The 116,659-nt window shown below is 36.6% G+C and overlaps 1 protein-coding gene across 3 annotated transcripts; it reads left to right on the top strand.

The window, feature by feature from the left end:
• Positions 1–25,352: 25,352 nt before the first annotated feature.
• PTPN4 (protein tyrosine phosphatase non-receptor type 4) lies at positions 25,353–114,296 on the top strand. Of its 3 annotated transcripts, none has more exons than XM_035900231.1 (27): positions 25,353–25,448; positions 42,240–42,394; positions 48,896–49,003; positions 54,565–54,607; positions 54,705–54,783; positions 58,760–58,804; positions 59,043–59,095; positions 61,330–61,450; positions 62,556–62,643; positions 64,403–64,491; positions 70,519–70,582; positions 76,815–76,987; positions 80,925–80,993; positions 87,868–88,002; positions 89,255–89,413; positions 94,429–94,588; positions 97,611–97,694; positions 97,780–97,836; positions 99,200–99,356; positions 100,884–101,050; positions 102,519–102,609; positions 102,695–102,756; positions 103,514–103,660; positions 105,970–106,098; positions 107,596–107,744; positions 110,857–110,992; positions 113,548–114,296. In XM_035900231.1, the coding sequence occupies exons 2-27, from the start codon at positions 42,257–42,259 to the stop codon at positions 113,632–113,634; spliced, it is 2,790 nt and encodes a 929-aa protein (XP_035756124.1). In that variant the 5' UTR covers positions 25,353–25,448; positions 42,240–42,256; the 3' UTR covers positions 113,635–114,296. The 3 variants fall into 3 exon arrangements, 2 of the variants coding, with proteins under 2 accessions (XP_035756124.1, XP_009642976.1); XM_009644681.2 differs by lacking the exon at positions 25,353–25,448 and adding an exon at positions 37,837–37,964; XR_004842747.1 differs by lacking the exons at positions 25,353–25,448; positions 107,596–107,744; positions 110,857–110,992; positions 113,548–114,296 and adding exons at positions 37,830–37,964; positions 105,236–105,354 and having other exon boundaries at positions 105,970–106,056.
• The last annotated feature ends 2,363 nt before the right edge of the window (positions 114,297–116,659 follow it).

Raw genomic sequence — 116,659 nt, 5'->3', positions numbered from 1 at the left:
TTTTTTGTTTGTTTTTTTTTTTTTTTTTTTAGCATGAAAGTTTGCGTTCCCGTGCTTTCTAGGCACATGTGCACGTTGCCCTGGTTATGGGCAGGGAAAATGGGTTTGAGTGCTGTCGTTGCATTCCTCTGGTACATTTTTAGTATCTCCCTCAAGCAGGCGGCTTGTATAATCGCGTGTGTCTATATGCGACAGAGGCTTTCAGCGTACCTGGTGATGGGTTAACTCGTGTATACTGTTGCAGCACCAGCTGGAAGAGGAATAATGTCTTTTTCCTTTCAAAAGTCTCCAAGAGCTAGTTGCTAAAACTAGGTAGCTGCCAGTGTCGGTGAAATGTTCCCACCACTTGCCCACTCGAAGAATATATGTCGTTCAGATGTAAAATATACGTGAGTGAACTTTGTGCTGCTACTTAGACCCTTCCAGGACATCAGTGTGGCCAAGCTGTTACAATTTTTTTTAAACTGTGAGATAGAACATATTTATGTGATTTGTGTATTACAGAAGTGCTAATGGATCTCAGCTGAAGAATAATTGTTAGACTACAGTATGCACATACATTTTTCTCACCCATGGGGCATTTCTCTTGCCCTGAGATAAACTCTGTGGTGAATGGTAAGGGGGTTTTGTGAGTGCACGTTTGCCTACTTGTTACTGGCAAATAACTGGCCCTGTAATGTTGGGAGCCACTGATGTGTTCACACACATGCAGACATTTATGAGCTCGTCCCATCATAAATGTGCCTTGCGGGTTAAGAAGAATGAGTTAGATTAGAATTGGTAAAACCATTTTCTTATTAGGTATGTATATTGTAGGAAAGTTTTCCAGTTCATTGCCTAAACATAAAATATTCAGTATCATCATCTTATGGATGCCATTTTCTTGACAATGGATTTCTTGCTTCACTGACCTAAAAAGTTGTTTTTACACATTGGCATGACTCTGGCTTGTATCATGTTGATAAAATATGATTTCGGGTGATGAGCTTAGAAGCACATACGTGTGTGTCTGTATGTTTTCCAGGCATGTTTATGCTTTATAAACTCAGAAATGTAACTGTTGGTCTGATATATTTTTTTTTTGATAATTTTGTTGTCATTACAGTTTCTGTGTATTTTTAGATTATGTTCATGTTTTTATTTGTAGTTTAAGTTAAACTTTTAACACATTTCTGCTTTTGAGAAAAATGAGTTTGTATTTAATATTTTAGCTTTTGGTACATTCTCCTTATGTTTGCAGTTAAGTTTGGAATGAGGTTCACCTACTTAGGGTTTAGTTTGATGTTTATTTCCTGTGCCGTAAAATTTTCCATGAAAAGTATTGTTTGTTGCCATGCTTTACAATTCTGTTGTCCTGCTAATGTCTAATTTAGGTTGTACATAGCAGTATTGATTGAACACCCTGGCTAAAAATACTTTCAGGGTTGGGTATACTTACACTGTAGCAGCAGGAAAGTTAAGCCTATACTGTTTTTCTGTGACTAGAATTGATTTACTATTAGCTACGTTTGTAAAACATGAATAAAAGCAAAATCCTGTAATCTGAGAAGTAATGCTAATTGCTCTATGGAGTGTATGAGTGCTCTATTAATGAACAGGGTTCATGTAGTACTATTTACATGTCATTGCCATTAGCATATTAGGAATATATGGTAAGTTAATACCCACAGTACATCATTTTGGCTCTGATCATGCAGTGACCCCTCTTTGGGCAGCAGGATCCACCTACACAAAACTCACTGCAGGAACTGGAGCTCAAACATTCATTCTGTAGACACTAGGCTGATGTTTGTCATGAGCATTTGCTGCGTGTGGATGTTTTGTATGTTTTGCTGCTAACCTTTGTGTTTGTGTGGCATGCCATATAGGCTTCTGCGTGTCCAAAGAGCAGCAGGGTTGGTGCCCAGAGTAACAGCCTAATACAATAGAGTGTGACATGATTATTTTGTGAAAAAGAGGGGGTTTTTTGAAATTGCTTTCATATTGTAACTTAGCGCTGCAGAAAGGTCCTGATCAGCATTTGCAGGTTCCATCTCACTGGGGTTGTCTTCTCCTTGGTGGGTTATATTATGAATGTTTTGTTGAATGTACATGGAAGGTTTGTGCATTGATTTGTGCTCACATGTAAAAAGTGGAATGCATACTCTGGAAGCATGTTCTGGAGAACGGACTGAAAGTCACAAGTTTCAGTATTCTGGAGGGGAAGATACTCAAGGTGGTTCACTTAGTCCCATAAGCTAACTTGTATGTGGGAAACAGACAGAATGGCTTGCTCGTGGCAGTTTAGACCTTTGGATGAGGTAAATGGGTTGGGTTTGGTGTCTTCTGAAAATTGTGGTTTAACTTTTCAGCTAATCCAAACTTTATTAAATAGTAGGCATGTGCATGCTTTGTTGTTGTTGAAGTCAATGTTAGATTATTTTTGTTAAATTGATAAATAGCACGTTTCTGTGGTCTGTCTTCATACTACCATTAGTTAGATCCGTCCTGTTTTTGTGTCACCTCGCTTCCATTCTCACCAATTATAAAAATGGTCAAACAAGAGAATCTTTCAGCAGATGGTTGACTGTGGGTTTGGTTTCTTTTTTTTTTTTTTTTTTTTGAATACCACACTTTCACTCTGGTGCTGTCACTTTTCGTAAAACGGCCAGACAAAATTCTCATGGGTTTTATTGTGCTCCAGCCTAAACAACTGTAAAAATGGTTTGTGTGTGCATATAATATGGGATTGTTTGTAGTGGAAAGAAGGAACTGTGAAGGTGGAAGAAAAAGGAGAGGGGAGAATGGCCTGAGCAGGAGACAAAACCAAAAGAGCTGAGCAGTGGCCTGGTAATACAACAGCAGGTCTTTGCCGCCTGGGCCAGCTGTTCTTATACGCTTGTTTGGGAACAGAGGCTGTTTTTCCTTGAGGACTTGTAATCCACTGAATTAGCACAAAAATAGTTTTATGTAGGCTTTTGAAAGCCTTTATTTTCTAAAATCTTGCAATCTTCTGAAACTTTTCTCTGATATGTCATAGAATTACTTATCTGCAGGTACATATTCAAAATGTCCATTCTTATTGTGGAGAATTTCAGAATTATTAGAAAACTATTGCTATTTGTCACGTACAAAATAAATTACTTCAAGTTTACAGCAGTTAATGTGTTCACGGAAGTTTTATTCATGTGTCGACATACCAGATGATCTCCAGATGTATGTTACAAGAATATGGTCTTTTTATGGTGATCTGTGTTACAGCATACTAAAGCCTGTGCTGGTCGTACGCACGGTGTCCCAGTACGTGCTATAGAATATTACAGTGGGTAGTCATGTAGTTACTCACATAGATCAGATGAGCATAACTAGATGAATTTTTGTTTGAAAAGTGAGAATTGAAGCAGCTTCTTCTTTCTCAGCTTGTGCACCTTCAAAAAAGACTTGGTAGGGTGACACAATTAGACCTCTCTTGGCACACTTCTTTGTCTCACGCTGCAATTGCTTCTTGGACAAGTTATAAGGCAACTGTTGGGTGATAAATGCAATTCCATTTGTGTGGTTTATGAGATACGGCCAGTTACATGAGGAAGGGGGAAATGGCTAATATCCATTTAAAAATAAACAGCTTTTTAATTATGAGTGCTTATGATCTGTAATAAAGAATGCTCTGGGAAATATTTTCACTGATTGGGGAATGAAGCACAGTTGCAACTTAAGAGTTTTTAGGCCATCCCTAAGATTTGAGAGGAAAAAATTGGTAATCCACTTCCTGTGGCATGTGTGTTCATGCATTGCCTTTCTGGCCATTCCTTATCTTCTGCAGGATAACTAGCTGAGAGAATAATGACTGAATTATTCTGCATGACCAAAAGCCCAAAGCTTCAAATGAAAATCAAATGTAGTGCTGCTAGAGATTAACATTTTCATACTTGATTTTATTTTTTAATTAGAATGCTGTATATTAGATTGAAGGAGGATGTATTCATTTCTCTTATCAACCTGGGATTTATACTTTAAATTAAAAATCACTAAATATCTGGTATTAAATGCTGAAAACCTAGTACTAACTGGTGCTTTTTGGAGGATGATGTTCCAATCTGGAGGCCTTAGTTACAGGCAATTTTGCTATTTTGTTTGATAGTTTTCATAAACTAATTAAAATTCATTTAAATGTAAGCTATCTTGGTGTTTGTTAGTGTAACAATATAAATTGATTTTGGTTTTATGCTGTTAACTGTGTTTGGGTTAAACAAATGATCCTCACTTATTTTGTCTCTAAAAGGATATTAACTTTTAAGACAGGTGAGCATACTTTAGCTTTTCCTGAGTCCTTTGGCCAATTTATTGCATTTCTGTACCAATATCCCTCTGCCCTACAAAAATAAACCCCCTTATCAAACCCCAGAACAACGTTCTATGTATGTTGCAAAAGACCGAAATGAGAAACAAATTGTATCAGTACTGCCCTGAAACTAAGTGTCTATTGAGTGTGATGAAAGTTACATAAAAGATGTTTCCTCAGATGAGAAAATTATTCTTAGTCTTACCATTTTTCAGAGGTGGTTGGTTTTTTTTTTTTTAATGCCATCAGTCAGGTTTAAAACCAGAAATTGAAACTGTATCTGCAGCAGATAGTTCTCCATGTAAACCAAAGCAGCAGCTGGTAAGATAAGAGCCTGCTGTGGCTCCTTTGTCTCGCAGAGGTGTGCTAACATACTTTGTCTTGGAAGAAGGTTAACAAGCAGGATTCCTGCTTGTTTCTTTTCACAGTGGAAGGTGGTATTTGCAAAAGAGCCAAGCCAGTGGCTTTGATACACTGAAAAGCTGTGTTTTTAAAGGAAGAGATTCAATACCAGATACCAGAAATTTGTGTTCCCTCCTGTCTGTGCCAGTAGAGATGCAACACTGAACTAACTTCATAGTTAGTTCAGCCTTGAATAAAAATAGAAATGTTGTTAACTCCTCTGTTCTTTAGGTAGGGAAATGACCACCTTTTCAATGAGAGCACACAGAAATGTACCAGACAGTGGAAGAACAGTTACTGCTATTAATGTTCTCTGAACTCCTAGTTAGCGCAGTTTTTTCTAGATCAGCAGATAATTTCTTGATGATGCTTTGCCTTATATTTCTGTAAGCCATATCAAATAGTTTTAAGTTTAGAAACACGTTCATAGTAACTTAAAGCTCTTATCCTAACTGATTTGAACAAACAAACAAAAATCCAAAATTGGATGTATTTCTCTTGGGACAGAAAAAGATGCTTCCCAGATCTTACAACCGTGATTCAATGCTTTTGCTTAAAAAAAAAAAAAAAAAAAAAAAAAGAGAGAGAGAGAGAAAATAATTTAGAAGGAAAATCACATGGTAAAAATGAGTTTGTTTGTTTTTTCCACTAACTTTGTCAGTGAATTCGGAAATGTTATGGGGGAAAAAAACTGCAGTCTTCCCACAAAAAATTGACTTTGGAGAGAGTTAAAATTAACATATGTCACTTTGCATTTGTCTGTCTTGATACTTGCAACAAGCTTTTAGTGTCATCTGAAAAAGTAGTGAGACATATTTTTGTCTTTTGATGTGTGAATAGGGTTAAAGATGACCAGCCAGTGCTGATGAGTAGCGATGCATTGCATTGTAAGCTGTTTTTTCCCATACAGATTGTGTATGTGCGCTGCATGTGCCAGCTTTGTATTGTGTCTCTGAACTGCATATAGCCTCAGTACTGTTCTTAAAATGTTTTGCTGAGTTTATATAGTGCCCCTATTTAGAAAAGATATACTTCAGGAAAAGGGACTTCTATCAATTAGTTTGACTTCTTAACTTGGCATTTGATTTTTAAATCACTGTGGCCTGTAACCTCCAAACTGTGAGCTGCTGTTAAGACTTCCCTTGGAAGAGGTTCTTGGTGTTTTTTGGGAGGCAGACTGCTGTTACGATTGATGCCACAGTCTGTTTTTAGTACTTGAGTGCAAATGAGGCTATGGGTGAGTCTTGGGAATCCTAATCTGCAAGTAATTCCCCACTCACTATGTTTTAGGCTTGTGTGTTGACTCTGTAAGAAGATACTGCATCCTGTTAGCTCGTCTGAATGCACCTGCTTTCCGTGGAGCTGATCTCTTGAAATCTAATGTTTCAAAGGACCTTTCCAGATGTAATGAGTACGAAAAAGGGGGTTGAAAGATTAAAATGTGGCTGCCCCTTTAAAACTGAAGGGCTGTATCACCTTTGTCTGAGAATGGATGGAGAACAGGGGAAAGAGGAAAAGGACAGCTGCCCTGCAGTGATTATAAAACCTATAAGGTTTTGGAAAACATAAATAAAAAGGAAAGGTGAATACGTTTGGGTTTTGTTTGTTTAATATCAGCAAAGGCCATGACCTCATGGGAAGCTTCTGCTGAAATAACTGTGGTACACACAACCACAGGAGGGGGAAACTGAAATACAGAAGTGGCATTATAATGGAACAAATAGATAAGTTAGCTATCTTGTGGGGTCATACCTCCAAATTACTTGAGCATATTTTGGCTCGCTTGTTTTCTGTGAGCTGGAATTAGACTATTGATGTAGGTGTTTCAGTATAGGGCTAATACAGTTGCTTCTAGTTGTGCTTCTAGCATCTCTTCTCAAGTTCACTATACATGCAACTAGGTAAGGAGGGACAGAACATTAATGGTGGTAAGAGGGCTTTTTTACTTTTTTATTTTTTTAACCCTTCACTAATAAATATTTTGCTTCTATTTTCATTTTGCGATATATTAAAATATACCATGTGAATCAAATTTGTAAACCACTCAGTTTGGAGGTGGCTTGAATTTTTTAAGCCTTCCAGATACTCATATTTGGGACTAAGGAAATAATTTGGAAGTCTTTGTCAGGAAAATTTATTATTTTTTGCTTTGCTTTCCTGTGTGGTATGATCTGCTTACAGTTTTTTTTGGCATCATCACTTAATAGATTTGCTATTACTTTAGGGACTTAAGGCATTGGTGATACTGTATTTACCCTTAGTTCCTAGTAAAGATTTGAGTCCTTTGTTCTACAGCTCTTAGATCTGCTGGGAGAAGTGACTTGGTGTGAATGCGTGTCTGGGGAGGGGCAGAACGCGGTGGATGCTCTCTAGGTTCTCTCTGTAAAGCCACTTTTGACTTTGTTCACAGTCCCCATGCTTGCAGAAAATGGATTATTTTCAAATTTTGCAACAGTTAAAAACATTTTATTAATTTTAATAATAGACATAATAAATGTATTAATTAAAAACATCTCCGCTTTCAAAACCATGCCACTTAAAAGATTGAGTGAGATACAACAAGGAAATGAAGCATGGGTAACCACTAAGGTTATATAGAGTTACACCTAGAATTTCTCTGTAGAAGGCTAGAAAATAGCCTGAAAGTTAACATCTGACAAAAAGTCCTCGTAAGAGGAAATTCCTACAGGAGAAACTCATTCTTGAGATTAATTAAATGAAAGATTAGAAATTCTCTAGATAGCTGTAAGCTATTTAATAAGACTGAAGTAAGCAATTAAAAGACTCAGTTGTACTTACCAGCAGAGGCATTGCCTCCTTTTTATGATCCTGGTGCTGCCCACCCGTTACATATGTGCTCCCTCCTTTTACAGGAAAGCTATATGTGCAGCCCATTAATGTCAGATGTTTTCTGCAGAAGGATTTTCATAAAAAGCATCCCTCTCTGAATAAGGGTGATGTAGATAATAACTTCCTTGGCATACACAGTCCTGAGAAAACAGAAATAAAAGTGCTTTGTAGGAATTACACTAATGAAATGTATGTGAGAGAGTAGCTTGAAAGAGAAACCTGATTGACATCTGAAACGTCAGCTAACGTTTAGCCACCTTTGAATAGAACTTACGTTCCAATAAAGCTACTTTGTCCAATCTCTGGTTTCTCTTTCTAAAGTTACATTGATGTAAGCATTTTTCAATCCATCCCTTTACAGTATTTTTTTTCCTGTATCTTCCAGACAAACAGATTAATTCTAACTGTTCCGGGAAATGATTGTAGTTACTCTGGTGTCTGCAAAAGGCATTTTCCACTTAAGTCTTTCATATTCATTCTGAATATATTTTGCATTCTGCTGCACCTGGTGTGCTGTGACAATTGTGTGTGCTCTAGCAGTTATGTACAATAAGCTGGGATGTGTTTTATCACCAGAGATCCATCCCTCGTCTGAGGGCAGCGTGTGATAGCAAATCATGTCATCATGTTAGGGAGAAAAATGTATAACAGCAGATTGGCACTGTGTGCTACGAGTAAATGAGAAAAACAGAAAAAACGAATCCTTATGTGTACCAAATACTGCTATTATAATAATTTTAAGTTGCTTCAAAATAAGTTACTGACTACTTAAGTCATTGAAGAGAAGAGCACTCTATGATGAAATTTTTTTCAGAAGTGTGCATTACTTTCCACCCTAAGTTTTTGAGAAAACAGATGTGGTCTTCAATGAAAGTAAAGATAGGCTGATACAGAAGTTCTGAAGGTCAGCTTTTTAATGCTATTATTTTTCTATGGTAAACATAAAGCTTAAAAATATGCTTTCCAGACTTAAACGACTCTGGTTAGTACTCAGAAAAAGCCACACCGAAACTTTCTTTTGGCAATGTATAAATATCTTTATTTTCATAACATTTAACATTAAAACATAATCCATTGTCAGACTTTAAAGGAACACTCTAAAAGGAAGAGATGCCTTTCCTAGTGGTCATTTATTACATTTATAGTAATTCTTTGTGTCTAAGTAAAAATAAAAAAAAATTGACTAAATATTACTAAAATAAATTGGCATTATTTTTGTTGCAGCTTCCAAAGTATGGAAATGGGCTTGAAGTCCACTCTGCTATGTACAATTAATAGAAAACAAATTGTGCTTTGAAGGCCTAATGTTTCTGAAGATGAGGTAGAATTTCTTGTCTCATAACAGGCTCATCTCCTTACAGTGTTAGTGGGATATCCAGTTGCCTTGCAAATGCTAAAGTATGTTAAGAATGGCATAAAAATGAATGAATGCTTATGAATGATGGCATTAGGGACCCAGATCTCGAGCCTTCAGTGCACTTCCAGCACTTGCAGAGAATGTTTTATAATATGCATTCCTAATAACGATATTAACTTATGTGGCCTAAACCAGTAGGGAATTAGCTTTTCAGAAGTGGATATGTTTAGTGTCCATAATATAATTAACATACATTGTACGCTTCAGCTATACCTGTACACATACTAAATAAAATATTTTCATATTGGTGTATAGTGGACAAAAAGATGGAGTGATAACAACTTAAAATTCTGTAACAATAAATCCGTGTTTTACTATAGAAAATATTTGAAGAGCATCCCAAGATTTTTTTGAAATAGTATTTGAGAAACAATGTTCATGCTTCCTCTTCAGGAGTGACAGGGAAATGTATTTTGTATATTGTTTTTGTATTGGACTTAATCATATCTGCCAAACACTGTCGTACATGCTTGCACTTCAAAAAAATGTTGAAAAGTTCTGTTGAGTTTTTGAAACTTTTTTTGGCAACGTTAGACTTTCCATTTATTTTGTCCCTTGTTTAACAGTTTTTGTTTGTGTTTCCAAAAGCACTTCCATTCACCATTCAAGAAATTCAATAGAATTCTAATAGGAACTGCACATAAATAACTACAGAAATCAATGCTTCAATTCAGCCAAGAGTTTTTTGTGACTTCAAAAGCCACAAGAGCATTTATTATTAGAAACATACAATTGACTTTTCTTGTATTATCATTTTGCATAGTGATTTGGTTTCTACCACCACAACAAGATGTTTGACAGTTTCATTTGAAAATGATGTATTTACATTTGGCGTTCCAAAACAGAGTAATTTTTATCTTTTCTGTGAAGCTCTATTCATGTTAATTTGCATGTTCAGCTCTGTGCAAAGATTGTCAGTGAAATATTCACTGGTGGATTTCTCCTCAAAGGTCAACCAAATGTTAAGCATAGTCTCCTATTCCTCTATTGTAATGAAAATATGAAAGAAATCTTGGATGGAGTTGTTGGGTTAATTTTTGTATGTTCAACTCACACAATGTAAAGCATATCCTCTCTGAAGTGCTCAATTTCCTGAGTATAATGACCATAGAAGTAACCAATGTGCGATAGCACAGGGTTGTCTTGGAAGTACTTCCAGCCTTTAGTATTCACCTCAGGCCATGTCAGCTGTAACAGTCCTTTTGATCCTGAAGTTTTTAGGTGGGTTATAGAAAGTGAGATGATCTCGAAGGAGTTTGTTTGAGCACATCAAAAGCTTTAGAAAATTGATGCTGCTTTTCTTTTGGAACAGCCTGAAAATGATGTGACATGAAATACAGCACTTCATGTTCAGCAGTGATTACTGCCTTGTAAATGGACCTCGAGTGCTGTGGCTTTTGGGCAGCTCGTGCGCGGAGTTTCCCTCAGGTAATAGAACAGTGTTAGCACCTTCGGTAGAAAGCAGATCCAGAAGGAAACAGTTTTGTTCTGGTTGTCAGGAGGGTACTCATAGATTAATGGGTTTTTCTGCATTAATATTTTGTTTTTTCACTGTTGCTGATAATTTGGAAAAGAAACTCAGGTTACCAGCGGAGGCTTTTAGATCGCAGTAGCCTTCCCGCACCCTCACAATCTCCTATTTCTTGCTCACCAGCCAGTCTGGTTGTGTGTGAGGAGGATGAGGTGGTGTTAGGATCTGCTTTGTGGAATTTAATCTTGTGATGAACCAACTGGTGCTGTGACTTGCCACCCACCCCTCCAGTTACCTTGAGATGTAGACCAGCAGTCCCATCCTCATCTACCTTGTTGCATGAGCAGGTGCTGGTGGTGGATGCATGTTTTGGCACTTGGGAAACATTTCAGCTAGGTGAAGAGGTAGGGGACCGTGGCCTGTCTCTAGTCTTTCCCTCTCCTAACACTTGGAGTGGAAAGGCTACACAGATGAAAGCTATGTTGCACCTTAAGAAAGGTTTTAATGGTGGTGGTGGGGAAGAGAAGCAAGGTAGAGCATGGTGAGGAGCAAGGCTGTTAACACAGACATTGTCATAACTGCAGTTCCATTCGTGTTCAATGGTGTTATCACTCGGAATTATATGCATCTAGGATTTAAGTGCTGTCATGGTGTTACCTTAAAAAAAAAAAAAGGTAAAGGAAGTGAAGTCAGACCTTCTGTTGGTTCCTCAAAGTTCTTCCCCATTTCCTTTTACCACTTCTGTCTGATTCAGATTGCATTTGAGTCAGCTGCTTTCGTCTTGACACTTATGTCATTCAGGCATCCAGAGTTAGTATGATAATGTCTGCATTTCAACTGATGGATAGGTACACCAAAACCTATCTTACTTTTGTCACTGCAACATGAAGCTTCTTTTAATTTCCTTGGCTGTTCAGCATTTACAGAAACAAGATAATGGAACACTGCTGGCACAATTTGTAAGCTTAATGTCTGAAGTTTATTAAACATTGTTTTCTTCCTGAAACATACTCTAGCCCTTCCTCTGTTCTTGTAGGTGCTTGGTATTTAACTGGTATATAAGCCAGAGTGGAAGAAACAGTAATGGGCATCTAAAAATTTTGGTTTTGTTAGGGAAACTTGGTTCTGTTAAGGGGCAAAAAATGTTTTTTAGATTTGTCTGAAAGCAAGCATTCATATGTATTCTCAGGTTGTGGATCTTCTGCTTTATGAAACCCAGTTTATGACAGGAAGCAAGACTAACCAGACAGACACATCATGTTTTTCTTGAAACCATTGCGGGTATTATCCATCCCCTCTTGCACTGCTGCTCTTATGTAGCCACTCCCAAATGTATTTATCAGTGGAAGGGAGAAAAACATCTGTAATTTGTTTTGAATACAGGAAGGAGAAACAGAAGAGAAAAGAGACAGATAGGAGAGACGGGAAGGCTGGGAAAGAAACAGCCTTCCCAGTTCTTGCAAGTAGTTGCCAGAAAACCTGAAGCATGGAGGTATTAAAATACATTATTGGTATGGAGCAACAAAGACTTCATTGCTTGATACAGCACGCTTTGTTTCGTAGCTCCACCCTATCATGTAATCCTTTTATTGAACATTGTTTCAAACTGGTTGAGGTTCCTTATACCCTGTTTGTAGAACAGGTGGTTAGAAATTTGTCTGAGAAAAAAATATAGTCCTAAATGTGGACTAAATCCTTCCCTGACCACCTTATTTACTGTGTTTTGTACTCGTCATTCCTTTTCTAGAAGTGCTTGCTTCTCCTGCCTGGGCAGTGTGTCTGTTGAGTGTTGTTCCCCTCCGTATCATTAAAAAAAGAAAAATCTAATATCTAATTGGTGTTACATTTTAAGCTGCTTAATAAACATTCTATCAGCTATATCTGGAGAAAAAAACCTGTGTTTCAAAGTGCTTGAAAACTACAATACATACAATTTTTGCAATCTGGGGTGAAGCAATCTGAATTCTTTCTGTTTTATCATTATTGTGCTTTTTCAGGTATTTCATTTTGGTGCTGCTTGGTACTGGAACAGTCTCTTGGCTGTTCTTAATTGTTCTACATCTTTTTTTGGAAGCTTAGAAATTAATCTATTTGAGCTTTTGCAATACTGAGTAGCACGAGAGAGGACCTTCATCTATCCTGTGGGCTGTGCGCCTGACTAAGCATCCTCATATGAGGAATTCCCTCTCTACAACAGCATGACATAGTTGGTTTATGTTTGTATTTTATGACCTACTAAAAATATTCTTTCCTTCCCACTTACCTTCTAAGATCCTCTTCTGCAGAATTGGTGTATAACCACTTTGTATGCAATTTCTGTATTTCTGCAGTGGATTATACCTCCTTGATAGAGTACAGAAATTGTCCAAACTTACAAAATAAACGTATGTTTTCAGAAAATAAGTTTTCTAACTAGATTTTTAAGAATAAATGTTGTTCTTATATTCTGAAGACACGAATGACACTATTTGTGGGTTTTCTTTTTTTTTTTTTCCCCTAAATTTACACTTGTATTACTGGGAATGAAGTAGATATTATCTAAATTTCAGTAAATGCCTCGATACAGTGTCTATGACGAGTTGTAAAAACTACTGAGATTAGTAGAGAAAGCATAAATCGGATCAGGAGCTGACCCAAGAGAAGCCTGCAAATGGCCATAGTATAAGAGCAACTAACAGGATGGAGTGAGATTATTAGTCATGCTCTTCAAAAATCAGTCTTGAAATTAATCCTGTCTCATTACATTCATTAATAACCTGGGTGCAAGAATTATGTCTGCTCTTACTAAAAGCTGTAGATAGCACAGAGTTCAGAAAATTTTTTAGTGTTTTAGAGGACTGGATTATCCTGTAAGGAAAACAAGGTGAACTGATAGAATTGAGTACTAAAAATATTGATACAATTAAATAATACAAAATCAAGTACTTAAGGCATAAGAACACTTCTTTGTTTTAGGAGTCATGAATCGGTAAGCAGGAGAGGAATTCGGGAATGCCAATAGTAATGTAAGTAACAGCTCCCAATATGAAGCATGAGCAAGGCTAACCCACCAGGGAGTTATCAGTGGTTCACTGTCAGAGCAGAATGTACATAATAGTTTCTACACCCGGTCTGCGTTGGTTAATGATTTTTATTACTGGCTTGGATAATAGAAGAGAATGGGGGATAGCATGTCTGAAGTTTCACCTGCCAGCTAGGTGACTGCAAATATGTTGGAGAAAAAGTTTCAATGCAGAACCTTTACATATTTTTTTGTAAAGTTAAGGTTTAGTAGGTAGTCATAGGTAGGTGGACAAAGTAGGGTCAAATTCATTAGTGTCTGTAGAACACAGAGTGTGTTTTTTAAAATGTATTTGGGAAACTATTTTCTAAGAAATATATCAATCTTTTAAAAGTTTAGACAGTTTCTCTTGCACAGTTATTTTCCAGACTTTCTTTACTTTTTGTGTAAGAATATGCCTGGAAACAAATAGCATTCTTTGAGGGTTTTGAAATGTCTTAGTTTTTAAAAGTAATTACATAAACGTGATCCCAATTCATAAGACACATTTACAATTTTAATATAAAGACTAGAAACGTAGTTTTAACAGTAATCTATATTATAGGTAGATATCCTAATTTACTGAATTTACAGCAACAAACTGAAATAATGGCCTCTAACTTCAGGAGATTTGTGCTGAAACCAGCTGAGGTCATACGAGAAATTCTAGTTCTGTCCCCATTTCTCTGAAAAAGAATGCTGCTACTCAGTGCCCTATTAGGGCAGACAAAAGGCTGATCAACAGGAACATCTGGATCCGACTGTCAAATGGCCTAGTGTGGCAATACAACTAATTGCAGCTCACTCTTAACATTTGTGTCCTAGTTCAGATTTACAGCATTTGCAGTGAGATTATTGGTCTGCTACACTTTTTTTTTTTAATGTTTGGAAAAAAAAATAGGAAGGGGGATAAACATTATTTGTTTCAGAGCAATTGATGTAATTTTAATAATTGTGAGGAGTAGATAATGTCCTTTAAAGGCTTTAATACATCTACCCTATGGACTGGTCTGGCTGTCTTAAACACTTTTTTCAGTGCTGGCAATGTGCCAAGGTGAGCTGATCATGTGTTTTAAACCTTAAGGATGTTTGGAATGCTTTTGGTGGTTTGTATGTCTAGATGTTGTGTATACCAACAGGATTTCTCATAAAGTGCTGTGCATTTTAGTTAAATGCTGAATTGCCTTTCCTTTAGGATTTCTGTTCCTGCTTGTGTTCAGTCTCATCTGAACTTACTTGGATCAGATCTATTATGATGTAAAAAAATGTACAGGATTTGTCCACCTAGGAATTTCTTGTAAAATGAAGTTCTGCTAATAAGCAAAATCATTATTTCAAACCTGTTCTTGTGGACATTCTTATTCCCTATTGAGTGCCTGATTGACTTTTGGTTGAATTCTCTTCTGGAGTGAAATGAAGTCGGCCTTAGTGCTGAACAAATAGGTGCTGTTTTGGATTATGTTAAAGAAGGAAAGAAGAAAAGAGAAAGAAAAAGATGTGTTAGATTTCAGGTAAACTGGATCGAAACCTGAACATCTGAAGTGATTTGTCTTGAGCTTTTGGGGGGGGGCATCTTTTATTTTTTCTTTGTTGAGGAAAAAGATTTTGTGGAGTCTTTTATACATCTTAAATGTTTTAACTATCAAAATACATGGAAGCACAAAATATCATTATATATGGGACATAAAATTAGAGCAGGTAACAATATATTTCATGTGATGGTTGAAAAATTTTACATGACTTGGGCTCCTAAGCACTTACAGCAGTTCTGAAAAGTAAATTTAAAGTACTTTTTCAATGTCAATCTCTGCATTTGTTTTAGAAAGAAAACTTAGGTTTCTAAATCAGTTAAGTGGTTTTGAAGGGTTCATTTGATATCTGAAAATTGCTTTACAACTTGTAACCTAAAGCTAAGCTGTCTAATTGATAGGTGCAGCTAAAAATACATAGGGATCTTAATACTTCTTTCCTTATGCCCAATTAAACATTGGCTGCTGTGTATAAATATTTTTCTTCTGTAGCAATTGCTGTTCCAAGACCTACACTAATGCCTGCTGTAGTCATTTTCCAGAAGATGTTAACTCAGGCATACATAGCTAAGCCTATGTCCCCTCAACTCGTTGACTACAGCAGTAATACATCCCGTAAGTACCGTAAACCCTCTGAAGCAAGGTTGTCTATGGCTATGCAGATTCCTAAGCATATTTTTTAATGTAATTATTCTAAATGTTATTAATACTTTGACTTTTCAGAGGAACGTATTCATTCACTGACATCTTTAAAGTTGTGTTCATACATCAGAACCTTTTGGAACAGTAATATTAATATGCTAAATCTTTCACTTACAAATGTTTTGGCCCTTGCTGTTTAGAAGAGAAACTTCAGAGCATGAGTATAGGTGATGCAGTTCCCCAAACCTGTAAGGAGCTTCCAGCAGTTCCTAGAGGCAGATTGTTTCATCCATTTTAATTGCCTTTGCCTTTCTAATTTCAGTGTCACCATCTCAGTACTTCTCCTGATCTCCTGCTGTAGCCAGGGTGTGATAGAGGTGGGTGGTTATTGCTGATGTCAGCTGGTAGGTTTTTGACTAGCATGGTGCAGCAGAAGCAATTGCAGGGAGAGGTCAAGATCTGGGATGTTGCATTCAAATAACTGTTAGAAACAGCTAATAACGACAGAAGTTTGGAAGGGAAGGAGCAGATCCTGCTTTATCTCTTCCTTCTGCTGCTGCTTCTTTTCTGTTTTACCCACGACTGGGCATCAGTACAGGTCTTTGGAGTCTGTCTCTGTACAGCTACCTGCTATTTTCAGGTAGGAGATGATGTATCATCAAGCAGCTACATAATCAACTTGGCCTTGCCTGCACCATCCCCCACTGCCTGAGCTTTAGATCAATTTTATTAGATGCACTGGTGTAAAACTCTTCATAGCAGAACATCTTGAATCTCTCTTGTATTTTCATACATCAGAATATTATGCTTTGTCTTTTATTGGCAGAAGTATCAATGATTATTTTCAATGTGCTTTTACCTATTTGGACTTGGGCATCTGCAGGATAAGAAAAAATGATTGTGAATTAAAAGTCTAGACTCCAGCAATATTCTGACAAATAGTAAAACTGAACACACAATAAGAAACTTAAGTGAAAGTTTCTGATAGAGACTAATTGTAGAAAAGTGTATCAGCACCAATTACAACAGGCAAGTCTGTCTTTCTGGAAAGGTCTGCCAAAGTCATTGATAAAGAGAAAATCCAGTCTTTCCTGAGCTGCTTTGTGTGATTGTGTGCCAAAGATGATATGCTAAAGGGATCATAGACTTTATGCCAAGTTCTGTGGGATTTAAGGATTGCTTGTTAACTAGAGGAAATTTTTTCTTTGAGTTGCATAAATTAATCTTTCTTCAAACAATTTATCTTTTGTTTATGTATTACTGTTCCTTGTTCATTTGTACTGTCATCATCATTCTCCACCCCCCACCCCCCTGTGCCCTAGTCACTTTTCATACTACGAGGAATAAAATTCTGCATTAAAAGAACTGGCACAGCATGTGCTGCAGGTGAGAACCTAAGTGCCAAGTTCGGTGTTTTAAGTGATCACCCTGGCAGCAATGCATAATGTGGAGAAGTATAAGATGCAGGTCCTGTATACAGTGAACCTTCCTTGGTGTAGCCACATATGAACTGGTTACAAATCTAGTCTTGTTTGGTTTTAACATGTAGGTACTGAAGGCTGTAACTCTTATTCTGTAGAAGGTGTAACTTAAATGTTGATGGTAAACCCAAAAGCATTTCTGTTGTCTTTCAGGCAATGAAGTACTGGACTGAAAAACGAAGACACTAGTGTGTTATCTTTTAAATAGAGTGCATTGTATAAGCTTTAGTGTTCATTTTCATATCAAAAGAAGGAACAAGCATAAATTTGAAATTGTGAGGATCATGTTGTTAATACATATGGCATGTAACTATTATAAAAGACCTTATTCTAATGCTAGTACCTGATAAGAACAGCAAGAGATGTATGACCAGTGTGGGCTGCTGCCACTGACTCACTGTGTAATGACAGGCAAATTACTCAGTTTTCTGCATCTCGTTCTACTTCTTTATAAATGAGAAATATTGTTTCCCAGTAAAACTCTTTGAGATCCTTGGATAAAAGATTATTTTTTTTTTTTGGTACGCCTACTGAGTATATAAATTTGAAGTGAGAAAGTGCAGCAAATACCAGGTTCTATGCAAGTCTTTTACCAGTACAGACACAGTATGATGAGTCTTGCTGCTCATTATGGATTGTATTAAAGCACCTTGTACTCCTGAAGACCTCTGTAAACCACAGGCAAAAAGAGGGGTTTAAGGCCAGACTTGGCACTTGAGTCTGTGTTCTGTTCAGGCCTTTTTATAGTTAAGTACAGCTTCAATAAAACTTCTCTGACGTGTGCATTGGTAACTGCCATTCTGTTTTCTTTGATATGCCAGACACTGTACCACCTTCAACTGAAATAGTACAGGGAGATTTTTAGAGCAGTTTTCTGTCAGTCTCCATCACCTCTTTCACATTATGTCTTTGGCCGTCTTTTATCACTGAATTTTCATAATGTTTTGGGAAACTTGACCTTTCCAGAATTGTCTGCATTAACACTATAGTCTTAATCTTTCTCCTGGCACCTCCTGAAACAAAATACAAATTAATGATTCAGACACCATGAAACAAATCACATGCCACTTGTTTCTTCCCAACTATTCTTCATTGTCATTGTTTGCTGTATTGTATGCAAGTCCTTGTGTATTCTGTGGTGAAAGGGATCTAAATAATGTAGGAGATTTTAAGGGGGGTCAGTAGCAGATAAGTAGAAAAATGATGCAACAGTTTCAGGTATATACAGAAGATTATTTGGATAAACATAAAAAGAATGCCATTATTTCAGCATACTTAGGTTTGATGTATGGTTTGGTTTATAATAAATTCAGACTTATTTTGTGATAGTCCATAAATAGCTGTGGACATGGTGGAGGGTACATGAAATTTCTGGTCTCTGGTGCTTCAAGGAAGAATATGCTGTTGTGTCTTTTTGTAAATGATTTCCCCCTGGTTTTGCATCTTTATCTCCTTCCATTCCATTTATCATCATGTTTCATCCCTTTTTAACTTGCTGACTTCCTTAGACGTTCTCTTCACAAGAAGTGCCTGCTTTACCTTCATCATTTAAAAAAAAAAAAAAAAAATTTCATCCCATCAATTACTCTGGCTACCACCCCATTTTATCCATTCGTGTTCTGCCCCAAATTCAGTAAATACTCAATCCAAACCATCAGTTTTTAATTTTTCTTTACTTTTTTCCCTACCTTTCCACCATTTTATTCTTCGCTTTTACCAAAATGAATGATCTTTACTTGGCTGGATGCTAATACTGTTACTCAGTTTTCCTTGTTTTGACCATGAAAGAGGCAGAGGCAGCTTCTCCCCTTTCTGGCCACCTGCTGTCCTCCTTGTGCCGCTGCACAGTGAACCGTATTGGGGAATTGGTCTGACTGAAAAATAATTTTGCCAAAATTGTGTTGCTTCTTAATTCCCCACTCTGGTTTACCATATGGCTGTACAAATGGCTATGTCAGCAGTAGGGAGAGGATGATGCAAGGCTGGAAACGAATGGCCCGACTCAGGAGTGGGTCAGGAATGCTGTGTTAGCCAGCAGTGCCAGGTTATGTCAAAATAAAGAGTCCATCAGAGTAAAGTCTAATTATCTCTGATGTGATCACATTCTACTTCTGGAAATTCTGACCTCTGCTGCTTTTTTCCTTAACCTCTCTCCCTCTCCCCCTTAATTGTTTCACATATTTTCCAAAGCTGCTCGTTCATCTCATTCTTACTATATGTGGTCAATAACAACATCAGTAGAAGCATCCGTTTCTCAGTGTGCACAGGAGGTGGAGCCTGTCATACTCGGGACATGTTGAAAACCTCCTATTTAAATAGTTTGGGTGGGCATCATTAGTCAAACCTGTACCATCGTTTGGAAATACCTGTTAAATGATTAAGATAAGATTTAGATTGATAAGCTATTGGAGTTGGACTCCAGCAAAAAGTTATTTAAATCACTAGCTTTCCAAGGCAGCACACTATGATACCTGTTTAGTATGACATTTTAAAGACTTAAGCCATTTTGGTAGAATAATTAGCAACAAAAAAGATGTAATATAACCTTATCTGCTTTCATGGTGTCTGTCCAGCAGGGACCGGATACCTTCACAACAAATAATTTTGCTTTTCATGTCCCTGAAATCACAAGGCACTCTTTATCTGTAAACAAATGCACTAAATAATCCCACCCTTTTCCTTAGTCTACAGAGATTCACTTTCATTAGTCTGCAATCAAGTTATTAATAGCAGCATAAAAGTGTGTGGGGGGTTTTTTTTGGGGGGGGAGGGTAGTTTGTTTTACTCTACAGATATTAAACTGATTTTGAAATGGTGAAATGTACAATTGAATTTGTTACCTGCAAAGCTGGGCATTTTCAAATCTGAGCATAGATTAAGGCCCACAAAGAATATAAATTCACATCTAAATCCAATTCTGCATATTCCCACAGTGCCAGGTAAATAGGTGTTCTGGCTTGATCCAAACCTGTATGTCATGGCACATCTGCATGCGTTTAAGCCTCAAAATGCTTCAGCTAACCTAAGAATATCTTTTTGTTGTTCTTAACTTCATGTAAATTATGTTCCTTCTGTTCCTTCTATTCCTTTTATTTATTTGGAAAAAAGTAACAGAGAAAGTCCATTATTTGACAGTGTGATACACACCATTGAGACAGTTTCTGCAGCTTGGCTTTGATATTCAGCTGTGTACGTTCTTTCAGAAAGCAATGATATTAATTACCCTCTGGTCAGTCATATGAGCTGTAGTTCATTGTGTTGTCCCTGCCTTCTTTCTGGCTATCATAATCCTGATTATTGACTTTCAAAATTTCCATTTGTTTCTAGGACAAAAGAATCAATCTTTGGTTCTTTCAAAGTTCAAACTATGAAGTAAAACAAAAATCTGAGCTTGATGCATCGAAACATGAGCTCACTCAGGCTACAGATGATCATTCAGTATTAGGGTTTTTCAGTAAACAGGTAATTTTCCAAACTTTAATAGCAGGATTTGGTGTGAAGGTGAACTGTTGAATTCCAATCTCTTGAAGTATAACTCCAAATCAGAAATGGGAAACACTGTTCTATGGCACAAAATGTAAATAAATATGACTTTTTGTGGGTTTATGTCCCGTAATCTCTATACCTTCTCCCAAAATATCCTGTGGCCTTATTATGTGTGCACTTGGGGATCTGATGTGCATGTCCTACAGCTGGCAGCACTCTTCTGTCTGAGAGCTCTTACCATCGCCTTCCTCCTGTCCTCAGTAGTTGTATAATGTCTTTTTAGCCTATACCCCTTCTGTACTGCTGGTACATGCCGATAACATGGATCCTACTGCCCACTCTTTTCCACAAGCCCTTGAACACTGTTCTTTTTTTCCCTATTGAAAGGAAGGCATGATCTTCATTCAGGAGTTGCTCTCGGATTCTTGAGGTGATATTTTTCTTGAATTGCTGCCAGTGGAGATAGTGCTTGTGTTCTCTTTACCTAAATTTTGCTGTCAAATAGTCAGTTTTCTGTTTCTCCCCTGTTGCCTCGCCTAGATTTTCTGTACGTTCCATAGATGTCATATTTTTATCTGTAAGTGTTCTGAAAACAGGCATTTAAGTAAAGGCTCTCTGATCTCCCTTAACTCTGATACAGTTATTCTGGAAAGCGATTTTGTATTCTCTTAAATTCTCTATCAATCATATTCAATAGAAAACTGAATGGAGCTTGTGAGTGAAGCCAACAAAACAGGAAAACAAGTTAACTACAAATGTGTATTTCAGATAAATACTCAAACAACTATAACAAAACCTTTCTCATTCATTGCGGTTCATGTCCATGGAATGGCAAGATGGCATATAAGAATGAGATCTGCTGTATTGTTAAAACTTGCAATGTAATGGTGGCATGGCTACTCCTGCTGCCAATATCTTCCCATGTCATGTTTCAGAGGAGTGTAACAGAAAGTTTACAAAATGGCTTAATAGAATATATGGTGGCAAAAATACTAGTGGTCATTCATAGAACCAAGTTATTTTGCCTTAGTGACCACCATGTAGCTTATATATCTGTTAAATAGCAGAACCTACCACAAAGTATTCATAAGCTGTAGGTTTTGGGTATCTGTGCTCTTCAGTTGCTTATTTTGGATTTCTTGAGAGCTAGATGAGATTTTTCTGCACTTTCATGAGCTCTGTCAGCACTTGTTCAGTCTAGTTGGCACCTCTTCATTTCTCTGTTTTTTTTCCAGCAGATTTTCTTAGAGAAAGGCGGATGATCTAACACTGTGAAGAAATTCTAATTTGTGTTTCTCTTTATATACTTCCAGAGCACAGATGGACACGTCTGTTATTTAATAATGCTCATGTTACATCCTTCGTAAAGAATCAGAATAGCTCCTAGCAGTCTGCCTGCCTGTCAGTAGCAGACAGAAGCTTCTTGCTGGTTTTGTGTTAAATAGCAGGGATTTCTGCTCTCCGGGCTCCAGCTTTCAGAGTTTGAGAACAGCACATTCTTGGATGGGCATTGTAGATTCCTCATACTCTTGGCTGCTGAGAAGTTATCTTTCTTTGAGAGATTTTTGGGTGACCTTCTGATAAATAAATATGCTGTGCTTGTTCTTGGAGAGTGGGAGCTACTTTTCAAAAGGATAAGGCAGTGGTGGTAAAAAACTTTACCACTGCCTCTCTCTCTGATGCACGTAACATCACGCTCATTCTTAAGAAATTGCCAGAGCATCCTAACACCAGCTCCTGAATCGGGAAAGGACAAGCATTGTTTCATTTCTTTCCTGTGAATACTGTGAACTGAAGAACACTCAGATATTCTTTGGCTTGCCTTCTGAGCCACCCCACTGTCGACTGATGCTGAAGGAGTGGCATGGTGCGCGGCACTGGCTACCTGCTGTTTCACGAGTGATGGGTAATGTTCCTGGCAGCCTCAGTTCGGTAATCGAGTGATCCAGCTGGAACCGCATCTCTCTTGTTTTCTGGCTTCACAGACTCCAGTTTTGGACCTGCTAGCACTGACTTCAGAGGAGGGGATCTTTTCCAGCACTGGCCAAAGCTGAGACTTCTCAAACCTTTACTGGACTATAAAAGGACCCATCGATCTATGTGTTTCTACTCTCTTGACAACTTCCTGGAGCCACAGAAACCTTTCCAGTCATGGGTCACTGGGGTCTCCTCCCTGTGATCTAGGGAATAAATTGTATGCTGTTGTCACACTTTTCCATAAAAGGTTTCCACAAATGTCACGGTAGGCCAGGATGTTGTTGGTGTTACTTGGTTTGCTGACAGTTCTGAGGCTGCTGAACTCTGATATTGTCAGCCCGTTCCACCAGCTGCACGGTTGTATCTAGATGACTAGTCAGTATTTGCCAACCCAAAGTGACAGATACTTGCTGAAGTGTACTTTTCTGAAGTCAGTATTGCTAATGCTGGTGTGGTGGCTGGAATTCAGAAGGGATAATCTGGACTTTGTCGGCTAGAGTGTTCCCCATAATCATGATGTTAATGTAATTTATTCAGATGTCTTTTGTATGCTATTGAAGAATGCAGTGTCTGTATCTGCTCCCAGGTTTATTATTCTGTATTGGGAAAAGGATCCTCTCCATTTATGGGTTGAAGTTTTTTGCCTCTTCATAATATGGCAAGCTTGTTCATCTCTGTCACACATCCACTCATTATATCAGGAAGGACTTAACAGGGAAAACTGAACTAAGTGGCTTGTGGTTTGGTTTTGGCTTGGCACTCAATCTTTGTGAGCCTTACTATTCTGGGCTGCCTCCTACATCTTTAAGACGAAGCTTCTTGCTAACTCAGTTTACCACTGTATTTTTGGAAATACTGGATTTCCTAAAGTCCTTCTGTAAAGTACTTCTTGTAGTAGAAGACTTGGTCCTCCAGAAGAACTGAACCTGATCTGTGATACTCTGATGAGAACATCGTGATATTTAGAAAGAAAAGTAATCGCATCCCATCAGTGAATAGGGCTGCTTTTTGGGTGATACTGGTGTCTTCGTTTTGGGAAAATACCTCTTCTGAATATCTGTGGGAGCATGAGGAAGAGCTTTGTGCTCTCAGCTAGGCAAGGTACCCCCATGCAGAGGGAATCTGCTCTGCAGAACACCACTCCTCTTGCTTTCACCTGTGGCTCCTGCAGCTGCTTCCAGAGGAACTGGGCTAAGCTGCAGAGCTGTTGGCAGGGGAAGGTACATCCAAATAGATACTGGAAAACAGAAGAATCCCATCACATGGTTTCTGTGTTAATGTCCACCTTTCATATACTGCCATATGTCCCTCTTCTTTAGCCTTTTAATTCCAGGATGTTATACATCTTCAGATTTATATTATTACTATATTTATATAATATACTACCTTCAGAAGTGCTTCAGTAATGTTGGACTGCATGCCTGTTGTAAAACTCCATTAGAACAAATAAAGAATTTTTTTGAGTTATGGTGATGTTAGTGTTAATACAGCATGGAAATATTAACTAAAATCACCACCACCACCAAAAGACCATTTGGTTTTATACTTTATAGTGATATTAAATGAAAGTCCTGAAATTTTCTTATCTAAACTCTGAGAACCTATCCTTACAGCAGTTGGGAGGAATAATATTTTTCAAAGGCAATATAAATAAACTGCGCTTCTAGGATAATATAGTTTAGCGATTAGCTAGCTTTTTAGCTTAGCCTATTCTTTTTTTAAGGATATGAATTCTAGATAATGAAAAAGCGTTGGAATAAACGGTCCAAGGCAGTATTTCTGATGCCACCTTATAATAAGAGAAGTCACATAATAGTGTCATTTTTATGATACTGTGTCTTTGCCTCTGAGGGGAAAAAAATAGTGATTCTCTGTATGAGGTAGAAGTTTCACTTTGTCATGTAATGCAGAAGGCAGCGAACAGTTTGGGGAAGCTGAGTTTATTTATAAAAGAGTGCCTAAAGAAGAGGATGTAAAAAAGCAATTGGGTCTGACTGCAGAGGCACATGAATGAAAAGGGGTTTTTAAACATGATGCCCAAGAGGAGCAGTGCTGATGTGCTGACTCAGAGAGCTCATCACCTTTTAATGCTCTCTTCATAGATTCATTTGTATGTTGTTAGACTGTTCCTTCTCAATGCACTTAATACAATATTTTTGCTTTAAAGAAAAAAATTAATGTAATCTTTTTTTCTTCTGAGTGTCTCTTCACACTTGATAGAAGCTGTAAGTTTTCTTCTCTTCTTATATATTGGAAAACTTATCTACTGGAAAGCTGTATCATGTCACTGGCAACGTGTTTGCACATGTTGAGAATAGACTTGTACTTAAACAGTTTTCCTGCAGGGATTTCTCTTCTCCTGGAAGTCTTGTTTTGAAGGAGGTCGTCTCTAAGCATTGCAGGCTTTGGATTAATTCTGTTGGCAAAGATGATACAAAAATGAGGCAGAGCTAAGTTCTGAAACCCAGAATTAACTCAGAATTTGCACATCTGGGAGAATGTTAGGGCAAACTCAGTTGACTATGCAGGTCCTTTACGGATTTTTCTGGTGGTGTGGGAATCTTTCTGTACTTCGTGTTAAAATCTGAGAAATTTAGAAGCATTTTTTTTTTTTTTTTTTTTTTTTTTTGGTAATACTGTGTAGGTGATGATGTTGCCATCCATCCCTTCCATTCATAACCATGTGGAAAGCATCTCAGCAGAGTGCATCAGGCACCTTACACCTGTGGTGTTACTCTGACTATAGATGGACCTGGCATCTCTTTTAAGCTTGGGAGCAGACTTGGGCATGGTTCTTGTCTCTTGACTACATTTTTTTCTTCTTGCCTCCAGGTGATACATGTTTGGTTTTCTGTGGTTTTGGGGGATGTTTTGGTAATTTCTATTGCTGTTCCATCTTCTGTGCCTGCCTCAAAGGAGTAGGGCGTGGAGTAGCAAAGACAAGATGGAGTAGGCCAGAGAGGTTGAAAGGTGATTAAAGAAATGGGCATGATGTAGGGAAGGATTTGAGTGGTGAAGGGCATTGAACAGTTGGGAGGGGGACTGTTAAGGAGTGCAGAAGGGACATGGAGGTGGTCTGGAATACTTGAAGGAGGGGAATGGTACAGAACTGATGGTTTCAGTGATAAATAATTATCTTTGTAGTTTCAGCATGGCTACTACATCAGCCTGTGAATCTGTAACCATCAGCTTGTGAATCTGACCCATGTTTGTACCTGCCTTTCCAGGGAAAACAACAGGAATAAGAACCAGGCTATTTTAAGATTACTGAATTAGTATATTATTTAAATTGCCTAATGATGACTAATGACTTTTAAAGTGCTGTTAATAGCCATATTTAAATGTCTGAAAACATAAACTTAACAATGTGCTATCTCCACTGTCCATTGTTATCTATTATTTCTTCCAGGGATGATAACATGTACTTGCTAAGATGAAAAAACCTTGCATTTGATGTCAAATATTCATAGAAGAATGTTTCTCCCAAGAGAAACCATATTTGTCTTTATAAAATGAGAAAAAATTCTTGTTTATATTATCAAATTGATAGGAATTTTTGTTGTCTATAATGGTATTCATAAAAGTAACTTAAATATTGATTGTTGTAACTTGTTTTTATTTCTCTGCAAGTCTGTGCTGATACTTTTCACTGGAAGAGCCATAGCCTTCTAATGTGACTTCATGAACATAAGCAAGACTTGTAGTGGGAAATTTTAGAACTGCATTTTCTTTTAAATAAAACATAAATTCCTAGAGTAAGCTCTCTTAGACCTTTTGGAAAACTAAGCTAGATTCTTCATAAAACTTGCCTCGTATTTGCTATTTTTGAGATTTGGTTACTAAGTTGATTTTACAGGTACGATTTTTCATTTGTGCAAGTTAGGACTAGCGGAGACTAATCATGCCTGATCCAATGGCGAACTTTTTTCTAAGGACTGCCCATAATTTTGGGATGGCTGACACCAGGTTGAATTCTAGTTCCTTCCTTCCTACCATTGACAGTCTCTGCACATGGCATTATTCAGAGGGAGACACTGCACAGATACTTACTTGTGCTCTGTATTTTGAGAGGTTGTTTTTTTCCCCCCACAGTAGCTTCTGTTCCTTTTCAGAAAAGGGAAATGAATCTGTCCCAAAATGTGACTGCTTAGCAGTTGAGCAGAAAACAAGTGTTCAATGATGGCCTCAAAGGAAAGGTATTTAAGGAAGTGATGAGTTTACTTGCTGGCAGCTTCCCTTCCACTACTTTTATAGAAAACAGCAAAAATTTTGATTCTCACCTTTACCAAAAGGACAATGTAAGCAAGTTGGGTACCTTCTTCAAATCTTTTACTTTTTAGGGATGCTTAAATTTATCACTTCTGTCAAAAGACTTGTATCCTTTTGGCTCCACAGGCTTGGAGGAATTTCAGTTTCTTTGTCAGGCATTCATGTCTCCATGTACCAGTGCGCACTGGAAGTATGGGTCACTGAATATGTACAGATCCTTGCAAACTGAAACGCTGGGCAGAAATATGCCTACTTATTAAGTCCTTTACTGTGTTTGGCATGGACCACAATTACACCTGAGGAAGTAGTTACTTCTTAGACTTAAGAACTGCAGCATCATTTCCATGCTTAGTTTTGACTGTGAGGAGTTACTGCCCCGTCTTTGGCAGGGGTTTTAGGTAAATGTCAGCTGTCTGCGTAATAGCTTGTACTGAATTTCCCAATATGAATGTTCTACTATCATAAAAATACATTGATGTGTTGTCTTACGGAGACACTTGCCAGATAGCTTCGGAGACAGAATTTCACCCCTCATAGAGAAGTTATGAATGTGGTAGCAGGGTGAGTTCTGTACTGCAATTATTGCTTAGGCTGCCATTGCAGATAAGCTACTTAAATTGTGTGTTCCTTACATACTTTTGGAAATCATGGCATTGTGGATGTTTGTTTTTTCTTGCAGATTTACATTACCTTTTTATTTTGACTGTGAAATCCCTTTCTGGCATTTGTAGCATGCCAACTTTGCTGAAAACACGCTCGCTACTAAGCTTTGCATTAGGTCTCCACTGTCAGGTTTTCACAGGCTGCCACATGCTTCAAATGTTTGTAACGAATTTGAAACAGATAGACATCCAGCATAATCATTCATTGTTACTTGAAGTACTTTTTGAGTAGAACCTGAGGAGATCTGAGAGCACAGAGGGAATTGGTTAAGATCTGTCAGTCAGACCTGCTGCCTTGCACAGCCCCTGGCTCAGCAGAGGTGGGGCTCCGGAGCTTAGCACTTGCATGGAGGAGCAAAGAGAATTGATTGCAGTAATGGTGGAACAGCCTTGCAAACTTCTGGTTTCCAGCAGCCTGGGGATTATAACTGGTTTTGTTCAGTTACAATAGTATCTGTTAACTGCAGTATCGTGGAAGAAACTGTCCCAATGGTTTTTTTGCTAAGCATTTTGTAAAGCTGCTGTACGGAAGGTGAATTAGTTTGCACAGAAGGCTCTTAAATCAATCTGCTGCTTCAGTCACTTGACTTCAAAGAGAAAAATAATGCCAATTATTTTTAAAATGGTGGGGAAAGATAGTTAAAGGCTAGGATGTTGCAGTCTCTCCCATATACAGTTGAACAGTAAAATAACATATGTTCATTTTTAATAGTAATTTTTTTTTTGCACAAGTAGTGTGAACTTCACTGTGGCATAGAAAGCTAAATTAATCACTTGACTAAGTCTTCTTTTGAGAGCAACTTTTATGGTTATTATTATTATGAATAAGTAAATGGCAGTTACAGAAAATATAGCGGAAAAGTTGATTTGTGTTTCACTTACTCAAAGTTTAGTGACTAGATATATAACCACATCTGTCAGCATGGTTTTCGTAGAATTAAGAGCTTTGCTTAAAAAATAAAAATAAAATTGGTCTGGTCTTTCATACCACAAGTTTGAGAAGGTTTGCTGTGATGATGTGCATGTGTGGACTTCTGTATTGGGCTGTGGCTACAGTTAGGTTGGCTTCTATGGTTCTGGTAGGGGGGAAAACCAAAAACTGATCTTGCCCCCAGCCTCTCAGCTGGGGCATGGCAACTGTGTGCTTGCAGCCTGCAACACAATGAAGAGGCTTGGGGTGGGCATTTGAACGATCTTACAGTTTTAGTGGCACAGAAGATATTTTAGTAGGCTACTTCCAGACCTCCAGTTGTTTTACAAAGAAGAATTAAGTGGTAATTTGATGGCTGGCAAGGCATCGTCAGGGCCAGTAGGCTTTTCTCGTGTTGGTTTGTGGCAGGAGGTATGTGCTAGCTTCCTATCGGGAAATCAATTTGGCCGGATGAAAGTTCTCAGGAGCAGCAAAGTAAATGAAAATTGAAGACCCTGTGATATGCAGGTGATTAAACTGCATTCAGGGTTTCATTCTTGCTTAAAAGTGGTAAATACGTGAGAGAAACCATAAATAGCAGTGTGATAAATAGTAGTGTGACTTTAAGCTTATAAATAGCCTCTTATAATTTTGCAGTACTTTCTCCTTTTAATAGCCTGTTGCTCTTTAACTTCAGCACACGCTAACTCTGCATGTGTGTGTTCATTTGCCCTTCTTGGCAATGTTTTATTCCAGCTGGAGCTGTGATGTTTCTTTTATTGTGTCATTTTTAGTCGACTAACTGGCTTGTAACATGGTTATGTGCCTGCTTTTTCAGTGGACATGAAGCTTCATACTGAACTGAGCCAATATGATAAAGAAACATAAAAGCGTTCTATTGTCTTCCTGAATGTGAATGCTCTAGAGGAGATTGTAGAAGTTGTTTTCCTACTAAAAATAAAATCGGTAAATTATAGAATAATTGAATTAATTAATCTCAGACCAACAGTATTGAAAGTTTCTTGCTGATTCTGAATGGCAGCTGATTTTGGAAGTTTCGGCTCCAAGCAAAATGGTCAGACATTTTTTCTCAGTCCGATATTTGTTAAATGCAGTGACACTAAATGGTTTTGTACAGAAGATGCATACCCTGTACCTGAAAAAATAATTCACTATTACATTAGTAAAAGGAATCTAACTTCTAATGAAAGGTTTGAGATTTAATTGGGTGGGCTGAGATGAATAGTCTATAAATACAGAGTTTGTCTCTGAATTTTAGTTTTGCTCAGATAACATGGTGTGACTTTGTTTCGGTGCTGTAGTGCATTAAAAAATTCCTTCTTTCAGTGTTTTGTGCCTGTTCCAGTTGTATACCTGCAACTTTGTGCCTTTACTTTTTGGATTTGGAAATGTTGGGGGTTTTTTTGGGGGTTTTTTTTTTTTTTTTTTTTTTTGTCAGTATACTCATTGTTAGCCCGGACAGTGTGATGTTGCTTTTCACACCATTTTTAACATCTGGTATTTTTAAGTTAATTTTGTGGAAACTTCCAAGTATTCCTGAGTAATTCTATAAAGAACAAAGCTGTAAGGAAGAAAACAGTCATATTCAGAAACAAAAAATAAAACTTTGAAGTTTTTTCAAAAGTCTACTTTGATGAACCCTGGTAAGAATTATAAACTTTTTATGTAAGTTTGGATTTTGTCTTTCCTCTTGCATTGCATTTTCTTCCAATACTTTTTTTATAAAGAATCTGTATATGCTTCTGTAAGTTTGTGAATGTAATTTCAAAAGAAGGAAATGCATCCCAAAAGAAAAAGCATTTTTACATAACTGTTGGAAATATGCATGAAGGTAGTTTTTGCTCTTACATATGTACAGAATTGATTGCAGTTTAACAATTTGCAAAACTCGATGTGTGACGATAAGTGCCTGGAGCCTGGCCTTAAGGTTTAATCATGTCATAACCCCTGACAGGTTGCAACTGTTGAGGCCAGTGGGCCATGGTTTTGAAAACTTTTGGTTTGGCTTTGAGTTTTATTTCCTAAGGAGTACAAATAGAATTGTCCTTTGATTTTCTGGTCAAGATCTTTGAAAATGATCCTTTTACAAAGTAGATTTGTACAATGTACAAATCTGGGGAGCCTAGACCTCTTTAGGATACTTTGGTAAAGAAACTAAACCCCCTAAACTTTGATTTATTTATTTATTTTAATTTCACTGCATGTGAATGATTATCAGATTTAACTGCTTAATCGCTTGAATGTGAGTGATATTTTCATTGCCAGATTCACTCAAATAATTTTGAACTTTAGCCCTCTTGAGCTGGCTTGAAAATAGAAATTGTTTCCTATAAAGAAAATCTTTGAGAGGATGAAGAGGTGAGTCAGAAAAATACTTAACTGAGCTGTGCTGAAGCTGTAAAAATGTAAGAGCTCTTAATAATAAATAAATAAGTAAAAGGAGAATTTAAAATTTGTACTCATCTGAATAGGATGATTCTTTTGCTACTGGGCAGGTCTGTCAGCAAAGCTGCCCTTGTCCTGTGCAGATAGCTTTTTGTGCTAGTGCCCAGAAGTGCTTTGGGGGGGGTCTCTGTGTAATGCGCACCCCAACTGAAGAGGTGACCTGCTCTGCGCTCGTACCCTAGGGCCAAAAAGCTGGGGAAAGGCTGAGTATCCGGGTGCTTGGGAAAGGAGTGTGAGGCAGCATGGCCGAGAGCCAGGGGCACGGATGGAGTGAGGTCACTTCTCTGGGCAGCGCTGCTAGAAGACTTCCCTTGGCTTGTTTTCTGTTGGAGAAGGAAGCGGAGTTGACAAGCATTTTCCAGGCAAGTAGCCAGACAGGCATTATTTTAATGTTTCCAGCGGAAAATCGGTGTTTTTTGGCAAAACTGAAATTTTCCATGTGAAAATTTCTATTTTGTGGAAATGGCATTTCTGATTAAAAACTAATTTTGGTGGAAAGTGTCCAATTAGTTATATTCAGCCTTAGAATTAGCATCTGCTGTGTTTAAGTCTATTGAAGATAATTTGGCTTAGGTTTAGCAACTCTGAACAGAATATACACAGACAACTTTCCTCCCTTCAATACTTCAGTTCTAGTGCCAGCCAAAATTCAACTTGAAGTTGGCTATGAGTAGAATAAAAGCTTTTTCCAAATTTTGCCAGTTTGTTTTCAATTCCGACTGCCTTCAGCTTCAAAGGCTTCACAACACAGATGCCATGGCTGGAACTAAAGCTGCCAATTCAACTAGCTGCTCCGGACTGGAAGATCCTGCTGCGTGCAGCAGTGTGGATCTATGGGTGCTGGAGTGGTTAATAGCTCGCCCACAGGTTTTCTCCATTGGAATGTTTTCTGTTGATACTGTCTTCAGATGATTGTGGTTGATTGTAGGGTGTATAGGATGTGGGACTTCTGATCATTTACAGTCACACCGTTAGAGCGTGTAACTTCCCAGCATTTAATGTTTTACACCTGTTTTATCTGCTTTGTTGTATACAACTGTTGAAGACCAGCAATTGTTATTTACATGTAATTTCTTTCTCTTTTTGGCTTTTTAAATTGTGTTAGAACCCCCTCCTATTTGTAGATGGAAGAGCTTGAAATCAAAACCTAATTCTCACTTGCTGCATTTCCTTGATTCAGCGCGTGTAGTCAGGCTGTCAATAATTATTGTCTTGAAAGGACTGTATAGGTTATTAAAGCTATAGGCAGTTGTACATTGTTATTAAAGGCTCGAAGATTACCAAGCTCCTTTTCATTAGTAAAGAGCTTTTGGTTTCCTGTAGAGGACTGTAAACTCCTTTTTTAATAGGTAAAGAAATCTTTTTTTGAGTCATATAGCAAAGAGGAGTCAAATTTACTTTACCCCTTGATACTTTGGAGGAAAGCTGTAGGAAAAAGTTTGGGGATTTGGGGATTTATTGCTTGTTTTTTGGTTTTTTTCCTTTCTTAAGCAAGATATAAAATACTGACGTTATTATCAACTGGTGATTCTGATTTTAGTTTGTCTGAACTTGCACTGATTTCAACCCTTTTTTCTTCTGGTGAGTAAATATTTAGGCTTCCTAATCTTAGGGTTGTATGGGAGCCAGTATTTCCTTTTAATGAAATCTATTTAAATCTGTCTAACCTAGTTTAGGAACACATTTTAAAAATTACTGCAAATTTATTTTGAGAAGTTTCTATCAAGAAGATATTTTAGTAATACTCCATTATAGTCTCAATTTATTACATCTTATTATAGCATTGAGTCATGAAACCAAGAATATGAGGTCCAGCTCCAGGAAAGGGAAGAGTTAGACATAGTTATCATCTGCGTGAGGGTCAGGCATTGCCATTTTTAAGGCTATTTTCAAACAAGGGCAGGTTATGGTTATAGTCAAGTTTAAAATATTGGAGGTGGAACTCATTTAGACAACTTGCCTATTTTTTCCTACTAATCTTTAGACATGATAAATGCCTGCAAATATCATGAGCTGACAGCTGTGTACTAGGAAACAAGGTGGTTTTATGTCTTATCAATGCATTTATGTATTTGCTTGATTTCTTATACTGTTTTAAATGTAGAAGTATATTTCAATCCACCATTTTGTGAAGTTTAAACAGCATCCCTCTTCCTAGTTCTTTTTCCTGGGAGCTTTATCCTTTTCTGAATGCTTCAGCTATCTGCCCTTCCACAGGGTTTGGTCTGCATTTTTTAATTATTATTCTTTGTGTTTAAAAAAGTTAGATTCAGTTTTTGTCCTTGCTAGCTTTACCATTTTCCATCCTAAAGTGCTTATTCCCAGAGCGTGGGCTGCTGCCAACTTGGTGCACGTGTTTCTTTGCTGTCAGTCACACTGGCTGCCACAGCCATGCACCCAGGGGCTCTCCTCTCCGTGGGTCTTCACTGGCTCGCAAGTTGGCCACTGCTATAGCTGGTGGTTGCCATCAACCTACCTACAGTGGGAACATGGTATGGGGAAGTGGGGTGGGCACTGGTCTGAAATTGGCTTTTCTCAGTCGTAAGATTTGGTTGTTTTGGTGTTCTGGCCTCTCTGGTCGCTCTAATGTCCACTCGGGGCCCATCCGGTAACATGTTAGTAATCTAGTACTTACTCGGACCTTGCTTGTCTCTTCCTGCCTGCTGCTGGCCCCCTGTAAATTCACAACTTCTGTTTTCAAATTACTACTCGGACCTTGCTTGTCTCTTCCTGCCTGCTGTAAACTCACAACTTCTGTTTTCAAATTATAGGCCTTAAAACTATACCAATATCTCTACCTAAAGACACTTCTAGCTTCAGCTGCCTGTTCTCTGTGTCTTTACACCATGGTATGCTGTTCTTAAGCCATTCTTTAAAGTGGTTGCACTATGATCCAGGAGACTCCTGAAAATCAATTATGGTTTGTTTAATAGAGGGATAGCAGGTTTTTTCTGGTTCGTTAAGGTACGTATGGGTATATTGCTATCATACAGGAACTTTCTAGACTTATGCTTAAAATAATCTCTGAAACCTCACGTAAACTTCACTCATCTTGTCCAAGTGTGTGTGACTGTTGTTTCATAAAACTTCCTTTACTCTTGAGTATCACCTGCAAATAAAAGGTCTGTGGGTCAGAAACAGTATGGCTGCACAGATTCCTATGATGTTTCAAGTCTGATTGTGGCTTCAGTGTGTCACCTGTAGGACAGATGGGTTTGTATTTGATCATAGGTACTCAATATGAAGCCTTTTCCTAACGGCACGTGGACTTGGGCTGTTTTTCTTACATTATTTGGAAGTGATGCAAAAGTCCCATCTCTTCTGAAGTACCGTTATTGTCAGGTCAGTGAGTACTCAGCCTTGAGCTGGCAGGAGCTAGCTGGCAGGAGGTTTTCTGTTGCCTTTGCATCCATTCACACTCTGACCTGTAAGAAGACTGTTGCAGTGGAAAGGGAAATGGGTTAAACCTGCTGAAGTAGGATAGCGTTAAAAAAAAAAAAAAAAAGTCATCTGACTATTTTAATTCTAGATCTTCCTTAGCTGCAGACTTCCAGTGTATTGGGTGTATTTATTCAGCCTCTCTGAATCTCAGTTCCTCATCTAGAAGGCTGGTCAAAAACTGAAAAAAGAGATCAGATTTACTATGAAAGGTTGTGCTATGGAAATCCAGTTCATTTATCAGGTTGCCAGTTGTAATGTGGTGTGGATGGGTATTCACTAAGAATAAGTTTGTACTTAAAAATGGGTTTAAAATTAACCATATTGAGTTGTTTGGAACCTATATTTATTAATCTGTTTGTTTCCTTTTTTTTGTCTTTTTTTCCTCTCAAAAAAAAAAAGTTTAATATCTTCTCGGGCTGTATCTACCCTAGAGTCCTGGATAGTGAAGATGGAAGAGTTACTTTCTTCATGTGACAAATGACTGGGCATAGAAAGGGAGGACAGAAAGGTTTTAGGTTCAAAATAATTGGCAGAGTTGATGGCATGGTTTCCAAGCACTACTATTTTTAATTAGTATTACTTCTAAACTGTGCCAGCAAGTATTATAATCTCAAACAAATGAATTTTATCTTGCTGTCTTTGTGTTTCCTGAAATGTTACGTATAGGAGCAAAGAAAAGCAGATACTAAACTTACTTCACTGTCCTACTTCAGACCCAAAGTAGAGAAAGGGAGTAGCTGAATTTGAGAGGCTTTTTTTTTGAGCATTGTGCATACAGTTCAAGCATAATGAGTATTGACATTTAATTAGAAGTGTAATTTATAATAGGCTTTTCTGCTTGCTGTGCTCTTGTTCTTGGGGGAAGGGAGGAGCAAGAGAGGGAATTGTCAAAATAGTTTATTCTTCAGATGAAATAGTAGATTGCTACAGTACTACCAAACTTATTTGCTGTGTTCTGGTATAAATCTTCCAGCTTTCTCAGATTGGCCACTATCTTGTGTAGAGTGACCAAACACTCAATAATTAATGTTTTTATGTTGGAAAGAATGAAGTTGTGGGGAGTGACAGAGCAAGGTGTTTAGCTTTTAACCTTTTGTCTCTATTAGTAATTATGTGATTATAACATCTTGGTTGGTATCACACAGCAGTTGTTCAAATTTGAAAACCCTATCCAAAGTAGTAGATAAGTAGTAGATAAAAAGTATTACTGAAGGAGGTCTTTGATAAAGAAAAAGGACTTTTTAAAAGAAGTCCTCAAGTAATTTTTAAACTGAGAGTTATTATTAATTTAGGTGTACTGAAATCCACAGCCAACCCCATGAAATCCTTGTGTTCATAAAACGAAATGAATTAGCAATTTTAGAAACTTATCTGAGTAAGTGGATAGAATACTAATTCTCTTACTGGCTTGTGTATAGGAGAAGCTGCTGGTGGAGGAGAGAGGCAGAATTTAACTTCTTTTCTCTCAGCCGTTGAACTTCAGGCCCAAAATTTTCAGAAGCTGTCAGATGTACTATAAGAATTAATGCTTCTTGTGTTAGATTTGGGTTTTTATGTGGTTAAGGATCGAGGATTTAAGAGTAGCACATTCATTGAAATGCAGGTGGGACATTTTGGGGGCATGTCCATGCGTTGCTCTTGACTGCTCTCAAGAGTGAAATACTTGCAGAAGGAATTTCTTTTGCTGTTCTATACTTCTTGCATCTGTGAGGGATTTAATCAAGCAGCTCAGAGTGCCTGCAGATAACAAAAGTCTTGAGGGAATATATAAAAGCAGCTAGAGATTAGATAAGTTTGATGCACCAGTTTTGCATATGAAGTGTGGAGGCTGCTCAGGGCCAGGCTGTAAAGAAGGGTGTGGGAAGCCTGGACCGAGGACGGGGGTGAGCTTGGAGCCCCAGAGCTACCAGCCCCATGCAAATACCTGGGCTAACAAGAGGACAATTTGGTTACCCACCAGTGAAAAGAAGTTGCTGAGGTTTTGGAAACTACATTCCAAACTTCCAATGCCAATGTGTCCTTGTATCCAGTGCTGTCTTGACAACCCTTTGGGACTGTAGTAGCACTGAAGGAATCGTGCTTGTAGTTACATTGTGTGGTCACTGTCACTCCCAGTTCCTCAGCAGGAAAAATACTTCCTGAGCAGGAAAAATACAATATCCCTGTTTTCCAGTGGAAGTTTTAGGAAGAGTTTAATAAATGGCCATATGATAGCTTAACAGGAGTATATGATTTTCCTTAAGCAAAATGAATTTGAATAATTTATATATTACAAGTAGCTAATAAACTTAAAAAGAAACAGAAGATTTTGATAGAGCCTAGAACCATTAATGATGGTGTTGCCTGGCTAGAAGTCTAGCGTGAACCTTCGCACCTGGTGACGACAAAGTGAAATGACCCAAAGTTTGCTTATCAACTTTCAATAATGATGGTTACTTACCATTGTTTGGTCAGCAGAAGGCAGGAAGAAATGAATGAAGTATGAGTTGTTGGCACTAGTTCAGGACTGTAGTGCATGGGTCGATTCACTTAAATGAAAATGCATTTCTACTCTTGATTTTATTCATAAGAAATGTCCTGAAGCTGTGTGCTACATCAGAATTGCTGAAAGCTTTCAAAGCAAAATTTTTGAAAGCTAAAAAATCTGAACTTTTATTTGTTGGACTAGTGTGGACTTTCCTCAAAATAGTGCACAATCAACTAATGTTTAGCATTTTCAAACTGGTTTTAGTTAAAACATTTAATATAGTTTCACTAACATGTTTTCTGTAAATATATATGAAGATGGGTTCTAGATATAACTCAGTGTTTGTTTGAAATACGGTAGGTTGTATTACTCTGTTTAAGCCTTCAAAATTTTCTTTCTACTTCTAATATTATTTTTTTTTTTCCTCCTAATTGGAACGTCTAATAATTTTAGTAGCCATGGGGTCTGTAATCTATTTAATATATTCAAGCTATAGCATGTTGTATGAATGTGGGTTTTCTATGAGTTGGGCCTACTTTTCCACCTCTTGTAGCAAATTCATGTACTATGTTGGACCCAAATCAGCAGGTGGGCTACAGTGGAAATGCATGCCTTCTGGGTTGCTAAAATACCAGTTTCTAAACAAATGGAAATCTGGCAATGTTTAGCTGCTTTAGGTTAGCCATGTAAAATGAAATTTCTCATGTCCTTTCATGCACATGTGCATACTGTACTGTGCTAAGGTGGTTGTCTTTGTGTACAGTGCACAATGCAAACTCTCCTTTTAAAGAACTCTTTACTTCAAGTCAGTGAATCAGTTGCACTCTTGGATAAATTAAATTTCAGTTAATTATCTTCTTAACGAACTGCTTATTTATTAAGCTGTTTAAAATAGGTTAGTTTATTCTAAGCCCAAGCAAATTATTGTTTTACTGTATACTTTTACATAAAAGAATAGAGGATGCCGAAAATTCACTTGAGAAGCTTCTGTGTGCTCTTTAATGCCCTAACCAAGCCAGTATCGCAGGAATGTTCTGCCCTTCGATAGAGAACACTCCCTAGAATTGCTTCATCGCTTGAAACCTGAGCTCAGGCAGGAAATGTACAACTTGCTCCCTCCACAGACCTGAGAGGTAAGAGGAGTTTCATGCACAATTTCTGTCCTTTTCCGGTTGCTGTGGCAGCATGAGCTTTGGATTATTAATTCAAGTGTCTAAATATTACATGCTTGGCAGAAAATGCTGAAAAATTATAAGCAGAAACCTTCTTCATATGCAAAGATTCATATGATTTAAATCCAATTTAAATAATGTACTTGCATATATAGAAAGATTTTTATCGTAAGTGGCCATGGTGCTGTCCATGGCACGGATATGCACACAGTAGTACCTAGCTTAAGTCAACGTGCTGCTTAAACCAGTTGTTCTCAAACTTTTTTTTTGGTTGAATCTCATCTTTTGTCTTTAGTCCTATTTCTTTTAGAGCTGCAGGTTTTACTTTGGAGCTTGAAGTCAGTCCTTTATTTGTTCCATACTGACTTTAGCTATAAGATGTTTTTGTTTCAGAAGTTTACAATCAGCGTAGCTGAATTTTTATCAGTTTGGTCAATTCACATATCAGTATTTGCTGGGAAATCAGATAGCTATGATTTATAACCTCATAAGCAGTAGCTAGCCATCTCACTGTTTTGCTAGTATGTTTTCAAAATGCATAGTGAGCATGGCAATACTTGATTAGGAGAAATATTACTGTCTGTGTTCTTGGTGCATGTATTTCTGGAAGAAAGGAGTAGTAAAGATGATATGGATACAGTTTGGGGCCAATTATTGTAAAACAAGTGTGTCACAGTAAAGCCAGTAATTGCAGGGCCTGTCTGTGCTTAACAACTGTGTCCTTTCTGTATGTATGTATGCTGATAGCGGTGTAAATATGGGTTGTGTACACATGATTGGCCACAAAGCAGTTACATGTAATGCCCTGGCAGATCTTAAAAGGAGTATTTTTTGCAAGAGTGTGTGGCAGTGAAGGCATTTTAACATAATTCCTACATCCTTCCATAGTTTCTTTGCTGACATATGGAGAAAGAATAACTCTTGGCTGTGATTTGCAGAAAATAGTCTGTCTTTTGTCACTTCTTCTTTACTTTCATGGCTGTTATATTTCCATTCTGTAGAAGTATTTAAGATTTCAGTTAGTACACTTAGTTGTAAAACTGCATTCTGTAGTGCAAAAGCCTCTTTGTTTCATGGAAGAAACTTGTCTAATACAAGATGGCTGTTAGGGCTACTACACATTGTATGTGGGACGGGGAATATTCATTGCCTAACCGGAAAGTTTGAAACGTGGTTTTCTAAGTCCATGAAGAAAGTGTTCATGAATGACTGATGTCCAGCATGGCGTAAATATGAGCTTCAAACCAGGAAGATGCTAAACTCCAGACTGTGGAACAGTATGTGAGAAATATCTTTATGTGTGTGTCCTATTTGTTTCTTCCATCCTGAAGGAGAGTGAGAAGGCATTGCCCTTCAGGTCTGAAAGCTAGATGAGCTGTTTTTCTGACACAACACAGCTGGTCCCATTTCCTTAGCGAATTTGTAATACAGTGCCCTATTTCTTAAATTTGACAGTTTCATTTATGTACATTGAGAAAGACCCGAATCACAGTCTGCAACTATTCAGTGGTTTTGTTTGGTTGGAGTGGAGATCAACTATGTTACAGCAAGAACCTTGCTGGGTCTGCAGGTTGGGCCTGTCAAAGCACATGGTGAATGATTGCTTGGTATTGAAGGATTTTGAGGATAATTGAGGTCAGATTTTCTCCTTGCTCACTATTATGAATGTGTTGCTCTGTTTGGATGAAACACAGAAGTTTTCTGACTAGTTTAAAGTAGCAAAAGAAGACATTGTCGGTCTTGATCAGCAAATAAGACAAAAACAGGGAAGAGAACAGGAGGGAAAAATGAGATTTGCCTTTTTGTTCTCTTAAAGCATGATGGTTTCTGGCCTTTAACAAATCTTTCTTTCTGCTGCAAAATTGTGAATTGTTGAGTTAGATCCTCCTAGGTCGCTACCGAATGGTTTTGTGAGGACTGCAATACTTATTTGAAAGCAGAACAGTCCTACTTTGTGCACTGGCGTTTTTATTCGTGGGAAAGGACTCTGAGATAACCCTCACTGTGTCTTGGTTGATTTGTCACTTATGCAAATCCTTGTAAATATGCCTGTCAAAGCGTTGTTTCTGTGGTGTGGATAAAGTGTTTTTAACCAACTTGCATGCTTTTCTGAAACCTTCTTTGATTCAGCTCACAGGCAAATACCTCTCTAAAGTCTTGCCTATAGTTACTATTTGTGTAGCTGCACTGATAAAGATGCTGATCTTTACGCCATTGTGGCTAGTGAGGTGATTGACTTTTAGATTGTGTCTATGTGACATAAAATATTGTTTGTGAAATGTTATGTTGTTGGCTTACATCACTGGTATGGAGGTTCAGTTACCTGTTCCTCTCTGTTACAGGTTTATTTTTGAGACTTGTAGAAGGCCTAGTGGAAACAGCCTCTTCATGAGGAATTCTCAGACATATACTTCCATGTTAGGCTTTACTTTGGAGTTTTAATGTTTGCAACACAATTTTTCATTATTTTATCATTAAGAGACTGTCCTGAGTTTAGCTTGCAGCTGGTGGGTTTATCTGGTATCTTTATCTTTTCTCAGTTTGTCATGCAAAAAAAACCCACCTTGCTGTAATTCTGCATGAATACAGCATTACAGTTCTGAAGCCAGAGTGACTGAGTGGCAAAAAAAAGAAAAAAAAAAAAGCTGTCTGGTAAGGAAACAAGTACTTTTTAATCTGAAAATGCTGGTTAAGTGAAAACTGAAATATTTTGCAAGGATGGATTATCATCAAAATTATTTTTTTATGTCTGAGATGTGTGGTCATGCCAAAAGAGCTGAAGATGTACTCTAGAAAAGCGAAATACCTCAGGGATTTTTAGGGCAGTCACTCAAGAGGTTGGCTGCAGGCGGTGGGAAGAAGGTTAAACTGCAAATTCCCAGCCCTTCCTGATACGGGCAGCTTGGATCTTGGCCTTCCACTTTCCCATGAGGGCCTAAGTATCTAAGCTATCAACTATTTAGGAGTGGATTGATCTTTTACTTGTTACCCCTGTTCATTTGTGTATATTGGAGCACAGATACCTGTTATGATCCAGGCAAGCACTCTAATCACTGTTGGGATGTTTGCTGTCCTCTGTTAAATTGTATCTCTCTCTTCTTTTTTTCATGATAAACACCCACCCCTCTCAAAACAGGAAGCAAATGTGTACACATTTTTGATATCTTCATGATTTTTCACACAGTAAGGAAAAATCAATCATTTTACATTCAGTTTTGAGAATATCTGTTTTCCTACTTGTTAAGACAATTTAATTTTCTATCTCAGTATATACTCTTGCTCTCTACTTAAGTTATGAAACTTTCTGTTTGCTTACGCCCTTGTCAAAGGATGTAGAAATAGTTTGCTGAGTGTGTAATTAAGTGAATCACAGGCCCTGATCTTGCGAAGTACTTAAGAAAGTAACTAGTATTGTTGGATAGGGCTAGTTGCATCAGGTGTGCCATAAGTACTTTGCTGGACTGGGGTTGCGGGATAATCATTACGATCTTAGTTTGAAAAAGTGAAAGTCACATTTCAACTCTTGTATTTTATTTATCGGCACTTAGCACAGGGTGTAGACTTCTGTTGGGCACAGTTCCTTGTTTGGAGAAGAAGAATTGTTTGTGCTTCCAAACTATATATGTAAATCCAATCAAATTGACCTAGACAGAAGATTCAGTAGTTTGACAAATCTTTATCTATCCATGTTGTAATTTAAAAAAAAAAAAACAATGCTGCTGGTTTTGTTATCAATGTGTAGTCTCATGTCTAATTACACAGTGAATGCAGAATCTTTGCAGCATAATGCATCAAAATCTTTGTGTATCTTTTCTGCATGCTTTTGCTCTATAAAGCTTTTTGGTGTAAGCATTTTTTTTTTTGCTGTTTTGCACTGAAATTAATTACTAGTGGCCATGACACCCAGCCATTACAATGGTTTTTGAAGTGAAAATGATGTCTTGAATCTTAAAAAAACAAGCAAACAAACAAAACTCCAAAATAACCTTAAAATAGGGAGGGGAGTGGACAATGTACAGAAAGTAAAGGACCAAGTATTTTAGAATAAGGTTGTGTTGTAATTTGTAAGACATTGTTTAGTTATTGGATACTATGAATTTAGTACTCATTTTTCTTTTGTCTGTGATGGAGTTTTTTGACAGTGGACTTGCTGTGTGTTGACCTTTCTTTGAAGAATGACATTCTTGCATTTGTACTTTTTGATCTTTTTTAATTTTATTTTTGTTTTGCCTAAAGACCGTGTGTGTACAGTAATGACCGCACGTTTCCGATTGCCTGCTGGCAGAACCTACAATGTACGAGCATCTGAGCTGGCACGAGACAGGCAGCATACGGAGGTGGTCTGCAACATTCTTCTCCTGGATAACACTGTACAAGCTTTCAGAGTTAATGTAAGTAACTTGCCTATTGCAAATCAATATCATCGAGCTTGCTTTCCGTTGCTGGACTTGTATGGCCAGAGTTTGACTTTCAAAATAGTGTTAAGCACGGAAAAGAAGAGGAAGTTATGTTCAGGCAGGCATGCCTTTACATGTACGTACTAAGTCACTGTGAACTTAGTCATTTTGGCATCCTCTATTGTACTAACAGATCTTCATTTCAAAATTGAATATACAAAGTATAGTTTATTTCTAGTAATTTTCTTCATGGGCTAAAGTTGTGTAGTGGAAATGGAGGGCAGCTTTGCCACTGAGTTGAGGGACCAGCAAGCTTTTGTTTTACTCCGGTCTGGTTTTTGCATTTTGAACATGAATAAGGTGTAATGGTGACTCTTCTCTTGATTGTGTAGCTAACTGTGTTCAATCATGTGTATGGTTATATTTGGTTACAGCTATCATCTTAAAGCATCTCTTTGCTTTTTGCTTTTCTCAGATTATGTTCTGTAATTTCTCTTGCTTAAACTCACCACCTTCTAATGCAGTAATGAGGATGGCAGGAAAGAAAGTAGGAAGCTGTTTGCTGAATACTGACGACTGTTACTGGGAAAAGTCAGTAAATTTTACATATAAGCCTGGAATTTAAGATAGGTTATTAATTAGATTTTCTAATCTGTAATCCTTGATAAGGAGTTAAAATTAAAATGTTCATGATTCAGTGCATATGTTCACACAAGTGCAAACATTTCTTTCAACATCTTGAGGAAAAAAACCCACAGGCAAGGACTTTGCAAGATAAGCATTTAAAGTGACCTTTGTGTAAGAAGAACCAGAACTCAACAGGAAAGAAGCTGTGGGGTGTCCTGGGGCAGGACAATGGAGCTTCTACTTTATAAACTATAGACTTGATGACTTACGTGGGAAAAAGTTGAATAATGTGATGGTAACAGTTACAGGTGGCATGATTATTGAAGTTTTTCAAGAGAAAATTGAACTTCAGTGAATGGAGTGAAGGAGTAGCTTGATATCAAAAAAGGCTGTGGGACTTCAGCTGGGAAATGAGGGAGAAACTGAAGCAGTTCTCAAATCTATGTGAACAAGTTTAATTTGATTTATTTGAAAAATTTGTAATGCTCAGTAATTATATTTGATTCTGATAACCAGTGTTTAGTGAAGATATTGATACATTTTAATGTTTTAGGGAAGATTTGTGAGTGATTGCATTCCTGTATTCTGTAATCAGGTGGTTAAAGCCTGTGCAGCCTGCAGCTGCCCATCAGAGGAGTGAAATCTCTGTTATCTAGCAAAAACTTGCAAGGATCCAGTGTCAAGTGGCTTAAGATTGAGAGGTAGACTGGGTGGTTATTTGTTTTAAGATTTTTCATTCAAGATACAAGGTTTTGGGATGTTATCTTAAAGTGGTTTTGAACTTAATTCAGGAACTTTTTAACTTTTCAGGACTTCTGAGTAGTTAAGGGTGCGAATTTTGGATGATGGAGCTGGGGGAGGGATGGCCAAAGACTTTAATTTATCAACATCAAGCCTCATCTACTTTCTGGGATAATTTCTCCTACATACCTTTCCCCTTTTTCTCTACAATATTCCACTGCTCTTCTGTATCTCATATTTTTCTTATCCTTGCTTACAGGTCTATCCTGCCTGCCAAAAAGTAGCATGTGCAGAATGTAATTGGAGACAAAGCATTCAAAGTGCATGAGAAATTGTAAACGTTGTGTTCTCTGCTTTCAGGTGCAGGAGTTTTCCATTAAAATATCTGTCTTGCAGTTTATTGTTTGTTTATAAGAGTTGGCTAAAATAAGGAATAATTGTTGTACAATAGGTATGGGAGGTTATGCTTCTTTTTGATCTAGGTGTTCAAAAGCTGTACGTTGTTAGAGAATGCTAGTGCCTGTCTAGAGTAGAATCACCGGTTATAAATACTCAAATGTCTATTCTGTCTCTCCCAAGAAATAATTATGCAATATGTTCCTGCCACCTCCCTAGCGTACTAAATATTTTAGTTGCATGGATCACGCTTTACTGCTTATATAGATCAGCCTGCAAGTTTGTCTACTAAAACTGAGTTTAGGGAATAAAAAAGTCCCTTGATGCTCAACATTTTGATCCCTGGTCTTAACCTCAATCTATTTTTTCAAAATAGGGAGTAATAAATATTCAATCATAGCAAATATATGCTAACCTACAAGGTATACAGCTTTTCAGGGTTTATAGCTGTGTTTTACTTTATTGTGGTTGACACAATACTTGGCAATAAATATTTATGGAATTGTTTTCAAAATAGGAAGAACAAAGATAACATCAAATAAATTAGCAAGGTTTTTTTTTCTCCTGGTGATTGCTATAGGTATTCTGTATGATAATGATTGTAAAGCTTAATCATCTGGAGTATGCAGTGCTGTATTAATAAAATGTACTCAAATGCAGTTTTTCTGCAACAGAAAAGTACTGATCACAGACAATGTCTCTTGATAATTTATGTGACGTGTTCTAAGTTCACATTTCAACCAGCCTTTTCCATTGATCTGCTACAAAGCCTTACCTTGTGTAAAGTGTAACAAATAAAATCAAATAATCCCTGTAGATTGTAGCCAGACAAAGGTTATTTTGGTTGGAGGCAGAAGAATCAGTTGGAACTAACCTGTGCATATGTTTGAAGAGTAGCAATCCTCTCCATGAAATGCTCTGCTTACCAAATAAAGAACTCCTACTTCCACGCTGAAAAGCATACTTAATAGAAAGCGTAGCTGGAAGAAGTGAGGCCGACTTGAGTTAATAATGTGATCAGGATGATTTGCATTACCATAAACCTGCTTCTTCACGATCAAATTGCTTTAATTGGTTTTAATTAATTGTTTAAATACCTCAAATTGTATCTTTTCTGTGCAGGCTGACTTAATTGTATTCCCTGAAAGCTGATACATAGATATGGAGATCACACTAAACTTGAGGGAAAACTAAGTCAAGGTAGATGGGATGAGTTCTGTGAACAAGACTAGTGGATTAGCCGGTCATGGACAAATGTTGCAATTTGAAGCCTTTATTATCTCAGAATTATCCTCAGAGTTAATGAATTTATATTCTAACAGAAGTAAAATCTAAAAATATGTAAAATAACCCCAAACAAAACAAAAAACCCTGACAGCAACCCCCCTGTGATTATAGAAGTGAAAATTTTCAATAATTGAATCTTCAGCATTACTCAGTTGCTTCCCTTTTTCATTGACCAAAAAAAAATAAATAGCCTGCTTGGTAACTTTTTTAAAAACAAGATAACTTTTTGCAAAGCTCATGTAAGATGTAGAATGAAAGGAGATGGTAGTGCAGCTCTGGCTGTTTGGGGATGAGCTTGCTCAGGTTGCCACACAAGTATTGTGGTGGGCTGCGAGAGGAGAGGTTCCAGCGCTGTCAATAGCAAAGGAGCAGCAAGCGTAGCCTCTCACAGACTTGTGAGCAGCAGAGCTGTCTGACTCCTCTCCGGTGAAGCCCCGGGACCTGTCATCCCATTCCTCTCTCATCAGAATTCCAGATCTGCGTGGACTGTCATGGCAGCAATACCTCCTGGTGCTTGCCGTAGCTGCAGCCAGTTCTGTAGGCCAGCAACAAAACCAGAATGTCAGTAGTATAAATGGAGCAGATGGTGGTGATAGTTGGTAAGCAGGCATTAGACCTATATAATTGTGGATGTTTTCCTGAATTTTCAAACATGGGCGTTTGTAAACAGCTAACAATCATTTTGCAATTAGAAATTGTGTATCTATTTAGTGGTACTAGATGTTAGTCACTAGATGATAGATACTTTGTAAAGTGCAATTAATATATTGATGTCTAGTGTTGATGTTAAATTTGTTCTGAAAGGCCAAAATTTGTTAGATATTTTGCCTCCAACAATAACTAATAAGAAGTATGCATAACATTCTAATATTCCAATTCAGAAAAAATATTGATATGTTTTTTATCTAACTACTGCAGTTTTATGTTAGATAGTTCCCATTTTTCATATATTTTTCCATTATTCCCTGTTTTAAGAGAAAATATTAATTTTTAACTTTGTCTGAAAGTATAAAGCAAGTTTCTTTCTAACCCACATTTATTGGTTTTACTTTTTATTAAAAAAAGCAAAAGTAGAAACTTGTACTTTTTATAATTTATAGCTGCTATTCAGTGGTTACGATAGTATTACAAATATTTTGGACCTTTCACAACAAACACAATTGTGACCTTCACCTGCTCTGGCAAGCTGCAACATCATTATATAAATACCAGAGATGGGTTAAACCGAGGTCTGGTTTTACTAGATGCTTATCTTTAGTTTGCACTGAGAGTAAAACATTGTGATCAAAACAAATGGTTCATGTTGATACCAGTCTTCTCTTATCAAATTAGCTGCTCTGTTGCTGGAGAAATACCTTCCTTGCCATCGTGAAATGATGTTCTGTATTACTGAATTCAAACTGATCAGCAAGTTCTATGGTTTTTTGTTAGGAAACATCTATTCATATTTGTAAGAAACAGTATAAATTCTCAGGTTTAGACTGGAAAAAAGCTACAGAATTGATATCTGCATGTTATTTGAAGAAGTAACATGTCAGCTATCCTAAATGTAAGCCTACGCTTGGGTTCCAAATGTCTCCCCTTTTCTGATAGTTACTGTCTTAAGTTCTTAGTCTGAGTTCTGATTTAAATCTACATGGGGAAAAATGCCAAGAAGCAATTAGTGTTGCTATGTAATTTTAAAATTAGCTTTATTTGCTGAAAATATTATACTGATTATGGGTTTATTTCAAAATACATCAGAAACTCCTAATTTAGTAAAAATAAAGGGACTATTTTTGGATTGCATATAAAAATTGCCTTATGCATTTATACTGTTTTGTGTTAATTATGTTAACATCTGTTTTTTTTCTTTGCTTGTTTTTAGCAACTATACATAGCAATATATAATATACATTATAAATGTATAATATATATAAATAAAATTTTATATATATAAAAAATATAGCAATTCTGAGATCACTTTAACTCAGCCTAATTTATATGGGACCTGAAATATATGCCTTATGTAATTTCAACTTAAATACACAGAGCTATGGTTATGATTGTCCTACTGGGATCATTTCAAGCATAATTCGTTGATAACTATTTTCTTTTTTTTTTTTTTAATGTTATGAAATAAATTATCAAGCTTCTTGGAGTTTCTAGCTCTCAATAAATGGTTTTGACAGTTTACTCAACTTCAGTGTAATTTCAGCTGATCAAAAAATGAGTTTTGATAGGATGCTCATAGATATTAATGAATCTTTGAATGTGATTTGTAGAGTTTTGTTGTGTATGGATATTAATGAAATTCTTGCAATCTTCTTTTGCACTTATACTCCTGTTTTAACAGCTGTAAAAGTAAACTGTTGCATAATCTCTATGAGAAGAGAGCAGAACAGCAGGTTTTTTGTTTCAAAACTTTAAAAATATCTTATTGCCTACAGTAAAAAAGGCAAGACGTATCAAATCCACTGTAGCATCGATAATACTTGGCACCTAGAAGACTGTAAGAAGCTTGCTTGGTGCCAGAGAGGTCGAAAATCTGGGTGGAAACTGTATCAATCATCTCTTTCAACTTTTTGTTTGTTTGACAGCTGTTCTTACAGAGTTTTTCCTCATCTTTTGTACTTCAGGCAGCTATGAGACTTTAACTTCTTTGGGAAACTCCCTTCAGATATATTTATTGAGTCCTGTCATAATGGCACACTCGGCGTTTCAATTACTGTGTTGGCAGTATTTTCAGGTTAGGCAAGAAATTGCTAGGTACCAACAATTACAGATTCCTTTAATATCATTTTGTGGGTAAGATTTGTCACTGTAGTAGAAATCAAGTTTGTTCACTTGTCTCTGAAAAGCCATGTTTCTGTTATTCAGTTCATTTTAATTAGTTCATTTAGAGTAAAGTAGTACCTGTTGAGATAATGGATTTAAACATCACTTCTCAGTTAGATATTTGGCTGCTTCAGGTGTCTGTGCCATTTAACTTTGGAAACATTTTCAACATGCTGGTCCATTTAGAATCAAGAATAGGTTTTTGGATAAAATAAGTAAGAATAAATTGTACAGAGCTGTACTTTTAAATTCAGTGACCCAAACAAGGCTACGAAGTTCTTTGTCAAATCCTAGCCTTTTTTCTTTTCTTTTTCTTTTTTTCAGTACTCCTTTTAAATATCACATTTGGCTGATGAATGGCTTTCAGGAATAATCATGTAGCTAGCTGAAGTGAGAAATTTTTACTGTGAGAAAATGACAAAGAGGAAAAATAATTCCTTACGTATGTTTCAAAAAGAGAGATGAAGCTCGTTTAAAAATAGTGCTCCTGGGGTACACTTTGTGATATTTAAAATTTGGGCTTCTAGGGCATATCTGAAAGAATGTGTATGTGCTCTGCCTGCCTGAAATCTGTGTGTCTGATTATATATTTGTTCATTAAACAATATGTGTATTTGTTCTCTGCAGAAACATGATCAGGGACAAGTTCTATTGGATGTAGTCTTCAAGCATCTCGATTTGACAGAGAGAGATTACTTTGGTTTACAGTTGGCTGATGAATCTACTGATAACCCTGTAAGTTGTCTCTGTTTTATAAACACAATTTTATAAATCATAATCACGTTCATCACTGTGCTCTGTGTCATTGTAAAGAGAAGTAAATAGGAGCCATTGCAATATTGTGCAATTTTATTGAACTGTGTGATTTGAGTGGGTCAGTATCACCTTGTAGTTACGATAAAACTAAATGTTAATAGTCGCAAGCTTGAAGTAAAATGTTGAGATCTGTGCTTATGAAATAATACCTTAAAAGGATATTGCTTGTTCTATTCTATCTATTTACCAGATGGCTTGATCATTGTCAGTTGGGATAAGAAACAGTAATTCTCTTTTATTTTTTTTTTTCCCCATTAGGACATAACAAAAAATGGGAGGTTTTTAGATTGTCCTTTACAGTGTTTTTGTTTCTAGCCCAGATACCTGATAGGTCTTTTAATAGTGCTTCATATAGACCTGTCGGCTCATCACCTTAACAGAAGAACAAAGGGACTCCTTTGAAAATGAGTGTTTATAATAGTTCATGAACTTTAATTGAAAGGAAATTCCATAGGGCTGAAACTTTGTAAATCACTTTATAATTCACCAGTAGAAACTGATAGATCCAGCTGTAATGTTCAGTGGCTGTAATAGTTATAGCTGTACTGCTGAGATCATGATTTCTTGAAGAATACTCGTTGAAAACTTTCTTTTATAGGTATCAAATGTTCAATACTTGTTTTAAAGTGCAATTTAACTAAGTATTACTCCTTATAATACAGTTCTTTACCTAATTCCCATTATATGCATGTCACAGTGATGAGGTCTAAATATATCTCCAACTTGTGTGTCAAAAGTAATTTCTGTAATAATCACAAAATGTGCAGAATGTGATCTGTAGAGATAAATGACACTGTAAAGTGTTAATCATTCAGTAACTAAGGTGAATTTCAGAATATAGTGCAGTGTTCTTTGAGAAGTGCAGGTTTGGTCTACTGTTGTTTTACCATAAAGAGTGACTGTTCTAAATAGAAGGAATACTTTTTTTACCTTACTAAAAGGTTGGGTTTTTTCTTTTTACTTACTTTCAATGTCTTTGAATGTAGAAGAGGAAGAAAGAAGTCACAGTACAGCCATAATTTTTCTTCTGCCTGAATAACGAACTACTTCCACATTTCTTTCTTCTCTAGAGCAAATTAGTCTTAATTATATACTTTTTCTAAATTCTGGTAACATTAAGATTATTAATATGAATAAAGCTGTATAGCATAGTTGTAGATATTTAACAAAGTTTTCTTTTGTAAGTTTGTGGAGAGTTCTGTTAAGACATTGGCAAGCTGGCCTCATTTAATCTTTTTATTCTAAACTTTGTTTCCAGGCTGAAAAGACATAGGCATGCTGTAGAAAAGGCTGAATTATTTTTCAGCTTTGTTTGAGAAGTATTTAGTTGAATATCACTCAATATTTTGCTGAACATATAGAAATTTGTAGTGTTTTCTCGTTTGTCTGGCTTTCCAGAGCTTAGACCTCTAAGCTCTCTTTTTTTAATCTATCTGGATGCAGCTGAACACAACATTGTAATAGAAGGATCTGGTTAAGAGTTAGTCCAAAAGAAGAATGACTTCACACCTATTTGATATAAGCACATGCTTTAAAAGTTTAGTATTCTTTGACTTCTAAATATTTTGGCTTTTCAGCACATCTAGTTGCCATGAAAACAGTGTGTCAGAGCTAAATAGAAATGTTACCAGTATTAGTCATGTAAGCTTGGAGAATTTATGGATTTGACCAGTTTCAGTTTTTGATACCAGTTTTCTTTTACACTCTGTCAATTTGGACAAAGAAACTAGATTGGATTGACAAATAATTCTAGTTACTTGTGAAATAACACAGCGGAATATTACTAAGATATAGTCAATATGGCAAGAGATAAAGGTCATGGGGAAAAGGGGATTCTGCTAATTGACTGTGAAACCTCTCTATTTGTGCCTAAACGTGGATTTCATAAACTGCACAAGCTTTATGTTTTTGTATAATATTAATGTCACAGTAAAAGTCAATGCAAGAAAACATTGATGCTGTGTACAGCTGGTGTGGTGTGTTTGGCTAGGGTCTTGGGACTGGATGCCAGGAGCAATGCTGAGAAGGGGGTATTGGTGTGTAGTGGGAGTGAGGGTGCAGTAAATACTGTCAGTGTGGGTGCTGGAGTACCCTTGGCAGGAGGCAGTGAGGCAGGGATCATCACTGGGGGAGAAGAGGGTACAGAAATGACTCTCCAAGGGACTGGAATACAAACTTCATGGATCCCTAAATCTGTCTGCCTCTCAGACTTACTGAGATGTAAATAGTATAACATGTCTTGCTAGCAGCACCTTGATTCATAAAATTCTGTTACTTTTGCCTAAATCCTGTCAACTTCAGCTTCTTTACAATATTAAGTGGTTTAACGCTCTGCAGTTTCTGAGAGAAAATCACATTTTGAATTTGGATCCAATGGTATCGCTTGAAAACATGAATATTGCCTGTTAAATATGGTTGAAAAAAAAGTTACACTTCTGTGATTTGAGCTATGCTAGTACATACCATACAACCAGAAGGCAATGTAAATGCAAGCTTTTCTGCTAGGCATTTCAATTGCAGGTCTTCTGGATTAACTGTAACCTCAAACAGTACTTCCCACAAAAAAAAAAGAGTGATTATCAGTCAGATCTGTGCATTTATCAGATATATTGGATCATAGCCCCTTGCTTAAAGGTACTCAAGAATCTTTTACCATGTTTTGAAAGATTCTTATATAAAATTAATGTGTATCCCTGGCTGGAAAGTACTTCCTTAAGCCTTTACATTTGGTCTTAAAAGTTAATTGATCCTTTTCTTAGAAATAATCACACTCTAAGCTGTATCAAACACTCTCTCTAGTTCCTCTTAAGTCATCTACTACAAGGATACAGCTTTTGGATGTAGTCATCGTTATTTGTTATTCCCGATGAATAAAGTGATTCAGAACTAACTTCAGATCCATAGTGTGTGTCAGATAGCTCAGGTAGCTCTTTGTGTTTGCTTCCTCCTCCCTCACATGAACAAAATAAAAAGCCCTGTGATAAATGTGACACAGTTACATGCCATACAGGGTTAGGTCTCTGTCACTTCATAGGAATGTGGCCATGTAACCATTTCCTGAGGCTTGCAGGCTTGCATTGCAAGGCAGGGTGAGGAATTGAACAGTATTTATGAAAAAGATAGACTTAAGAGTTAACTGAACTATGTTGGTATGTGCAGAGTCTGCTGGGTTGCTGGTGGGGAGTGGTTTAAACAACTTGTTGTTTAACAACTAGGGCTTTCCAGAGAACCATATTCCTCTCCAAAATTTGCAGCAATGATTTTTATAAAGTTCTGTCTGTACTTCTCCACAGCACCATTCTCCCATAGAGATGATGAAGATTGGGCACTGTTTGGTAAAATTGTTCTGTAGTTCTTAATCCAGTAGGCTGAGTGCTGAGCCTCTGGTTTCCAAGATTCCAATTAGCCATTTACCAGAGATGACACTCAGGCTGACAATTTTAAGAGAATCTGTGAGCCAGTGGGATCCTTCCCTGGATGTGTCAGACCTGCAAAATGCATAGTCAAAAGTACTAGAACTAGTTTAAATGAATTAACTTCTGAGTTGGGTAAATTAGCCTCTTTATAGCTTTTCACTGCCACAGTTAGTTCACTTTAGATAATCAGTTTAAAGAGTAGCTGAAGATTGTTAAACACACCATAACTGAGTTCTAACCTCTCTCAGGCTCACGTGACTGTCATAGAACCAAGTCATAGTCGAATTAGTACTGTAAGAGGCAGATATGAAATCATAGAATCGTTTAGGTTGGAAAAGACGTTTAAGATCATCAAGTCCAACCGTTACCCTAACCCTGCCATCCCACCACTAAACCATGTCCCTAAGCACCTCATCTACCTGTCTTTTAAATACCTCCAGGGATGGGGACTTGACCACTTCCCTGGGCAGCCCATTCCAGTGCCTGACAACCCTTTCAGTGAAGACATTTTTCCTAATGTCCAACCTAAACCTGCCCTGGCACAACTTCAGACCATTTCCCCATGTCCTATTGCCCATTACCAGGGAGAAGAGGCTGACCCCCACCTCACTACAGCCTCCTTTCAGGCAGTTGTAGAGGGCGATAAGGTCTCCCCTCAGCCTCTTCTTCTCCAGGCTAAACAACCCCAGTTCCCTCAGTTGGCCTCGGCCCATCGATCCAGCCTGTCCAGGTCCCTCTGCAGAGCCCTCCTCCCCTCGAGCAGATCAACGCTCCCACCTGGTTTGGTGTCATCTGCAAACTTACTGAGGGCACACTCAATGCCCTCGTCCGGGTTGTTGGTAAAGGTATTAAACAAGACCGGCCCTAGAACTGAGCCCTAGGGGACACCCCTTGTGACCAGCCGCCAACTGGATTTAGCTCCATTCACCACAACTCTCTGGGCTCGGCCATCCATCCAGCTTTTTACCCAGTGAAGAGTACACCTGTCTAGGCCATGAACTGCCAGCTTCTCTAGGAGAATGCTGTGGGAAATTGTGTCAAAGGCTTTGCTGAAGTCCAGGTAAACAACATCCACAGCCTTTCCCTCATCCACCCCGTGGGTCACCTGGTCATAGAAGGAAATCAGGTTGATCAGGCAAGACCTGCCTTTCATGAACCCATGCTGGCTGGGCCTGATCCCCTGATTGTCCTCCATATGCCTGGTGAGCATGCTCAAGATGAACTGGTCCATAATCTTCCCCAGTACTGAGGTCAGGCTGACAGGTCTGTAGTTCCCCGGATCCTCCTTCCGGCCCTTCTTGAAGATAGGCGTCACATTTGCCAACCTCCCAGTCATCTGGGACCTCCCCTGTTATCCAGGACTGCTGATAAATGATGGAGAGTGGCTTGGCCAGCTCCTCTGCCAGCTCCTTCAGCACTCTTGGGTGGATCCCATCTGGCCCCGTAGACTTGTGGACGTCCAGGTGGCATAGCAGGTCAAAAACTGCTTCCTCCTGGATTATGTGGGGTTTATTCCACTTACCATCCCCATCTTCCAGCTTGGGGGGCCGAGTACCCTGAGGATAACTTGTTAGGCCATTAAAGACCGAGGCAAAGAAGGCGTTAAGTATGTCAGCCTTTTCCTCATCCTTAGTGGCAATGTTCCCCTTTGTATCCACCTGAGGATGGAGGTTCTCCCTGGCTCTCTTTTTGCTGTTAATGTATTTATAAAAACTTTTCTTATTAACCCTTACAACAGTGGCCAGGTTAAATTTCAGCTGGGCTTTAGCCTTTCTAATTTCCTCTCTGCATGACCTGACAAGATCCCTGTACTCTTCTTTGGTTGCCTGCCCCTTCCTCCAAGGGACAAGAGGTTAATCTCAGGGAAAGAAGAACAGTAGCTACTGTTGATGATAATGTTGGTGTCTTTCCAGAATCAGTAAGAAGACTTTGTATGCCAGTAAGACATTTTGGTAAAAGACCAAATAAAAAGTAATGGAAAACCAACAGTTACTTAATGTATAAGGCTATAATTTGTACATTTTTGTTTCTCTAAAGTTGGTGTTAAAATTTGTCTTTTTCCAGAGGTGGTTGGATCCAAACAAACCTATCAGGAAACAATTAAAAAGTGAGTACATGTATGTATTTGGTCAATTCATATATTGTTATTATGCTGTTTTTCCAGGGTACCCTGATTAATTAGAAATAACTTTTCTTGACTGTAGGAGGATCACCTCACAGTTTGAACTTCAGAGTTAAGTTTTTTGTAAGTGACCCAAACAAGCTCCAAGAAGAATATACAAGGTAGGTCTACTAAATTTATCAATAAAACAGTTTTCTAGAAGGCTTATGTTTAAGGGGAAAACTATCATTATTTTTTTTTAGGTATAACATGGAAATTTTCTTTTAAATAATTTTTGTCATATGTGCAAGCTTCTAATTTTTGCCTAATAATTACAGATATGAACTATGCAGTTACATCAAATCAGTATAACAAAAAGCCTCTGTGAATAAATTTACAATTTTATATGCGAAGTGAAGTAACTACATGAAGAAAGTACTACCAAGTAGAAACAGAAAAGGGAAAATAGAGAAGAGAGGAAAAAGTTAATCGCACTGTTCACCAATGAGTACAAATTTAATTTTATCCTTACTTTTGTTCTCCTTTGTGATTAAGAAATTCCTGAGCTTTCTCCATTTTTTTCTTGACAACTCCCCTTCCCCCCCCCCCACCAAATTTTCTGCTTGTCACTAATAAAATTAATCTCTGTTTGTACGGTTGTAGTCCGAGCTTGAAGCATGCAAGCTTTTTTTGATAGCAGTATGTTGAAGTCTGTTGAAGAAAATGCTCAGTGTGAATCAAGATAGGAGGCTTGTGAGTTGCAATTAGTCCCTGAAGAAATGCCTCAAATTTTCAGTATTCTTAATTAGTTCTGCTCCTCTACATAACTCGCATGATTTGACAGATTGGAATTTTTGGATGTCAGCCATTGTGAAAACAGGTCAGCCCCATTCAAAAAACAATATTAAATTATTAAGGATAGCTTTAGAAATATAAGTACCAAAACCGTGAAAGTTTGAGTCCACGTTTGTTTATAATTGCTTTTGATTTGTCATATTTTGGGCAAAATCTTACACACATCTATGCAGACAGAATGTACTAAAATCAGTCTCAGAAATCCTGGATCAGGCTTTGTTTTATTGAAATATTTACTCTGAGAAAATTTGGCAATTTGCTATATCCAAATAATGAAAAATGTGTTATTTGAATTAAAGGACAATATGTTAATATTCCTAAGGAGATGGGGAAAAAAAAAGTAAACATTGATCAATGTGAAGTAAACAGTAAAGGAGAGAACTGTTTTCTTTAAATGTTATGTTGTAAATACAAAGCTATAAATACAGCATCCTTTTAGATTAGAAGTAATGTATGATTGCTGTATCTAGGTCAACTCTTGCCTTTTTTGCTAATAGGCCTAATTGCCCCTGAGAAAACTTGTTTGTCTTTGGAATTATTATAGACAGAGTTTTATCCATGGGGTTTTTTGGAATGAAGTAGGATGTCATGTCACAAATATGGGGTCCTTTCATGTAATTGGTATTTGCCCCTTACTTAAGAAAAGAAACAAAACACAAACTTCTGACAATTCCAGCTCAAAGTGAGACTTTTCAAAGACGCTCAGTTTTTAGAAATTTCTTGAAAAAAGAGGAATGAGCCAATATGTGAAGCAGTATGAATAGACATCACGGAAAGGTTCAGTGCAAGCTCATGTCTTATTAGACCTCTGCAAATTCGTGTAAGGTTATAAATGCCCCAGGTCAGGAAAGGTCAGTGGGAGCTCACCTTGTGTTGGAGAGTTTAACTTTAGGAGCTTGTCTGGGTCAGAAATGGGGCTTCATTAGTTCTGCTCATGGCAGAAAGACTTGCTTATTAATGTTGACTCCAGTTACCAATAACTGTGTCTTACCCTTTTCTAGAGAGAGAGATAAGGAAGATGAAAACACTGTAATGCAATGCCACCTTCATTGTTTTAGCTGAATTTGTTTTGCAGGCTTTTTCAGATCTACATTGCTAAAGCTTCTATTGATTTCCCATTTTGCTCAATAATATGCGAGGCTTCTGTGTTCAAAGTGAGGTGGTTGGCTAACAAGCGATTAACTTCACTGTTTGCTGAAAACACTGGACAGAAAATGAACTCTGCTTGGTGTTCCTTAATCATGAGGTCCCTTAAGTACCATGGAATACTTGTAATAAAGCATTACACCAAAAAAAAAAAAAAAAAAGGTGCAGCTGCACATACAGAATGTTTTTGTCCTGCATTTTTGCAGCCATAAATGCTAACAGGAAAAATAGGAAAAATTGATTTGTTCGGTATATTTGTGAAGAGGTGCTCAAGCTAAACATGTGAAGCATATCCTTTTAATATATAAATTTAACTTGTCATTTATTGCTTTTTTAACAAGTAAAGAAATTTTGCTTTATCTGTCTCTCTTGATTTCAATATGCATTTTAAGGTGGAAAATGAAAAAGTATTTTGAGGTCTCTAAAGCCAGGACAATGTCTTAGTTTAACTTCTTGAGGTTAATACCTTAAACTAAGCTTCTTGCCATTCTGCTCAGTTAAAGAACCTCTAGGAGGTTTTGTAGGAGTTGAGCTCATGGACTGACGTCTTTGCTTGCCAGTTTGCAAGTGCTTTCCCTCATTTTCTTTCAAACACGGAATGCTTTACCTTTCCAGTACATTTAGCTTGTTAAGTGATTGGATTTCTGTGTGTATATTTGTAAATGTTTGTGGAAGTCTTTAAAGTAGTAATTAATCCACTTTCTGAAGACTACACAATTATGGGAAGTCATATTATGTGTCATGAATTGGTATATTTTGTTTTTAATTTCGTGGTGCAAGTTAATATTGGGAAATATTTAATGTTTTGTTTCAGTCAAACTTGAACTAGGTGGTTTTGATAAGTAATTCTGATGAGTGTTTATAATGAATGGTATGGCTGACTCTACTTTCAAATCAGAACTACAAGAAGGAAACCAGATGATTTTTATAATTATGACTTTAATAATAATAACAACAACAACGTAGGAGGTCCCAAACCAGAACAAATTTATAAAAAAGCAGGTGTTATGTTTAAATTTTCCACTCAGTGAAACTTTTTTTTAAATAAAAAGGCATTAGAGCCTAAATTCTACAGTTGCTTTTATGCCCTGTTTTAAGGGGTTTTTGCTGAAAGTTTAAGCTTGTGCTAACATTCTGCCATCTCACTAAGTCTTGTTTGTTACCCCACTTCAATCTCAGTGGAAGTCATTGGAGGTTTACAGCAGGTGTGATTTGCCACTTGATATAAGCATTTATACTACTTTGAAGTTGTCTAAAACCTTTGAGTGAAATGTGAAGGAACTAAATTTAAACAAAAGATTCATTCTGAGACATGAACAAAATATTTGGGTTTTGTTGGAGAAAAAAAAAGGAAGTAATTTAGAGGGATATCTGCAGTTTTGCGTTTGTTGGGGTTTTTAAGTCATAGTGTTTCTGCTGCCATTGTTTGGTGGGAAATAGTTCTTGTTTTAAAGTGTTCATCTGTTCCTTTTGCTGCTTCCATCTCCTTCCTGACTTGAAAAGAGTGGGCATGGGAAGACTAGATGAATTTCTAAAACAAGCTTTTCTTGCATCATAATAAAAGAAAACTTCAGAAGTTCAAGGGAAGTCAAGTGGAAGGTGTTTGACATAATAGAATTGTCAACTTTTATTTAATAATGTAACTCCAAAATACTAAAAGTTATTATTTAATTTAAATGAAAACAGAGTAATATAAAATATTCTGTGAGAATAAATTAATTTTATCTACCTGGAGTACAAATCATTCTTATTAAGGTACCTTCATACACAGATGCAAACTTCAACTTTTAGTTGCCATATTGAATAGTTCTGTTATTCACGCTCATTCATCATGAAGGCACTTTGTCCTTTTTTTTAAACTTTAAGTTCAACATAAATACTGAAAATAAAGCAGGTAGAATGTAAAATTTGCAGCCTTTTAGTGAAATATAATGTATAACTTCATAGCCTGTAACTAGTTTAATTTACAAAGTTATATTATTATTTTACTACTCTCAGTTTGATTTCTTTCCCAGAGGAGTTTAAGAAATAGCATGCAAAATGTAAAGTTTGAGTTTTGCACTAACTGAAAGCAAAATGCATTAAACTGATTGAAATGGTTAAGTAATTTTATTTTTAATTATAGTGTGTTTTGTTTTGTTTTGTTTTTCAAATAAGGTACCAGTATTTTTTGCAAATTAAACAGGACATTCTTACTGGAAGGTAAGATATTTTTGTTGTGTTAAACATTAAATGCACCTTTGGTTGAGAAAAACTTAATGATGGGGATTTCACCTGAAAAAACAGTTAAAATAAATCACATTTTATGCAAGTAGGAGTGTTTATAATAATTTTTCTGTTCAATTTGTTCATAGGCTATGAAAGATCAGGTTTTTTAAAGTAACCAAATTTCATACAAAATATGTAATTTTAGTTTTTTCTCATTTTAAAAACAAAACAGATTGCCCTGTCCTTATAATACTGCTGCTCTTCTGGCTTCCTATGCTGTTCAATGTAAGTATAATTAGTATTTGTGTATGTTAGTCCTGAAATACATAAAAAGCAGTATTGATTAGTTTCTAAAGAATGTAGTTGGTATTGCATTATATGGTGATTTTTGTGGACGTGAATGCTACTTTTCTCATGATTAAGGAAATATAGTTGGTTGGTTTTTCTCCTCCAGCATGTTTTGCTGAATTAGATACAGAAAAAATACTGGTAACTCTCTGCTTTCCTTCTTTAGACCCATGCAGTTAAAAAACCCCAAAGCAACCCTCTTGTATTTCTCTGTATTCTGAAGTGTGTGGTTGGGTTTTTTCCTTTGAGAGATACTAAAGCATTTTTTAAACATGTAAACATTTTTAACATACCATATAGTGAACCTCCAAATAGGTGTGGAAAAGGGAATTCTGGTTATATCTAGCCAAAAAGTTCAATACCTGTGTTGTCAATTTTAAACCATCAAGTGAGTACATAAGTCTTGAAGACTGAGATTTAGTTGTCTTCCTCTCTCCCCATTTTCTTCCATAAGCTTAAATTGTTCAGTGGGAAAAAAAACCCCAAACACCCACAATAACCAACCAACTAAAAGACTGTTCAGCACTTAGTTCTTGAAACTTGTGGTTGTCAGAAATTCAGTTTTATAGGCAATCCTGATACATCCATCTATATTCATGTGGTTTTCTACTATTAAAGATACTTATATCTACATTTCATTTAGTAGTTTGTATACTTTGTACATACCAGAGAAGTAGTGTCCATATTAATTTTTTCAGGGAAAAATGTATGAAAGTATTAATGTAATTTTTTAATGCATAGTTTTGATAAGTGATCACCTTTTTCCAGATCAATCAATAGAGCAATTTGTCTTAAAACTCCCAAACTCCAGCTACTTGGAAATAGATATGTACTGCAAGTGCTGCATGCTTTAGGTATTTGCCTTAGAAGAGATGAAGTATTTGATAATGAAGCAGGCACTGTGAAAAGTTTATAACATTTTCAGCTATTAATAATGCAATATTTTTATATTTCAAATATTGTAAAAGTGGTGAGTATGCACAGTGAATTGTAGTTACATTTACATGTGATATCCCACTGCCCTTAAGTTCTTCAGTGTGCAGACCCGTGTCTAATAATTTTCTGTGCATGCCTATTACTAAACTCTCTCTGGGTTTAGCTCTTGGGATTCTTTATAAATATAGGTAAACAGCAGATGTAGTTATCAGACAGTCCTGTATTCTCTGTAGCAGACTTTAGCAAGGCATGTACTCTGTTACGAAACCTGGTCCCGTTTTCCAATTTTAAAATTATTTAAAATAGGATCTGTTTCTGGCAGTGCAAGTGCCCCAGACTTCTTTCCTACCTTCCCTTCCCTTGCTTATCCTCCCGCTCCACGAGTGCCTTCATCCCTCTTGTCAGTTCTTCCATGCCCCATAAAACTGTCAGTAGGCCTGCCCAAGACCCCACGTCATGTAGTGTTGCTGTGAACTTTCCAGTTTTCACGTTACGTTGTTTATCTATCGCTGTAGGTCTGTTACATGGATTACAGATATTTAAAGCTGATTTTTTTTTGGATTATAGTTAGAAAGCCTCAAAGCCTGTATTTTTTGCAACTGTTGTTGTATGTTTCTTATTCTGAAAATAAATGTGATTTTAATTTATTTCTTATAATTTTAAGAAGGTGTTAGAAATTATGTAAATGCACTTTTTACTAGTTTCAAGCGAAGTAGTTTCAATGTAGTTGTATGTATGTGTACTTTTTTCCATACATACAATTGAATGTGCAAAAAAATATTTTTCTAATGCTTCTGAATATATCTTGGTACAGAATGAGTTGGTGGGTTTTGCAGATATTCATGAAGAAATAGCAGTTGTAGTGTTAAAGTCTAATCACATGAAAGCGAGCAAAGGTAAAATAGGAAAAGAAAAAAATCAAATACCTTGAAGTATATTACTTAGTGCTAGCCATTATGAGAGCATTTATGTATTAATTTGTGTATTAAAAACTAAACACTTCATAAACTTCCTTCATAAGTACCTACTCAAAGCTCTCTTTAAATGATCTCCACGGTATTCACTGAGAATGTGACTGTTTATGCAAAAGGGAAAAGGGGAGTTCAAATGTCTTCTCTATTTTTGTTTGCTGTAGATCATAAAGTATGTGGGAGCAGACTCTTGTGAATTTGGGGGCATTGCACAATGCCAAGTACATCAGTGATAAACAATAACCTCTCTTTTTAATATTTTAGCCGAGCTGGGAGACTACAACCATTCAGAAAACTTGCCAGGCTACCTCTCAGACTATTCTTTCATCCCTAGCCAGCCTCAAGACTTTGAAAAAGAAATAGCAAAATTACATCAGCAGCACATGTAAGGATTTACAGCAGAAGTTATTGACTGACTTTGTCAAATCCTACTGCTGGTGCTGTGCTATTGTATAAAAATGAGTATTTTGTCTTAAAGGTTTCTGGGGGTTTTTTTGTTGGTGTTTTTTTTTTTTAAGAGTATGTTTAATGTGATTTTTTGGGGGGGGTAGATTGTCTGTGTGATAAATACCATTGATACTCTGCACAGATAGAATATCTATGACAGAATGACAGGGAAAATAAGTGAAATAATTAACGTGTTAAAGGTACACTGAAAATAGTGTTTGTGTGTATTGCATAGGATATTAATTTAGCAGGGTATAATTTCTTCAAGAGTTTTTTTTCAGTCTTTAAGAATGCTCTGTGCATAAAGGCTTTGTTCTCACCAGTAAACAAGAGTTACTTTAGAAGTAACAAAGTCCTTTTCTTCAGTATCTGCTCTTTCCTGTGTGTGTGTCTGTGACCTTTCACTAAAGAGGAAAAGGCAATGAAGCAATGGAAAATATTTTTTTTTTCCAGTGTGTAACATTGTGGTACTTTTCAGTGATGGTTCCTTGGTATTCTAGAACTTAAGTACTTTTTGTTACAGTTAAATTTAACAAAATGTAAGCTATGTTTACAAAAACATTTGCTTAGTTGGGGCATGTTGTTGGCTTTAGAAACTACTGAATGTTATATTTCAGTCAATGGCTTAGCAAATTCTTTTAGGTAGCATAAAGAAATTAGAGTGAGTTGATGGTAATTGAAACTTTAAGGGTGAACCTTGGAGAGAAATTGCTGTTACCAATACAAAATACAGGACTGCAAAAGTAATTTCCAGATTCTGGAGTTCCACAGACATTTAAATGATACAGTGCGTTAGAAATAAAACATATCCGTTTGCAAGCTGTGCTGCGGACTCTTGTCAAGTCTTTGTCTATGTGGAAGCACAAGTTTTTTTCTGTTAAAATTTTTGGGTTACAGTCTGTTGACAGTGAGAAAGGAAATTCAGATTTCAGGGTGGGGGGTGGAACTGGTAAAACAAATGCAAATTTTCTGCTTTAGCTCACTAGGGAGCCTGATGTAGGGGCTTATGTTAGAATGTTCCTGATTTAGCTTCTTTCTTTCAGAGGGTTGTCTCCTGCAGAAGCAGAGTTCAATTATCTCAATACAGCACGTACCTTAGAACTTTATGGAGTTGAATTGCACTATGCAAGGGTAAGTTTGGATGAACTAGTATTGTAATGCAAAAATGGATTCCTCGGAGATCTGTGGACAAATCAATATTTTATTATTTTTTTTTAGTGAGCCTTCCTGGCTGCTGCTTATAAGAGAAAAAAATGATTAGATTATCTTATTAGGTGACTAACTGTGATTTACCAATTTCAGTAGCTGCTATTTCGCTCTAGTGAGGGTATTTCTTTGCTTAAATTTGAGCTTAGTTATACATGTGTTATTCAGGTTGAGCCTTGTTGGCCTGAACGCCAGTTCAGTTGGCTACTGGTGAATAAGTAAAATGTGCTTGTTGAATGTGCTTTTGATATTTAAGGATGTCAGCTTTGCAAAATATTTAATTTGGTTCTGATTAGAACCACATTATAAATCATCATTATCTAATATGAACTGTTAGTGTAAGGTGACTGCACTATAATTTGATAAAGCATCGATTTTACCTGGTAAAGCAAGTAGCTCGAGGTCTTGACTCAACGATCTCACCCTGTCAATACAGTGCTACCATTTCTGCAAAGCCTCTGAATACAATTATTTTTAGTAACTGACACCTCTGTTTTATAAAGATTCTTGTCCTATTCCTTAAGTTTAGAGAAAGTTGCAATAGAATTTGAAACGTACCCCACTTCACTGCTGTCTGTATCCTGCTGTTATTGCACACATATTGAGACCTATAGTAGGTGTGTGATTAGAGTGCAAAGATATTTCAGGAAAAATGTGCTATTTAAATACACTTACAATATTGTTTGTTTTAGAATCTCTCTTCTCTCTATTCTGAGATTGCAATTTCCTTTCAGGTAGGAATTTAAGTTGCTTGTTGCTTTTAGTGTAGCAAACATCAAGCCAGTCTATTAGTGCTGTTGCTTGTAATAAACTGCTAGATTACTCTATATTGTGTTTTTCTTTGAAGCTGGTGGAAGACAGAAGATGTAACTTAAGAAACTAAAATTAGATGTTAGCTTATAAAGAACTCTGAGCAAACATTCAGGCTTGTCCTAAATTGGAATGAATAATTTAATTCTTACTTAACTTATTGTTGTGGTTTAACCCAGCAGATAGCTGAACACCACACAGCCACTCGCTCATTCCCCTCCTCCCCCTGGCCCCTGTGGGATGGGGAAGAGAATCTGGGGGGGGGGATAAAAAAGTAAAACCCATGGGTTGAGATAAAGACAGTTTAACAAAACAGCCAAGAATGATGATAATAACAACGTTAAGAGAATATACAGAATATGTAAAATAAGCGATGCACAATGCAGTTGCTCACCACTCGATGACCGATGCCCAGCCTGTACCCAAGCAGCGACCACTGCCCCCCCCCGGCCAACTCCTCCCAGTTTATATACTCAGCATGACGTCATATGGTCTGGAATAGCCCTTTGGGCAGTTGGGGTCAGCTGTCCTGGCTGTGCCCCCTCCCAGCTTCTTGTGCACCTGGCAGAGCATGGGAAGCTGAAAAGTCCTTGACTAGCGCAAGCACTACTTAGCAACAACTAAAATATCAGTGAGTTATCAACATTATTCTCATACTAAATCTAAAACACCGTACTATACCAGCTACTAGGAAGAAAATTAACTCTGTCCCAGCTGAAACCAGGACACTTATTAAATAACACATTTCTTTCCATGTTTATTGAGATCTGCTTTACTGTGGTATGTGTGTTGAGAGAGAGAGGAGAATGAATATATATGAGGTTTCAAATATATTTATATTGTTCTTCAAGTAATTTTCTCTTTTCTTTTAAAGGATCAGAGTAACAATGAAATAATGATTGGAGTGATGTCAGGTGGAATACTAATTTTTAAGAACAGAGTACGAATTAACACCTTTCAGTGGTAAGGACAGCTGTTTAAGCTAATTTTTTGTTTGGAATTTCAAAACATATTTTTACCACTACCAGTGTCACATGCTTTAAAAAAGACTGAAACTTAGTTGTTAGCATATCAAGTTGAAATGATTCACCTCATGCTGTGCTATGGGTAATTTTATGATGGGGTTTTGTCCTGTTCTGCATGCTGTGCTGTTAAATGATTGTGGTGAAAACTATAATGAATTTTAATACATTTTTTTGTTCAGGAGTTTGTAGGCATACTTTACATTTAATTAACTATACATAGCCAGGGCCAGTACTATGGTCTAGCTCACAGCCTTTAAAGAGACGACTGAACTTAAAAATATTAACCTGGTGAGTGATTGCTCTTACCTGGTTTCATCACGTGTAATTTAATTGCACTGTGTGTATTAAATTTAACGTAGGTATGGCACGTGAGGATAACTGAGGTGGAGCATTCAGGGTATTGTCCTCTCTACATCCATAGATAACCATTTTCATTCTAAGGATCAAAGAGTGCATTTATTGCAGAAAAAAACTGTAATTTATTTTTCCTCTTAACTAAAATATTTTTTAAAGCTGTTCTGTAAACATAGTTTTATCCTCATTAAATACTTTACTCTAGTTATCAGCTTTCCTGGGATTCTGTTCTTATTTATTCATGTAAGAAGGGGAAAGATATGAGAAATCCTGTTCTACACTATAACTTCTATAGTGCTTTACAGAAGTTATGTCACCTCCCCCAGTGCTTTTTTTTTTAGTTCCCTCAGAAGTAACTTTCCCTTGGTTTCCTATGCCTGCTTGGAATCCACTTTGACAGCCTTTCTTACTACATATGTCGCTGAGTGTGCTATAACAGCATTTTGAGTGGGTGAAGTCAGCCATATATAATTATCATAACAGGCAGTAGTTTACCAGGCACAAAACCTGTTCGCTCTAGAAAAAAATATAAGTTTTGCATTTTCATTTGCTACTGATTTGTGTGCTTGGGCAGTGCAGACTGGACGTTTCTAAAGTTCTTGGCTGGTCTGTCATCTTCATATAAACAGATTAAATTGATTACCACAATTGAAACTGGGAAAACTTTTCTCTGAATTCAGACTGATACGGGCAGTTGAAATCTTTGGGTTTTTATTGTTTTCTGTCAGCACAGGGTAAGATCCATTACCTGTAATCAGTGACCTGTTCTCACTTAGTAAGTTCCCTTGCAGAGATTCAGGATGTTAGTCACAGTCTTGATCTTTCCTGCAATGCAATGAATTTGAGACATTCTGGTCTCCTGTGCTAAGCATAGTCTCAAGTTCTGTTATGTATTTGGTGGTTTACCATGTGGAGGAACACTGTGAATGGTCAAGTTTTGGTAGATTTTTGGTAGAGGAAAAAAGACAAAGCTACGATATAAATGTTATCCACAGACAGATACAGTTGAACATGGTAAACATTTTGCCTGTAAGCATTTAAAGAAAAATAAGCCTGAGGCAGTTATGGAGCATGTAAATTTTTGGTCTCCATGGTTAGTTGGGTAAATTAAATATGGATCTTGCAATGATAAGTCTGGAACTACCGTACTAGTCAGCCAGACCTTTATAATAGTGACATGTTCTAAGAAAGATATCCTTCAGCTGGTAAGAGTTTTGAAATGTTAGAGCCATTTCTGGGTTAAGGCCGCTTTGTAAATGCAATGCTGTAATAATCAGGAAGGTTTTAATTCAGGCTGCTTTTACTGCTGTTTTGGGGGGGAAAACAGTAGTAGTAGAAGCAAGTTCTATAAAACGCACCAGTGAATTACTGAGTATGTACAGTGTAAGTCATAATTAAGCTACATGTCCCTACTGGAAGCTAGAGGTTTCTGTGAGTTCTGCTTCATATTGTTTGCATGCCAGGGATGCTGATCTAAATTCTTAATGTGGTTTTTGTGTGTGTGTAATTACCTAAACAGTTCTTCTTTGTATTCAACCATATCAGCTGACATCAGGGATATTAATTTCTTCCTGTGAAGACTATAGTACCAACATAATTGGTCTTTACAAAAACACCCCACCCTCCCCTTGCATACACACCCCCACCATTTTGTCCGATTATAGGCTTTCTTTTGCTATGAGTAAGGATCTGAAATGTCAGTTCTCACAATATAGCTCAATAGTAGACCTATTACCTTTCCTTTTTATCCACAGTCATACAGCTACTCCAGTGACACCAGTCCTGATACTTATTCTTGCTTGTATTTATTCTTGCTCCTGTGAAACTGGAGCTGTGTAATGTCTTCTCAGTGCTTTATGGCTACAGTGAATGTTTAGATATCCCTTTTTCAGTACTCCTGGGCTGAGTTTTGAGACAAGTGAGAGGATAGACATGCATGTATGTGGGAAGAAACAAAGATTTAACTGTATTGCTCAGAGAAGAACCAAGTAAATTGTCTTTGCCTTCTCCCTCTTAATTTGATACTATATCAAAATTGCATTTTGTGATCCTTGTGATCATGGGGAGAAATGAAACAGGAGGGAGACAAGGAGGGAATAAGGCAAAACAAAGGAGACTGCCTTCTATCCAGTGTGTCCTAACTTGATCTTCTTATATTGTGGGTAATTCCTCTTTTCCCCAGTCTGCTACCAGGCACAGAGGCCTGTGAATCCAGGGGGCAGATCTTGCCCTTGAAGGACCAAAGGAGAAGAGCATGGAGTACCTTGGCCTTTCCTTTGTTACTAGATCACCTGCCCAGCAGTGGAGACACACTTTCCTTTGCCTCTATTTTGCGGCCAATGTACCCCTAGGAAGCTTTCTTACCTTTCACTTCCATTGGCAGCTGCAACTGCAGTTGCAGCTTGGCTTTCCTAATTTTATCCCTGAATGCATAGGTAGTACTGCTGTGTTCCTCCTTGGTCATCTGATCCTGCTTCTGCATCCTGTACACTTCCTTTTGTGTTTGAGCTCAGTCAGCAGTTCCGAGTTCATCCAAGTTAGCCTCCTTCTGTGCTTCTAGCATATCATGTTTTCTAGCATATCTGGGTTGTTGTGGATCAAGAAGAGTGGCCTTTAAGATTGGCCACCTATCCTCAATTCCTGTGTCCCAAAAGGCTGCTTCCAAGGGATTTTGCCTGCCAGAGCTCTGAGCAAGCTGAAGTTTCTTCTCCTGAACTCCAGGGTTGTTTAATGTGCTGCACCCCTCCTCACTTCCCTCAGGATCTTTAGCTTCACCATCTCACAGCCACTGGAGCCACGTTTGCCTTTTACTACTAAATCTGGACAGTCCTTCCTTGTTTGTGAGTTGTGCTACCAAGAGCATCTTCCTGAGCTGACAGGTCCAGACCCTGTGCCAAAGAAGTCTTGGTTGAGAAATTTGCTGGATCGCTTGTGTCCTGCCTTGTCACCTTCTCGGCAAGGGTTGGGGTGGTAAAGTCCTTAGTGAGAACCAGGGCTTGGTATCATGAGACTCCTTCCACGTGTTTGAGTACAGTCTTCATTTTAGACTAGGATTTTTAAATATCTCATAATTTAAAAGATATCTCTTATGATTTAGGATGTCTGAGATAAATGGAAACTGGAAAATCATACCAGGAAAACATTATTGATGCCTGCCTATTCTTACCCTTTCCTTGGATATGCACCATTGCCAACAGTCAGAGAAAGGAACCATAGGCAGACATACCTTTTGCTTCGGCCGAGTATGGATATCTTTATTTAATGACTAGCAGCCTGTGAGCAATACATATGAACTCTCTCTTATCTGCTGTATTTTTCCAAAATAGCTGAGATTGAGCTTTACTGAGTCATTTCTTTGTACTTGAATGGTGACTTTTATGGGTTGAGTTAGACCTTATTGTTATAGTTTTGAGTCTGTTCCAAATGGTTGCAGGCTTAAAAGGCAGCTGACCTCACTCTGCCTAAATTATGGGGTCGGATTAAAAACCAGTATGTATAGCTTTCATCCTTATCATTCTCCTTGAGTCTGTAAATCACCAAAGGCAGTAAGTTCTTTAGCAAAAGAGGGAAAAACAACAGTAAAAGGTAGTAGAATGTTTTTACAAATGGAATGTTTTTTATTTATTTTCACGTTTCCTGTTGGCATGCAAAGCAAATCTGATATGTTTTAGAGTGTATGCAGTTCAGTTTTTAGAAGATATATATTAAAAGGTTCTTTTAATTGCCCTGTACCCCAAAATTTTAGAAAATCAATCACAACATATTTCTGATTACCAGCAGCCTAAATAGTCTAATAAAACCTTTTTCTGTTTTTTTTTTTTTCCCCCCCCACAGTCAGACTGCTATAATCACTAGTGTCTATCCCATCCAGCAAATTTAAGACTCATCTCTAATCATTCTTAAGCAACTGTTTGTTACAGGAGGTGCTAAGAAAATTGCTGCATTGCCAGTGGAATAACTTGATTTCAGTAGATAAACTGTTAGCCCCCTTTTTAGTTTCTAATCCCTGAGAAACTAACTGCAATAGCAACAATTTGTTAAGAATTAAAAAAAAAAAAAGACAGTTATAGCTGCTGCTTTTTTAATTTTTTTTTTTTTTTACTAATGGCAAAGCTAGGAAAGAAAAAAGAAATCGGAAAATATTTAAATAAGCATAATTTAAAGGCTAATATTCACAAACTCCCTTAATGTTATTGGAGATAGAAACTCTCTCAACAAGTTAGGACATCCAAGTTAGGTTCCTGCTCCGAATAATCCCCTGGAGAAAAATGCCTCCATTTGATTTAGTTAAGAAGATAATTTCTATATCTATAGATATCCAACTTAGGTGTCTGTTAATGTTTGCTTCTCATGCTTCCTAGTCTAGAGGGTTTTTTATTCAATACAGTGATTAATATGCAGGTGGTAATTCCAGTCATTATTGAGGTCCCTGTATATTCTTCATCATTAAGTTTATCTCAAAAATTGTAGCACTGCCTTCGTTGACATTTTGTTTGGTTTGGGTTTTTTTTTTTTCTTTCTTTTGTAGCTTTATCAAGCCAATATAATAACTTGAAGTACAGGGACTATCAGAGATGACAGTTCAGATTAGTTAGGGTGCTCTGTATAAACGTGCTGTGTAAAAGGTTGAAGAAAAACCCTGAAGAGTTTGCTTGTAATTTCCTGCAAGTTCACTGTGTGATCTAGATTCTCTTTTACTTTGAGTTTCATGACAATTGTCAGCGAAATATCTTCTGAGTGACATAGCATTTGAATTTAGTGTTCTACAGTTTGCAGTATTGTATCAGTTGTTCCTTTTAAAAGTCACAGAAGTTAATGTTTTTTCTTGTTACAATTGTAACCTTGCTTTTATTCTTGACCAAAATAATACTCCAATATATTTAATATAGGATGCGCACTATCCTAATATTGCATTTCTTTGAAAAAGTGTATAACTAGATTGTGATGGAAATACGGCCTGTCTTTTCTCATTTAGCATAACTGGCATTACAGTGACCATCCAAAATTGTCTGGAATTACTGCCAGCATCTTGTATACTTATAGATAACCTCCAAGACAAAAAGATCTGTAGGCTGATTTTTCCCTGTCATGTGATACTTTAAATGTTTTTTCCTCTTCATAGTGAGATGATTTTTTGTTTTGTTTTTTAACTTTATAAATACCAAGATCACAAGTCCTTATCTCTGTGTTTATATCTTGCCTGAGCTATTTTACTAAAACAAGTTCTGGTTATAATTAAAGACATGTAAGAACATAGAGAAAGAGTATGTCTTTCAGGAATCAGGTGAAGAAATTTCTGAGAAAAGAGAACATTTGGTTGGAATGACCTGGGGATAGAATACCTCTTTGGACTTTGGAACTGGGAAAGGATACTTAAATTAGCAACTGCCTTGGGTTTAGGATGGAAACAAGTATACGGCTCATAAATTTCAAATTATACAAGCTATTTTATGTAATCTTTGATATGTTATTTTTTGTCTATGGAAATTTCATGGGCATGAAATGAAATCTGGCCTCTCTAGAAAGTATATTTTCTGTGGGTGTATTTAAGCCTTTAACCATGATTCAGTATACTAAGTGTTTAAATATTGTGATTTTATTTTTCATTTAGGTTGAAGATTGTAAAAATTTCTTTTAAGTGCAAACAGTTTTTTATTCAACTTAGGAAAGAATTGGTAAGTACTGTCTTAAATTTCATTTCAAAAAATGAGAGCAATGAAATTTCTTTGTACTGCACGTCTACGTTATACTGACTGATATTATGTTGATTCTTGTCTTTATCTGCAATTAAAAGTCCAGCTTCACCAGCATTCTGGATATTTCAGTTCTCAAATGGGCCATTACATGCTTTATAAGACTTTTTTTTCATTTGATTTGCCTTATATCTTAGATAAGTTTAGTTTTACATTTGTATGCAGGAAATTTAACTTGCTTATATAAGACAAATGTTGAAAAGCTTGAAAGTAAATCAATATTAAATTTAAATTTCACAAGAAACCAAATTAAAGGTAATGCTTAATGCTGCTTCTAGTTGTGTATGTGCTTGTAAGTAAATGTTTGATTAAAACATGCTGCTTTGTATTCATATTTAGTAATACAAGCTGGCTGTATTATAGTTAAACAGAAGAGATAAAAATGTTTTTGCAGTTTTAAATTATGTTTCATAATTTTTGATGCGTACTTCTAAATTTGTTGGGGAAAAAGTTGAAGTTTTCTGTGAAGAATGTGTGTTTCACTGCCTGTGTTGTGTGTTGGCTACCATGTGAAGCACCACAGGACCACTGCGCATTTAATTCAGCAAGAAATGGATTGTTCCATGCCTCCAAGAGATTAGACTCTTAAACCCATCACAGACATATCACTGGGGAAAGATGGAGGAAATAATTAAAAATATGACTGTGATTAACTCATCAGATTAGTTAAAAGCTTTTGTGCAGTTCTCACAGCTGAAAGGATTTGAAGACCTGAAATGCAGAGTTACTGACTAGATAAAAAAGATGGAATCTAGGCAGAAATACATCCTGAGTACTATAGGACTACTGCAGATTTAGAGACAATATGGTTAAGCAAGAAAAATATAAGGAGGAAACACCTGTCACGTCAGGTCAGGCCCATGGCTGGTGACTAGTACTAGTACTGAAATCAGGAGTCAAACTGTGTATCTTAAAAGCAGATCCTTTAAAATGAGGCCCAGGAGTTTGCACTTTTCACACATGGGACTAACTGACCACAGGCAGATGCTTTGTTATGTATTACTTGGCAGGAGAAGTTTAACCCATGTGCTTGGAGCAGTGTGAGTAGCTATCAGTTTGGAATTGGGGTAACAGGAGTTAGAGGATTTTGGAGTCATTACATGTAGAAAGAAATTAACTTTGGCTTTTACATTAAGTAAACGGGAATATCTGTCAGTGTGAGCAGACATCATGTAATGTGAGCAGAAAAATGGTAATGATACAAAAAAGTGGGGAAGGAATATTTCATTGTGGTGCACAGGTATTTCTTAATACTCTGCAGGAGCTAGGGGCAAGTTCTCAAAGGCAAACTGATCTCTGACAACCCAGAGGTCAAATTTTGTCTTGATACCGGTGTGTGCAACTTCCATTACAGTTGCAGGAATGTTGTATTTAGATCCGAGTTGAGAATTGGAGGTTTTATTTGGAATTCAGCAATTATGAACTGTGGTTGTTTTCTAAATGGGAACTTGAGGAAAAGCCTGTAGTGGCAGAGTTCAGGACCTTGAAGACTGAGATGCCTACATATAAAATCAGATAGGGTACTGTACTTCAGTGTTTTCTCTATTTTCTGTAGAAAAAAAATTCTGCATATAATTGAAGGTAATATAAAGATAGCTTTCTCATCTTGTTTTTTCTCTTGTTTTTTAATACTCTGCATATTGTTACTTGCACCAGAATGTAGTATATGTAACTAATGTAATTTCTCTTCTGAGACATCTTATCTAAGCCAACAAATTAAAAAGCCTTGTACTGTTTTTCTTTAAACTCTATGTATCAGATGAAAACTGATGGCAAGAATTTAATTTTCATTCATTCCAAGTCATGAATATATTAAGATCAAAGCTCAAATTTGGCTTCCAAAGAAGGCATACTTAAACTAATTTTTTAATCAAACCTAATATTAAAATTGTTACTTCCAACATCAGACTTCCTCTAGAGCAACCAGACACATGCAAAGGGTGAAATGTCTTGCTTGAATTGCAAGTGTACGTTTTAGGATGGATTAAGTTGCTCTCTGGTGGTATATGCTTGCTTTTGCTTTCACTCCCATTAACAGTAAAGGGAACCTAAATGGCTCTTTTTAGGCATCAGAAACTAGGTGAAGTGACTCAGTGATTGCACATTTGGTATGTAAAATACCTCTGGTCTAGTGCTTTGAGTGTATATTCAAAAGCACTGATTTACGATATGGCAGTGAAAATATATTCATGGTATGCTGATGATGTGTTTCAAAGTTGTGTGTAAATATATAACAAATTGTACAGCTGAGTAACCGTATTTATTCTGATGCAAAGCTGAGATGCTATAGGATATTAAATTAGTGGACTTGGGAGAGGAATTTTCCAGTGGTTTGGTTTGTGGTTTTTTTTCCAAACTGGGCTACATATGCTTTCAAGTAGTCCTAAACAGATATTTTTCAAATACTGCTAATGAGTGTTGAGAGCTTTTAATTGCAACTGTCCTCAAAAGTGCAAGTGTCTTATCTTTTAATCACCTATTAAATTTATTCCCTGACTTGGCATGGCTTAGAGGCACCAACATAAGTAAAGAATAATTTGCCTACTTTTAATAGATTTTATCTGTGTTTAAATAAATCACTTAAAGGAAGTCAGATGAAGTAGTTTAATGTCAAAGTCATTTTCCACTGGTAGTGTAATATAATCTTAAATGGAAGCTGATTGTGTATTCTGACAATTATATACCTGGAGCACGCATCCACTGGAGTAGATTTTCTTTCCATTGTTTCTTCATGTTTTGGGGAGGAGAGGGCGAAAGAATGTTATATGTATGACTTCTTCACCCAACATTAGAAGCCCCCTGAGCCATAACTTCAGTGGTGGGTTTTTCCACCATGTTTTTGTTTGTTCTGTCTGTTCCATATGCTGCTTCCCTTACATGCCTTGAAGCTGTTTAAGAATATTCAGTTTCTAGATGTTTCCCTAAGCTTCTCCGGTTTTAGTTAATTGAACCCTTGGCTGTTGTAGTGTCAATAGTCAGTATCAAACTCTTCATGCTACTCGGCATACTTAATGTTCTTGATTCTTCAACAGCCAAATAAGCTGTTCAGCCTGTTCTTCTGCTCTTTTCAGTGGACATCTGGGCTCTAAAAATCACTTGAGTGTGTGATGAAACAATATCATAGCTTTTGTCCATGAACAAGACCCGGTTTCACTGAGTGGCCAAAATTATATATATATTTTTTTTTTTTCTTAATTATAGATTGTGTGTCTGAAGTTTGTGCTTTGAACTTTTTCTTCTTACTGACTTTTAGAAATAACTCGGGCTAGAATCACAAGGTGATATATGGGCTTATCTGCCCAAGTACATACTTGGTCTTAAGTAATGCTGGCATTCATTAGATGCCTACTCAATTGTTGCTTAATCCTGTCAAAGTTTCTGCTGTCATGGTTTTACGTGAAGAGCAGATACTGTTGGCCCAATCTGTGGTTGCTTTTAAGCTTCCACAGGACTTTTGTCCGCTGTCTGGAATATCTTGAGTCTCTGGAGCATCTGCTGCTTATAAGGGGCAAGGCTTTTTGTCTCTCTTGGAGATGGGGGTAGGGGATTTTTGCTTTGTTCTGGGATTTTTTTTGTTTAGGCAAAGTGAGAGACCCACTGGAGAATATGTTTTTCAACCCAGTTTCTCTCCTGAGCATTGAGACACCTGCTCTGAAGTCCTTGTTTCAAATCGGGCAAAGGTGGGTTTGAATTAATGTCCCTACCCAAGGTGGGGCTGAGCTGTTGTATGTGAGAAGGCACTAGTATCTCTTCTGCTTTTTTTGTCTGTTTTTTGTCCTTTTAATAAGAACCACAAACATGACTTAGACTTTACTTTGCCCTATTGCTCCAGTGTTTCTTCTTGGACTCTGTAGGTAGCCTGCCACGTGGTGTACGTTTGTAAGGTTATGATTTAAATTAACTTACATGGTGGTGTTTGGCTTACCTATAGTTTCATGTCTGGACCCTGAGCCTCAACATGTGCTGCATTCCAGCTGCTTCACTCTTTTCCCCCTCCATAGCAAGCAGTCTGTTTTCCTCCCTCTAGTAGGGACCGTGGACACAATTAGTAAGATAGTAATCTCAGAGCAGAATCCAACTATGACTCCCTGGGGTAGTCTTCTAACTGTCTCAACAGACCTAAAACCCTGAAATTACCTGTATGTCGTCATACCACAGAGCATTCAGCATCTTCCCGGAGCCTTGTGCTATAAAAACGTTCTCATAGGCTGCAGTATAACTGTCCTGTTATTTTATGTGCTTTTGGCTGAAGTACCACAGACGTTATAAGTGTTGCCTTGGGGTCTTATGCTAAGGCCACATTGATTCAGGCCTGCTATTTTCAGGGAAAGCAGGAACAATCTAACTCTAAATCCAGCTACCGGACAGCAGTAGAGTCAGGTCTTGCACCCCAGAATCATCAGCAAAGATAAATTTCAAGCACCCAAGTTACGCTTGGATATTACAGAACCTGCAAGGGTAGATAGGAAAAGAATGGGTGCACTTAGGAGCCAATATCTTACACTCATCTTTACCTTAAAAAATGATTCCTAGCTAATTGAGATGAAGGGTAGGGTTTGAGAATCCGTTCTGTCTGCACTGCAATGAAAGCCTTAGAAGCTATGAATAGAACTATTGTTAAGGTACCTTTAAAGCTCTAACACACCAAGTTCCTGTGAAAGTGCTGTTTCGCATTACAATTAAGCTGATCTAGCTGTAGCTCCTTCTCATCATGTGATACCAGCTCCTCCTTCATGCTTCATGCCTGATCTAGTGATCAGATGGCATGAGAATCAGATCGGCTTGTTCTCTGGAATACAAACTAGGGGAAACAGCAGGATATCCCCCCCCAACCCATAAATTATAATGCTTTGAGTGACATGAAAATGCATGATCATCAGCTCATATAACTTGTCAAATTCTCTTTTCCAACAGTATAAAAGGCTGACAGAGCATTAAAATTTGCTACATCATAAGAACTCTTTGTTGGAATCTAAAATCTTAGCTGATTTGTCCTTTACTGGATCCAGATGAGGCAGTCCATAATTTCACATAGTTGCTCCCTTGCAGAATAGTAATGTATCTTGTTTATATTATTATACATTGACATTGTTGATAAAGCCTTTTTTAACTGAATGGGTAATGGACTTAATTTCAGTTACCTTCTTTGTGACTTTTTGTTTTCAAGTACTTCTGTTAACATGTCTCGAAAATACAGGGGACAGTTGGTGATATTTGGAAACTAAGAAAAGAGATAGAAGTAATTTTTGTAAATTGAAGCAAAATATCAGGTTTTAGTTTCTTGCCTATAATTTCTTGAATTTCATTAATAGATACTCAGAATTTGCTGTTGAGTCTTTAAATCAATTTTATTCTTACCCCAAATTCATCATGTGGCTGAAAATAGCATCATTCTTAGCCATTAGTCATGACGACTTCCCAAATACAACACTGTGACACGAGTTGTGGGCCTATGCTTTGGTATCTCAGCAGATCTAATTGATGAGCAGGCCAGCAAAAGCTTAACTTGGAAAAGAAGTTTACTGCTAAGTGAAAACAGTTAAGGTTTGCTAAATGATGTGGAGGATTTAGTACTGTGAAGAGAAAGGAGAGTGCTGATGATGTTTTCTGACCTACAAAGTTTGTAATCAAGCTCCCTCAACAGGCAGAATATCTTAGCTTGCTTTGCAATTTTGCTTCTTTCCTTTACCATGAACCTAATTAATCATTTAGAAGTAGGCACATCAGTTGCTCTTGAGGTCAATACCTGTTCCCAATCTGTAATTGTCAAGTGTGTATGACAATTCCTTGTCTTAACTGTAGTAATCTTGAAATAGGGAGTCATCTTGCCTCCGAGTTCTTGCATCAGAGATTTTTTACTGTAGTTTGGGTCCTATCTTTTTGGGTCATTTCTTCCCATCTAGACTGGTTTCAATATCACTAAACAGACTGTTGAGCAGGCTCATTTAAAAAAAAAAAAGAAAAAAAAATTACTTTAAAGAAAATGTAGGTATTTTAAAAGGGTTTATAATACATAAAGTTAATGTAAAATTAGAGAACCACTTCAAAAAGCATAATTTTTAAAAAAAACAACACCAAAACTAACAGTATTTCTCTTCATTTCGAAAGTAACTGGGAATAGTTTTTATCTGAAATAAATTTTTCTCATTTTTAGCATGAATCTAGAGAAACGTTACTGGGATTCAATATGGTGAATTACCGAGCATGTAAGAATCTGTGGAAAGCTTGTGTTGAACATCACACGTTCTTCCGCTTGGACAGACCACTCCCCCCTCAGAAGAACTTTTTTGCACATTATTTCACTTTGGGTTCCAAGTTCCGGTACTGGTAAGTGCTGATTTGAAACATAAGAGAACGGGCAACTCATCAATAAACATAGGGAATTATTTAGAATCTGTATTAAAAGGTACCATAATTAAAGTAGCTTTTGAATCCTGCAACTGTTCCCCTCCCCTGTTGACCTAAGTTTCAAATGTTGTCTGTAATATTCAAGGATATCTTGGAAATACAATTATTGTTATTAGCAGTCGTTATTGAGCTCGTACTCTGAGATTGTCTCACAGGCTGCATTTCTTCCCTTGCTTTTACCTGCTGGCTTATGTTTATCTTAAAAAAATGTTGTCTCAGAATTTCAAAGTCTTTGGCCTGGTGTTTTTGAAAACTGATGGATCTCAGATCCTGTGTGCAGCAACTGCAGCAAAACAGACCTAAATAGAGATCAAACAGAAATTGATGAAAAGAAGCTTGTACAAGTAAAGCCCACTTAAGCTAGATGTGTACAAATAGGCAGCTAGGTGCAGACAAAAGACATAACGTGTTCTGCACCAAAACCAGGAGTTTAGAAAGTAAGGGTGAAATTAAGTCCCTACCTTTTAAGGATGAACTTAACATAATAGGCAAAAAGCTTGGAGGTACAAAGAATGACTGTGGAATAACTGTAATCCAAAGTACAATTTCTGTTCTAACGATGGAGTGGGTGGTGTTGGTTTTTAAAGTGTTTTATGCTTTTCATTAAAAAAAAAAAAAAATTCTTAGTTAAGTAACAGAGTTAACTGTTTCTGCAAGTAATGCAGAATGCTGATGGTTTAAATCGTGCCTGAAGTAGAGAATAATGGAGCTACTACTAATTATCTGTTTAGAATGGCAACAGTGTCTGTGACGTACAAGGGGAGATAATGGAATGCTAGAAAACACAATAACAGACCATTTCTGTTACACTTGTGAATTGCATAAGTGTATTAAGAGGAAAGTAATTCAGTGGCTAAATTTTTATACCATCTGTATTTTTGACCAGCATTCACAGCACCATTTGAGAAACAGCATTCTGTGATCCTGAACAGCGTTTGAGACTTGGTTCAGTGTTGTTGTAGTGAATTTGGGGGAGCTTTTCCATTTCTGTAAAGGTTTTGAATTTGAATCATTGTGGTTACTATTACAGAATAGCTCTTTGATGATGACATTCAACTTATGTTAATGTAAGATGAAAAGGGAAACGGCATAAAAATGAAGAAGGTCATTAAAGTTAATGAAGCAGCCAAAAGGCTAGAATTTCTGCAAGTAGTTTGAGAGATTGTTTAGAAGCAGCGTAGTAGTAGTAACATGGCACACAAGGAGAGGTTAAGGGCACTGGGCTTGTTTAATCTGGTGAAGAGGAAGCTAGGGGGGAATTTAGTAGCAAGCCTAAAGCTACTTCAAGGGCAGCGTCAGAAATGATGGAGCCAAACTTGTGCTGGTAATGCCAGGTGATAGGACAAGGGGCAACAGCCACAAATTTCACCTTGAAGATTCTAGCTCAACATTAGGAAAAGTTTTGGGTTTTTTGTTTTTCTAGGAGGATAGCGCATTACTGGAGCAAGTTACCCAGAGAGATTGTGGGATCTCTATTTTTTGGAGGCTTTCAAAACTCGGCTAGACAAAGCCATCTCCAGACATGGCCTAGTGTTAGCAGGAGATTGGATGAGAGACTTCTAGTCAACATCCCTATGATTAAAATGAACTAATAAAATACTAAACTGCCAGGGCTAGACAGAATTATATTCAGTTCTGAAAGAAATCAGAAACATGAAATTGTTGAACGATTAAATGTGTTACATAATCTATTATTTCTGTTGGATTAAAATATTCTAATGCAGCAAATTAAAAAGAAAGGTTTGGTGTTTTGTTTTGTTTTTTTTTTTTTAAAAAACACCTTCCAGGATGGATCAGGAAGGCTACTGATAAGAAAATCTGACTTCTGTACACTGCCCTTGGATTTTCAAAGTGTTTCTAATAGAATCCCTCACCAAATACTCATTAAAGAAGTTAAACTGCCAAAACGTGATGAGTTTTATTGTATATTAGCAACTGGTTTAACCAGCTGGGAAACAAGTAGGTCCCTTCTTCACAGCAGAGGGAAGTTACCAGTGAAGTGGTACAGGTTTTTGTAGTAAAAGCTGAAGTTGACTGTAGAAAGTTTTGGTGGTATGTCCCAATAAGAGGTGAGTAGGCAATAAAATGGTAGATCAAATTCAGTGTCCAAAAATGCAAAATAATCTACACAGGGAGAGAAAAGATGAGGAACATCAATTATAAATAAGGTATTACTGTCTCGGAGCTAGTAGTTCTCTGAAAATTTTAAATCAATTATTAGTAGCAATTAGATATGGCAAATACAGTGTTATTATTGGAAAGGAATAGAGGAAAATACAGATGGCTTACTGCTTGTCAGAGTTAAAAATGTACAACCCCAGGTTTGAAAAGAGAGACTTCTTAAAATCACAGCTTGGCAGAGGTTGGAAGGCAGCTCTGGACACTGTCTAGTCCAATGCCCTGCTCAAACAGGGTCCACTATAGCAGGTTGCCTAGGACCGTGTCCTGCCAGGTTTTGAACGTCTCCAAGGATGGAGGTTCCGCTCTATCTCTGAGCAACCTGATCCAGTGTTTGATCACCTTCATGGTAAAAAAGGTGGGGTTTTGTTTGTTTGTTTTGGGGGGTGGGTGGGTTGTTGATTTCCGCTCCCCTCCCCTTTCTGTTTGTGTAGGATATCTCATTTCAGTTTGTGCCCGTTGCCTCTTGTCCTTTCTCTGGGTTCCCTTGAGAAGAGTCTGGTTGTATTTTTTAATTTCCTCCTTCAGGCATTTATATGCACTCATTTGATCCCCCTGAGCCTTTTCCTCCTGAGGGTGAACACTCCCAGCTCTCTCAGCCTCTCCTCATACATCAGGTGTTCCAGACTCCTAATTGTCTTTGTGGCCCTTTGCTTGATTTGGGGGACCCTGGAACTTGACAAGGCATTCCAGATGTAGTCTCACCCGTGTTGAGCAAACCTGCTTTCCAGCCAGTTGGCCCTCAGCCTGTGCATGGGGTTATTTCTCCCCAGGTGTGGGTCTTTGCATTTCTCTTCACTGAACTTTGGGAGATTCCAGTTGGCCCATTTCTCCAGCCTTCACACATCCAGCAGTTCTGTAATATGAATGTGAAAATAGCTCGTTATTCTTTGATTTCATAGTGTAAATGTCCCTTACAGGGACATAAAAGAGCAGAGTTTTAAGTATCAGTACCCTTTTAGGACATGTATCCTCTGACTCTGTGCCTTGGTATGAAGTTATAAATGGGAAGTGGCTGCAAGAGGCAGTTTTGCTGGTTTCTTGCCACCAATTAACTGTTTTTTTTTTTTCAGAAAAATTGTGGGGTTTTTTCTAAAACAAATTACAAAATGTTATAAAGGATCTCTGGTTTGACACAAGACATCTGGTCTTATATGAAAAGTCAGCAAATTCCAAGATCTAATCTTGGTTTTGACAAGTTGTGTAGAAGAATACAATCCTGATGTGCTTATCATCTAATTACTTCATGATATTTTGCTGAACTAAGTAGCAACTAAGTTAAGAGCAATTCAGGGAATAGTTTAGGAGGAGTACAGATGAGATGCTGTAACTTTTGATGTGGCTATAACAAGAAAGATTATAGTGTTAAGTGTTACTCAAAGATCTGAGCAGAACTTTCTTATTGCTTTGGATAAGAAGGAAAAGGTAGAGAAGAGAAAGCTTTATGTTATACCTAAAATTAATTGATCTTTGTTATGATTAGATGGTAATGGGAAAGAAGGCCTGCACTTCTACCAAATGCTTTCTAAAGTTACACTACACTGAAGTTAATGCAATTGCTTTAGCATAACTGGAAATAGATTTTAGGGCTTTTTTGTTGAGACGGTTCAGTTTTAAGCAAGAAATTGTTATCCTAAGTTTGTTGCATTTAGTGGTTTGGTTTTGTTTTGTTTTCCAGTGGGAGAACAGAGGTCCAGTCTGTGCAGTATGGTAAAGAAAGAGCAAACAAAGACAGGGTATTTGCAAGGTAAGCAGTTTACATTTGTACAACAAGATCAGTAAGTCTTCTGTTTGTATCTTTTTAGATGTTGTGGGATCATTGTTTTCTGTGCAAAAATTTAAAATAAAGAGCAACGGTTGTTGACTGTTGCTGGTGGCTTGACTTAAACATATTAAGGAGTTTAATTTTGATATGGGAGGGTGTCTCTTTGGGGCAGTCAGAAATGGAGGAGAATCTTATGACAGAGAAGTTAATAAGGGTATTCTTTAATATTTTCCCTTTTATATATACTTAAAATTCAGAATAGCCTTCAGTCTGAGTAGTTTGTTGTTATATGTACTAGCCCTCTTTGTGCTGTTCTTATTACAAAGAATGGTCTCTTTAACTCTTCCATTAAAATATTCAGTTAATGGATATGTTTTATCCCTGATAACAACCTACAGCTCTATACACATATTTCCTTTAGAATAAGGTACTGTGAGTGTCTGTCTTGGTGAAAACAGCTTTATCTCTGTAGTCCCAATGAGGTATTTTACTATGAAAAATTTGACTGGAAGTGAGCTGCTGTGGAAGGTATTCTGTCACAGAGTAGTTGGCTAATCATAAACCTATTACTTAATTGTGTTTCAGACTCCTGAGGGGTTTAGTGATTACAAGAAAATAGTCAAGACATAGATTTCATTCAGAAATTATGGTGCAGTGTTCAAAAGTAAACCTGCTGCTGCATCCATTTGGCAGTCTGCTCTGATAATTAGTAGAAAGAATCCTTATGAGCAGGGAGCATGCTCTGTGCTTTTTTTTTTATGCTTATACTTTTACTGAGATGGGGATTGTCTTTTAACGTAGTTACCCCTTAAGGAACTCTCTAGTTCAAATTTATGTTCACAGACTTTTAGTAATAAGCCCAGCAGCCTTTTTTTCAAGTACCTGCAAGCACTGTTTTTCAGAGTATTGGTGAATTCTGCCTTGATTTCCTGCCCCCCTCCACCCCACCCACCCATCCCCTTCCCCCCTGTGCAATGTAATATAATTTGAGTTTTTATCTGGGCGCACTGTAGATACTCAGCTCCATATTAGAAGGATTTGGGGGCAGAAGTGTTGTGACATGTTTGTTCAACAGGTAGGTTTTTATAAGACCAATTTATTCTGTATGCTGTAGAATTACTTTTTACTCTAATTTACTTTGGGAGTCTGGTTAGATTTTTACTTGGGGCAAGTTTTTTAGTACTTAGAAGGCTCAATACTGTGACAACTGAGTTTTATTTATCTAAATGACAGTTACAAATCAGTTAAAAACTATTTTTCTTGTTACACTCTGAACTTGGCAATTCCCCACAAGTATGTAGGCTGGAGGAGAGCTGATACTTGGTTTTGAGGAGTATATTTATCGTTAGAAACTCTTATTCAGTAGATGGCAGTCTTCCCTTTGAGTCAAAACTGCACAAGTGGTGCTGGGGTCACTTGTATTTTTGTAATATACACTGGATAAAATTGAAAGCCATGGCTAAATGATGCTGTGATGTTTTCTCAAGTCTTTGGGGCTTTTTTTAGTCAATAAAATACTTGGCTCTTCTGTCTTCAGTAATTTTATTTTCCGCTGTTGCTTTTAGATTAAGGCATTCATCCTCACCTTTTGAGTTGTTTAGAAATGTTAATAACTGATAAATATCTGAGGCATATATGTGTACGACAGTGAACAGAAATTAATGTTGTATTGTAACAAATATACCTCAAGGCTTTTAATAGATCATCTGGGTCTTCCTCTGTCCTCCCCATCACACTGTGCAATTAATGCATTTTCAATTTCAAAGATTTAGTATTTTCAAGGGTGAAAAAACTTGAAATATAAGACATTTCTAGGACACCATGTGGTTCAAGAAGCTTAACTAAGAACATTCTCTTTAATTCCTTGTCTTCTAAACATCTACATTTCAGGTTGAAATACTGAGTAGATTTTATCCCTTTTGGATTTATACAGAGGACAAATTTTGCTTTTTAAGGTTTTACAGGTATAATGTGGTTTTTGTTCCAGGAACCTGCTTTTCTCTTGGTCAGTTTGTCTTTTTTGGCTGAAGTCATTGTGTTGTTGAACAGTTTTTTAAGCTGTCAAGCAGTGGGCTTGTTTCTGTTGCTTTTGAAAGTTCTGCTAGGTATTGGTTGCCTTTTGCTATGAAACCAGGAACGTGCTAGCATTACAGTCAGGTCTTTCTTGAGAATTAAGTGGACACACACACAAAAAAAATACTACTGTTGCTTTTATTATTACCACATCAGAAGATTTATTCAAGATCAGGTAAAAAAATTAAATATGTTTTCAGGGTTTTTTTTCTAGACCTGTCCAGATTTACTGTTTTCTCATCAATACCTAAATTGAGGCTGCCTTATTTGATCTAATACTGTCTAAGCAAACTTTTCAATCATTTCATTGTAAGAAAATAACACTGATATTTCATTTGAATTAAACAAGCAGTTATAACCTACAATTAGTAGGCTTAGCTGTTTGACTTCAGGATTTTACTTTTAAAATTAGCTGAAGTAGTACTCATGGATTATTTTTTTGCCAAATCATAAAAACATTTCAAATTAATTTTTAAAAATGGAATCTATTACTGTGAAGGAGGTAGTCTGTAATAAGCTTGATACATTTTGTAGACGCTGTTTTCTTAATCTTCATGCAACACTAATTTAAGCGTTTAGAAGACTGTTGCTGCAGTTTAGATTTTATTTTATTTTTTTAGGCTCATTTGCTGCTGGATATTCACAACCCAAGAAAACCTTTAAGAATTTCCAGGAGCATAATAAAAGGGAAAGTAGATAATAAAAGTGAAAAAAGTTTGATCAAGTAATGAATTGAGAGATTTCTTAAAGACCACTGTTCTCTCTTAGAGTCCTTGCAAAATATTCTAGTTGTGTTCAGTTCTGATGGCATGTACTGGAGCTGAGAGAAGGTTGTTTATGCACATTGTATGATAGCAAGCAGGTATCTCAGTCAGTCATTTGTATTTACAAACTCCCTATCATTAAGTTGCAATCTCTGTTTTCTAAAAATCCTGTCTTGCTTCAACTATGCACTTACTCACGTTAATTAAATAATTCCTCAGTTGCTTTAAAATGCGTACGTCATTTGTGGTGTATCTGCAGATTTGTATACAGTTTCAGTCTCTTGGTCTGAAGCTGTAGTTGCCAGTTTTGCTGAGAAATGCATTCCCACTACTCCTGTCAAAATAGAAAGCAAGGCTGTGGCTCTAGGCTATATTTCTTTTTGGGGCAGAAGTGATTTAAAAGATTCCCACCTGCATTCTCAAACAATACCCTCTTTCTTTACCAGCTTCTGTGAGAAGTTAGCACTTCAGCTGTGGGATGCAAAACAAACTCTGTCTTTGAAAGCTTTTGTGTACTGTAGCTGAGCTAATATAATTTGTCATGCTTTTCCTTTAGTTGGGTTATGTAATTTCATTCTTACTACTTGTTCTTTGTCTTTGACATATCACAGCTCGTGAGACTGTTCTTGATTTTGGGGGCAGGTAGTTTTCAGTCTCTGCCCCTACTCAGATAGATAGGACTTTTTCCAACTTTTTTAAGAATGTCTCTACAGATACACCAAAAATTAAATCTGAAATAGTTTACTCTGTTAACTAGCAGTGCCCTGAGCTGGGGTGCAGTGGAAGCATCCAGATTGAGCAGACAAACATGGAATTTAGAATTTCAAAGTTTATCAAAGCATTTTAAAATTTTTTTTACAGCTTGCTTCCCCCCTCCCATCTCCTCAGCTGTACTCCGGTATGAGAAAGTTTTTTGAATATTGTAAGGAATTAGTGATACAGGAGAAACTTGCAGGGATATTTCACAACATATCTTAAATGTTAATAAAAAAATAACTTATTGTTAGATTTAGAAGTGTTGGCACGAGAACTAGTATCAAAAAGCCACAGCACTGAGAAGTTCGGTGCTGCAGTGCGGTAATTTTTTCTTTGAAATTTCTGCAAAGACAGGAAATGGAGGCAACAAACATGAGTGGGTGGGACTCTGAGGTTAGAGCTGTTAATAAAATAATTGAAACGAACCTTTGCTGATAAACGCTGCAGCTGTTTATCATGGTAGTAAGGTATTATTTCTGAAAGATCAGACCCTAGCCACAGTAAAAGGTGAGTTTTCTTAACATGGGATTTTTTGTGATGGGAAAGAAGGTGATACTTGTTCTCATTTTAGAGTTATGTTCGTTTGTAGCACAGATTGAGGAAGTTTTAAAAAATGTAGTTGCAAACTATGACTTAAAGATACAATGCAGTGGGTTTGTTTTTTTTAAGGCAGTCAAAAATTTAATTTTGGAGAAATTTCCCTCCCCCTTCCCTCCCCCTGTATACTTTATTGTGGCTCTGTAATTGAATTTGTTTTACACAGGCAAGGATAGTGCCCTTTCACTGTTGTGCATTTAAAAAAAAAACAAAGCAAAACAAAACCACCCACCAACTTTTCTGTGTTCCACTTGTTGCTTTTTCATTGAAGGGTAAATAAGGTTCAACAGCTGCCTTTACATGTCAGAAAATACTGTAGTCCTGTAGTTACCTAATTTAGCACTGGATATATTATGTTCCTCTGCATTTTTCCCTCAGCCCGTTCTTTAGTTAGTAGAATCCACCTCTTGGCAGAGCTGGCTCTTGGTGCAAATCTGCTGGCTAGCAAGCATGCTGTCAGCAAAGTCCAGCTAATGATAGCTTTGATTAACAAAAGAATTATGAATGGATAACATTATACATGCATTTCAGTTCTGTTGGTTTCTTGTTACTTTACCTGTTCAGAACTGCTCAAATTTGCTGTTTGTGAACAAAAATATCTAAGTGGTTTGAGTTGCTCACATTTGAAGCAAATTACAGAAATTGAAAAGTTAGTTTAGTTGACATGATATCAAGTTCGTTGCTTTTTGAATCAAATTAATACTGCTTAAAAACAGTGCAGCATGCGAAGAAACTGGAAATGTTTTTCTTCAGGAATTAAATAATTGATATTTTCCCTGTTTTCAAATGTCAGTATACTATTAGATTTTTTTTTTCCACCCAGGTGGAATAAGACCTGAAACAGTAGTATTTAGAATAGCCCACCTCACTTAACTGTCTGAAATTTGTCTGCTGTTACTCAGCAAGTCTTTAGAGCAGCAGAGCAGCATGCACTACATGTTCAGAACTGCTTGGGGAAGTAAAAAGAAAAATAAACCGTCCACACACAGATCACTGCTCCTTTAGTATCAAACAAATACTGCTGACATCAGTAGGACTTGGGTATTTCTCCATGTGAAGATAGATTATTTGATATGACGGTTGGTTAGTTACTGTTGTAGACTTTTTTTGATAATATTGAGGACAGTCTGTGTAAGGCGCGGTGGCTTGCATGGAGTTTTAAGTTCCGTAAGAAGCAAAAATATATTTGTAACTAAGGTTCTCATTTTCAGAAGGATGTAAATTGTGTGCAGGGAAGTTCCTTAATTTCTCAAAGTTCCTTCTTTCTGGACTTGCGCGTTCAGTAAATCAGTAAGGTGGTAATGATGAAGATGAAGAAGAGTTACCATGTGTCCCAAGGACAGCAAAAGCAGAAGTTACTTTCTGGTATGGGTGTATGGAGCTGGGGAATGAAGTGAAGGTGTTAGGCTGATACAATAAGATGTTGTCATCTTATTGTGCAGAGCTGGAGAGTAGACAAGAGCATAGTGTTAGAATATAAAGGCAAATGGGGATGAAATGATCGTGGCACAGAAGACTGGTGAAATTGAGGTATCACTGGAACAAGAGAGGGGTTGGGTAATGACAGGGGAGAAATTTGAACTATATAGCACCATCAAAGTAGTAGAAGTAAAATAAAAACACAGAAACACAAAATACACAGGGCATTTAAGGATTGTTTAAAATAATTTTTGTTGGCTAAAGAATTTTCAGTTGAAAAGAACAAACAGCAAATGTCTGGGTATGTTTAGTCACAGGGTGACTGAACCATCCAGTGTGATGCTAAGAAAAAAGTAACCACAATTCTTGGATGATTCATTTGATGATTTCCAGTATAAAAGGGAACTGCTGTATTTCTTGAGAGATTGCAAGTATGGTCTCGTTTGTGCTTAAGAAATAGGTGAAACAAACAGCAGAATGGGTTTTTAGGTATGCTGGGATGACTGAAGAATGAGAAGAAAAAGTTTCCTCAATATCAATAAAGGGCCACAAGTAGAAAATGCAATTCCTTTTATATAAAACCACTGGTGATAACGACCTTTAACCTGAAGGACATTTCTGGCACAAAACTAAATGAAGTTTTGTGACCCACAAAGAAGTTTAAATAGGATGATTGCATCTGCCTTACAGGTGACAAAACATGTTCTGGAAGAAAGCATGTCACCTTGATGGAAATCCCTGATGAGTAATCAAAACTCAGTAGCTCTGTTGCCATGTTGATGATCACCCCGTTTTCAGTTCTTCAAAGTCTTGGGAGTTTTTTTGGGCTGATGTTTCCACTGCTTTAATTTTCCTGAGGTGGCTGAATAGTTGTGTTACTTGGAGTTTTTTGTTTTGGTTTGCTTTTTATTTTTGATTTCAGACCTCTCAATGACTATTCTGTCTGAGTCAGATTCACTTTGAGGCATTAGAAATGCCTAGTGAAGTTTAGTGGGTTCCTCTTCCATCTTGCCTGTCTCCCTCCCATACAACAGTATTTTATGACTGTATTTCATTGGCGTTCTTGTACAACGTACAGAAAATGAAGTACAGTATATTGAGAAAATACAATGTAAATATAGTTTTGCATTATTACATTTCCTTTCTTCCATATAAATTGGTTTCCTATGGTAGAATATCAGTTTCATTGTGGTGAATTTTGTGTAATTTTGTTCTTTTTGGTTAGTCACTTTACTTTCTTCTTCTAGATCCCCCAGTAAACCGTTGGCACGGAAATTAATGAGTGGGATGGACTGGGAAGTAGTGAGTAGGAACTCACTGTCTGATGATAGGTTGGAAACACAGAGCCTACCATCACGGTCTCCACCTGGAACCCCAAATCAGTAAGTAGCATCAAATCTTGTCTCCCTAGAAGTGACTGTCTACCTCTAATGTGAGTGACTACTTGTGTAATAAAAGGATTAATGCCTTACAGAGACAAATAACGTCACAAATTATGTGCGGAGTGGTTCTCAGGAATATTTAGCTCCAGATAAGAGAGACTATTTGGGGGTGAATTTTAGGTGCTTCTTGCTCAACCTATAAAAAGTGTAAAGATGTAGCACATTACCCTAAATTTGAGAGCGCGAGTTTCCTCAAGCACAGTTAAAACTAAATTATTCTTTTGGCTAATTAAAAAACAGGTAATAAAATCTGTGTGGTATTTTAGAAATAATTGATTCTGGTTAATACCACTTTTTAAAACATTGGGGAAAATTATTTAATCAGAAATGCTTGCAGGTTTATTCTGCTCAATTTTTCTGCATTTCCTTTCAAAGGTTGCTCTTTTCACGTGATAGAGCTTTCTGTTTTATGCTTATAGTTAGTGAAAAATAATTTCTGATATGTTTTGGAAAATAACCAGTTTTCTCAGTGTGCTGAAACTGGTTTACAAATTGGTATTATCCAATTTTGCGTTGCATAAACCAGAAGGTTTTAAGATACTTTGGCATTGCAGCATATATTCAAAAGACTGTTGTAAGTATCTGTAGCATTTAAAAATTATTGTAAAAAATGTGTAATAATGATGCTTATTGCATAACATAACTGTGCATGTTTCAAAGCATTTTAAGAAAGATGCCTATGTCACTACGCTAGTTTTCAAATGGGAAAATTTTGGGTCACAGAAATGATTAAGACTCTCAGTGCAAAGTTTACGATTCTTCTAGGAGAAGATGCAGGGCATAAAATGTTCATCTTAATGAATTCAGATTAAGTTCTGCCATGAACAGTGACAAGTTTTTTCTTTTCATTGACTGGACTTTTAGTCCAGTAGCCTGTTCATTGGACCATAATGCTTTCAGGCTTCTTTTTAATTAAAAAAAAAAAAGAAAAAGAAAAATATTAGCTGTTTAGTGTTTATGAAAATATTTTTGAACACTTCTAAAAAGAAAACTGAAATATAGCATGCTGATCTGACAACATAATTGTTTCAGTGATTTTTGAAACCTTGAATTATTTCATAAGAATATGTATATGAACATATGCTTGCACTGAGAGGAAATAATTATTTTAGCATTCCTTTGTAGTGGTGTAAGAAATGTAGATTAATAATAATATTCTTTTCACATTGCACTGCTATGCTTTCCCTCTTAGCCGCAACTCTGCCTTCACTCAAGAAGGAGCCCGGTTACGACCCTCATCAGTTGGACATTTAGTGGACCATGTAGTTCACACTTCCCCAAGTGAAGTATTTGTAAATCACAGATCTCCATCTTCCACCCAGGCTAATAGCATCATACTGGAATCATCACCGTAAGTTCTGTTGGTTGTTACTGTCTGGTAGTGTGGAGGGCTTCTGAAGATGAGTCAGAAATCTTTGCCGTTAAGAATTTAGTGTTAAATGTTTGGGTTGGGGAGAGTCAGAAACTCTAATAAAAAGGTAGCTGTTGTTTAGGGAGTATTAGTATAGGTCTTATTGAAAATTAAATGATGCCGAAGTAAAGATCTATATCTGACATGTTCCTGGTGCAGGATTATAACTTCCCCACCCAAAATGTGGGTTTGCTGTAATGTGACCATCAGTGTCTGGATGTGGAAGCAAGAGTTATTTTTTGATAGAACTAAAGTATGTTGTTTTATGATAAAAGTTTTTAACTCCTGTGAGTTTGGAAATTTTGCTTTCTGTCAAGGCACAGAAGTATGAGTGAGCTTTACAAATTACTTAGCCAAAATACCTTTTTAGCACCCCAGCATTCTGAGGTTCCTAGTATTTTTTGCATATTGTTATAGAGTATATCTTTATTTTTTCAGATAGCACTATGAGGCTTTTTTTCTGTGATGCTGAATATTCTTGATGCTTTAAGTTTACTATGCTATGGCAGGCAAATAAAAACTATTATTATGTATTAAGTCCAGAAGGATGACAAACAAAAAAAAGGTTGAGTTATTCAAAGATTTGAAATACTCGGTAACTTATGGCCAGAGTACAGATTGAGGAAAAAAGGTGCACAATGTACACTTTAACACTGCCACTGTACCTTCATATATGTAGCTGTACATGTAATGCTAAACTTGCCCTCGTGATTTTGTATAATCTCTGTTAGCAAGGAAATTGTGCAAATGGTTTCAAAACCATTTGAGAACTATGAAATAGCACATACATAATTACATATTTATAAACAAATTGTGTGTCTCAGGAAAAGTTACTCTGGGAAGGTATTTGAACACAATTTTGAAACCTTGCTTGGACTGTGCCTTCAGTTTTAACAACTGTGTGTAACTTTGGGAGGGAAATAAAGTACAAAATTTTTAAAGTTTTGTAAAGTAACACAAGGCGCTTTTTATGATAGGGTGCAATAGTTATAATTTGACCATCAGCTAGTTATTTAGCTTTCAGAACTATAAACCAATAATTTGGCCTAATAATATTAAGTCCCCCTTTTTGGTGGGCTTTTTTAACCTGTTCATGTGGCAAGGGAGTCTCAAAACTGGAGAAGTTGTGAATCTCTTCTCATTCTCACGTTTTGCTGTACAAAGGCCACACAGGGTCACGTTACTTTTGTTACAAGTTTTCCAACTGAAGTCAGTTATGAGAAACACTTCCTGAATGGTAGAGTGATACAGTGAAGTAAGCACAGTTCTTGAATATTCTCTTTCATATGCCTTTAAGTTAAGTTGTGAAAGATGTTCCTGAGTGTCCTTGGGTTTTGTTTATTTAATACCTGATTTCTTGTGTAAGTCACCATAGAAATGAGTTTTTAAAAGCGAGGAAGTGGTTTTGTAAATCAGTTATGCTACTAAGGCTGTTCTTTTTCATGATTTCGCCGTTTTTATGCCCAAGCAGAAAAACTGTTGCTCTTCCATCACTAAGTTTTGGGGGTTGTTTTTGGTTTCTCCCTTGTTGGAAGCTTAAAAGTGGAATTTCATCTCCTAGTATAGATATCTAGCATAAAGTATTTTTAAGAATGAGGATGTCAACTGTCAAAAAGACATGAACCCCATTAAGGTCTTCTGAAAGTTTCAGGTGATGTTATTGATTCAAGATTTGAGATTTTACAAAAGGAAGTAGTAGCCATGGAGTTCACATTAGCTATATAATTTTAAATTATATTGGTTTACAGTCCAAAAAGCTATTTCTTAAACAATTTGACCCTTCTGAGTGAAAAGATTCGAGTAGTCCATCTGTAAATTTGTTGGGAATTTTTATTTATTGATCAAATTTACATATGCAAGAAAGTCAGAGCAGGCTAACCTGACAAGGCAGTAGGTTTAGTCATCTCTGAGTTTGGAGTTAACGTCGCAAAAGAAATTAAAGTTTCAGTGCCGTTTAGAAGGACATTATAGCTTAGCTAATGCAAACTTTAATTCCACATTTTTTTTCTTCATCTGCATGTGCTATTCAAAACTAAATTGAGAGATTTCTGCTTGTTGTTCCCTGAGGTAACTATAACCTTAAATTCCGAAAGCACATGATATGTGTTTAGTTTAATAAATTTGTGGGGTGTGTATGAAACTTTTGTTTAATATATTAAAAGGTCAGACCGGATAGCTGTAAAAAAATACCCAAAGCTTGTCAGTGCTAGGGTTTGTGTGTTATTTTATTATTATGTAAATTGCTGAATGCAGTAACAGAGAGCTGCTTTGCCTGCAAAATAGGCTGCTTTCACTGCCATTGTCTAAGCATTCATAAGGAAATTCAAAGCTGGCTGGGCAAATATAAAGCAATGAAGTTTTTGCCCAAGGCTTGATTGTTAGTTCTCACAATTCATTATGCTAATATATCACAGTACTTGCATCGCTGCTTCTAAAATGCTCATTTAAGTAACTTTTCAAATCTTTTCTATACGTTTATATGTTCGGTAGGAATTTATTTGTGTTTGTTGACATATATGTACCGACACCTAGTCAAACATAAGATCCCATCTCTTACTTTTATCGGAACAACTTCTTTTGTGTCTCTACTCATGTTTTCTGTTCCTCTTTTATTCCGTTTAAAACTCTCAGGAGTAATTGTTTGCAGGCAAATACATAACTATGTTGCCCTTCATTTAAAAGGCTGAATAATCTGTGCTGGCCAGACTTAGATGAATAAATACATAGGCAGTTAAAAAGCTCTGGGTGACCTTTGTAAGTCAATGTCTACATAATTTATAGCTGCCTTGAAAATTCATTTTTCTAAGTGTTGGCAATCATCATATTTTCCTTTCTCCACAAAAATGAATTTGGAAAAGCTGTTTATCCTGAAAAATAGAATATAAGGATGGTATGCTCTTTTTTATTCACTTGCATTTAAAAGTGTCAAGAAATATTTTTATTCGCTAGTGTGTTTTGAACATGAGATTCTTCATATATCAGATACTGAATAATTAGTACTTTTTTCTTAACACTGCAAGAAAAAAAATTCCGAAAATTGAAATAAAGCAAAAACATACAGAAAAAATAGTTAGGATCTTTTCAAATTTGCTGTTTTCATGCATTGTAAAACAAATTTTATGAATATGTTGTTTTTTAAGAAAACTGACTACTTTTTTTAAAACTGAAATGGAAAATGTGGGTTTTGAAAGCAAAGTGTTCCATTTCCCATTCAGTTTTCATGCTTTTTGAAAGAGGTTTGCCCTTTATTTGAAATCACCATAGACAATTGTGATTTTTTGTTTTTATTTGAAAACATGTATCTGGTATCTGCCTTTCCTTAGTTGCATAGAAACAAATTATACAGTATGGAATTTGATGAATGCCTTAGGTTTTCTAACTTGCAACAACTTGAAATGTTATGCTGTGTCATAATGAGAGTCTTGCCCTGCTAACAGTTCACTGTGGCTAGACTAGTTAAATGCAGTAGGACAACTCACAGGGTTACCCGTGCTTTTTAGAGCGGTGTTATGCTATGAGTTACCGCTACAGCTTGCTGATAACGAAAGGGGCAGTGTCCTATTTCTGGCTTCTGGGAGTGTACTTCCCTCTCCGCCTGGTGGTCGACCCTGTGATGAACCAGTTCCTCTTGTTCAACCAGCAGAGAGCTACCCAGGCTTGTCCGAAAAGTCAAGTGTATTTTTGCTTGCTTGGTAAGCTGCCTTAGCCAAGGGAGGAGTGCTGGAGTGCTTCAAAGAAGGGGCAATGGGTGTGGGTGAAAGAAAGAACAGAGGCACCCATTTTTGGTGGTAGCGTTCTCTTTAGATTTAGCTGTAACCTGTAACTTCATTCTTGGTGGGTTTTGGATTTGCCACTAGTATCAGTGGGCTGTTGTCATAAGTTGTTAAATTACTTAACAATACCTTTCAATATGGTTCATGGGGAGGAAGGCTTGTATCCTCGCTGGTATTTAGAAACTTCCATTCAAATTAAGCTAATGGGAGCTATGTGCTAACTGCCCTTTTGGGCCTCTCAGAATGTTGTTCTTAATTCTTAAATGTAAAGCCATGTAATGAAAGATGAATCCTATGTTTATGTAATACAAATTATACAGTTAAGCTTTTTTTCTGGAAAGGCTAATAAAGGAAATTATGATCCATATTATACATAAGCACAGACTTCAGTAGACTGCTTGCAGATCTAAAACAGAAATAGTACTTTCTGCTATTTCATCTTCAGTAATGGTGTTATAACTCAACTGAAAAATGCATGCAATGAATACCATTTTTACAAATGCTTCAAAGCTGTGCATGTTTCAAAGGGGAATACATTCAAGGCGGGGGGAAACAAAGTTCTCTTGAAATGTATACATACACTTTTAAATTGAAAAATTGAAATTTAACACTATCATCTCCAATGGGCTTTTCAAATAAATGCAGGGGGGGAGTTGAGTTATCTTCAGCTTGCACTCCTCCTATTTTTAGATCAAAAGCCAAAAACTAGTGTGGGAGCACTTTATTATGCTGCTTCTGTCTGTTTTTAAGATTTAAATTGCAGGCATTAAATTAAGATGCAAACTAATTGATTTTCTTACTGAGGAAAACTTATTAAGTGACATGTCTATATTAGAAATAACTCTTTTTAGCATGAGTCCAGACTATAAATACAGGGAATTTTATAATATTCTAATATAAAGTGGGTTAAGAGTGCTAAAACCATTTTAAAAAGTCATGTGTAAAAGATGAACGTGTGGGTTCTGTCTACAGTTGCTTGTCAAGAAAAAAGCAGTAACGTGTCCAGACATACACTTCTAATGTATTCCACCACAGTACATTTTTGAGATTCTAAAAATACATACAGATATTCAGCTCTCAAACTCTTGAGTTTCTTTTAGCATTTTCAGTTTATTTGGAATCCTGGAAGAACTGTCAATAGCTCATGATTGTTCCACTTCATACTTCTATTTTGGTATTTAGATCTCAAGAGACTCCTATAGATGGGCAGCCTCCTGCGTTACCACCCAAACAATTTAAAAAGAACAGTTGGAACCAAATCCATCATTCACACTCCCAGCAAGAACTGGATAACCATATTAATGAAACATTTGATGTTCCTGCATCACCTGAAAAATCGACAGTAAGTTTTTGGATCCGGTTTGACCATTCTGCTTTTTATCAGAATGATAGTCCTACTTTTCATGAGGTTGCTTCTGATGCATTTCAGAGAGTAGTTGTGTTTGTGCATTACCTTGCAGCACTTCCATGATACATACTGTCTCTTTGCTAGCTCCCACTGTTCTTTCCACCTGCTGGAGTAGTCCTTTGTCAGTTGTCATCAAATGACTCCATTGGGATGGATATGCAAACATTTTGAACATTAGCTTTTCAGCACATGCAGAAATTTCTAACTAACCCTTCTTTGAGAAGTCATTTCCCATCAATTTTAAAGAAGACATTGCAGACACTACCACTGGTGTTTAATCTAGCTTTTATCAAAAAGCTGAAACTAAAAGTGTCTACTAGCTTCTAGAGTACTTGAACCTGTGGTTGCATTTCTCATCAGAATTTCCACGAAAGAGGCTCTACCAAGAGACCTGTGACAACGAATGTAAAAATCTGAGCAAAAGTTCTTTTTCCATGCTATATGAGTAAGCTACTCAGTTGATTATTGTCTGACTGCGGTGAGATCTCAATGACCATTTTATGATTTTTTTTTTTTTTTTTCTCCTTCCGGTTTTCAAATGGTTCTTGGTTTTATACTGATGTGGGACAAGAAATGTTTTGCAGGATGGGAAAACTGTTTAGCATCCAGATGTAGCAAATACTATATAAACAGTTTTGCCAGCCTCAGACATTCAAAATTATGAGTCAACTCCCCAAATTGATATTTTAGAAATGCCTTTGGCTTATTTTTATTTGCATTCTGAACTCTAAGCCTAGGGTGTTCTCTCAGGCCTTGTTACAAGTTAAAATTCCCATAAACCCCATATTTGATTTCATAGCTGGGGTTTTAATAAACATGCAAAAGTGAAACCTGTAAGTTTATGAGCATTTTGGGAATGTTGTGAAAAATTTTGCTTTAATTAAATAATGAAATAGAATTTTTAACAGCTTTGTCTTCTGTCAGTGCTTACCTGAGTCATATTAAAGTACTGTTCTGTTTTGAAAGATAACACTTTTTTACTCATGAAGTTTTTCTGCTCTGTATTCAGTTATCTTTATGAAACTGACAAAAATAACTTCCAGTTGTGTTTTTTTTAACTCCTTTTAGTTCCGCAAAACCAACACAGCTGTGTGAGAATGAGATTCTTCTTTCTCTGTGCATTGTCAATGTGATTGTTTGCTGTGGTCCAATGGCCCACATTTATGCAGCCTCACTTAAGGAAGTACACTGTTGTAATTGAAGATCTAATTCGGTCTGCTGATGGCTTTTTATTTTGGGTATTAGACAAGAAGGAACGCAGCATGACTCTGAAATTTTGTGAAATTGTAAATTTAGGATTTGGAATGTGTTTTGTGTTTTTTGTTTTGGGGAGTTTTTTGCTTGACTTTTTTTTTTTTTCTTTTTTTTTTTTTCTTCCCCCCTCCCCAAAAAAATGCTTTTCTGACCAGAACACACTTCAGGTTCCTGCAACCACTTAAGTTTCTTCTGCTGCTCTATCTCAAGTATTTCAAGGAAACTGCTTCACCATTTTGAGTTCATTTAGCTATTGAATTTCCTTCATCTGTTGTCTGTATGGAGAGTCTATTTAGAAAGGTAGTAGGGACAGGTATAGGAATTTTTTTACTCCATCTGCAATCCCGAAGTATTCAATCTGAAAATGTCCAGAAGTATTTGAAAACTGAAAGGTGTGGCCAGGGGTCCCTTCAGTCAAACAGGTTAATGATGATATACAGTGTCTCTTCAGGTTTTTCATTATAAACTGCTGCTCAAAATAGCCTGTTAAAGCAGGAATCTATTATTCTCTTCTTGTCTGGGGAATGTAATGACACAAAAGTTGCCAAACGCTAAAGGTGTGCACTTGGTTGTTATTCATTGTGCCCAAGAACCTGTGTCTGGTCTCCTCTGCCAGTGAACATTGGCTAAAATTATTTGCATATGATCAGGCTTCCTAAGCACCCTTTCTTCCCATTAACATATCTTACACTGTTACTTTCCTCTCCTTCCCCAAATTTTTCATCTTTTCATTACTATGAATGTGTTCGAGGGATGTTGTTTTGTTTTAACCAAGGACTTAAAACACCTGGAATTGAGTTAACTTTTTATGAGCCAAGTTGAACAGACTTCTTTTACCTGTTGAACATGCAGATTTTGAACTTCCTTACATACAGAAATGTTTGCTTTAATAAGTTTTTTTTGTTTTCTTGATATCTCAATATCTTATGCTTTTGCCGTAATTGGTAACATTGAAAACTTCCTTGAAGCAAATTTCTTTAATAATACTTTGCATCCTCACCATAGAAAGTATAGAAATACTAGCTAATGTTCCATCTGTGAAATAAATATTGATGGGAACAAACTAAAAATCACTTCAATGGCACTAAGTTGATTCTTCCAGCTTAAAAAAATACCTGCTATTCCCCAATTTATGGTAGTTCCTTTAACAGTTTTGTTGTGATCAGAAGGAAGCCAGAAAGCAAGCAGCTAAAGCTGTCAGAGCTTGATCAGTGCAGAGCATGTGTCACCAGGAAATGGAACAGGGGATATGGAACCAAGATTTAGTTGCCAAACTTGTCTTTGCCTACTGTTGTCATACTGCTGTTAATAGAAACAAAAGTATACCTTCAACTACCTTATTTTTTCATCATATTACATTCTTACTGCAGTCTTAATTAAAATGAATTTAATGAGTTTCCACTTAGTAAACTGCTTTTCTTAAGACTGCTTGAAGCCAGTTAGTCTTTTCTAATACTGTTACTTACTTTGTGCTTACTTTGACAGAACACACTTTTAACTTAGTTATGTCTGAGACTTTTAAATGTGTAACTTTTCCCTTCTATTCAAAACTCAGGATAAGACGTTTGCACTATTGCTTGACGCTTTCTCAAGTGTCCAGGAGCAATTACTTGATGAGGAAACTGCAAAATTATTACACACAATATCTTCAAAGTTTTAACTATGAACAACATATATTAACAATATAATTTTTGCTTACTAGCCCAATGGTGGTGTCCCTCATGACAATCTTGTTATGATCAGAATGAAACCAGATGAAAATGGAAGGTTTGGCTTCAATGTAAAGGTAACAGTATGTCTATTTCTTTCATGTCTATTAAGGCTATTTTCTGATATTTGTGATTTATTACTAATTTAATTTGTTTTTAAAGGGTGGATATGATCAGAAGATGCCGGTAATAGTGTCCAGGGTAGCTCCAGGAACACCTGTAAGTTATCAAAAAAAATAAACTTGGTAGCAATATCTGTGTACCTTGAAGTATGTATTCAAAACTGTAAATTATTTCATAGCTGCCTATGAAAATTAGTTTGTGCTGTACCGTTATTATAGCAAAGCAGATTATGTGCAGTAAGAAGTTGATGGTCCACATAACGTATTTTTAAAAATACTTCAATCCTAAAAAAACGTTTTTTTCCTACTGAAACAAAATGTAGTTCCTGAAAATTGCAGAGTTACAGATGTTCAGTATGCACTATTTCTTGAGCTGCATCATCCTAAAAATACATTTACTTCATTACTTTTTTAAATACAGGCATGCATATAATTTCACATAAATTATATATCGAAAGAGTCTTTCAGTATGTTAAAAATAACTAAAATAGCAAATCTCTTATTTTAGTGACAGATGTAGCTGAATAAAGCCAAGATTTAGATTAAAATCAGACATCATGAATCATTCATCAGGTCTGATTGTCTGTTGTTACTGGTGTTTAGTGACTATCAATAGTGTCTTCAAACTAGGCACAATATTTTGTCAGTTGATTGCCAAAAATACTGACCTGGTATTCAGCTGACTGGAGTCAGCTCTGTTTATACCTTTTAGAGTTGAGTGAACCGTTTCTTTGCTAACAACTAAGGAGTACAGCTTTCTTTTTTTTGTCTATTTGAAGCTATTAAAATGTTTGCCAAAGGCATTGTTCTTGTCCCTGTTAATTATTATCTCTGAATTATTTAATAACATAAATAATTTTGACTGAATGCTTTAAACATTCACTCTGTAAGGAGAAGATATTCGGTGATGGCATGTGCTCTTTCTTTTCTGCAATGATGTCTAGACTATGATTATAATAATTATTTTTATTACCTGATTCCTCTCTCTGGAATTACTGGGATTTGTGCGTTGTCTTCGGTCCTTGTCTTACTCTTGTCATTACAGTTGTGATATTTCACACCTGAAGCATTTAAGCCTGTGAAATTGATTTGGACAAGGCTTTGCCACATTACTCCCTTCCCTTCAAAGATAAGAACATCCCATTTTTTAATTGCCCATATAAAATGTGATTCAAACAGAGGAGCTTTCTACTTCAACCAGAGGAGTGGAATAACAACTGCTGAAAGACATGTTACAATGACAGTCACCTCCCAGTTGCAAATTGGTTTGTTCATGTGAATGGCACCATCTTATGTATTGTATAACACTTAAATTTATCATTAGAATACCATGCAGCAACCATAGCAACCAGGCTGTTAAGATTCAGGTCCCCAAATATAGTTACTTTAAGTTGCTGTTTTAAGGTGAGAAATTGGAAATGGCTTGTTTTACAGATTTCTTATTTTTTTCCACCTTTCAGGCTGATCTCTGTGTCCCTCGTCTGAATGAAGGGGACCAGGTTGTACTGATTAACGGCAGGGATATAGCAGAACATACCCATGATCAAGTTGTTATGTTTATTAAAGCTAGCTGTGAGAGACACTCAGGGGAACTTGTGCTCCTAGTTCGACCCAATGGTGAGTGATTTGTACATAATAATAATAATAATAATAATAATAATAAAAACCCCAAACCCACCACACCTTGCTTCCATTTTCTAACCTCTATTTTGTGTCCTGAGGTGGAATGCTTAACATCTTTGTCAAAAAGAATGCCCTTCCTTGAAAAGGAATTGCAACAGCAAAATGTATTGTACAAACCTGGATTGATCCCTTGCTCTAAGGAGCTGTGCGTAACTAAGTGTTGAAAATTAATAGCAAAGTCAGAGATCAAATATTTCTGACAGAGCTAATTTAAATTTTGTTCTCACTCTCATTCATAAAAAATGTCCAAAAGCTATATGGATGTTGAATGCAGTTTCTGAGGTTGCTGTTATTCCCTTAAGGAAAATAAAAACCAAACACAAACAAACAACCCCTCACCAAACACCCAGTGTTTAGATGACTTTGGAGGTCATTATATGCAAAATCCTTCCATATGATTTTAAACCAACCCAGAACGACTGGTAACATTTCTACTTGAGGAGGCTCAATAGAGGAAAGTGCTAAAAATGCAGTCTAAGCCACAGCTTGTGCAATATAGTCATGAAATATACTGTAAGAGCATTGCCAGCAGATGGTCACTGGATTTAATTCTGCTGCACATCCCAATTTTAATACAGTTCCAGTGGAAAAAGCGAGATGAAAAATAATGATGTTTAATCAGAATAATTGAAATTACTTTAGGAGAGTGTGTTGGCCACCTCATGAACAATTTTTCCTTTATTCACTTGCTTGCACTCCCCACTTGTGCTCTCATTCTGTGTGTAAGTTCTCTTGCAGCTTTTGTGTGCTTACTTTCTTTTTCAGATAAAATTGTTAACTTTGTTTACAAATTTACTAAAACAGTTTCCCCTTGTGTGTTGATTATCTTTGTATTCTGGATAAAATAATTTGAGTTGTAGATGTGAGGAGTTGCCAGTTTCCTCCTTCATGGTCATGGGTTATAATTTAAAAACAGGCTTTCAAACAGCATATGTTTCTGTTATGTATAGTAGATGCATATTATTTTTCAGTTTATTCATAGGCAGGGCATGCATACAGCATTGATAACATAATGGCATATGTTAATGCCATTTTCTCAGGTGGTCTGCGCATCTTGCTCTAATTACTGAAGCCTAGCATCAGTTCAAAGGGAATTAAAAGTAAAAATGTAAATGCAGCTATAATGACTTCAGAGGCATGATGCGAGAATCTGAGATTAGGGAGTTACATCAGAGAAGGTAGGGCATAACATGAGTTTTGATCAAAATTTTAACAGTCAGTGATGTGCTTTCACTTAAAATTACTATTAAACTGATGAGAAAGTTTTGTCATGGATTATAATGATCAGTAAAGGCTGCTTGTCCTTGCTGATGGGGACTAAAATCAGTGTGTTAATAAGTGTGGATTTTTCTACAGGAGAAACACTTATCTTTTATGCTGTTTTAAATAAATTACTTAGAGTTAACTTTACTTGCCAAATAGCATGTTCATTCAGAGCATTCATACCTTTATTTGTTATAGCTGTCTATGATGTTGTGGAAGAGAAGCTGGAGAGCGAGCCTGACTTCCAGTACATCCCTGAGAAATCTCCACTTGATGGTGTCCATCAAGATGATAATGCTCTGAGGGAATCCATGATTCAGCTAGCAGAGGGGCTTATCACTGGAACTGTTTTGGCTCAGTTTGATGTGAGTACTGTGTTGCCTGTAGCTGTGTTCAAGTTCCAAGTCTTTTGGGATGCTAATTATTTTAAGCAGAGTGGATTTCAGTTAAATTTCAGTAGAGTCAGCATCTTTTAGCAGAACAATTGTCTCGCACTCTCAAAAGAAAAATTACCAAAAAAAAATATCCAATCCTGTGTTGTATGTGCAGATTTACAACATAGGATAATCCTAATACTAGTTTTTAGTGTTGTTTGTTATAAATAGCTTTATTGATAACTTACGGCTTTTTGTGGTTATCGGGGACCTATGCTAATAAAATACATTCACAGAGATGAAGACTGAAAAATGTACCAAAATATATGTTCTGTACGCAAACCTTCATTCCGTATCTAAGTTACTGTAGAAACCGAATGACAGCTGAGCTGTTGACATTTTATGGACAAATCTCAATGAGGGAAGGTAAAATTACCAATAGAAAATACAACCTTATTTGTAAGGGTTACAACCCTAATCATAAGGGTTAATGTAACAGAGTCTTTTATAAATAGTTGATTTTTTTTTTTTATGACAGATTTCAAAAGAACGGTGCACTTCCTGTGGGGTCCTCCTAAGCTGCTGATAGCGATAGTCTTTCTTTAGCACTAACTTGTGCCTTGATGATATTCCATCTTTAATGCATGAGATCAAGTAAATTAAAGCAGGAAACAGTAGGTTTGTAAAATGCAGCAGCGTAAATCGTGTGAATTCCTGACCAAATGGAGTCTGAGCATTATGTATTACAAAAAATATTTATAAAATATATTTATATACCCTTCTTTAAGAACTTTGGTAAAACTTACGTATAGAAATAAAATATTTTCTCAAAGTGATTTAAAAGGACTCCTTAATCATATACTTGCAGTCTCCCGATCAGGTTCAAGTTTTTGAAGTGTTTATTATTGAACCTGGATCATTTCACTGATACTGTTTGCAGCACGAGGATTGTGGCAGTGCATGACTAAGGCATGAGAGGGCAGGAACCTCTCAAAGGAGATTTTGTGCAGGAAAAGCATGAGGTAGCCCGGGATTTGCTCTACAGTTATTGAAATATGGAAGGACATCTAGGGGGGGAAAAAAAAGAGTGAAATGACTGGAATGTAGGTAGATGCCTATACACAACACAATCTGCTTGCCCCAAATCAGTGTGGAATGTCAGTATCGGTCAGTTCCCCTACCAGTATATGATACTGACTTTTCTCTGGATCAGAGTTCTTAGGGAAGCTTGACATTTAACATTCAGTTAATCTTTAAACAAATTGTGATAACATCTTGATTATTTTCGGTGACCCCACACCACAACTAAATTCATAGTGCTTTCTTTTGAAAGTATTTTCACTTGTGTCAAAGCTACCATTGCTCAGTAGTTTATCTTCTAAAAAGTACCTCTAGGCAAATAATATACTAACAGGTCTTTTGCATCTATTACCATCTGACCATTGGTTTTGTCTTTTAGCAATTATATAGGAAAAAGCCTGGAATGACAATGTCTTGTGCCAGATTACCTCAAAACATTTCCAAAAATAGATACAGAGACATTTCGCCTTGTAAGTATGTGTGTTGGTATATGTGTTCTAAGAGTATTTTACTGTGGTTAGTAAATAAATAACATCTTTCCAAAAATTTTTTCAGATGATGCTACACGGGTTATTTTAAAAAGTAATGAAGATTACATCAATGCAAATTATATAAATGTGAGTAGTATTTTTCAAAAGGGCTTCTGACATTAAGTAGTTTTGTGGTTTTTCAATTGAGAAGTTGATTTAAAAAAATAACATTTCCATAAATCTGGTTCAGTCTAGAATGGCTGATAAACCTGTAGTTAGATGATTTGAAATTTACTGTAGATATTTGCTGTGCTTTGTGGCAGATGTTTTTATAAACGAAACAAAGAAAAAATGCTAAGAGAAGCTAGTCCTCTACCAGAGGAGTTAATTCTTCTTTTCTGCTACTAATGTAGCAGTAGTGTTCACTATCAATAAAGTTTAACCTGGCAGCACTTACTTTTACATGTGGGTGGTTTTTTTTTTCCCATTGTCAGTAACAACAAAATTACAGCTACTTACTTTTCCTTTCAGGAACAAAAAACAGAGATTAAATTAAATTCCAAGATTAGTATTTTAAAACCTAGTGTCAGAAACCCACAGACTGTGAAATGGTTGCACCTGAATTATTTGCCAAATGGTCTATTGTTTCTTTTTTGACCATTAAGCTTGATTATTTCAACTAAATAACTCTCAGTTCATGTGAAGTGTACTTGGAACTTTGTAATAATTTTGCATGTGAAACACTTTGAACAATTTTTATCTGTGTCCATATTTACTAACTTACAACAAATAGAATTAATACAGTTGATGCTTTTTTAATATATTAGTTACTAAAACACTAAATGTCTGATGCCTGACTTACATATGCTGTAAGAACTAAAATAATTACTTTGTCTTCTCTTAGATGGAAATCCCTTCTTCCACAATAATAAACCAGTACATTGCTTGTCAAGGTCCATTACCGAACACTTGTCCTGATTTTTGGCAGATGACTTGGGAACAAGGCTCATCTATGGTTGTAATGTTAACAACTCAAGTTGAACGGGGCAGAGTAAGTAAAAGATTTCCTTAAATACTACCTGCATATTTTTTAAAAATCTGTTGGTGGTTAGCTTTTAAAAGAAGAGTGGAATATACTGTTATGACATATAATATGACAAGGGATAATAGTTTTAAACTAAAAGAAGGTAGGTTTAGACTAGATATAAGGAAGAAATTTTTTATTATGGTGGTGGTGAAACACTAGCACAGGTTGCCCGGAGAGGTGGTAGAGGCCTCATCCCTAGAAACATTCAAGGTCAGGTTGGACGGAGCTCTCAGCAGCCTGATGTAGTTGAAGATGTCCCTGCTCATTGCAGGGGGGATAGACTACAGATGACCTTTAAAGGTCCCTTCCAACCCAAACTTTTCTGTGATTCTATGACATGTCTTCATAAGGGCAGTGTATTCCTAGTACGGTTGCAATGATGACTTACATTTTAAACCTTCCGATATACTGTTAATGTAGCCCATATTTAAACTTTGTTCAGTTCTGAAATACATTGAAATCTTCACGTATTTCTCAGAATATTTTTAGGCTTCTTTGTTTGATTCCTTATTCTAAAGTAAAAAGCAACTAGAATTTACCTTCGTAGGATTTTTTTTCTCTAAATTTCCAGTGAAGGAACTCAAAGAAGTTTCATCAGTTTTTATAGATTACTTTTTTGATATGTGGAGAGATTATTTTTTTAAGGCAGCCTAACACAGCTTTGTAGTGTTAAGATCCCATGCCTGGATGTCTGTATATAAGGCAATCCTTGATAAGCTTGAAATCTAGAGTATTTCATGGAATGTTCTTTTATATCTTTTATATAGAATCATTGGTCCTTTAAGTCATTTCCATACAAAAACATGTAAAAATAGAGTGCTAGTAATAAAGTAATTAGTTACAAATTACTAAAAATAACTGTGCCTGGTACTGTAAAAGGTCTCAGGTGTGTTTTGTGGTTTGTTTGGTTTTGGTTTTAAGCTATAGTTTCTCCTTAATAGCTCTGTTTGTTACGCAGCTTTGTCCTTTGGAGACAGGCCAAAGAATGAAATCTGGTCATACACACAGCATAATTCCAGGGTTACTGGGTTTACAGTCTGGAGCATTCACAGTAGCACTGGCTGGTTGAGTGTGTGGACAGAAATTGACAGTCTGGAATAATAGTTTAGTGGAATTTCTCCACATTCAGGATTTCTTTTGAAGATGGATTTTTAATAGGTTGTGTGTGTTCTGATCAACTTGTACTGTAGTTCAGCTGTCTTGTATATATTCTGACTTTTTAAAAAACATGTATTTGCTGGAAGGCCAAGCCTCTAAATATAATTAAAATAACTGAAGGGGAGTTGCAGCATTTTTGTACCATTTTTTCAGTGACTCAATGTTAGCATGATACTGCCTGCTTCCAAATAAACATGATTAGAGGGAATTTCAGTACAAGTGCCCTTTTAATTTGAGTTTTCTTTGCAGATCTGCTAAGAACAGACTTGCAAATAGCAGTTCTCTGAGGTTCCCCCACCCCTTCAATAGTGATATTTGTGGAGTTCTTTGGAGAGCTGCTTAATAATGAAATAAAAGGACTTATCTGTCTTATACCCATAGGCAGACTCCCTGCTCTAAAGCTGATCATGAGGCTACTGACATCACTATCCCACTGCATGCCGGGATGTCTCAGTGGAGCAGGAAGTCTGCAAATCTGGCTGCTCTTAAAGAATCGCCAGGTGGGTTGGAAAAACAAAAGTACACTTGAGCTGAAATGACCTCTCTGTAACTAGGCGTTGAAGCAATATATCTGAAAATTGTAGTGTTTGAAGTTTTCATTCACGTTTGCTTACTTGATCAAGACTCTTTGAAGTCCACCCTCTGCATCCCCCTAATTTCTGCATTAGTTTAGCAACTTTTTTGTTGCGTATCGCCTTCTTTTTCATTTGTTCTTTTCCCATGTAAACGTGCTTTGAGAAGATTAGATTTAGGATTTTGGAGGTCAGAAATGTTTATAAAGCAGAATCTTTGTTACTCGAGTGTTAAGATGGAATATTTACAGATAACACTTTTTTTTTTAAATTGTAATGAAAGTTAAAGGCATCCATCTTCAGTTAAAATAACCTCAAGAGCTGGTGCATGTGTCCTCTTGAAAAGAGAACCAGGAAATGTCTGAGATGCCTTATTTTATTAACAATAATTAGGTAACACGGTTTATTTGGTAAGTAAATTAATAGTGATTAAAAAATGATCAAAATAGTCTGTAATGAACAAAGATATAAAGAACTAGAGAGAATGAAAATAATACTCTGTGAATTTAAACACAGGCATCTTTAAAAATGTGTTCACCTTAGGTTAAATGCCATCAGTACTGGCCAGAGCCATCAGGAAGCTCATCATATGGGAATTTCCAGATTACCTGCCACTCAGAAGAAGGAAATCCTGCTTATGTCTTTCGAGAAATGACATTGACTAATCTGGAGGTAAAATTATAATATATATTTTTCAGTATTGATCTGTGGAATCCTCACAGACTAGGTAAAACTTACTTAATCGGACTTTCTTTTTAACTTGGTGGCTTACCCACGTAAATAGAACTGTTTATTTCTAGAAGCCTTTAGAAAGCTATTCATATTGCCATGTACTTGCCTAGTATAAATTCTGCTCTTAGAATGGTAACAAACCTTTCACTAGCAGAATATTACAAAGATTCAGTTTCCATAACCATATTAATTGGTTTTAAATCACACAAATTATGTATTATTTGTCTTAAAATGGTGTCTTCCTTGCCCTGGCCAAAGAAAAAAAGAGTAATTAAAGAAATTGAGAAACTTGTTATTCCCTTGATGTTTTCAAAACATGAGACAGTAGAGGTATTTCATTATTGCAACTGAAAATCTGTCTTTATAGAGGCCAACAGTTCTTAATAATTCCATCTTGGAGAATATGTGCAAGTAGGTGGACGATAGATCCTGCTGAGAGAAAGATGAGTCGGGATTGGAGACTACGTGTAAACAAGCAGCTTCCTGAACATACATTGCAAGGTTTTTAGGACATGTAGTTTTCGGAGCCTCCCCAGCTAACAATTCAATCTCAGACATGTTTGGAAATGAGTATCTGGAATCTAGTTCATGTGTTCATTTCTTGCTGCTTGGGTTACCAGATGAGATGCCAGTTTTATAGAGCTGCCTTTTAGCCCATTTGCACTTAAAATTCCTCCTCTTTGTCCTGTTGAGACAATTGCTCATTTGTTATCAGCAGTGGCACCTCTGTAAATGATTCTGTGCCTAAAGGTTATTTAAAGTGCGGTAACTCCTGTTCTTTGAAATGCTCCTTTTACACTGCTTGTACGGCCTGTCCCCCTCTGCTTAACCAGAGGCAGATCATGTTTGTGATATTGGAGTAAGTGGCAGGAGGGAGTGGAAAACAAAGTCATTCTGCATCTTATGTATAGTATGCTGGGTAAAATTAAGAGGTGCAGATAAAGCCAAAACAATGCTGCTGCTCACAGGGAGTCTGAAGGAAAGTTTTTGTCTGAAAGTCCTGCCTCTCCCCTCCCTACCCCAGTTCTGTCATTTGATCTAGTAAAATAGTACCTCTTTCTGTTAAATTTGTTTAGTTAAAAATGTGACCACCTTCTTGTACATTTAGTGTTCAGACTGGTATCCTTGAACTGCTTTGCTATTACATGGCGTGTAATTTTTTTAACCTGTTGAAGAAGTAAACATTTGTGGATTCCCTTTTTTTGGTTTTAAGAAAAAAAATTAATTATAAAATTCAGGATGGGCAATGATTAACACTAATAAAGTGCTGCTAGTTGCCTGAAGCCACTTTTATTATGGGTACAAGTTGCTGTAAATATACCGTTGATATATTTTTTTAAATTATTTTTGGTTTGCAGGTTTGGGGTTTTTTTTGTTTTTTGTTTTTTTTTAATGGGACCTGAATTACTCTTGAATAAATTTCATGTTTCTGCTTAGAAAGAGGAAAGCCGCCAACTAACCCAAATCCAGTATATAGCATGGCCTGATCATGGGGTTCCTGATGATTCCAGTGATTTCCTAGATTTTGTGTGTCTTGTGCGAAAGAAGAGGGCTGGCAGAGAAGAACCTGTTGTTGTTCATTGCAGGTACCCATTTTTTCCAACTTTATTAAATCATCAAACTGAACTTGCTTATCAGGTAGCTTTTCTGTGCTTTGTTGTTGAAATAAACATTTAATTGTATCTGCTTTGGGGATGACAGGAGAGATCAACATTTAAATTAAACGGTTACTTAAAGTTGTAATCACATTTCAATAAGTAAAATTGTGAGTATCTACATGCATTGATGTGTGCACAGATTTTGCTGGGTTTGGTTTCTTGTTTTGTTTTGTTTACAGTTTAAATGCTTGTCCTAACAGTCTGTATAATAATTCAGTGAAATGGCAAAAGGTACAAGAACCTTTTCCTCATGGTGACTATTCTACAAAACTCCAGAATAGCTATATAAATAATCCATAGCAGAACACGTGAGTGCTATATGCAACTATCAAATGAAAGACACTTTCTCTCAAGTCTGCGGTCTTAGGCTACACAATATTTTGATACATACATTAAGATGACATATTTTTCTCAACAATTTATTTTTGTCATGAATTAAAATAACTGTTACTCAGAATTTTATGTACACATGAAATGCAGTGGTTTGCTTTTCTTGTGCAATAGTTTTTAATAGCATTCTATAGTCCTACAGTAAATTTCAAAATCTTAATCCTTTAAAATACCGAATTAGGAAACTATAATAAAGCATAATGCCAAATGTCTTCAAGTGAATATGTGCTGTAGCAATTCTTGGGTAGGCAGTTCTGTGAATAAAATTTGACCTGTAAATTCCTGAATACTCCCCAGAGTCTGTGTTCCTGAGTCAGGTGTGCATCATTCCTTTTTCAGAGAGAAGCTGAGAGGTTTAAGGGATAAAATCAATTCAATGATGATCTAATCTACAAGTGAACTAGACATTTATTGAAGAAGATGAAAGAAAAATGTTTTCTCTTTTTAAGACTTTGTGTATCAGAAATTGTATTTAATTGGTTTTGCGCTCTCTTCTGCTTTAATGCTGGCCAGGGTGAATCTTATTAATTAGGGAAACCAGCACCAGAATGCCGCTGTCTGAAATTATATTGTTCCTCAGCTTCCATTATTGATACGCTTCTGGTTTATATGTTTGTGGACAAATAGTGAAAATACAACTTTTACAATATAAACTGTGCAAGTCTGCAGAGACATTGGAACAACAACTTTGGAGAGTATGAACAGTTTCATTCATCTCAATGAGGCATCAATTCAGCTCCACACTGGTAATTTCAGTACCAACATTTATAACAGTTTTATGTTTCACAGAAGAAAAGAGAGGGAATATCATAGTTCAACATAATTTATTGACTGGCCTAACTTGGTAGCTGTTGGGAAATATAACTAAATTCCACTAGCGAGTCAAGCTGAAGGAGCCCAGGGGTTTCCCCACATGGTGCGTGCACGCTATTTTTAACATCTGTTCAATATAATAGGATAGGGCATTAGTGCAACAAAATGGTGAAGCTTGTTTTCAGAACTAAGCCACCAATTTTAGTGTGGGGAATCCAAATAGCTAGTAGAGCAGACTTTTCTTTTGTACAATAGTAGTTTAAAAACAAAACCAAAAAAGGAGAGATTATAAAGCAACAAAAACATTAGCAATTGAAAAGGTTTTTGTTCTGTTGAACTACTCAAAATACTAGTTTCCAAGCTTGTGTTCATGTGTTTGTTTTTATTTTTAAAAGGCTCCTACTGGTTTAGTTGAACAGTTTCTAATTCTTGTTCTAGATGAGATGGTGTGCCACCCATTCTGTCTGTGCCCTTTGGGATTTGTATGTCCTGTCTCAGTGTCCCCCTCCATCAGTCAATGATTTTCCTTTTTCCAAGCTGAAGAGTCCTAGCCTACCTAATATTTATCATATGGAAACTACCACACTTTTAGTCATTGTTGCTGCCCTTCTCTGAATTTTTTGAAGTTGTAAAGTGAGTCGTTACATTCTTTGACAGATACTGTTCCTATTTGGATTTGATAAAACATTTGGCATGTAAATTCTAGAAATATAAGATGCTGTTGAATAATTTTATATAACCAGGGCATTCACATCTTGTCATAAAATTCTCATGACATCACTGAAATATATAGTAGCTTTAATGCCACCTTCTGGGCAAAGATTTAAACTAGTAGCTTGGCCAGACTTAATTTGAAGTTATGCTTCAAAATCAGAACAAGTTTCCAAGTTTGGAATGTTTACATTAACTAATTTAGAAGCAAACACTTTAATTTATTTACTGAAATACTAGCTGTATGAGTTGAGATAATTTGAAAATATGTATTTGGTCCTGTATTCAAATATGGAGAAACACCGGTTTTCTATTTCAAAAGTGCAACATAATTTTCTTTAATATGAAAATTTTTAATTTGAAACTGATTAGCCAGTTCAAGGTTAAAAATTCAGTCTTTGAGGATTGCTATTTGTGGGGAAGTGTATGTATATGTAAAACAATGCAGATAAATCTTTAGATTTGTTTTCTTTTTTAAGCTAAAGATGATTCCTGTAAGCCCTCTTAAAAAGTTGCTATTCTGAGATGTATATGTTATGGTCCTTCCTTGTCTTGAAAGGGTTTGCTACCACGTATTTCTTTTCAGTCTACAAAAGTTAGATCTCTTTTACTTTTTAATACTAAGAAAAATACCATTATTGTCACCCTGTAAAGGTCTCTAGTAATTGTTCTATTCCTTATTTTGAAATATGAAGGTATGGATCACTTCAAGAACCTAAACATAGTTTTGTCACATCAACGCAACATTCCAGTAATGGTCAAATTGACACAAAGTGTATACTGTATGCTAGGTATCTGTGGTTTGCTATCGTCTAGATATTAGTATTGTTTGTAATATGATCTGAATAAATATCTGTTTGTAAATTCTGCTCAAGTGAATGGCTGGGTTAAGACAGTCCCTCTTCAAAGGACTAAACAATTCTGTACTGATTGTTTTTTGAGCTGTTCAGGCAGGATGGAGGCTTCTAGTGACACAGACACAATCTGTCTAACCCCTGCCCTAATGGTATGGTAATCATAAGGATCAATCGTGAGAATCCTTGAGAAGGAATGTCTTTAAGTATGAACTGTATTCCAGACACTTTGTTTCATTTTCCATTTTGGGTGTTTTATTGGTTTTTTTCAGTGCTGGGATTGGACGGACAGGAGTTCTTATCACCATGGAGACAGCTATGTGTCTCATCGAGTGCAATCAGCCTGTTTATCCGTTAGATATTGTAAGAACCATGAGAGATCAAAGAGCCATGATGATCCAAACTCCTGTAAGTATCATACTTGCTGTTCCATGTTGCAGAAGAATAATTTCCTATTATCCAGTCATATCATTAGACGGATTTTTAATATACTTGCTGGTGATCGTATTGCAGAGAGGTCACCTTTACCAGTGTAGCTGTAGCCTTGGCTCCAGGCAGGAATAAATTGCTAAGGCTCTTGGAAAGGAGCAATTCTTTACATTTCTACAAAGAAAACTTAAAAAAGCAGCAGCTGTTTCAGGGATACCTGGCAATTAATGTCAAAAAGGGCCAATTTTCAGTAGTGTAAAAATTACTCAGTGGAGAAGGCAGGAGCCTAATTCCAGGTGTTAGGAATGGGAGTGGTATAAATGGTAAACCCAGAAAGATCCAAGACACGCAAGAAAAACCTTCAGTGATGCAATTCAGTGATTTTATGTTGCCTTAGCTATAATGAAAACAAGCCTTAACTCTGCCCTCTAGTGACTCAATTAAAGGGAAATAATCAGAGAAATAGTATTTTTAAAAATAACTGTGATTGAATCTGATGCAAGAAATATGCAAGTAATTTTAAATGTGTTTAGTCTAAAAAAAAGTAACCTGCTACCAGGATTCTCTTGGTGCTTTCTTCACATTTGATGTATCTTAAGACACTAGAATTTTTCCTGGATCTATAATGTTAGGGTTTTTTTGAGATAATTGCAGTGTTGCTTTTAATGTTTTATATTTCAGAATTGTGAAAGTTTTGGAACAGGTTTAGAAACTTTGTATCAGTCAGGTGTTGTGTGTCTCTGAGAGCAGTTTGTGTTTACATTTTTAGAAAATGTTTAAAAAGTGTCAAAAGATTGGGTTGTGTTGTCTTTCAAAAAAGAAAAAAGGCTTGCACTCTTGGTTGTTCTAAGCTTTTACCAGTTCCAGGGGTTTTTATTTTTTTTGATCAGTAGTCAGTTGTATAGTTTTACTCATAGTATATAGCGTTTAAAGAGAAAGTATTTTGAAGGAGAAAAGGCACTAGATCCAGTATCAAATCTCTCCCACAGTTACCTGGAGGTAGTTAGTTACTCATTGTAGTAATTTTGATGGCCCTGCTGCTGTTCCTCTAAAGAAATTTGAATAAACCTTTTGTGTTCTTCAGAGAGTATTCAGACTGACAGAAAGTATATACGGGCCTCCATTTCTAGGTCATCTATCATGCAGGGCTGCTGTCCAGCATTCATGCTTCACTAAAGAGAAGATTTGTAGTATTCAGCTAGCACGGGAAGGATGAGGAAAATGATGATACATGAAAAATAATAAGGGTGGCTCTTGCTGTTCGTGACGACTACCCAGCGTGAATAGCATATCTCTCTAGCATACATAGAGTGGAAGAGAGTTTTATTAGTAAAGGTAGGAGGTGCAGCGGTAAGGGTTTTAACTGTATTTTTTCATGACATGCTAAATATCTTCTGGTCTTCTCATTTTTCTTAAAGAAACCAGAATTCTGAACCTTCAGTGAAACGCAGGTGTTTGCTGCATGAGAGGGAGAAGGAGTAATAAAAGACTTGAAGTGGTTGGGCTTTTTTTAAGATTTCATAAACGTTAGGTATTATTTCTCCTTTGGCATACTCCTCCTGATCTTGTATATCCTGAAAGATTCACTCGGTGTCCACAAGATGGCCCTATGCACGGGTGTTTGCTGAGTGTGCTGTATGAAGAGAGTTCAGAGTCTCCTTCAGGGAGCACTGGAGGCAAAATAAGTATTTTACACAAATATGTAGAAATGTAACTATTAATATAGATGCAACAATACAGTAAGTAATGATTTTATTACTAAATCAGTTACTGTGCCCATTTAAAATCTGACATCACTAACTGCTGCATAGAGAAGGATATTCCACAACACTGAAAAGGCAGGCGTGCTGGCTTTCTGACCAGCATACACACCGTTACGCAGTATTCTGTGTTAGTTGCAGTGCTTTACAAAACAGTGCTTTTTATTGCATTTTATTTTCATTATATTCTAATTTGATTATTGTTTGGGTTTTTTAACTATTATTTGTTTAAAACAAAATATTAGTGGCCTCTGTATACAGGTGCTAGACTTGAATACATTGCAGAGTTAGACATTATATAACATTAAGAACCCGGAGTTCTGGCTTTTTAAAACATGAAACAATTTTCTTTTTCATCAAAAAGTGAGAGGGAGGTGCCAGTAACACGCCAGAATTAACATAAGTATAAAAAAGTGCTTTGAAACTATAGCTTCTAAATCTAAGTGCATGGAAACCTCAGGTTGGTGAAACTTCACCAATGAAATGAAGAGCAGAAAATTATTAAATAGGCGATGTTGTAATAAGGGTGCTGGTTTTGTGGGTGTGAGTTTTGGTATATATTTCAAAGTGCTGTTCATCCCATTCTTCCGTTGAGAAACAAGATGTTCTAATACGAAGTTCCTGTAGTTTTGTGTTTCCTAAACTAACTTTGAAGCACAGTTCTTGGCCTGTTGAGAGAATGGGATGGAGAAATCTTCGAGGCCTTTTCTGCTTCCAAATGACTTGGTTCAGTTACGGTTCTTTTCAATTTACTGAATCTACTTTCCTTTTCAGAGTCAATACAGATTTGTATGTGAAGCTATTTTGAAGGTGTATGAAGAAGGATTTATTAAACCTTTACAAGCATCACTGCATAAGTAAAGAGCAAAAAAACCTAGGATATCAATTGGAGGAATCCTGTCCTCTATAATGAACTGGCAGCATTCTTTGTGCCATATTACTGCTTGCAGGAAACAATAGTGAAGTACAGCAAAGAATTGACAAAGGACTTTGAAAACTTCAGCACTGTTGCACTTTACGTTGAAACAAAATCAGTCTCTGAAACTCTTCTAACCTTCATCTGTTTGAAGACTTTATTTTCGTGCTTTGCTCCGAACAAACCATAAACTGAAAGAACTAATTGTGTTCAGGGTAATCTACGATATTTCGTTGTAGTGCCATATACTGCGCTTCTGGTTGAATTGCTACAAACAAGGCTTGGAATTATTTCACTCTGTTTTACACCCATGTCTCTTAAAATGAAAAACAAATGAAAAAATACACTAAGCCATGGTCTTTTTTCCAGTGCTAGGTTTATTTACTATGTACAGACTCTCACTGTTTTGTTTTTTACAACATTAGCAATATTGCCAATACTAGATAGATACACACTGCCTACTGATGCAGCACACTTTGTCCTACACCCTTACTAGAGACCAGCTGGTTGTTAGAGGAAGGCTGGCGTCTGTGTTTAACCCAGCAGTAGCTGCATAATGCCCACTTACCAGCATCTTGTACAAAATAATAACAATAAAAATAAAATTAAAAAAAAAATAAACAGCATTTCTTTGACACAGCTTGTGTGTCATACACTGGTGTATTCTGATTCGTGTGACTTAAGATTATGTGATGGGAACTAGTGCATGCATTATGTCTTAACCCCTTAAGTGCCTTGAGACTTACAGCGTACATCCAGTGAAAGGCACTCATGATTCTGTGGGGGTGGTATTGTCCTGTCGTATTTATCTTAATGGGTTCAGATTTTAAAAACGGCCCTTGGTGCTTGGAACGTGCTTGGAACCCCTTGCAAGGGGTCATGGAAATACCATTCCCTCTTTCCTTATACAAGTACCTGCGTGCTACTCTTGGTAGCAAAAGCACCTCTGCCAACTTAATGAATGAGCGTTGTATGCTGCTGTGTTGTAATTACGTGAAAAATCTGACACATTCCTTCATTCCTTCCAACTTGTAACTTACTAGCAGTTTACTATGAAATGCTGGTAGGTCATTAGAAGCGGATACTTTGTTTTATCCTTTTATTGAGAATAGCTGTTTTACTGGATTAGAATATAACTCTTTAATAGCACTGATAATTAAGTTGAACTTACAATCAGATGTGATTTAATTCCATTATCTGCTAACTAATTACTTTTTAAGTCCTCATAGTTGATTTCAAGCCATGTTCGTACAGGTCTGCCTTTTATTTTTTTTTAATTGTTTGGGTCGGGGGGGAAGGGAGGAGAACACTATGAAGTTGTCCCAGAACATTATTTTAATTCTGTAAAGACCCCAGTCACCTTCTGTTATGCTTGTGCAAAATTGTTCCAATTGGTATGGGTTGCTTCTTATTTAAGTAGGTAGGAGATTTGTAAGAAACATCTGTCTGATACAGTATCTGAGCTCATTCTGGAGATACATAAATGTCCCAGTTTTTTAATATTTTTCCAGTATAGGAGAAACCAAGTCAGAGGCAAAGTATCTAGTGTAATATAATGTAAGAAAAACAGTCAATTCTTCGACTGCCCTGTGACAACATAACTTTGTGCCCTCTATTTAAAAGTTTTAATTTATTGTATTGGTTTCCTGAAAATGTTTATCCAGTAAATTTTGTTGTAAGCTATATAGAGCATAGAATTAAAATGGAAAGTTCTACGCTAAAGAATTTTTAACTATTGAAGAATTATATTATCTAATATACTGTGTTCTATGGACATTTGAGAGAGATCAGCTATGAACTATTAAGTAAAAAGGGATTCAGGCAAAGTGAAATCCTGGCTTATGACTTAGTAATAAACATGAACCATAATGCCAAATGGAAGATAGTTTTAAATATTTTTAGAAAACAAAATAATATTAGGTGGCCTGTGGCCCTGTTACTTATATTTCTAGATTTGATGCTGAAATCAATATTATCCCTCAGTGAAAAATGAATCTTACAAGAATCTCTGGATCTGATAAATTGAAAGAGAGTAATAAGGTAGCTTTAATCTCAGTTTTATTTTAAGCCATTTGCAACAAAAGAAAATTCTTCTTTAGGAAAGTATAAGCTTTAACTTCCATGTGACAAGATTATTAGCTGAGATGCTGGCTAGTTGGAAAGTTATTTTAAACTCAGCACTTAATGTCTAAAAATTAAAATAATTCATCCATTATATTGAAATGCATTTTCTTCATAGTCAAGCTGTAAATTTAAAACAGCATTTGTCCCTTTTTTCTGAGGGAAATAAGAAATGGAGTTTATAGCAACATTATATAGTGTTGGTAAGTCACATTTAAATATTCTTGTGTAAAGTTGCCAAAGCAGTTTGAGTTCAAAAGACCCATTTATACCACAATTAAGTGTGGGATATTTATTGGTTGTCTATCATTACTGTTTTGATTACAAACACAGGCAAGAATAATAGCTCTCTTCAAACTCTTCCGCAGCACTTAAGCTGATTTGTAGTGTATTAACTAGTCGCAGTGAGAAAAAAATTAGAACAAAGTAACTATTCTTAGATAACTGGCCATCAGCAACTCAGTGGCTTTTTGGCTTCTCCAAAGCCAGGATAGTGGTAACCAAAAACTGCTTGGGAAAGAGGAGAGCATTGAAGCCTTTCTGCACCAGAAATCATTCATTCAAATGTTCCTACCTGTTGTGGTATAAATGGCCTTTAAAATATTTTTGTATGGCCAAAAAAAGCAAAACTGCTAAATATTTTACTTTGGGTTATGAAGATCTGTATCATCCTTAAGAGTTTTTAAAAGAAGTTTTTGTATGTTTCATGCTGTACAAAACATGAATGTATCTTTCAGACATAATGACCTATAGACCTATACGTGATTGGTGTTATGACTGTTGGATTTTATGAATAATTATTTTCATACCATTTGATTAGGAAAAATGTTGGGTGGGTGTGGGAAAGAG

Source organism: Egretta garzetta, unplaced genomic scaffold, assembly GCF_000687185.1.
Source record: "Egretta garzetta isolate BGI_Z169 unplaced genomic scaffold, ASM68718v1 scaffold48, whole genome shotgun sequence".
In the NCBI taxonomy this organism is placed as follows: domain Eukaryota; kingdom Metazoa; phylum Chordata; class Aves; order Pelecaniformes; family Ardeidae; genus Egretta; species Egretta garzetta.
The sequence above is the reverse complement of the archived record's forward strand: the minus strand, read 5'-3'. Positions and strand labels throughout refer to the sequence as shown.

Coding starts and splice junctions, on each gene's coding strand:
- PTPN4 (XM_035900231.1), top strand. CDS start 42,257: ATGACCGCACGTTTCCGATTGCCTGCTGGCAGAACCTACAATGTACGA. Junction 101,051..102,518: donor CTGTTTTGGCTCAGTTTGAT/GTGAGTACTGTG, acceptor TTTGTCTTTTAG/CAATTATATAGGAAAAAGCC. Junction 106,099..107,595: donor TGACATTGACTAATCTGGAG/GTAAAATTATAA, acceptor GTTTCTGCTTAG/AAAGAGGAAAGCCGCCAACT.